The 110,238-nt window shown below is 40.7% G+C and overlaps 1 long non-coding RNA gene across 1 annotated transcript; it reads left to right on the forward strand.

The window, feature by feature from the left end:
- The first annotated feature begins 12,918 nt into the window (after positions 1 to 12,918).
- Positions 12,919 to 79,494, forward strand: LOC128314074 (uncharacterized). The gene is made up of 4 exons (XR_008295456.1): positions 12,919 to 13,103; positions 14,050 to 14,186; positions 77,350 to 77,593; positions 78,428 to 79,494. It is a non-coding gene; the product is annotated as an uncharacterized LOC128314074 (long non-coding RNA).
- Positions 79,495 to 110,238: the final 30,744 nt, after the last annotated feature.

The following is a 110,238-nucleotide window of genomic DNA, read 5'->3' on the forward strand; positions in this document are numbered from 1 at the left end:
ACAGGGGAGGGGCAGAGAGAGAGGGAGGCACAGAATCGGAAACAGGCTCCAGGCTCTGAGCCATCAGCCCAGAGCCTGACGCGGGGCTCGAACTCACGGACCATGAGATCGTGACCTGGGCTGAAGTTGGAGGCTTAACCGACTGAGCCACCCAGGCGCCCCTCCTTCCAGTTTTATTGAACAATAATTGACATATAGGAGTTGAAGGCATACAGCATGATGGTTTGATTTATGTATTTGTGAAATGATTTCCACAATAAGTTCAGCTACTATCCATCTTTTTGTATGTATTGAAGAAGAGAAAGGAAAATGGAAAAAAGTGTTCTTGTGATGAGAACTCTTAGGATCTACTCTCCTCACAACTTTCTTGTATATCACACAGCAGTCTTGGCTATAGTCATGATGTTGTTCATGGGATGTATTATATCCCCAATACTTACTTATTTTATAACGGGAGATTTGTACCTTTTGACCACTTTTTTCATATTGCCCCTCCTCTTACCTTCTGCCTCAGGTAACCACAAGCCCTACCTTTTTTTCCTATGAGTTTGGTTTTTTTGTTTTTGTTTTAATTCCACATGTAAGTGAGGTGACACAGTGTTTGTCTTTCTCTGTCTGACTTACTTCACTTAGCATAACACCCTCAAGGTCCAATCATGTGGTCACATATGGTAGGCTTTCCTCAATTTTTAGGGCTGAACAATATTTCTCCTGGCTTAAAAAGTTGCTGTTGAGAAACCTGCCAATAGTCTTATGGGAGTTCTCTTGTAGGTAACTTCTCTCTTTTGCTGCCATTAAAATTCTTTGTGAGTCTTGACAGTTTAATGTGTCTCTGTGTGGCCCTATTCAGGTTCAACTTCTTTGGGGTCCTTTGAGCCTCATGGATCTAGATTTCTCTCCCCAGGCTTGGGAAGTTTTCAGCCTTTTCTCTTTAAATATAGTTTCTGTCCCTTTCTCTTCTCTTTTTGGAATTTCCATAATGCAAATATTGTTTCTTTTCTTTGAGTCCCATAATTCCCATAGACTTTCATTCTTTTATCATTCTTTTTGATCTGTGCTCCTCTGGGTACTTTCCAATGTCCTGTCCTCCGGGTCACTGATTCTTTCTTCTGCATGGTCAACTACCTGTAACTCTATTCAATTCTTCAGATATTGTATGTTTCAACTCTAGGATGTCTGTTTTTGTTTTTTGTTTTTTTCCTTTTTTTTAATGGTTGCCAAATCTTTGTGGCACTTCCTGTTTTCTTCCTGTATTGTATTCCTAATCCCACTTAGTTGTCTGTTTTCTTGTAGTTCACTAAACTTCTTTAAGAGGATGTCTGAATTCTTTGACAGTTCATAGATCTCTATTTCTTTAGAGTTATTGGAGCTTTAGTAATTTTCTTTGATGGCGTCATATTTACCTGATTTTTCATATCCTTGATTCCTTACATTGGAATCTGCACATTTGGGTAACCAGGCTTCTCTTTCAGACTTTAAAAGTTTGCTTTGGTAGCCAGCTCATTTTGGGTTTCTAGATGTGTCTTCTGGTAGTGTCCTTGGGCAGGTGAGGCCTGCTATTATTTATTTTGGGTGAGGCAACTGTTTGAGCTCTGAGGACTGGGATGGTGGGGTGTGTGCCCCTGGCTGAGAACACTTGGATAGTCTGCCGGCTTGGTTCTTTACCCAAGTGAGGCTGTAGGATGGGCTCCATGGGTTATCTAGGCTTACTAGATATTTGGGACTGGGTACCATAGTAATAGATGGGGTTGTGAATTAGCCTTCCTGCCCTGGCAGGGTGACAGGACAGGACCCAGGGCCTATACAACTTGTTGTTTGGGGACCCAGTTAAGTCCAGAGGGTGCACTTCGTTTTCTGGTCAGGTGAGGCCACCAGTTTTGCTCTAAAGACAGGAGAAGCCCCGGGCAGCATTCCCTGTTCAGGTGTCCCTGTACCTAGGGCTGTTGAATGGGCTTCACAGCTTCCTGGGTGCTCTGGTTAGGTTTCCTGATCAGAGAAGCTGAAGGCTGTATTCAGCAATGAGCAGGGCTATGAATTAGATTCCCTGCCCAGGCACGGTAGGAGAAATAGCTCTAAAGCTGGTGAAGCTCTTTGTTTGTTCTCTTTACTCCAGCTGACCCACACCTCAAGTTCCCTGACCGAACAGGACTATCGGCTTTGTTCTGCAAACTCTGCCTGCCTCTCAGCTCCGGCGGGCGCTGATGGGCCAGCACAGCTTTCAGAAGTTGTCACCAGCCCTTCTGGTCAGATGGGACTGGCAGACACTCCCAAGTGGGGCTGTGATTCAGCACCTTGCCTGGGCATGAGCGCCTGGGCTCTAGGGCCAGCACAACTCCTTGTTTGAGGATCTGGATCAGGCAGATCTGCACCCTATTGAGTTTCCCTGGTCAGCATGCCGCCCTGACTTGGTTCTGCAGATGAGGAAAGCCAGTGGCTGGGATTACTACTTGGGCACCGCAGACGTGCACTCGGTCCGCCACCATCTGCACGCTGCTTGTGGCAAGCCCCTCTTCTCTGTCATAGTCACGTTCCCAGTGCCAGTGGGCCCCACAGATTCCCCTGCAATCTTGTGATGCAAGATCAGAGTAGAGGTTCCTACAAAGCGACCCACAATGCAGGGGAGGAGGCTGGTTCTCTTTTCCCAGTGGAGGAACCAGAGGCTCAGGGGAGACCTCTCTGAGTGGTGCCATGCTGGCCTGGGGAGGGGCAAAGTGGTCAGCATGTAACAGCTTTTCTTACCCTTGTAATGTGGTCTTTCTTGGTCTCTGAAGTGCTGGGGCGCTTCAGTCTCACCCCATGTTCTAGGATTCTCTCAATGGTGTCTTCTCTTCCTCCCTCCCTCCCTCTCTCTTCCTTCTTCTCTCTTCCTCCTTCCTCCCTTCTTTCCTCCCTCTCTCCTTTCCTTTCCTTCCTTCCTTCCTTCCTTCCTTCCTTCCTTCCTTCCTTCCTTCCTTCCTTCCTTCCTTCCTTCCTTCTTAGAACACATGTGCATGCTTGTGAAAGCAGGGGAGGAGAAGAGAGAGAATGAGAGAGAGAGGGAGAAAGAAAATCCCAAGCAGGCTCCATGCCCAGCACAGAGCATGATGCAGTGATGTAGGGCTTGAACTCACGAACCATGAGATCATGACTTGAGCAGAAATCAAGAGTCAGATGCTTAACTGACTGAGCCACCCAGTCACCCTCTTTTTTTAATTTTTAAGCAAACTCTATGCCCAACATGGGGCTTGATCTCACAACCCTGAGATCAAGAGTCGCATGTTCTACCCACTGAGCCAGCCCGGTGTCCAAAAAGATGTCTTGTTCTTGAATAGTGGTTAGTTGTTCTTGTGAGGGGGAGTGAAATCAGGAACAACCTATGTTGTCATCGTGGTGATGTCACTCTAGCATTCACATCCCATTAAAACACTAAAGATATGTAGCATTCATTTTATCCTTGCCTACCTACTGATGAGGTTGTGTTGGAGGAAATAGTATTATTTTAATTTGAGAAATGATGTTTTTCCCTCCTGACTCATACTTTTTTCCATTAGTGTGAGATGCTCAAGGACTATACCTTAAAAAAAAAACAACTAAACACTTTGTTATTTACTAAGTATTTTGAAAACTTTACCAAACATCAAATTACTGAAATACAAACTTAAGTGATTATACTGACTGTTAGATCAATGTCCTAAGTTTGGTTTATTAGGTATTATTCAGTATTGTTGTGGTTTTTACACACAATATGTGTTTAATATGTGCACTTTCAATGATTATTGAGTTAAAATTGTGTTCTTGAGAGGAGAGCATACTCTCTGCTCCCATATAACATGTATATTTTGTTAATGTTGAAGATGTAATTATTTCATTTTGGTTTAATAATATATTCTAAAGAAATACCATTCATAGGCACAAAGTTGTTTCTGGGGGATTAGTTCCTTATTGTTTTTCACTGCCTAGGTTTTCAAATTAAACTTAACAAAATTCTTTTAAAAATAATAATATGTAAAAGAACTATAAAATAAAACTCTTAATTTTATGCTGTTTTTTCTTTAAATCAGAGATGTTGCCTTACTGAGCTTAATTCAATATACTTTCATCAGTGTAATGTTTCACGCCTATAAAACCAGAGAGAATTAATAATAAAACATTAAGGATATTGGTATTTTTAGGTTTTTGTTGTATGTATTTGGTTTGAATTCCTGGTCCTATTTATTTTTTTCTGTTGGAATAAGCGAGGTATCATCAAAGGAATATTGTTTAGAACTAGTACAACAAATACAAACTGAAAACCAAGAAGCAAACACCGTGAGGAAAAACAAATAGCAAGTCTCATTAACAACCATACATGGAGTCTCACAGTAAAAAGACAAAGCTAATAATGAAATTAAGTCAATTAATGATTTTTTAAATGTCCAGGCTTCTAATGAGGAAAGATCACTCCCTAACTGTCTAGTTGTTTATCATGATAAATAGTTGATGTTTTGAATAGACTGGAAGATTACTTAATCTGTGATATATTACTGGATATAAGGCCATAATTATGTAAATAATAATTTAACACATTCATATAATGTGGATTCACAGTAGCATTTATCGCCAGTCATTTGACTATATGATGTTAAAATTTTTTTCCAACCAAAAGCAGTAACATTTTAGGCATCCATTATCTATCTGTTCCCTCGGAGAATCTAGAGGTGCTAAATTTCTCATTGGACAGCACAGGAAGCAATTTGTCAAGTTCTTGAAGACCCACGTTGTCTTTCTCTTGGTATCATATTCTTATTTCATCGCTAGACTAATACTCTTGAGACTTAAGTTCCAATCAGATTTAATATTTACATTCCCTGAAGTGCTTATTTTCATTTATTTAGTAAAAATCTTTAGTCTTCAGGGTCGGTGCAAGGTAAGTTGTCTGAATAAAGATCTGCCTAATTTACTGCCCCTTATCTCCAAGAGTGTACCTACTTGTTGAACATATGGTAGATACTCAACAAATAGTTAATGTGTGAATTTAGGTCAGGGATAACCCCTGATGTTTGGAAATGAAACAACACACTTCAAAATAACCCAGAATCAAAACCAAAATCACAGGGGTGCCTGGGTGGCTCGGTCGGTTAAGCCTTCAACCTCGGTTCAGGTCATGATCTCATGCTTCCTGGGTTTGAGCCCTCCTGGGTCGGGCTCTGTGCTGACAGCTGGGAGCCTGGAGCCTACTTCAGATGCTGTGTCTCCCTCTCTCTCTGCCCCTAATCTGCTCATGCTCTCTCTCTCTCAAAATAAATAAATAAGCTTAAAAAAATAAATGTTCATATTAGAAAAGGAGAAAGTTTATGATCAACGATCTTAGCTTCCACCTTTAGAATGTAGAAAAAGAGCAATTAATCCTTAGTAAGTACTATGAAGAAAATGATAAATAATGGAAATCAGTAAAATATGAAGTGGACATACAATAGAGAAAATCAGTGAAAATGACATAGAAAACAGAAATGAATAGAGAATAATCAATAAAACTCTAAATAATTCCAAAAGAGAAATGGATAGCCTTTTAGACAGATGGTTCTGGAGCAACTCCATATCCTATTAAAACAACAACGGGGCGCCTGGGTGGTGCAGTCGCTTAAGCGTCCGACTTCAGCCAGGTCACGATCTCGCGGTCCGTGAGTTCGAGCCCCGCAGTCAGGCTCTGGGCTGATGGCTCAGAGCCTGGAGCCTGTTTCCGATCCTGTGTCTCCCTCTCTCTCTGCCCCTCCCCCGCTCACACTCTGTCTCTCTGTCTGTCAAAAATAAATAAACATTAAAAAAAATTTTTTTAAGAAAATACTGGGAAAAATCTTCATGAGTTTGGGGTAAGCAAAGATTTTGTAGATAGGACACAAACACTTATAAAAAATGAAAATATTAAAGAGTTGGACTTCATCAAAATTAAAAGCCTCTGCTCTTCTGGAGACACTAAAAAATGCAAAGGGTTGCCACAGAATGGGAGAAAATATTTGCAATAATGTATCTGATAAACGTCTTTTATCTAGAACACATAAAGAACTCTTAGAACTCAGTAAAAAGACAACCCAGGTTGAAACTTGAGCAAAAAACTTACACAGAAATTATACCATATATATATATATATATATATATATATATATATATACACACCATATATATATATATATATACACACTATATATATATATATATATAGCCAATAAATGTGTGAAAACAAACAATGTCAGTTATCACATAAATGTAAATTAACCACAATGAGATACCGTTACACACTTATTAAAATAGCTAAAATTGAAAAGTTTGACATTAACAAGTGTTGACAAAGATGGGTAGTAACAGTTGGAATTCTAATACACTGCCAGTGAAAATATAAATTGGTGTGAGCCCTTTGGAAAACTAGTAGTTTCTTTTTTTTTTTTAATTAAAAAAATCTTTTTAATGTTTGTTTATTTTTGAGAGACAGAGTGCGAGCAGGGGAGGGACAGAGAGAGAGAAACACAGAATCCAAAGCAGGCTCCAGGCTCTGAGCTGTTAGCACAGAGCCCAACGTGGAGCTTGAACCCACGAACCGTGAGATCATGACCTGAGCCGAAGTCGGTGCTAAACCGACTGAGCCACTCAGGCGTTCTAACTAGCAGTTTCTTAAACATGCATTTACTATATGACTGAGCAAGTCCATTTCTAAGTATTTGCACTAGAGGAATGAAACTATATCCAAATAAGGATTTGTACCTGAATGTTCATTGCAATTTAATTGGTAATATACGCCTAAATTTTGAAAAAGATCCAAAAGTCCATCTATAGATGTATAGATAAGTTATGGTATGTTCAAACAGTGGACTACTACCCAACAATAAAAAGGGACAAACTATTGTTACTTGCAACAACCTAGATGAATCTCAAAACTTTATTGAGGGTAAGAGGCCAGAAATGAAAGTATATACTCTATGTACATATATATGAAATTCTAGAGTAGGCAAATTTAATTTATAGTAATGAGAGATCAATGGTTGCATGGGGTAAAGTGCTTTGAAAATTTTTATTTTATATATTTTGTTAATTGAATACAGAGGGGCACGAGGGAACTTTTTGAGGTAATGGAAATGTTCTATGTTTTGATTATGGTGGTGTTTATAAGATGTATAACAAATTCTGGAAAAACTTATCAAACTATAATTTATTCTGTGAAAATTATACCATATTTCAATAAAGATGATTTAAAGAGATGAATTGGGTGACGCTTTCTCTCTCTTGTCTGAAACTTATATAAGGTAGGGATTCCCATTCTTCAAAGTTACTGGATTTGGGGAAGGAGTAGAGAGTAGAGTTTTGACTACCAGTTCAATTTATATTTTTGGTCATTAATTTGTTTAGGTTTTCAATTTCCTCTTTAAATTTTAAGAGAAAATCGGTGATAGATCAGTATTCTAGATTCCAATTTAAGATACTTTACTTTTTATTAAGAATTATGAGATATTATTGAGGGAAGAGGGTTCTCCTTTCATCCTGTGTCTCCACATACTTCAGATTCTAGTTAGGACTATTCTTACGAGTTACCCTGGGTTCTAGGCTTGGTTACCCTCCCCCCTTCTTCTGTGTTTCCATATCACTTACAACATTGTACACTTTTCAAGTGGTTTTGATAACCATGCCAGGCTTTAGCTTGCTTCTTATGATGAGGGCGGAAGTAAAATATTTCTTAACTGAAGAAATCGATGCTTATATAACTTGTGAATCTTGAAAATCTTTGGATATATTTAGCCACATATCCCAAACCCAGATTTTTCTTTTTTAAGGTGTTTTTTTTCTTCTTGTTTGTTATTTAATACTTCTCCATTTAGCCAGGAATCACAATTTCAATTCAGAAGCCAGGCTTGTAATGAATAAACTGAGATAGACTGGATATTAAGACAATAGGGAATAGTGGGGGCTGTGCCAAACTGGAGAATGCATCCCTCTACCCAAAGCATTAAAATAACATAAGAAAAGTTAAAACAACTCGCCTGCCAAACAAATATGTCTGTAGGCCATATTAAACTGGTTGACCGCTATTATGAATCCATTGACTTGTGACTTATATAGTGCCAGTTAAAAAAGTTTCTCAATTAGGAAGCAAGGAATATTGTGGGAAGCTTTCAAACAATATATATTCCCCTTACCATTTGCCTAATTGAGAACCACTGGTACACTACCTTACTATGTAGTCTTAAATGACAATAATCAAGTTGATGGCACCATGTGGCTTTAGTTACTGGCCATTGCTAACAGTTTTCTTTTTGCCAGCAGAGAATGTTAATTTTGCTATGGGTTTGAGCAAAACTACATTTGTGCACAATTGCATTATTAGAGAAATGACAAGAGATAACCATATGTAGCTCTCAAATGACCCATATCACAATGTCGAGTACTTGGGCAAAAATTCTATTTTCTCATTTATTATTCATTCATCCATTCATTCCTCCATTCAATAAATATTTAAATGCATGCAAAAATGAGTTAGTGGTTTCTTTTCTCTGAAGATACTTAAAACTTAGTGTTGGGAGGGAGAAAATGGAGCACTGGTATTCAAATGGCGAATGTCGCTGAGTTGGGCTTAATGAAGCCTCTTAGGATCAGCTGGCCTGCTAGCAAACGCTTCATTTCCTGTGGATTTCTTTCCTCACAGGCTGAGCAGAGTTCCAACAGTCCTCACAACAATTATCGCCCACTTGTTCTGTAGGTCTCAAGTTTTTTTGCATTAGTCAGGTTGAAGGATTCATGGTATTAATCACGACTGAAGTTGTTATTTATCACCTGCTGGGTGAGAAATAATAATTTTGGCACTAGTGGGGCAGCAGGCCAGAGGTACCAAATTAAGTAAAACATCTAAACACTAGCAAGGATCATTTCTCTGATTAATGAATTGTTACAAAGAAAAAGTGCTACTCATTATCTGGTCTTACCAATACAAAGTGGGGCATGTAAGGAAAAAAAAGTACCAGCTTGCTCAGACCAATTTTTCTGTTTATTTCTTCTTTCTTTTTTGCTCTCTCTCTCTCTTTTTCCCTGTGACTATGAACGGATTTGTATAGCCAGTCACGCTATTTTTTGATTTTTCTACCAAATAACACAAAGGGAGAAATACCTTATATTTTAATAGTGTATCAGAAAATATTTCTGGCCGCTGAAACAAAACAATGTTTTTTGTGACCTTTAAGAAATGAAAATGATTTCAAAAGGTACATCACCTTTAAAATGTTGCATTACCTCCTCATACATGTATTAATCAAGGATTTTACTCTAAAGAGTTGATGCATTTTACTTTTTCTGTTCTGAACTGAATATCGCTGCTAAAGGGTTTATTTTAGAAAGGGTAAATTTCCATTTCTGTTGGGGTCTTTTGTTTGTTCTGTTTTTGAAAATCCCCCCCCCCCCAAAAGCTCATTTTTACTCTGTACTCTAGATTAACCCTCACCTTTCATAATGCTATCTAAGAACCTTCACTTTTAGTCATGATAGGAATAATGGCACTGGATTTATTTTCCTGCTTTAAACAGCTTAAAAAAAAAACAGACAAAATATAGGAAACAATGGTTTTCAGACACAAAACAGTAGTAAGTTCAGGACTGTGATCTTTGCGTGAGGGAAACAAAGTGAGCCCTCCCATTGCTCCAGCTTCTGCTTAGCAAGCATTTCTATCTAGGCTGCTTACTGAGGGGGAACCCAAACAGAGCCCACTAGATTCCCTGGGTTGAGAAGACAAGAGTTCAGAGTTCAAGAAGGCCAAGGTGGCCAGAATACACAAAGCAGAGTACCAGAGAGAGAACAACTGCAAAGAGAGCTCTACGTGTCTGTAGAGAGTTTTGCTTCTGGTCTTGACTGTTGATCATCACATGCATACGAAAAAACTACCAAGACTCAGGAAAGAACTACTGGAAAAGAGCAAGAAGAATGATCCTTAAGACTCATGGTGGGTTGGAAATAGTTTGTGTTCCAACCAGACAAGAATGGAAAAATCACCTGATACATGTGACATCAAATTGAGTCTTTAGAAAGGTGTTGGCTCAGAAGAGGATTAGGGCCAAAGTAGACCTAGACTTAAGGCTGTGTGGACCTTCCTCAGACAGCTTCAAAGCAAGCCTCTGAAGAATTTAATTAATTCCAAGTAACTTACTTTTATTTCAGAGCAAAACCTTAAACCATTTAAGGATAAAAATCTGTAGCACCTAATAATGGAAAATTCACAATGTCTGACATCCAAGAAAAAATTACCAGGCATGCAAAGTAACACGAGAAGAAAAATCAATCAGTAGAAATAGACCCAGAAATGACACAGTTGACAGAATTAGCACGTAATAGTGTTACAACAGCTATTATACATACTCCATATGTTCAGGAAGGTAGATGAGAGAACCCTATATAAAATAAATGTTATTCTACATTTATAGTTGATATTAAGATGTTGAAAGGTTTGCTAAGGACCCAATAAGTGCAGATAAGCCAGGATTCGTATGATTGGCTTCACAGAAGATACATTTCAATAATATGGAAAACGCTGAAAAAATTTGTTATTTGTATTTTCAAACAATAGGAAAAGAAAGTTATCCTTAATGGCAAATTGAAATGCTTAACTTTATCATATTTATGCTTGTGTTGAAATTAACGTAAGATGATTAATAATACATAAAGGAATAAAGTGTAGGCAAATGTCCACTTCATTCGGTATGTTGTCAAAGCTTTACAATTTATACAATTAATAGTATTGATAAGTGACATTTCTGCTATAGAAGTTATTTCAAGTGGTTTTCTAATAGGAGTCAGTGAACACCATCTCTGTGTAAACTAATCAGAAAATAATGTGTCACATGAAAACTTGATTTCTAGAAGAGACTACGAAAAAAAGTTACTTTATTTTAAACTCCTCATTTGGTGATTATTAATAATGTAATGTATATAGTATTTAAAGTAACTATAATTAAAAAATATATCAGGTCAAATGGAAAGTATCTAAGAGAGGGGAGTCAAGATGCCTGTATATGGCACCCTATTATAAGGCCAGAATGGAAATTCCAAATATGAAACCATCTAACAAAACTCAATCAAAATGAATTTAATTCAATTAAACAAATATTTACTGAACATCTTTTATGTTGCATTTGTTAGCTTCTGAAGGAGATACAAAGACAGACACAGCCCATGCTCTCCAGCAAATTATAATCTATAGGGATAGATAAGGCAAAGATGTGTGCAAAGGTAAATGAGATGGCAAAAAAGCAAGAATGTAAGAAGAGACAGAAGGTCATATATAAAGGAGTATTCCAAAAATGACAGTTTGAGCATGTGAAAAATTATTGACATTTAATGGAATGGTTGTAGAAAGCTTCATGGAGAAGGCAAACTGAATTGTATTTTATTGACTGATTGATTGATTGATTGATGCTTATTTATTTTTGGGAGAGAGAGCACGGGCTGGGAAGGGGCAGGGAGAGAGGGACAGAAGACCTGGGGCTCAACTCATGAACGGCAAGATCATGACTCAAGCTGAAGTCGAAGTGGGATGCTCAGCTGACTAAGCCACCCAGGCACCCCTTGAATTGCATTTTAAAAGGTAGGAAGGTAGACTTTGAATAGGGGAGAAGACTTTTATTAAAGGGTCATAGTATGAGTAAAAAGTGCCCAGCCATTTCATGGATGGTAGGTAAATCAGTGTGGTTGGATCAAAGGTTTCTGCAGGATAACCATGAAAGGTGAAGTTACAAGTATGAATTTGGACTAGGTGACAAATGGCCCTGAGCATGCTTAAGCAGTTTTGACATTTAGGCAACGTGCCGTCGTTGGACAGTGTGGTGTAATGGAAACTGCTCTGGGCTTAGAGTCAAAAACCTTGCCTCGGACTCCTGGCTCCAATTGGTAACCGTGTAAATGGTCTCAGGCAAGTTATACCCTCTGCAAGTTTTATCTTCCTCATCTACAAAACGGAAATGGAAATGTTAATACCTGTTCTGTCCACCTCACAGGCTTGGTGTGAAGACCAAGCAAATTAATTCACATGAAAGTGTTTTGTGGATGAAACTTAAATTTCATTCATTTAAGTTGAGGTAATGAGTCCTTGGATTAGGAAGGTTGCCAAGAAAAGGGAAATAGAAGGGCAGATCTGAGAAAAGTTTGGAAGGAAAAGGTTACAGGGCTGATAGGTAATGAGATGGGGTGTAAGAAAAAGTGGTAGCAAAGATTTTGAGGCTCAATGGCAGAAGAAGTATAGTTGATAGAAAAGTACACACATGGGGCGCCTGGGTGGCTCAGTCGGTTAAGCGTCCGACTTCGGCTCAGGTCATGATCTCGCAGTCTGTGAGTTTGAGCCCCGCATCGGGCTCTGTGTCGACAGCTCAGAGCCTGGAGCCTGTTTCCGATTCTGTGTCTCCCTCTCTCTCTGACCCTCCCCCGCTCACACTCTGTCTCTCTGTCTGTCAAAAATAAATAAACATTAAAAAAAAAAAGAAAAAAAAAAAAGAAAAGTACACGCATGACACACTGACAGTCTGGAAGCCAGTTTGGGATGTGTGGAGCTGGACATCCAAATGGAAATGTCCAGTAGGCAGTTTAAAAAGACGTTGATTTCTACAATTCTAATTGAACAAATCACCCGAAGAATCTTCCATACATAAAAGAGACTTTACTATCCATGCCCTTGGTATTTTGTAGGATATAGGAGAACAAAAAGCGGGGGGGATGGAGGAGGGGTAAACTGGGTGTAATTTAGCTCTGCCAACTTTGACAATGCTCATTTTAAAACATGTAAATTAAACTTGTCAGAATAAGTTCCTAGGGGGCTGCTGGCCACATCTTAAAAACTCCCAAATGTAAATTCACAAAATCCATCTTGCTTGTTTTTCTATAATTTTATTATTAACATATGTATGTTTCCATTTTCTTCCCTCTTGTCATTAATTGAAAGAATTACAGGTAATCAAAAGTGGTAAATATTGATGGAAATTCTGTTAACTGGCTGTTATTTCCAATTGAGAGTATTCATTTTTCTGGAAATCATATCCTACTGAGTCACTACAAAGATGGCCTCGATGGCTTCTACTTCACTTACTCCCATAAGCATAACTGGTCCTAAGTGGGATTTTTTCATTTTGGTAAGTACATAGATATTTGATTTGTAAATTAAATTTGAGGAATGATTTCTTTTTATTTAAAAAAAAAATGGTACTTTTTAAAGGTACTTTTGCTCAAGTTTTCAAAGTCCATGTTTGACAGTTTTTTTATGTCCAAATATGGTAAATGATAGAGGACAAGGACTAAGTATCACATGTCTTTGTTTAGTGCCCCCCCCCCCCCGCCATTGAAAGAGAGGGGTCAGGGAGATATTTTATGTCCATGTGAATTTTATAGGAAAATAAATCCATATGTTTCTGATGAATTTACACTTAACTCATCAAAATGTGTGGTTTTGTAAAAAAACTATTTGATGTCTACACAGATCCCTTTGGGACAATCTTTAAACTTCTTAGTTCTTCTCTGTTGCTCCCTCTCCCTCCCTGATAAAAACAGAGGATCATAGTAAGAAAAAAAAAATACTGTATTCTGCCTTGAATCAAATGTCTGGATTCTGGAGAGCATTTGCAAGCAAAAAAAAAAGAAAAAAAAGGTTTAGAAATTATGTGTTAGGACCTCACTTTTACCCTGTGCATGTGTGCACATGTGTGGACGTACATATACATAAAAGAAAATCTTACTGAAGTGTTCCTCAAATTTTAGATCTGCAGAATCATGTCATTGCACCGATGACAATTCCCCCCCACTGCTTCTGGTCCACAGTAATGGCAAATCCCTAAAACTAATTACACCTTCAGCTTGTAGGTGTAACCCTTTCTGTTTATGGCTAATGACAACAAGTACACCTCACACTACATCCTCTTCCAGAGGGGCAAAACACAGGCCGTTTCGAAGGCCTTTGGCACCGCCGGGGACCCGGGGACAGCGGGAGCGCCCTCTGCTTTCCCCTTTATCAAAATATATTCATTCCAGTTTTCAAACCACTGTTTTGGCGTCCTAAATCTCTCCCCGCACTAATTTCTGCAGGTCAGACTTTGACCCTGATTGCAACAAAATCCGGAGGCAGATATTCACACCGGAGCGCCCCGCCTCCCCGCGTGTCAGAAGCCATATCGCCGCAAATGCCTCACACACCTCGGAGCGCAGCTTGTGGAACTGATGAGGTGAGAGCGCGGCACAGCGGCGCGGGCCTGGTAATCACAGGGCTGGGGAAACACATACATCATCTGCCACACAGGTTGGCATTTCAAGTAAAAAACCTTCACACTGTGTAAGATGTTGGACAAATGATGGCCATATGCATGTTTGTCTGGGTGCAGATGGTCCTGCGTTCTCAGACAGGAGAAAGCTGAGCTCGGCTCTTTTTGCAGACAGTTTAATATTGGTGACACAGTTTATGTCCTCTGCAAAAACAATAATGGGGGAGAAGGTGACATAAATTATTTGCAAATCGTTTGACATATGCAGGGCATTGTCCTTGCAATAATCACCATCAGTCTGTCAGTTTAAGATATGAACCGTGCCACTGCCATTTTATATCACTGTGTTAAGCTTTCACATGTTGTAATTTTACAGATTTGTTCTTTGGAGAGCCACTGCAACACAAATCAAATTGGATTATGTTTAGTCATGTACTGTATCATGCACATTGCTTAGATAAAAATAAAAACGCGCGGTCCGTGGGATGGGGATCTGGAGGCAGTCTTCCAGTCCCTATCTCTGTGAGGGGGTCGTTAAATAAACCTCTCCATCTGCAACCATTAGTCACCTTTCGTTCATCTTTCAAGTTGGCGGGGTTATTTTTGAGACTATGGACTTCCGTTTCCTCACTATAAAGATATCTAGAGTGTGTAGAAGATGAAAATGGCCCATCAGAAGGATTTTTGTTACGTTTTCCAGTAAATTGAAGAAGTTAATATGCAAGTGTCCAAGATATCTCATGGTCACCTTTCATTTTTTTACGTGGTATTATTGGATTTCTTGCTCAGCCCAAGAAAATGACTAACAATGGTGATTAAATAGATGCGTTGTCTGGGTTGCTATAGAAAGAACGTCATGCCACATGACACATTTTGTTTACCAAGTTCCCGATGCCAATTGATGTTGAAAACCGCGTGTGACGCTTTAACCACACATAGCAAATGTTGTGAGCACTCCTAAGTCCTTGTTCTCTTGTATCTGTTTGGACTAATTGATGAATGAAACTTAGAGACAGTTCCTCTATCTCCCAGAGTTTCCAAGAAAACTATCAATTCCAAAACAGACATCGAGTACAAAGATTTCTAAAGAGAAATATGATTTGTTTTCATTTGGAAAAGTTACCTCCATTTACTTACATCAGCACAGCTGCACCTCCCTTCGCTCTCTCATTACGCAGCCCTTGAAACAAAGATTTATTGCATTTCCCTCTTTGAGATAACATTTTTTCTCACCGAAGGTAGCCATTATCACTATACCATTTTATATTTATCCTGGTAAGCACAGTGAGGCGAGCATTTGTAAATAAATTACTTTAATCTATCTTAAATGATGCCCTTAAATAGTGCATCAGGGAATTTGACATTAGGTCCAGACGATTTCACAGAGTCTTTATGGTAGCATTAAATTGGAATATTCTTTACTTAGCATTCAGGAAACGTTTAAAGACATAAAAATGTAAACTTGATGAAGATGCTGATAAAAGAAAATATGGTACTTGTAGGACCAAAGTGTAAAGATGGCAATTTTGGCTGTGTTCCAACAAACTTAACTAATCGTTTATTTTGGAAGTCGTTGCCTGTATGCTGATGTGACCTCCATCTAACCTCCTGTTGTCCCTGATGTCCCATGAGCACCTCAAATTCTCCAGTCCTTTCTAAACTGCTCTTCCTCCAGTGTTCCCACCATCTCAGTTAATCTCACCATCTATTCAGTTGCTCCTTAGTTCTCCATGTTCTCTTACAATGTTCATGCTCATTTCTGCCATAAACGTTGTGTATATCTTATAGTTAATTATTTTAATTATTAATCTCTCCAATTAGACTGCCAGGTCTTTGAAGCCATGTCAGGCACATAGGTGCTCGAGAAATATTTATTGAATCGAATCAAATCTTCTTTGGCTCCTCTTTCTTCCTCTTCTCAGTATCGGTTATTTCTGTGAACTGTCTCTAGAATTTATGGCACCATCTTCATTTCATTGCTTTGTTCCTGGTTTCAGATCCTCATTGTTCTGCTATTAGTTTTTGCTACCTATTCCCTCCAGGCTGAGGTTCCCCATTTCTGTCCCTGCTCTAGGTGGGGTACATGTTTCCTAGTGCTCTGGCTGCTCCAAGGATTCATGGCCTTATAGGATTTGTGTTTCAGCAATCAGGACTTTTCCAATATTATCTGACTGTTACATTTTTGCATAGTTGACTTTTATAATGTAATTCCATACATTCACCAAGTCGGATCTCTCTTCTTTGTGACAAGTATTTTTAGTTCACATGCCCTGATTAGATTTCTCTTTTCCTTTCAACTGTTGACTGGTGCTTAAAAAAAAAACTTTTTTATTTTGACAAATTTTAAACATACAAAAGTTTAGAGAGTATAACATAATTAACTCCTTGTGCCCATTGTCCAGCTTCAAGAGTAATGAACTCATGGGCCATCTTCTTTTGTCTATACATCCATTCCCATTGTTTCTGTACGTCATTGTGCTGAGCCGGATCCTAGATGATCTGTATCACCTTTAAACATACGGTATCTTTTAAATGATGAGGACTCCCTTGAAAACTTATTAAACACCATTATAACACTTAGCAAAATTGACAGTGACACCTTACTATCATCTAATATGTAGTCAATGTTCGTGTTCCTTGGTTGGCTTATAAAATGTATTTTAAAAATTATGTTTGTTCAAATAAAGATCGAAATAAGGTGCACACATTGCTATCAGGTTGATGAGTCACTTAATCTTGTATAATCTGTAGAGAACGTCTCCATCTCTTTATTTTTTCTTGGCATTTAGTTGTTGAAAAAACTAGGTATTTGTCCGACAGCCTTTCCTGCAGTCTGGATTTGCTGATGGCATCTTCTTTCCCTTTACTTACCAGTTTTCAAATGAATGGATTGGTTCCCTAACATTCTTCAATGACCAATGAGTGTATTTTTGTTAGTACCATTATGAACAAATGGACTTTTAAAGATTTGCTTTTCCAATATGCGTATTTATCAGCTTTATTGATGCTCAGATGGTCTCGTCTTTGGCCAGTGGGAGGGTCTCAAATTTGACTCTGAATCCTTTTGACTGGGGTAGTATTTGGTGGCATCCAATGTTTGTTTGGCTTTTATTGTGATCCATTTATACATTTCCTTTCCCGGGCCTAGGATTAGCTATCTCTCTTAAGAACTCTGGCTTTTTTCTTTCTTTCCTTCTTTCTTTCTTTCTTTCTTTCTTTCTTTCTTTCTTTCTTTCTTTCTTTCTTTTTTGGTGGGAAATGGTATTTTGAGAACACAGTTGAAAAACTCATGGCTACTGGGTTGATCATTAGTTTAGGAATTTTCAGTGAATGGAAGTAGGAAACAAAATATAAGCATATTCATACATATAAATAAAACACAAGGCATATTCAGAGAAGTCTGGCCTGTATCTCTGTCCTGAATATATCATAGTCTCCAGGTATTTAGGTATTTTCCTATTCTGTTTTCCATTGCAGAACAAACCGTGCTTTAATGGAAAGTTGTGTATATATTTTTTCCATATTTTTGTTAATATATCTTTGGAATTGATTCCTAGAAGTCAGATACACAGTCATTTGGTCGTTACTGGCAAATTCCCTATGAATGATCTAATTTTGCATTGCTGCTAGTCGTGTATGTGTTTCTATTCCCTTTATATCAACAAAGTATGTTTTCTAACTCTTTGATTTTTACTAATCTGAGAGGTAAGAAATAATATCTCAATCTAGTTTTGTGGTTTTTTTTTTAATTTTTTTTGACGTTTATTTATTTTTGAGACAGAGAGAGACAGAGCATGAACAGGGGAGGAGCAGAGAGAGAAGGAGACACAGAATCTGAAACAGGCTCCAGGCTCTGAACTGTCAGCACAGAGCCCGACGCGGGGCTCGAACTCACGGACCGTGAGATCATGACCTGAGCTGAAGTCGGACACTTAACCGACCAAGCCACCCAGGCGCCCCTCAATCTAGTTTTTTAAAAATGTTTTTAAATATTTATTTATTTTTGAGAGAGACAGAGACAGAGACAGAGAGCAAGGGAGACACAGAATCCAAAGTAGGGTCCAGGCTCTGAGTTGTCAGCACAAAGCCCGACACCAACAGTGAGATCATGACCTGAACTGAAGTTGGTCGCTTAACCGACTGAGCCACCCAGGTGCCCTTCAATCTAGTTTTTAAGATCAACTTTACTGAGGTATAGTTTACACATAGTAAATGTCAATTTTAGGTGTACAGTATTTAGGTTTAGAAAAATGTACATTTCTGTGTGACTACCACCAACATGAACATCTAGAACGTTTCTGTCATCCGCCCAAGTCCTTCATGACACTTTGTAGTCAGTCCTCACTCCCTACACCACTCCTGGTCCCAGACAACCACTAATTTGCTTTGTACCTCTATAGATTAATTTTTCCTATTCTAGAATGTCATATAAATGGTATTACATGCATGTACTTTTGTGTCTGACTTCTTTAATATGAATTGAGGTTCTTTTTTTTAAATGTTTATTTATTTATTTTGAGAGAGAGAGAGAATGTGAGTGGGGGAGAGGCAGAGAGGAAGAGGGGGAGAGAGAGAATCCCAAGCAGTCTTCATGTTGTCAGCACAGAGCTCGACACGAGGCTCAAATCCATGAACCATGAGATCATGACCTGAGCCAAAATCAAGAGTTGGGCACTTACCTGCCTGAGCCACCCTAGGCGCCCCAATATGAATTGAGATTTCATGTGAGATTCATTCATGTGGTTGCATGGAGCAGTTCATTTTTTAAATGCATTTTGTAAAAATATATGGTTAGAGTATAGTTTGTTTATCCATTCACCTCTTGATAGACATTTGTGTTAAGTGTTTGCTGTTTTGAGAAACGCTTTTGTGAATATTCATGATCATGTATAAGTTCTTGTGAGGACACGTGTTTTCATTTGGGTAAACCCCTAGGAGTGGGATCGCTCAGTAGTATGGTAAGTATATATTTAACTTTATAAGTAACTACAAAATGTTTTCCAAAGTGGTTGTACTATATGGCATTCTTACCAGCAGTATTTGAGAATTCTGGTTGTGCCACATCTTTGCTGTCACTTGGTATTGGCACTTAGTTACATTTTAGCCATTTTACTACATGAGTAGTGGTATCTCATTGTGATTTTATTTTGCATTGTCCTGATGACAGTGATGTTGGCATCTTTTGTAGGCTTACTGGCCAGTCATATGCCTTTGGTCTGTTTAAATCTTTTGCCCAATGTAAATTGAGTTCTAGGAGTTTATTTAAAAAAAAAATATCCTGGCTATAAATCCTTTGTCAATACTATTAATGTATTTTCCTGGGCTGTGGCTTGCTTTTTCAATTTTATAAAGAGTATTTTTGGAAGAGCAAAAGTTGTAAGTTTTGATGAAGTACAGTTTATTATTATTTTCTTCCTAGGCTTGTGCTTTCTGTGTCCCGTTTAAAAAAAAACAAACCCAAAAACAAAAAAACTTTCCCTACCCCAAGGCCCAAAAGATTTTCTAAAGTCTTAGCTTTTACATTTATTTCAGTGTGTGGTGTGAGGGGTAGAGTCCATTTTTTTCCCCATATGGATATCCAGTTGTAGCAGCATCTGTTGAGAAGACTATTTTTTTCCACACTGAATTACTTTGGTACTTTTATTGTAAACCCGTTGACCACATATGTATCTGTTTCTCAATGCTTTATTCTGTTCCGTTAACCTATATGTCTATTCTTATGCCAATACCACACTGTTGTGATTACTGTAGCTTTGGAGTAAGTCTTGAAATCAGGCAGAGTACATCCTCCTATGTTATTTTTTCTTTAGCAAAAAAGTTTAAGTGATTGTAGGTCCTTTGAATTTCTATGTAAATTTTGGAATCCATTTGTCAATGTTGACACATATACACAAACTTGCTGTGATTTTTACTGGGATTTCTTTAAATTAAGGGAGAATTTACATCTAAACAATATTGTTTCCTCCATCTAATTATCATGGTATTTATTTAGGTCTTCTTTAATTATTCTCAGCAATACTTGACAGTTTTTAGCGTATAGTTCTTACTCATGTTTTGTTAACTTTATCCCTAAGTATTCCACGTTTTGGATAATGTTACCGTTATTGCTTTTAAATTTCATTTTTGAATTCATTGTTGTTAATATATAGACATTCAATTTTGTGTATTTCTCTTGTACCGTACAACTTTGCTAAGTTTACTTACAAATACTAGTAGCTTTTTGTCGATTAGTTAGGAGTTTTTACTTACACGGTCATGTTACATCTGCAAATAGAGACAGTTGACTTCTTCCTTTTCTATCTGTATGCCCCTTATTACTTTTTTCTTGCCGTATTGTACTGGTTTCGACTTCTAGTACTCTGTTGAATAGAAATGGTGAGATCAAACATCATTATCTTATTCTCAATATTAGGATCTCAGATGTTCACCATTACCTGAAATTATTTGCAGTTTTTTCCCCGTAACTTGTTTTTATCAGGCTGAGAAAGTTCCCTTCTATTAACTTGTTTGTTGTGTCAGATGAACTTTAATCAACTTACTTAACCCCAGAAGTGAGAGGAAGATATGTGGAAGGCAATTATTGTCCTAGAAGGTACAGATCTATAGATTAAGTTCCACTTCAGGAGCATGTTTTTTGAAGGTCAGATTTTCAGAAGCAGGTGTTGCATGGATGGGTAATTGAGATAAAGGTCATTTGGGAAGTTGGAACCTGACTGAGATATTAACCTTGATGTTTCAGCAAGCTAGTACAAAAAAACCAAAGAACAGAAATCCAAAAATAACAATGAAAGAAATAATGATGTATCTTATTCTTTTGGTACTAATTTGATTTTATGTGCCCCATTGCAGTTTTTAGTGACAGCTAATTTGGCCAAACTTTGGCATTTTTCATCCTGTAAAGGAACAGAATGGTCTACTGCCCTTTCAGATAGGAAAAGACACGGCCAATCCCGTCTTAGTCACATATATGCACCAAATTGACTAGCTACTAGCAGAGATGGTCTGCTGTAAGCCATCTGCCCTTGGGGTAGTGGGGGCATCATGATACTTGGCAAAAGCACAGCCTTTGGAATCAATCAGACCTGGGTTCAGATCTTACCACCTCTGCTTCCTAGTCATGTGACCTTGGGAAGTCAGTTTCCCTAATTGTAAAACGAGCACATAATACTTCTGTTATAGATGCTGAGCTGGTTAAATGTGAAATGCATAGTAGTCTCCTTTCTCTCCTGTCTTTTATTAAGGTATCACTAATGCAGGTGAGTAGGAAGGGCTATGATTTATTTTCATATCCTGGTCTTTCTCTGTAGTCTGCTGATTGACATATCCAGGAATCAAAGCTGTAATCTTGGCTTTCTGATCACTGCGTTGCTGCAGAAACTTGAAATTTATATTTCATTTCATTTGGAGTTAGAATGTTAGAACAAATAAAGAATGTGTTTCTCTTTGCTGGAATAGTGTTTGAAACAAAAGCTGGCAAAGTAGAGAATAGTAGGTAAGCCTTCTGGGCAGTCTCCTTGAAGATGTGAATAGATCCATGAATATCTGCTGTTCTTTTTCCACAGACACAAATGGAATCTTTCCTGGATGCAGAAAAAACCAGTACACAATTTTGGAGAGAATCTAAAGCCAAACTAGGGCTTGATGTCAGTCTAAGAGTCTAAGAAGACTCCAACTATACAGAGTTTTCAAAAAACTCATTTCAAATCTTACTCAACGAAACCTATGCTAAAGGGCATTCGACACTTTTAAATATTGTAGGTACCATCTGAACTATTTTCCAAACAAATCGTTCTGGAATCATTGACTCATTCATTTAACACAACTTCCTGAGCACCTATGGTGAGTCAGTCACTGCTAGGTGATGTTCTTATGCTAAAGTGATTTCTAGATAAATAGAGGGAAACTAATGTGTGTAATAAAGAAGTTCAATTTCAGTTTTATTTTGAAATCAGTGTCTGATTTCCTGATGCGTAATGGGAAGTAACGGGATTCTATATATACTAAAAAAACAACAGAACACCAAAGAAGATAGGAGACAGCTGAATAATTTTCTTATTCTCTAAGACGTCCTTTGTATTTGGAAATGAATTATGTATGGTGATCTTTGATCTTTGAGTCACCTTGGTATTTTTACTACAATTAATTTCCTAATTTAAACAAATGTTTAATCAGAGGTGTTCTATGCCTTTTATAGGTACATGTTTATTAAAAGAGATATACATGTTCTACATTGTCCAAACTATTTATAATTTTATAGTTTTTAATGCTGACTTTAACAAATCATCTGTTTCTATCAATGCAATCAGTGCTTTTCTGATTGTAAGGAGAAAACCCTCAAACACACACATATACACAGACACACCAAACCCCAAACAATAAATAAACCCACCCCAGGTTTGCCCATCTCAAGGCATGAGTGCCACATTGACAATCCCTTCTTTCTCTAATTTAAATATAACTTAGCCCCTTGTCACTGTGGTCTTGTTGGCAATGCATGTAGACTCCCGTAGAGATGGCAATCTTCCTGTGTTGCACAGCTCCTACAAAATGCAAAGCGTTATGGCTTTGTGTTGTATTAAGGGAATTGAACCAGAATAAAAGCGTTACGATAGTATGCAATGTCCTTCTACGTTAGGCAAGAACAAGATTATCAGTGAGGATTTCCTTTGTATCAAATCTACTGCTTTCTGCCAAGTACTCATGGTGTTCAGGTAATATGGAATGAGGTAACTTAGTGCAAATTTTAGTTTCTTACCTGCAGACTCAAGTGTGGTGTCCTTTTGTGACAGTGAGCTCGTAGAGTATCAGTAAAATATAGGGTGTCCAGTTAAATTTGGAAATTTGGAGATTTACAGATTGGAAATTTAAAACTGGAAATTCATGCCTCGTTGGAATGAATATATTTTTAGTATAAGTATGGCCCAGGTAGTACATGGGACCTACTTATACTAAAAAAAATTATTTATCATTTTTCTGAAATCCAAATTTAATAAGTGTCCAGGATTTTGATTTGCTAAATCTGGCAATCCTAGTTGTTGGGCTTTTTGGAAAGAGACCATTCTTAAAAGATGCATATTTATATATCTCTGAAGTTTAGCACAGAAGTATGTCTAAAATAAGCCCAAAATATTTGTTTATTTTGTTTTTACCGACAACTGTCTGTAAACCCTGTCCAGAGGTCCTGGCACAACTCACCTGTTCCACAGTTAGAACTTTTAGAATGATTAAATAATAACGTAAAATATTCTGGGAATGAAAACGCCCCTGGGATGCTTGCCTTTCTCTCACCCCCAGTCCATAGGGAGTTACTCTCAGCCGGATTACACGGCCACTTTCTGTTGTCTAGTTCAACACGAGACTGGGCGTTTCCATTTCATTTCCAATAGGTCACAGTAGGAACAAAGTCTTCTTCCTCAAGTCCAAGTTCAATATTTGCCTTTTGTTACATATTTTACAACTACTGATGTTGCATGCCGGTGTTCCTTTTTATTGGATTTTGATGTCTGATTCTGTCTCCATAGGAATTGAATCTGTTCACACAAAGATTCAATTTGAAACTTGTTATAAGGAATTCCCCCCACCCTCCCCTTACTTCTGGGTATCTGGGGCCACCAGCGATGGTATTGTTCTTCTATGTTACTCCCATTGTAATGAGCTTACAATCCTGAATCTTTAGATCTACGACAAGTTTAGTTGAAAGAAACATTTCAGCATAAGATCTATTATTCAGTAAATTGAAGGGGAAATAAAAAAATAACATTGATATATGTCTGGGGTCCACAGACATACCAGATGAACAAATATATTGGCTCATAATTTATTTTGGAAAGGGTCTTGTAATACAAAATGTTGAATAATGAAAAGTGGTTGATAGGTGCCTATGACTAAGGCTGACATCTTTAGACAACTATCCCCTTTTCTAGCTAAGTCCACATCACAAGTGGCCAGTCCTTAATTATATGGAGAAACAAAAGTGACAGAGTGAGCACATCCCATTTCTGGGCAAGCATCTGAACAGGAGAATTACCATTATCAAAGGCATGTACATTGTCACATGAAGGCAATATGTGTTTTAAAAATAACAGGTTATGCATGGGAGTGCCTCGCTTGATGATGGATTCCAGTCCCTATGACATTCATGTAATTCTTTTAAGAAGTCACTTGGCTGTGGCAGGCTGATTCTGATCTTGGCTGGCACACTAGATTAAGTTGTAAACAGAATTTTTACAACGGTTGTGTTTGCTTACCATGTGAGAAATTTTTGCCCAGAAGAAACTTCTCTTGGTCCTCTACGTTACCCAAGAAGAGGTCCTACCAGAATTTTCAAGAAGCACCCACGTACCATATTTACTAAGTAAGCTTCATATGTCTTCCACCTGCTGGTGGCTTATACAAATCCAAGATAAGCATTATCCTTTCCTAGTGGTTCACAGGATGCAGAAGCCCCATAATTTTATTGATTTGGACTTGTATTTCAAATGCTATCAAGCTGAAATTTGGCAAAACAATTTCTATTGTAATTTTTTTTTTTAATTTGGGATACTATTTAAAATGATAGTCATGAAAGTTAAAATCCACAGCAGGTGATTATCATGCCTTTTAAGGCAGATTGCCTTGTAGCTGCACAGTGCTGGGTAAGTTAAAGCCAGAGTGGAAATGCAGTGCAAATCCCCATTGCTTCCTCAGCCATATATAGTCATGAAGATTGAAGGAACAGGGCTGTAGAGAAGGGCATCTGGAGGGAGACTGGAGGGGAACACAGGAAGATAGCTTCCAGGTAGAGCCTGGAATGGCCTGTGAATTTTCAGCTTCCATGATGATTCTTGAGAGGTAGACTTTGAATGGACTTGCTTCTGGGGCAGAACTTGAGGAAACCACAAAGAACATCTTGAAGAAGGCTAAAGTTTTACATAAGCCCTTGCGATACAGTCAAACTTTGTTACTTGGACTCCAGAGGCTGGTGAGGCCGGTGAGATCTCAGGTCAGTTGAGTTATCCACAAATAGCCCCAATCATCATGGAATATCCCATATCACTGAGAACCTTCTTTACTTTTCATCAGTACCACCACTCAAGGGGATCCAAGCTATCTGATGTAGTGCTAATTGTTATATTTGAGATGAACCACTGGCCAGGTGAGAGAATTTTTGCAATTAATGTTATTGATCCTAGGAATTTCCAACCTATACTTTTAGAATAGAGTTTCTCAAATTTGCTATAGCATAAGAACCATCTAAGACATTTGTTAAAATACAAATCTCAAGGCACATCTTTTGGAGATTCTGTTTCAGGAGGTTGGTAGGAGGGTGAGGTGGGGTGGTGATCACTGGAATGAGGTCTGGGATATGTATTTTTTTAAATGCTTATTTATTTATTTTGAGAGAGAGAGACAGAGAGACAGAGACAGAGAGACAGAGACAGAGATTGAGAATCCCAAGCAGGCTCCACACTGCCAGCACAGAGCCTGACGTGGGGCTCAAATCCACAAACCATGAGATCGTGACCTGAGCTGAAACCAAGAGTTGGCTGCTTCACCAACTGAGCCACCCAGGCGCCCCTGGGGTGTGTATTTCTAACAAGCTCCTCAGGTAATCCTTATGATCAACAAGTTTAGGAGACATTGACTTTAGCTGGATTTATGTATGAAATGCCCTGGTTGACTAGATTTTATCTAGAATCTGATCTCTGGGATTTGATGAGCCAGCACATCGTGTTACTCTTCTCATTATTTATCTTAATTTCATAGACTTTGGTACATTTTTCCTTTTAGCCTTTATTGGACAGAGTCAGCTTTTTTAGTATTTCTTTCTATGAGAACTGTTTGACCCACATGATTATTTTAGTTGCCTTTTATCCAAGCCTCTGGCCATGCGTGGATATTGAATATGAGGGGCAGAATTGTATACACTTTCCCAGTTGTGCATGTACCATTGTTCCCAAGAGGGTAAGAGCGAGTATTTACGTCTTGCCCCTCTTCGCTTCCAACCCCCATCTCTCCATCTCTATATTCCAGCCACTAAGAATAGCTTCATCAACATCCCCATAGCTTCCGCATGGGCTTTATCTCTTGTAGTTTTTTCTTTCTGGGACACCAAATCCTTTTAACCCATCTACCTCCAGCTAACTCCCACCACTTCTTTTACCTTACTTGACCCCCACCATCTAGGCTTTGTGTTCTTTTTCCATATTGCGTTGTGTGGTGCATTTAAGAGAGAATCCATCACATTCCATCAATTTGTTACCCTGTAAGACCAGATGCTTTGCATACCCAATAGCAAGCATAATGCTTTGCATATAATGTATGTTCAGAACATGTTTATTGAAAGATATAGTGTTTATTTGTTATACCATGTATTTGTTATATGGTTTCTGATACCATCCACATTTATTCACCTCTTTGCTTGCAGGTAATGGCAGGGGGCAGTGTTTGTAGAGAAAGCCCTTAAACTCTTTGGCAAAAGACTGAAAGCCCAGATCGTGGAGTTTCATAGAAGCTGACACTCATGTTTCAATTTTATAGCAAATCACAGACTTTTGAGAGATCCTTTTAGTATTTTGCTCCTATCAGCATTTCACTTTGTTTTGTTTTGTTTTGTTTTGTTTTGGAGCATTTCACATTTGAGCTGTCTTAGTACTGTCTATACTCTGGGAGCTTTCTCTTGTGCTCTCTTGCAGAACACTTATAAAACATCAGATGGTCCCAATTCTGATCTCTATGGAAACCAATTTTGTACTCAGAAAAATGTTTACTTTTACTTGCTTTTGTTTTTAGCCTTTATATAGAAGTGCTTCCCCCTTATCCACAGAAGATACTTTCCAAGACATTCTCAGTGGATACCTGAAACCATGGATAGTACTAAACTCTATATATGCTATTTTTTAATATATACATACTTATGATAAAATTTAATTTATAAACGAGGCACAGTAAGGTATTAACAGCGATAATAAAATAGAACAGTTCTAAAAATATACTGCAATATAAGCTACGCAAATGTGGTATCTCTCTCTCAAAATATCTTATTGTGCTCTACTCACCCTTCTTCACGTGCTGATACGAGATGATAAAATGCCTATGTGATGAGATGAAGTGGAAGGAAGTCATGAGACAGCGTTAGGCTACTACTGACCTTCTGACCTTTTGTCAGAAGGGGGATTTTTTCTTCCAGGCTGGTTGACTGAGTATCTGAAACAGGAAAACTAAGTTGCAGGTAAGGAGGGTTGGGGACTTCTGTACTTCTCTCTTCTTGACGAAACAACAAAGCTTTCAAGAATAAAGATCTTACGCTCATGAAGCCATAAGGATAAGAATGAATCCAAAAGGACATGTATTGGCAGATATGGGAACAAGGCCTCTAAAAATACATCAACTAGAACTTACAGCAAATAGTGTTATTTTGGGAACCATTCCTTAGAAAGGAGTGGATACTTTCAGAACGTGTATGGAAGGATCTTTTAGGAACTCATGTCTACCAACTCAACTCGAAGTCTTTACAAAGGCCTATTAGGCCAGACATGATTTGGCCCCTGTGACCTCTTCAAACACATCTCCTGTCACATCTTCCCTTCATCCACTTAGTTCCAGCCAATGGCCTTCAAGCTCTTTCTTGTTTACTCAGCCTGGACCACTTTCTCACCTCTTTTCCTTCAATCTCTGCTCAAATATCATCTTTTAGTGAGTTATTCTTTGGCTCCTCTATAAAAAAACAAACAAACAGTGCTTCCATGGGTACTTTCTGGTAGTGCCTACCTCCTGTATGTACTACCTATCTCTCTCTCAAGGTTTCCTTAATAGCACTTATCAGCTTCTGATGTACTTTATGTTTACTTGTGCATTTGTTTTTCTGTCCTCCCTGCTAGGAGGTAAACTCCATGAAAGACTGAGGTTGTCTTTTTTTTTTTTTAAACCAAGGTATAGTTGACATACAATATGATATTAGTTTCAGGTGTACAACATAGTGATTAAGCAAGTGTATATGTTATGGTGTGCTCACCACAAGTGTAATTACTGTCTGAGGTTGGTCTCTCGTGTTCACTGCTATATCCTCAGCACCTAGATCAATGTCTGGAAATACACCAGGAGGTCAAATCAACATTCACTGTTCACTATTGAATTAGATTCTATTGTACGGTATTTGTAAAATGTGCATTATTATTAAAAATGGAATAGAACATGACTAAGGAAGAATAGAGTAGTTACGGCATAATTACCTTCTAAACTATTGGACTTTAGACAGTTTTATTGAGTTATTAAAATCTTTCATGGAACATTTCAATCCAGTACTATTAAGTTCTTTTGGAAGATAGGAAAAAATAATTATCACAATTTATTATAGTGGAAAATGGAAACAATTTCCAGGTGTCCAACAATAAGGAGTTGCTTACTAAGCTAATGCATATTTGTATGTTATATTCTTTAAAAAATTTTTTTTAGCTTTTATTTATTTTTGAGAGTGAGACAGAGAGAGCACAAGCTGGGAAGGGGCAGGGAGAGAGGGAGACACAGAATCTGAAGCCGGCTCTAGGCTCTGGAGCACAGAGCCCAATGTGGGGCTCGAACTCAAGAACCATGTGATCATGACCTGAGCCAAAGTCGGATGCTTGACTGACTGAGCCACCCAGGTGCCCCTGTATGTTATATTCTTATACAGTCATGAGAAATAATATTGGCATGGAAAAATACTTCTGTTAGACTCTTAAGTATATAAAATAAGATATAAATACACAGAAGATAAGATTTCAACTTTGTGTGTGTGTGTGTGTGTGTGTGTGTGTGTGTGATATTGCACACACTTACACACTCAGAGTACTGGAAAGAAACACATCAGTCATGAAACTGAGATACAGATGGGTTAAGTAGACTTCCCACGTTCATCCTCCACAATACATGGAGGAGCTGAGTCAACTCTAACCGGTCCAGCTCTGGCCTTAGCATCTTAGCATCTTCTGCAGCAAACAGTGCTGGTTCTGCACGCGTCATGCAGTTCCCCTCGGCCTTACTAACACCTCTCCCTCTAGCCGTGAGCTTCCCCAGTGTAGGGCTGGTTGTTCAACCCCACACCCAGCACATGTGCCAGCTGACCCCAGGGTTGTAGAGTTGAATTACAGCCTAATATAACTTTGGGCCTTTATGTCTTCTTTCTGGGATAGTAGGGTTAGATTTCGGCAGGCGTAAGTCAGTCTTGTAGCTTTATCTGGAAACTACTGTTGAATGGTAGGGCTTTGTGGGCTAATAAGTAGTGATTTCCATAATCACAGTGAAAAAGCCTACCAGTATTGAGTTGATTTTTTTTTTTCTTTTCCAGAACTGGTACTGTTGCTGTTGATCGACATGGTACGGGTTTAGCTAAAAAGCAGATCTATTAAAAATAGGCCTAAGTTGCTTGGTTGGAAGTATGCGAGTTAACACCTTGGACAACCCTTACGTTATGATATTGGAGGGCAAGCTCAGACAAAACATATTCCAAGACTCATCCCTGGTAAAGTTTATTTGGATGTTTAATCAAAATACATTGTCAGTAGATACAGCCCTAGACTAGAGTAATCTCAGGGAAGTAGCTTACAAGATGGTCACCATTTGTTCTTCTGTTTCCTTAAGCAGCAATCATGATACCCAAGATGTCCTGTTTATAAACTGTCAGCTAGGAGGCCAGGGAGCAGAGAGCCATGTGATGAATCACCCTCAGCGGGCTGACTCCGCCTGTCGCTCTCGCTGGCTCTAATTAAAAGACGACTAAGTCAGGGGTCTACGGCAGGGATGACAATAGGGCAGCAGTCCCCAAAATAGCAGCAAAGGAAAATGGATGCCTTTGAGTGATTGCATGATGTCTGAATTAATGGCCAGGAAATGAGCGATTATTGCATACTTAAAGCTAGGCTGTTTTATAAAGCTTGTGGTGTGCTCGAAGCCGTATACTTGAACTTGGGGAAATTTAAGAGAAGAATTTGTTCAGTTATTGCTTGGCTGGATATAATGCATATCCAAGCAGTGCTTAAACTAGGGGGAAAAACACTTTCTGTTACTGCTGTTTTAGTATTGATGTTTCTAAAATAAGCATGATCCTATAAAACTCATTTTGTAGACAGAGTCTCCAGCCAGTTGTTGACTTAGAGAAACAGCTTTTATTGCCATGGCCTCTGTTTCTGACTTATAATAATATTAGTTGGTATTTAAATAGGTCTTTTTTCTGTAGAAGGAAAGCATCTAAGATCTCTCTCCTTTCTTCTTCTTCTTCTTCTTCTTCTTCTTCTTCTTCTTCTTTTTAATATATTCTCATAGTGCTTCTGTTTTGGCAAGTCAGTGATAAGCATCCTTATTTTTCTGTGGCTGATTAGTTCAGTAGGTTAAAGCACCACACAAAAGAGGCCAAGGTCCAGCGTTTGATTCCCCCATGGGGGTGAGCCTCTCTAGGCTGCACTCCTAACCCCAGTCGCCATTTTGTAATGGTGCCCATTCATCATGGGCGGAAGCAGGAGAAAGGGTGAGGGTGGATCAGAGCAAATCCATCACCACTACTGGAAACCCAACTGATCATGCTGGCCTCACAGATTGGGGGCGGGGAGGGGTCAGGGAAGTCATTTTATGCAAACAGCAGCACAGTATGCAAATGGGGAAATTGAGGTACAGATGCATTATATTGCTGCATTTTTTAAAAGTGCTCATTTAGATAAATTTCAAAATCTACATTATCTTCTTCTAGTTTTCACTTTGAATTTTTTAGACATCATCCTAAAAACATTTGCCACTATCTAGCCTGTATCACATATGGGCACCTAATTATTTCTTAAACTATCTTTTGCTCTAAAAATAACCACCACAAATTTAATAGTTGGAAAACAGATGTCAAATGAAACCTTGCTCACATATATCTTCTCACAGAAAATGGCCTACCTTAGAAGAGCCTATAGGGAATAGAGGAGAAAAAAATACCGGAACATAACACTGACTTCCAAAGGCAAATGATTTTGGCTGAGGTAGGAGACGTTATATTTGGCCTGGTTTTGTTTTCGCAGGACAGTTATTCTTAGAGTGGCTGACCTTTCTATTGTGGATTTCTTTTATCTTGACTAACTTTGGCTTCCCTGTTTTCTCCCCCCTTTTATTTATTTATTTTTCCTCCAACTGGTGATGCTTCTGAGAAGCCCTGCTGCTCTCAGTTTGAAGACTGTGCTGCAGGGTTCAGACAGGTGCCCTTGGTGGCTGAGGTCCCCACCGAACGTCTCATGCATACCAAGCCCATAATCAAGTTAGATGTAAACACCTCGCTGAGATGAGAAAAATCTGGGCCAAGCTCCTTAATTCATTCTGTTGAATGTTATGCTTTCTTCATTGAAGGGCCTTATGAATGTTCATTGAGTTGAAAAGAAGCCAAAGTCTATAAATGCTATTTATGTGCTCTGATGAGAGTGATTCGGCTTCATTTTCCAACGTGCTATATCCACAGTTAGCCAGAATGTCCTTCTTACTGGTTCAGGCCGACTTTAACCTCCATTTCTGGTTTGTTTCCTATTGATGAGTGCCTCCAGGTCTAGAGTCACCTCCCCTACCTTGGCCCCCAGCATTATCCACTCCCATGCATGTTTTGGCCAAGGAGTGCCCGATTCTCACCGTCTAAAGATCTTGTCTCCCAAGGCTCTCCTGTCCTGATCCCTATTCTAAGTTTCTGTCCTTCTACTTGGCTGACAAGTTTCTCGACTTATCTGAAGCACTTTCCATACCCACACTCTTTATTCCTTCTGACAGAAAAAACAGCTTATTAATTATCCTGGGAATTAGAAAGGTAGAGTCTAGGCTTTCTATCTCAGGCTCAAGGAGCCACAGAGTTATAATTAAGAGCACAGACTCTGGGGCCAGTCTTGCTTGGATCAAATCCATCACTTTATAGCTGTGTGACCTTAGACAAGTTACTTAACCTCTCCGGCCTCCATCTTTTCATCTTTCAGTGTAAGTAATAGTATCTGTCTCACAGGTTAGTATTTGTAAAGCACTCAGAACAGACCTGGCAAAGAGTAAGTGCGATGTAAGTGTTATTCAACTGATGTGAATGTTTTCTTCCCCGGTCTCCCCTCTATCTTGCCTTTTCCTATCGCATTGTTATTCTGGGCAGCAGGGAGATTGGGGTTGTGTGTGTGGCCACCAGGAACCAGGCATCACTCGCGTGCAGCCCTAGTCTCTGGCAGAGGCATATAACCGCATGGTTAGTGTATTTTCTGTGAATAAGCCCATGTGAAGCCTTAACCCTGAGGCAGGACCGTGACCGCAGGTCTGGACTTGCCCAGCACGGGAGGCTGCTGTCTATAGGAGCTGTCAGGCGCACACACGCGTGTGGTATATAACGTCAGGATGTATGTGTGTGGTCTGTGAGGTATGTGGGGTATGGTATAAACCAGGATCTCTGGATGAGAACCTGTTTTGTACTGAGGCATTTTTAGGAGGAGAGGAAGCAACTCAAAAGCATTAGAAATTCTGGAAACAAAGATGTATAAGAGAGAGAACAAAATCAAGATCATTGGGAAAATTGCTTTTTGAGGAGAGTTTCGAGACTTTAGTTACTTTCTCCGTATTAACATGGACTCACTATATCTGTGACCTAAACATGCCCCTGATCTTGACTAATAAACTTAAGCCAGTCCTCAAGGATGACTGGTGTCAAGGGAGGGGGAACGACCAGCACTGTCAGCTTCTCGAGCTTCAAAAGGGCCGTGCCGTGCTTGGGCCTCTTTGGAACTCTCCATATTCCTAATTAAATCTGCTTTTTACAAGTGCCCACAATCAAGCTAAAATCAATACACTTTCTAATCCATTTTATTGTTGCTTTTCATTTTTGTTTGATAACCAGCAACAGGATGCATAAGAGAACTACTGTGTGTATGGTTTTAATACATTTGAAATGGTCTATATATTTAAAAAATTTGTTTTAATGTTTATTTATTTTTGAGAGAGAGAGAGAGAGAGAGAGAGAGAGACAGAGCATGGGGGGGGGGGGAGGGACAGAGAACGAGGGAGACACAGAACCCGAAGCAGGCTCCAGGCTCTGAGCTGTCAGTACAGAGCCTGACGTGGGGCTCGAACCCACGAACCGTGAGATCATGACCTGAGCCGAAGTCAGTTGCTTAACCGACTGAGCCACCCAGGCACCGCAAAGCTGAAATGGTCCATATATTTAAATATAACTTCTGAATTCTGAAAGATCAAGGTGGTTCTCCAATTCCCAAAGGCCACAAGCCATGTCTCTCTTGATTACACTAACCAAAGGATTGCTCAGTGCCTTACCCCTTAAGAGATGTTTAATAAATATTTATTGAGTCTAAAAAACAAAACAAACGAATAAACAAAAAGCAGAATTAGACCTATAAATACAGAGAACAGACTGGTGGTTGCCAGAGGAAGGGGAGTGTGGGGCTGGGTAAAATGGGTGAAGGGGAGCGGGAGATACAGGCTTCCAGTTAGGGAATGAATAAGGCACAGGAATAAAAGGTGTGGCATAGAAATACAGTCAACAGTATCGCAATAGCACTGTATGGTGACGCTCGTGGTGAGCATAGCATAGTATAGCAAAGTTGAATCACCATACACGTGTACAGAATCAGATGTTGTACACCTAAAACTAATGTAACATTGTGTGTCAACTATACTCGAATAAAAATTAAAAAAAAAAATCAGCCAACTTGTAAACAAATGCTAACAGCAGCACTATTTGCAATTGTCCTAAGATGGAAACAACCCGTATGTCCATCAACGACAGAATGGATACGCAAAAGGCGATGTGTATGTACCGTATATTATTCAGCCTTAAGAAGGAATGAAGTACTCGTGAGTAGTATAATGCAGATTGACCTAGAAAACATGTGAAGTGAAAGAAGTCAAGTACAAAAGGTCACGTCTTGTATGATTCCATTTATAGGAAAGACAGAAGAGGTGAGTCCACAGAGGGAAAATGGTTGTCAGAGCCCAGGGTTTAGAGGGGGAAATGAGGAATGACTGCTTAATGGGCATGGGGTTTTCCTTTAGGGTGTTATGTTTGGAAGTAAATGGAATTGGTGGTGGTACAACAATGTGAATATTACTAAATGACACCTAACTGTACACTCTAAAAAAAAAAAAAAATCCGCCAACCCTCAAAAAATAGAGTGAACAAATACTACTAAAAATAAACAAATATATATTGCGTGTAACTGCTGGACATCTGGGCAAATGTGCCATCCATTCTATCATCGGTTAAACAGGATTTGGGGTGAATATGTTTTTGTCTCCCATTGGGTTTTAGATACGTAGAGATGGGCTGATAATTTTTGGCTCGTGACACACTCTCATCAGTAGTCCTGGTTTTATTATTTACTTATTATAATTTAATGAAGTACTAAGTGTCCATAAACCCACCATCCGACACAGAAGCTCAGTCTTAACAATAACGCATGTCTGACTTATGGTTCCCCCCATCCCACTGACCCTAGAAAGTGACCATCCAGAATTCTGAGATAAGTAATCATCTGAAACGTGTCTTACGGGATGGAGGTGGGAAAGAAAAAAACACTCCTATGTTCCAAACAACTGGCCCAGGAATTTCTGCAACAGATCCGTTTGCAAGTTAGAGACTGTTGCACATCTGTATTTTATTCATGCCAGTAGAGTGTCTAGGTTGAGCTAATTCATCTTGGTGGAGAAGGCTTTGCAGGCCTGTGATGAAGGGGTGGGATGGGAAGAATGTCTTTGCCCTTTGGATATTACATACTTAACAAAGACTTGATAGTCTACTTTTTTGTTGTTGTTTATTTATTTTGAGAGAGACAGAGAGCACGAGCAAGGGAGGGGCAGAGGGAGGGAGACAGAGAATCCCAAGCAGGCCCCTCGCTGTCAGTGCAGAACCCCATGCAGAGCTCAAACCCACGAACTGTAAGATCATGACCTGAGTCAAAATCAAAAGTTGGACCCTTAACCGATGTGCCCCTTGGTAGTCTACTTTTTAAAGTATAGAATTGAGGCTGAATTCTCGCAGTAGAATATCAGGACTGATGTTCGTCTTTAGGTAAAAGCTATAAATGTCTTCCATGTTGAGGAATGGTCTCATTTACTATGTACTGAAGCTCTGGTCCCCATTCTTCAATTACTTTCGGCTCTTTTGCTGGTTTCTTCTGATAGGACTTACACATTTCTAGCTAAGTGTGCATTTCTCTGTTGAATCATCACTTCTACTCAGCACTCTCGAGGACCTAGCTCCTTTACGCCACCCTCCAGTCTTTCCCCATTATGTTTTTTTATTAGATCAGCATTTTAGAATTTATAAAATTATGACGGTGAGCAGTGTCATCTGAGCCAAGACTACTTGGCTCATTCTTGTACTTGGTTACATTTCTCCTACCGGGTAACTTTTCACTTCCCCTGGAGTTACTGACTCCCTTATTTTCACTGGATTTGTTTTCTTTGTACCCATTTATAGATCTTCCATTGTCTTCCACAGTCTCTCAGTCCTGTTGCCCTCAGGGTTAATCTATCTGAGACTCTGTCAGGTTCTCCCTATACCCTCTCTTATGACTTTTTCTCCTTGAAAACATCTTTCCTGGATCCTGGGTCTTCTTGCTGTACTCTGAACCAGTTGCTCTGAGACCTGTGTCTTGGGATTTTCTTTTGCTTTTTTCCTACATTGAATTCCCTATTTTCTTGAAGCACGTGTTTTCCTCTTCCTTGTTTTGGTCACTTGTTTCATGAGAGGAAAAGTTTCTGAGTAAAAGGGGCAGAAGAGGCAATCATTTTGATATGTTGCAGCTTACATGATCTTTATTCTGTCCTCACATTGGAATAATAGTTTGGTTATAGAATTCTAAACTGAAAAGGATCTGCATTGTTTCATCGTCCTCTGGGTTCTCATCCAGCCTTCAGACACCTGATGCCATTTTTAGTCCCAATCTTTTGTGTGTCCAGATGTAGCACTCTCCCATTTGGAAGCTACTAGGATGTTCTCTTTATCCTTAATGTTCTAAAATTTCCTGATGTGGACATTTTTCATTCATGGCACGAGGCTCTCAGAAGGCCTTTCACTTTTCAGATTTATAAGCTTAGTTCTGGAAGTGTTTCTTGTATTATTTGGTTGAGAATTTTTTCTTTTCTTTCTTTTTATTAGTGCTATTTATCAGCTGTTCAGTGTTCATTGATACTCCAGTTTTCTCATTTCTTCTTTCATTGACTATTTCCTTAGAAGATTTTCTTGACTTTGTCTTCCAGTTTTTCTACTGGAGTTTTTCTTTTGGTGGCCGTATTTTTCTTTTCTAAAGTTCTGCCTTGTGGGGCACCTGGGTGGCTCAGTTGGTTAAGTGTCCGACTCTTCATTTTGGCTCACGTCATGATCTCCCGGTTGGTGGGTTCCAGCCCCTGCTGACAGCTCAGGGCCTGCTTGGGATTCTCTCTCCCTCTCGCTCTCTGCCCCTCCCCACCCTTCTCAAAATAAATAAATAAACTTAAAAAAATAAAGCTCTTTCGGGGCGCCTGGGTGGCGCAGTCGGTTAAGCGTCCGACTTCAGCCAGGTCACGATCTCGCGGTCCGTGAGTTCGAGCCCCGCGTCAGGCTCTGGGCTGATGGCTCAGAGCCTGGAGCCTGTTTCCGATTCTGTGTCTCCCTCTCTCTCTGCCCCTCCCCCGTTCATGCTCTGTCTCTCTCTGTCCCAAAAATAAAAATAAAACGTTGAAAAAAAAATTAAAAAAAAAAATAAAGCTCTTCCTTGTTATTTGTTCCCTTTTTAAGAGCCTCATCTTGTTTCATGAATGCAATATTTTTCTCTTTTCCCCCTCAGGACATTGATTGTAGCTTTGTGGATGTTTTCTTTTGTTCCCTGCATTGTTTCCCTCACCTTAGAGGTCCTTTCTTTTTTCCACCATGTTTATTGGTTTACATTTCTGTTCAGTATGTTTGAGGATTGTCTGGTATTTCTTGACTGTAAGTTTATCATTGAGATCAAGGGCTATATTTAAAATTATTTATGGAGTGCCTAGGTGGCTCAGTCAGTTAATCTTCCAACTTCGGCTCAGGTCATGATCTTACCTTGAGTTTGAGCCCTGCGTCGGGCTCGGTGCTGACAGCTCAGAGCCTGAAACCTGCTTCAGATTCTATGTCTCCCTTTCTCCCTGTCCCTCCCTGCCCCTCACTCTCTCTCTCTCAAAAACAAATCAACATTAAAAAAATTTTTTTAATTATTTGTAACAATTTATTTTCTAAATAGGAATTGTCTTTGATTATCTGATATGTTTGATAAAATACTCAAGTAATACAGAGAAGTGAGAGTTCTCTCATAATTCTGCCTCCTAGAGATAACCACTGCTTCAAAAAATCCTTCTTGTTTTTATGCATACATAAACATATATTTATACAAATGGAATTATAAAATACAGTGTTTGAAACCTGCCTTTTATCACTATCACCAGGCCATTAGTATCTTTCTATGTCACTACATACACTGTACCCCTTTTAATGGCTACAGCTTTTATTTAACCAACTGTCAATTGTTGGAAACATTTAGGTTTCTAATTTGTCTATTATAAGTAATGTTGGGCTAGGCTTTGTTGCATACACATCTTTGTCCGCTTCTCTGACTGCTCCCTTAAGAAAAATTCCCAAGAGAAAATCACTGAGAACACAGGGAGGGACATTTAAGATTGGAGGCACTGTTGGTATGTGAGAAACTTAGCTGGTGAGATTCACTATAGAATAATCAGAGTGTGAACTGCCTTTTTCCTCGACAACCCCCCAGATATAATTACCTGTTGGTCTGTTCTCTGGGGCTTTCCATTAAGGGGCTATAATCTCTGTTAAGGGTGTATAAATCTGACTGTTGCGTTTGGAAGGAAGGTGAGAGAAGATCTTGGCATCTCGTGTTTCATCTGAAGATGAGTAGTCACAGCCATCTGAGTGCGTTTCTGTTTCTCTGGAGAATATACTTCCCATCTCCTGGCTTCGCAGTGTGGAGCTGAGCATCTAAGTCAAAACAGGGAGTGAACAACCACTCTGTATGAAGATGTCAGCCAAACGCTCTGGTTTCACGGGGCATTTGAATCCCCAACTCGGGCCCCTGGCGCTTCCCATTCCCGAGGCTTTCCCAGTTTGGGGATTCTGTTGGCTGGGCTGGCTTCTCAGTAGGTCTCTCAGTGGGCACTCAGCTTTTACCCTTTCTGCTTGGTTGATTCAATTACCACCTTCCACCTGCTTTTCACGTGTTTCCACAGGGGTTGCAGCTGATTTTTTGTCCCATCAGAGATGGAGCTTGTGTTTTTGTTTCTTGTTTATCCTATTGTTTTAGGGGTGGTTTTCAGTTGGAATGTGGGGGAACAGAAAAGTCAATCTGTAAAATCTTAAAACTGGAAGCATACAAGTGTTTAAATGCAATTATGATAAGGGTCTCCGAGAGATATGCTATGAGAGTTTTTAACAGTGGGACCTGCCAGGGTTTGGCCACCTGAGTAAGGAGGGAAAAAGGGTCCTGAGGAAAGAGTATAGTTGGTACACATGAAGCAAATGGGTCAGTTGGTCAGACTGATCATTTTCCTTGAGACTTGGAGGACTTTGTCAGGCATTTTATCTATAAAATTAAGTATCGTAAACCTTAAGAGGATGTAAACTTCTTAAAAGCAAAAACTGTTTAGATACAATGTCGATCGGCAATAATCATTGGAATCTTAAAGTGAAGGGGTATTTTATTGGAGGGTGGAGATTTTTACTTTGAAATGTTAAGTCATTTGGCTATTTAAAAATATTTTTTCAAATCCTTAACTAGTAGTTTGCTTTACTTTTTCTTCCTTTGAACACTCTGGAACCTTGGAAACCGAATCTGTGTTTTTCAGAGACCACCCCATTCTCCTTTTCACTAAACAACCATTCAGGCAACTTAATACTCAAAGAAGGAAACGCTGGCACTTAATCAACAAAAGAAAGTTGTACTCTGTATCCTGTTTGTATAGAGACAAAAATAGCTCTTCAAAAATAGCAGATTGAAGTTGATAGTAAAAATGTCCATTGTGATAGTGAGCATTTCTCTATCCCTAAGATAATCTATGCTACCGTAAGAAAGAGGATGTTGAATGGAACACAGTCACGTCAGAGTTGCTCTGATTTGCACTAACGCAGATACACATATTTTGCAGTGACAGTTGCTAATAAAGACTGGCCCAGGACCCAGCTCTTTGTACTTTTGTGATATTCCCGCTGTTAATGATGCACAGTGGCTTTTATTTATGTATTTTTTTTTAGTGAAAGGCTTAAGAGCATTAACAGTAACAAAATCCAATCGGTAGAGGTGTTGTCAGTCAGGTTCTTTGAGTTATGGTGACTGCACCCGCCGCATTCAATGGGTTCCTCCATGGACTAAGGTTTAGAACAACCACTGTCAGCCCTCCCTCAGCTCATGGGGCAGTTGAGGCTGTGCCTCAGGCATAGTGTCTAGAGGAATTGTTTCCAAATGTCCTTAATTGAGTACCCACCATAGGTACATTTACCTATTTGGAGGATGTCCCGTGGACTTTACGTATATCAAACAGAAAATTAAAGATGACCTAAGTAGTACACATAAATAAAATTTTTTATATTGAGATATCTCCCTATATCCCGGTATGTCATTCTTATTTTGGAGCCCACCGGTCTGGAAACAAGGGCCCTATTTTATCCATAAAATGAAAGGTCCTAGAATTTGTCTCTACAATAAGTGAATCACCTGGTGAGAAGGAGCAGGAGCAGAGTCTGGACAAGCTTATGTAGGTTGTTTTTCTCTTCTCAGTGTTCATCTAAACCTCTCTATTAGGTCACTCTGCACTAATGGAAAATTCCCTTAGTGAGGCATTGGTGTAGAAACTTAGCTCCCAGAAATCATATTCCCCTCTGTGTGATTTGAGAGTCTTCTGCTGGCTATTTTTATGTTCTCCAAGTCCAGGACCAGAAATGGAACTTTCAGATTAGTTGCAGATGCCGTCCCCTTCCCCCTTTCGTAACTGGATGTGCTTTAATTCAAAAGGAAACTTTTCAGGCCATTAAGTTTCAATACAGTTTAATGCCTTTGGGCTGTGGGGCTTGAAATCATAGAGAAGCCTGAATAAATGTTTTAAAATAAAATCTGGAACACAAAGTACTCTTTTTTTTTTTTTTTTTTTTTAATCTTACAACAAATTTGTTTTTAGTTTTGCGATTTTCTGCCTTGTTGAAATAAAAAAAATCTTGGTCATGTCCAGACTGCAAAAGCCCCAGTGGATGGCCCAGCCCCACTCAGAAGTGGATGGGCCAAGTCTGAGGGGGTTTGGCCTGTCTTAAGGGGAGGAGGGCAATGACCTCTGCCTCCTCCTGCTTGTAGTTTTAAAGTAGTCCCAAGTGACCAGTTTGCATTCTGGGCCATGGTAACTCTTTTACAGAATGAATAATATTTTCTTAAGCACTTTTAAGTTCTCATTCACAGCCTATTTTAAAAATGATTTAATGAATAAAAATAGGCTGTTTATAAGTCCCCAAGTGCATTTTTTTTTTTTTTTTTTTTTTTTTAAGAATGGCTGAAAGAGTAGCTTTGTTTACACACATTTAATACAATGGCCAAGTGGGATCTTATTGTGGTCAGGACTCCCTCAAAATGATTTATGGGGAAAATTGCTATCTGCCTGGTCATCTTTTTTCAGGATCAAATTTGACTCTAATACTTAATTCACTTGAACTTGCACAGACTCTCGGCCTCGCCACCCTTTTCAAGTGGGGACACTAAGGCTTGCAGCTACGCAAATAGCTTGCTCCAGTTTAAGCCAAAGATAGTAAAGTATTCAGGAGCAAAGTTGGGCTATCTGAAAAACTACCCCACGTGCTGCTTAGGAACCTACAGTGAAACCTCCTTAGTCAAAAGAGCTCTGGTAATCGAGATAAGAGCTGGGTTTTTACCTCTAGACTGCAGGAAGGATTTGTCAAGCAAATTAATAACCACAAAGGCCAGTTTCGTGTACATGCCGTTTTAAGTCCGGGGAAGCAGCCAGTCATGTACAATCAGAACGCTAATTATGAACCGTTTCTCTGTTTGTTAATCAGGTCCCTTAGGCTGTAACCTCTAATTAGCAGTGTCCTGTACGTTGTATCAGTTATTGTGTGTGATTTAAAGAAATAAAACGGCATTGATTTAAAATGTTCTCTAATTCGGAAGAGACTGAATTAGAAAGTGTTGCAGTATCATAGCGAAGTGTTAGCTTTAGGGGCACCTGGGTGGCTCAGTCCGTTGAATGTCCGATTCCAGTTTAGGTCATGATGTCATGGTTCATGAGTTCAAGCCCCACATGGGGCTCACTGCTGTCAGCACAGAGACAGCTTCGGATCCTCTGTCCTCATCTGTCTCTGCCCTTACCCTGCTTGTGCTCTCTCTATCTCAAAAATAAATAAAACATTAAAAAAAACTTTCCTTTAAGTGTTAGCTTTCAGTGTCCTAATTTTTAAGATTATCTTTATTCATAAAGTTTCTGTCATCTAATCTATTGGGGAAGGGGGTTCTGAATATTTTTCTCATTTAAATTTAACAATCATATATGAAATTGCTTTAAAAAAATAATTTCCCACCAAGAAAAAATGAACTTTATTTTTTAATTAAATATTTTATTTATTTTTTACTTTTGGGAGGGGAGGGGCAGAGAATCCAAAGCAGGCTCTGTGCTAACAGCACAGAGTCCAATGAGGGGCTCGAACTCAGACTGTGAGATCATGACCTGAGCTGAAGTTGAATGCTTAACCGACTGAGCCACCCAGGTGCCCCCAACTTTACTTTTTTAAAACAGTATCTTCATGAGCCACTCTGTTAGGACTGAGACAAAATGTAACTGAAAAGTAAATCTTGCAAGAGTATGTCATTTCAAATTTTTAAGTGACAGCATTAACATTTTATTTCCTTTTTAGGTGGACTTTCTAGGAGTAATCCATAACCCTTGAATAAACTACAAACGTACTCTTTATTGTTTTAGTGGTGCTTTAGGAATAGCAGGAAGCCTATCATTCTGGTAAAATGAAAGAAATGGCTTAAATATTTCTCAGTAGAAAAGAAGGCGCGCCCACCAGGGGCGCCTAGGTGGCTTAGTCGGTTAAGCATCTGACTCCAGCTCAGATCATGATCTGATCATGACGTTCGTGGTTTGAGCCCTGCGTCAGGCTCTGTGCTAACAGCTCAGAGCCTGGAGCCTGGAGCCTGCTTCAGATTCTGTCTCCCTCTCTCTCTGCCCCTCCCCCGTTCACACTCTCTGTCTCTCTGTCTCTCTCTCTCTCAAAAATAAACATTTAAAAAAATGCTTTAAAAAAATAAAAAGAGGACTCCGTGGTATACTTTATTATAATGCCCCCAGATAAAAAAGGAAAAATAGCTGTGGTTTATATATGTACACAACCCTGCCAATGCGAAGTCACCATTTGATTTGACTTGTTTAACAAATCCAGCCCAGATCGATCCAAGTTAATCAGATACAGGCCACCAAAAAGTACGAAGAGTGATTTAGGAGGTGTGCTGCACAGGTCAGTCATGAGCGAATCAAAATTCTTTTGAAGAGTTGAAGCTTTAAGTTGTTAAGTGTTTAAAGTGGGAAAATTCATCTTTTTTTTTTTTGAAATTAGAAAACCGAGGTCAAGCTCGAGTGATACAGTACATCTTCTCAGCAGAGAATAATATTGAATTGATTTGAGGGTGGGAGTTCTTGATGATCAGCTTTCAAATAAAGACGCCATTCTCTGGAATTCTGCATTAAACCCAGGTTCATCTTCACCTTGAGAAGTAGTTATTTTCACCCAGCAAAAAGCATTTCCTGTGTGGTGGTAATAACACAATGAAATTTTATCAGGTGCCTCTGTAATGTATAGTCATCAATGAATCTAACAAGGATACATTTTATAAGAAAATCAATAAGAGAAAATGATTATATTGTTGACTGGAGCCAGCATCCAGAAATGAAAAATAGAAAGGAAAATATCACTTTGCATTGGACGGGGTTTCAGTGTATGTAATGTGCTGGGACCTTCTCCTCAAAGTTATTACGTCTCTCAAGAAACAACAGGCAGCAAAGGGATGAAAATGCTTCAGCCCTTTTTAAATGTCAAAAACAACCTTAAAACCACTATTTCATCTCTAATCTATTGTTGGAATAAAGTGCAGTTTTCTGTCCCACTGAAATGTTTATATGTTTAAGTTGAAATGTGTTGTGAGCCACTGTTTGGAGATACTCATATTTACAAATGGGAAAAGCTATTCAAATAGCGAATTGAAGAAAAAAAAATCAGTGAAGGATTCTACCAGCTAGACCTCTGGAAAACATGGGAAATGAGTTTTTTAAACCTCTGAGGACAGGAGATTTTGCACTTATATGTCACGTACCCAGTGTTGTTTCTGAACACTGGAAAGAATGCTCACATACCTGGGTAAGTGATATACAGTATAAAAAAGAATACAAAATACTTAAGATTTTGAAGTGTACTTAATGTGATTGAAACTATCTTAAGCACTTAAATAAATTTTTTTAACATCTGTTCATTTTTGAGAGACAGAGAGAGACAGAGTGTGAGTGGGGGAGGGGCAGAGAGAGAGGGAGACACAGAATCCGAAGCAGGCTCCAGGCCCGGGGCTCGAATTCACGAGCTGTGGGATCATGACCTGAGCCGAAATTGGATGCCCAACCAACTGAGCCACCCAGGTGCCCCTTAACCACTTTATAATACAATGACTATATAATTCTGTCATAATCCTCTCATTTTTCTTCCTTAAAAAAGTATATTAATTTAAAATCGTAAAACTTGACAGATTGTTTAACAGGTGCTGTCATTAAATTTGAAATATGCTTTCAGTATCATAAATGTGTCTGACTCCAGATTATGGATTTATTTTGATATCGTGATTCTACTTACTTTTATCCTTTTATTTTTAAAACTTTTATAAAGGTATATGTAGATACAATTTTTTAAAAGGCAAATTATTTTAAAGGCTTAAAATGAAAAACAGCAGCCCGTGACAGCTTTTCTCTCCCCAGACCTCTTCACTGGCAACACGTTTTAAATCTTCTAACCTGTCCTTCTAGTATTTGCGATCATGTTTCTGAATAACATCCTTACACTGTTATTCAAACTTCTTTTCAGCCTTTAGGTATTATCTATGAGCTTCCTACATTTAATAATGAGATGATGAGGTTTGGCTCTTACATCATTCCTCCCTGCAGACATCCTCACTCATTTTGGCTGGATCAATATTCTGAGTTTATGACTATGAACATCGTATTCACAGCCAAGCCCTACGATGATACCATTTCCTTTACTGTCTCTTGTGTTGTTTTCCCTCGAATCAATAGCTCTCTTTTTCTTTTTCATTTACTTCTCATTTCTGCTTTTGTTCTAGTGTATCCCCAAATCTTGGACAAAGGGGTAAGTTTTCTCTGATGACAATTCAACAAATCAGGTAGTCCTTTTCTAAGACATACCCTTCTGGAATCCTGTTTTTACCTTGCTCCTGTGTAGACTGGCTCCCAGCTGTTGCCTTGCAAATTCCCTTTACCATTATCGTGTAGAGTCTCTGTGCCTTTTTCTCTCTGGATCCATTATTTCTTGGATCCCAAATCTTCCTCTTGTTTTTATCATCCTTCCAGGTAGTAAGCCTCTAGTCTAACAGCTTCCTAATAAAAAATGCAGAGAAAATTAATTTTTTTTGTTTTTGCATTTCCAAAAATGCTTTTACCCTGTCTTTACATTTGATCAATAGTTTGGCTGCAAATAGAATTCAAATAGAATTTATTCATGTTACTTCCCCTCAGTATTTTTGAGGCACCGTTCCATTGTCTTCTTGTTTCCAATTTTGCCATTATGATTTCCTATTCCATCCTTTGTATGTGGCCTTTACATCAGAGTTCCCGGATTTCCTTTTTGTTTCCGGAGTTCTGAAATTTCACGATTATGAGTTTTGATGTGGGCCTTTTTTTTTTTTTTTCATTTACGAGATTGGGTTAAATTTGAAATATGCATTCATTATCATAAATGTGTCTGACTCCAGATTATGGATTTATTTTGATATCATGATTCTACTTACTTTTATCCTTTTATTTTTAAAGCTTTTATAAGGGGTATGTAGCCCTCTTCTTATGGAAACTTACGTACTTCTCCACTGAAGGTTCTTTTTCTCGTTTTCTTTGATGATTTCCTTCTCACCGTATTCCCTGTTCTTTCTTTGTTAAACGGCTATAATCAGAAGTTAGACTTCCTGAACAGATTATCTAAACTTTTCATTTTATTTCCTCCACAGCCATATGTGTATCTTCTTTATTTGATTTGTGGGGAATTTCTTCAACTTTATCTTCCAGCCATCCTACTGCTGTTTGTTTCCATTTCAGTGGTCACAGTTTGCAAGGATTCTGTCTTTTGAGTGTGTCTTTTAAAATAACATATTTTTGGGGCGCGTGGGTGGCTCGGTTGTTTAAGCGTCCGACTTCGGCTCAGATCACGATCTCGCGGTCCCCGAGTTCGAGCCCCGCGTCGGGCTCTGGGCTGACCGCTCAGAGCCTGGAGCCTGTTTCCGATTCTGTGTCTCCCTCTCTCTGTGCCCCTCCCCTGTTCATGCTCTGTCTCTCTCTGTCTCAAAAATAAATAAATGTTTTAAAAAAATTTAAAAATAAATAAATAAATAAATAAATAAATAAATAATAAATAAAATAACATGTTTTTGAAGATCTCACTTTTTAAATGTTTTCTTCTTTCCCTGCATTATTTCTATTTTCTCCAAGTCTGATCCACCTTTCCTTCCTTCCTTCCTTCCTTCCTTGCTTCCTTCCTTCCTTCCTTCTCCCTTTTCTGTCTTTCAGGTTAGAAGTGTTTCCTGGTACGCGGGGCACCTGGGTGGCTCACTCATGTTTTTATGCCTGCCTCCTCATCTAGATGGTAAGCACTTGAAAAGCAAGGTGTATGTGTGAACATGGCTTCTTGCTAAGTCTAAGCAAATAGAAGACCCTCACATTCTCCTTGATAAGAAAAGCTTCTCTAATATGTTATACAATAGTTATCCATGAGAAAGAAGGACTCATTTTCTGTTTATTTTTGAGAGAGAAAGAGAGAGAGAGCACACGCACACAGGGAGGGACAGAGAGGGAGGGAGAGGGAGAATCCCAAGCAGGCTCCGTGCCCAGCGGGGAGCTCGACTCCCTGCTTGATCCCATAGCCGTGAGATCGTGACCTGGGCCAATAACAAAAGTTGTACACTTAACTGCCTGAGCTACCCAGGTGCCCCAAGAAAGGACTAATTTATCTTCCTAGTAAAAGAATATCATTTCAAAAAAAAAGCATGTTGCAGAGTTATCCCAAACCAATTTCAGAATCATCATGACTCATCATTAAGTATATATTTAAAAATGTTTGTGTAATTAGATAAAATGTTCTAAAGTGAGTACTGAAATTGTAAAGCCTAAACTTTCGTCATTCAAAATCTATTTCTGGTTACTATGATTATTATGAAGGTGGAGCTTAATACAAGTTCATACAATGTAAGACAGCAAGACATTTTCTAAATACCACCAAACACTGCCCTCTAGAATGCACAGACTCCAATAAGGTCTCCATAGACTATGTCTACTTCCCAGCTTCTCTCCTTGATGAATACCTATGGTTTTATCACTAATAACAGAGATTTTGAAGGCAAAGGAGAGGCAAACAATAATTGTAACGATTCGGTGATAAAATTTTCAACCTTTCCAGAATACTTCCCCTGGTATCTCGTTCAGTCGTTTCAGACTTTCCCCCAACAACAAATCTCTGCAAACTATCAAACTACCAGTAATTTGGGAAATGAGAAATTCAGTTAGGAACTGGTAATGGGGCTGAATGAGTGATTCTTTGGAAATATGTGAGGGTTTGAATTTAGGACTGAATCTCAGAGCTTACTACCTTTCATGACTATCATATGAGGGCAGAGTGTCCCAGATTATGGCAGTTTTCCTGGTTGTTCGGGCCTGGGCTCAACACTGGTCAGTTCTCCGGTATAGTTTGCGGTGGTGATCCAGTCACTCATGTGATCCCTGTCGCCGTATAGTTTCCCCACTGTCATTAACAGGTGTCGGCTACTTGGCCCTACAGCTGCTCAAAATTCAATGTGCCCATGAACCACCTGGGATCTTAACACGCAAACGCTGATCAAGTGGGTCTGGGTGGGTCTGAGTCTACAGCAGCTCCTAGATGGTGCCAGGGCTGCTCGTCTGAAGAACACGCTGAGTAGGAAGGATGTAGGAATATTCAGAAGAATTTGTCATGCTCTTAGGTGTTATTTTTAAGTCAATGTACTACAGACATGCCAAACTTCCTTATGTTGAATTGTCTTGATCTCTCGCTGATAATCACAGACCCATGATTTTGTACTTTATTTCCATCTCCTAGCGTCCCAGCGGGTACATCGTTCTCACACGGGAGAAGGCAGGCAGTGCAGACAAGCATGTTTTCCATGAACTCACTGGGTCAGTCCTGATTAGATCTCTTTGGGAGCCAAGGGAACTCTTCACAAGCCCTCAGGGTCCTGCTCACTTGGGGGACTTGGGATATTTCTAATGCCATCCAGCTCTGAGTAACTGGATCTTTATTTTTAAGAGCGCTGCTCTGAAGTACTTAGCTTTGAAGAATATTCAGGGGTCCCACTGCTGGCTGGGAAGGCTGCCTGTGGACTACAGGATTCTGATTTATGGTGCTTCTCCCCTGCCTGTTCAGCGGGGAGTCACTTGCCAGATACTCAAACAGAAATATGACTCTGGGTGGTGATGAACATTCTGAGAAGAGGGCATGAAATGTGACTGAGAAAGGAACGGAAAAAGAAAATAACATTTTATTCACAGAGCTACACTAGGCTTCTATCTCTGTGAGATGGTGAATGTCCTTCCGTCGGGTGGTAGATACAAACACATGAAGTTCTGGGTTACCAAGTGTAGGTTGAGCAGATTTTCACAGACTGTTTTTGCCTGGAATTTCGGAAGGATTGATTCATTTTAAGATACGGGTTAGATGGGGTTATCTCCGTTTACAAACTGATTTTGTTTAATTTTAATTTTAATTAATTAATTAATTAATTTATTTATTTTCCAGGACCAGGTAGAGTAGCCATTTGTTTGAGTGAAAGACATTTTATCTGAATGATATTTGTCTGTATTTGTCTATTTGAGACAAATGGCCTCTGTGAAATTTGACAGGATAGCTTGGATTAGTTTCTGCAACCATCTAATCACTAGATTAAGGAGTACTTTTAGATCAGACCAAACAAGGGAGGACTGAATTGGTTTACCATTGTCTTTAATCTGTGGTTCTCGGAGTGTGGGCTCCAGACCAACAGCATCAGCTTGCCCTGGAACCAATTAGAAATGCAAATTTTGGGGGTGCCTGGGTGGCTCAGTTGGTTAAGCATCTAACTCTTGATTTTGGCTCAGGTCATGATCTCAAGGTCTTGAGATCTGAAGACCCACATCAGGCTCCATACTGGGTGTAGGACCTGCACCCCTCCTCTCTCTCCGTCTTCCTCTGCCCCTTCCTCCCTCTCTGTCTCTCAAAAAAACAATCAGATCCTTTTTTTTTTTAATGTTTATTTATTTTGGAGACAGAGCGTGAGTCGGGGAGGGGTAGAGAGAGAGAGACACACACACACACACACAGAATCCGAAGCAGGCTCCAGAGCTGTCAGCACAGAACCCAATGTGGGGCTCGATCCCACAAACCGCGAGATCATGACCTTAGCCGAAGTCAGACGCTCAACCGACTGGGCCACCTAGGTGCCCCCCAAAAAATCAGATTCTTAAGCTCCACTCCAGATCTACTGAATCAGAAATCTATGTGTTTATCCCATCTGAGATCCATCTACCTTTTTATTATGTATTTACCTCACCGTTTATAGAAGCATATGAAGTAGAAAGTGAAAGATCTCCCGAGTACCTCATCCTTTGTTAAAAAAAAAAAGCTGGCTTTATTTAACTTTCAATTTTGAAATAATTATAGATTCGTAACAAGTTGCATAAAGCAATGTACATGGAGGTCCTGTGTACCCCTCACCTAGTTTCTGCCAATGCTAATGTCTTTTATAACTAGAGTACAATGTCAAACCAGGAAATTGACACTGGTATAATCTACAGAGCTTATTCAGGGTTCACCAGTTTTACATGCACTCGATTGTGTGTGTGTGGGTGTAGCTCCAGCGAACTTAATCTCATGCATAGATTGTGTAACCACCGTCACAGTCAAGGTACACAATTGTTCCATCACCACAAAGTCCCTTGTGTGATCTCTTTGTAGCTATACCACTTCCTTCCCCTCTACTCTCATCCTTAACTGTTAGCAACCATTAATCTGTTCATCTGTATAATTTTGTGATTTCAGTTTCTTTCTTACTTGTTATGTAAATGAAATCATATGGTATATAACCTTTTGGATTGGCTTTTTTAAATTTTAACTTCACATAATTCTCTGAGATTCATTCAAGTTGTCACGAGAATCGATAGTTTCTTTCTGTTTAGTGGCTAAGTAGTATTCCATGGTAAGCATGTCCCACAGTTGGCTTAGCCTCATGGAAGAATATATGATAGTTTCCGATTTTTGACTACTATGAATAATGCTGTTATAAACATTCCTGTACAGGTTTTTGTGTGAGCACAAGATTTTATTTCTCTGGGCTAAATGCCCAAGAGTACAATGAATTACTGGGTCATATTGTAGATGTAGATTTCATGAAGAAAAAAAAAAAAAAACCTGTGAAACTGTTTTCCAGAACGGTTATATCATTTTATTTATTTATTTATTTATTTTTAATTTTTGTTTTCAATGTTTTTATTTATTTTTGGGACAGAGAGAGACAGAGCATGAACGGGGGAGGGGCAGAGAGAGAGGGAGACACAGAATCGGAAACACGCTCCAGGCTCTGAGCCATCAGCCCAGAGCCCGACGCGGGGCTCGAACTCACGGACCGCGAGATCGTGACCTGGCTGAAGTCGGACGCTTAACCGACTGCGCCACCCAGGCGCCCCTTCATTTTATATTTATATCAGCAATGTATGAGACTGATCCAGTTTCCGGCTATTGCTTTTAATTTTATCCATCTATTCTGAAAGGTGTGGAATGATATCTTATTGTAGTTTTAATTTGCATTTTCCTCATAGTGAATTATTTCGAATGTCTTTCCATGTACTTCTATGTCATCTGTGTATTTTCTAGTGAAATGTTGGTTTGTGTCTTTTCCTATTTTCCAGTTGGATCGTTTGATATTTACAATTGAGTTTTGAGAGTCCTTCAAGATATATGATCCATAAATATTTTCTCCCAGTCTGCAGCTTATCTTCTTATCCTTTTAACAGGATCTTTCACAGAGCAAAATATTAAAGTTGTACTGAGGTGTTATTTAGCAACTTTCCCTGGATTGTGCTCTTGATGCCAAGTCTAAGAGCTCGTCTTCTGGCTCTGCATCCCAAAGATTTCCTCTTATTTTTTTCTAAAAGTTTTTTTAAAAAAATTTCCACTTAAGATTGTGATCCTTTCTGAGTTAACTGTATTGAGTAAGAGCTGTAACAGAGGACATTTTTACCTTGTTCCAGTCTTAGGGAGAAGGCACCCATTCAGTCTGTCACCATTACGTGTGATGTTAGCTGTGGAGTTTTTGTAGATGCTGTGATCAAGTGGAGAAAGTTCTCCTCTATTTGTAGCTTGCTGAGTGTTTATCTTGAGTGAGCGCTGAATTTTGTCAAATGCTTTTCCTTCATCAATCAATATGATTGTATGAGTTTTCTTCATTAGCCTGTTGATTTGTTGGATTCTATTGTTGATTTTTGAATAATGGACCCAATTTGCAAACCTGGAACAAATCTCACTTAGTAGTGGTGTGTAATTATTTTTATATATTACTGGATTCCATTTGCTAAACTTTGGTTGAGGATTCTCGTGTCTAAGTTCGTGAGAGATATTTGTTTGTAGGGTTTTTGTGGGTGTGCTGTTTGTCTGATTTCCGTATGAAGCTAATAACTTGTCTCATAAAATGAGTTGTTCCCTCCTCTTCTTTTCTATGAGAAAGAGTGTGTAAAATTCATATTAGTTCTTCTTTAAGTGTCTGGTAGAATTCTCCAGTGAAACTATCCAAGCCCAGGATATTTTTGGGGAGGACTTTTAAATTATGAGTTTAATTTCTCTAATGGTTATAGGACTATTCAGATGATCTATTTCATCTTGGTTAATAGTTGGTAGTTTGTGATTTTCTAGTGTGATTGGTCTGTTTCTTCTAAGTTATCAAATTCATGAGTGTAAAGTTGTTTGTGGTATCCCCTTATTATCATTATAATGACTGTAGCATCTGTATTGAAATATATGTCATTCCCAAAATTGGTGACTTGTGTCTACTCTGTCTTTTTCAGGCGTGCTAGAAGTTTGTTAACTTTATTGCTTTAAAAAAAAGATTTATTTATTTATTTTTAAGTTTGTTTATTTATTTTTGAGAGAGAGAGATTGAGCACAGGGGATAGGGTAGATTGAGAGGGAGAGAGAGAGAGTCCCAAGTAGGCTCTACACTGTCAGCGTGGAGCCCAATGCGGGGCCCGAACCCATGAACCATAAGATCATGACCTGAGCCAAAGTTGGATGCTTAACTGACTGAGCCACACAGGAGCCCTAAAAAAAGAATTTTTAAAATTGATTTCCTATTTTGTTTTCCTATTTTCAATTTCATTGATTTCTTTTCTTTATTATTTCCTTTCTTCTCTTTGCTTTGGGTTTATCTTGATCTTTTCCTAGTTTCTTGAGGCAGTAACTTAGGATATCAGTTTGAGATCTTTTTCTTTTCTAAAATAAACCTTTTCTTTCTCAGCACTGCTTTACTTGTACCCACAAATTTGCCATGTTGTGTTTTCATTTTCAATTTAGTTCTGTGAATCTTTATTTCTTTTGAGATTTCCTCTTTTACTCATGGATTATTTGGAAGTGTGCTGCTTTATTTCCCAGTGTTTTGAGATTTACTTGTTGTCTCTCTGTTGTTAATTTCTAGTTTGATTTCATTACGGTCAGAGAACATATATTAAAATTTCAATTCTTTTAAATTTGTTCCAATTTGTTTTGTTAGCCAGCATATGGTCTACCTCCGTCTGTGTTCTGTGGCGATTTGAAAAGAATGTGTATTCTGCTCTTGTTGGGTGGAGTTCTATAGATATCATTTAGATCCTGTTGGTTGATGGCATTGTTCAGTTCTTCTGCATCTTTGCTGGTTTTCTGTCTAGCAGTTCTGTTAATTGCTGAGAGGAGTGTTGAAGCCCCCAGCTGTAATTATGGCCATCTGGGTTTGCACAAGCCTTCCAGATAGTTCTGATCATGCTGAAGTTTGGGGAGAGGTACCTGTAACTCTTTGTGAGTTTCATCTTCACGAAGGAAATCACCTTGAATGTAGAGAAAGTGTGAGTTATTTCATGAAGTTGAAACTCCATAGCTCCAGCCCTTTCTTCCAACCCATCCTCCTGCTCATCACTAGGTATATTTTCTTGAAGAAAATTCCAATCCTGTCACTTCCAGGGGAAACCTTCAATGACTCTTTACTGCCTTTGAGTTAAGCCTACTATCTTTTTTTTTTAAATTTTTTTTAACGTTTATTTATTTTTGAGACAGAGAGAGACAGAGCATGAACAGGGGAGGGGCAGAGAGAGAGGGAGACACAGAATCTGAAATGGGCTCCAGGCTCTGAGCTGTCAGCACAGAGCCCGATGCGGGGCTCGAACCCATGGACCGTGAGATCATGACCTGAGCCGAAGTCGGACGCTTAACCGACTGAGCCACCCAGGCGCCCCAAGCCTACTATCTTAGTGTGAGTGGTGTTGCCTCTCTGCAAGAACCACTACTCACTACCATCCTCTATGGTCTCTAGTCTCTATCAAACTAGATTAGTCATAATATCCTTGTAATATCATGATTTATAATAAAAAAATATATATTTGTTTTCATCCCTGCTTCTGGCACAGAGCTCCTGAAACCCTTGGAATTTCCTAAGTAATAAGAGTGGCAAAGGTGTCTTGTTATGTTAATGAGGTGACTTTTGGATGGCACCTAAGGTTGAGAGCTGGTTACCGGGAGAACTAACCATGTCATTTGAGGGTGGGAATTTTCAGTCCCACCCACCTGACTCCTTGTAGGGGGAGATAGTCTGGAGGTTGAATCCATCCCTAGTGGCCAGTGATTTAGTCAATCAATCACGCCTATGTAATGAAGCCTCCAAAACACACACACACACACACACACACACACACACACACACAAAGGAGGTTTGGAGAGCTTATGGGTAGGTGATCACATAGAGATTCAGAGAGAATGGTGTGCTGAAAGCGGGCTTGGAAACTCTGTGCCCCTTCCCACATGCCTTGCCTCATGCACATCTTCCATCTGGTTTTCCCTGCATTATATCCTTTTGTAATAAACTGGTGATCTGGTAAGTAAACTGCTTCTCTGAGTTCTGTGAGCCACTTTCACAAATTAACTGAATGCAAGCAAGTGGTTTTGGAACATCCAATCTATTCCTGGTGGCTCAGAAGCACAGATGTAGCATCTGAAGTAGAGAATAGTCTTGTGGGACTGAGACCTTAAACTGTGGAATCCGATGCTATCTCCAGTACATAGTGACAGAATTGAGTTGAATTGTAGGACATCCAGCTGGTGTCTGAGAAGTGCTTGTTGGTGTAGGAAACCTGTACCCCTCCCCACCCTGGAATTGGATCCCAGAGCCCTTTTAATCCTACGCCCACGCTATGCTTTCCTTCCTCTGAGTTTTCTTCATACCATTTGTTTTTATCTGGGATGTCCTCCATCCATACTTAAATTGGTTAAACTTTTCCCTGTGTTTCTGACCATCCTTCATGAGGACTTTTCTTAGTATCTGAACAATATATGATCTCTCCCTTTTTGGAATCTACAAGGCACTACACTTCTCTCTTTTCCCATTTTTTACATTGTCCTTCTTTAAAGTTAGTTGGGATTTTATCTCCTCTCTCTTGCTAGGTTTAAAGTTTACGGAAGGCAAGGACTCCTTCCTTGTGTTTCCTGTAGTACCTCTTGCTTGTTTCCTTAAAAATACTTGAAAAGTATTTGCTGAATTGAATTTTCTGAACAATTAATGACACTTAATGTGCCATTGCTTTGTTCCTCTGAAATTAAAGATTTCTGAAAAAGTGAAAAGTTTCCCCTTGTAAAACCTTAAAGTAAAATATTTTTCTTTTTCAATGAAGGAGAATTCATGGGAAATTTATAAGGCATTTGAAGTGCACTTTATTTTTTTTTCAAAAAAATTTTTAACGTTTTTTATTTATTTTTGAGACAAGGAGATACAGAGCATGAATGGGGGAGGGTCAGAGAGAGGGAGACACAGAATCTGAAACAGGCTCCAGGCTCTGAGCTGTCAGCACAGAGCCCAACGCGGGGCTCGAACTCACTGACCGCGAGATCATGACCCGAGCTGAAGTCGGCCACTTAACCGACTGAGCCACCCAGGCGCCCCTAAAGTGCACTTTAAACGTATTTTAAGTAGTGGTACCATAATAAAACGTATATAGAAATATGAATATTACAGTGTTTGTAGTGATTCTAAGTGTGTCTGTCTCTACTCTCCTCTTTTCCATTCCCACTGCCATTTTCAAGGGCTGGTTGTAGTGAGCTGGTCTCTGGATTATGCAGTGTTTCTCAAACCTGCCTGGCTATAAGGATAGTCTGGTATACTCATTAAAATACAGATTTCTGGGGCGCCTGGGTGGCTCGGTCGGTTAAGCGTCCGACTTCGGCTCAGGTCATGATCTCACGGTCCGTGAGTTTGAGCCCCGCGTCGGGCTCTGTGCTGAGAGCTCAGAGCCTCGAGCCTGTTTCAGATTCCGTGTCTCCCTCTGTCTCTGCCCCCTCCCCTATTCATGCTCTGTCTCTCTCTGTCTCAAAAATAAATAAACGTTAAAATACAGATTTCTTAGCCTCACTCTACAGCTCCAAAGAAAGATCAAGAATCTATATTTTTACCAAGCATCCCATTTGATTCTAATCGTCAGGCCATTCATTGCCTTCTAATAGTTATAATTTCTCATCTCCCCGGTCCATGGCTTATCTGTCATGTTACTTAATTATCAATTAAATTGCCAACTACTTTCATAAAAGATTTGTAATTGAGGGGCTAGTGTCTCCGAATGCTTGATTTTCTAAATGAAAGGAACCTTCACAGTGGTCTGGTATATTTATTAATCCCGGAATGCTTTAGTATCCTCAATATGAACATGAAAAATGCTACTACTTTCCCCTACCCAGGATAAAATATTGGATATTATGAGAGAGCAAAAGAAAAAAAATTTTTACAGCATAATATAGAAATACAGCAGAAAGCAATATGGTACTTACCTTATCTGTGTTTTAGGGCAACCTGAAGAACTGATACAAAATGATTTCAGGAGCTTCTGGGAATGTGATGGACAGAATGACTCAACACATTTGATTCTTTGTAGTATAAAACAGCTAACGAATTGTAAACAGTGTGAGGAAAAAGTATCACTTTTCTTTTGGGATGAAATATGTGTATGGACATAGGGAGGGAGTTTGGATGCCCAGCACATTTACTTCTCAGTCTTGTCATAAATATCAATACGTAAGATAAAAAACAGTCTTGCCAAACACTCACCACCAGAGAATTCCTCAAGTAGAGTTATACTGGGGCCAAGAGCTAGTTGTCAATTTTGATAGAATGTAAAATATTTTAGTGCCTTTAGATCTATAAAGCACTAGGAAGTGGCCAACATGACAACCATGATAAAAAAAAAAAAAAAAAGAAAACAGAAAAACACAATCCTGACATGTTCCAGGATTTCTCATTGTGTCAGACTTTAGAGAAGTTTTGGTGTCTTTAAATCCATAAAGTACTAGGAAGTGGTAAACAAAACAAAACAAAACAAAACAAACAAACCAAACCCAGCAAGAAGAGTTAAAGAACAAGGACAAAATTTGAAATGATCCAGGAGTTCTAGTTGTGTCAGATTTTATACAATTTTTAGTTGTCTGTAGTAGATAGTACATACGATTCACTAAATATTTATGATCATATTTTGGTTGGATGGAAGACTAAAAAGGAAATGCGTATTTTTAAGTATATTACTACAGTTATCAATTTCCAGGGACATTCATGGAAGCGCAATATTATTCACGAGGCAAAAGAAGATGATTTTGTTTTTATCAGTGAGTTTCCTATTGAACAGTGTTGCTGGCAGCAATAATAATGTTGTGAACGGAAAACTTTCTCTGTCTAACATTCCTGAGAAATTCTCGGTTGTCCAGGGGAAGGCATCTGTATATTTCTGAAATCTTGTAGGATGCTGCGTCACTGTCATTCACAAAGAATTGTCTCACTGGGGGGGGGGGGGGGGGGGTGTAGGTGTTCTTTAATGCATTTCTTCAGCTGCTGATTTCTCTGTAGATAATCAGCAGACCGATCCTCCAAATGAGCAAGGCAGCATTGAACCCTTAAACCAAAGCCTTGCCTGCTCGCTCTGGGTGGGTGAGCCGTGAAATAAAAGGCAGAGGGCAAAAGCGACAGACAACACGCTCAGGAGCTCCTTTCTCCCTCAGACTCAGTAATACTCTTCAATTGGTGGCTTAACATGTTGAAAAGGATGTGAAACTTTTAAGAGCAACAAGTGAAATAGATGGCGAGGCTTGGGGGATTTGTGAAGGGATACGGACCTTTCTAGGGCAGATTACCAGGTCATCAGTTCAAATGCAGCTGTGCTCAGCCATTACTAACATTATGGCACATGAGGGCTTCCTAGGCCAGCTGGCAGGTGCTCTTGGTTGCCTGGTAGACAGCTGGGCAGCTGAGACCCCGGTGAGGAGAGCCACTGTATCAGCGGGCATTCGGGAAATTCGAACTCTCCAGAACTCCACCAGTCTGCTCAGCCCTGCTGCCATCTGCTTTCTTAACACCTCCCCTGGGTTCTGCAGACCCGTGACGTGTGCTGGGGGAAGCATGTCCTGCGACTGTGTGAACTGCACCAGTTCTGTCAGCCTAGAGGAAAACCTTTCATGCCTGAATGCAGCTGCCGAGAATCGTGCTGGTGTATAGGGCACTTGACTTCCCGGTTTGACTTAAGTCTGAAAAAGTCACGTAGCTCTGACTTCCCTCCAGGCCCTTGTCCTACTCCAAAGTGCCAGGACATACCCCAGGGAGTTACCTCCAGGCGAATCATGGCACAGTCCTTGGATCTGGGTTGGTTGCAGTAAAATTTGTTGAAAGGTACATACCATGCTCACAGAAACTCCAATTCTAATACACAATATTCAGACTGCCACTGTGTTGGGACCAAGCACCCAGGACTCAGCTTCTGGTGAAATAAAGAACAATTTTTTCCAAGACAGAAAAATAATCACATTCTGGGCAGTCAGGTTAGGATTCTGTTATTCCGACAAGCCCTATGCAGAGGCAGGTAGCAGCTGTCTGCTCCGCTTGAGTTGGAAAAACTGATAAGTAGGGTGTTATCTTTCTGTGACCTCCACTCCCCTCTGCCCCCCACCCAGGACCAGACAGAGATGCTGGGGGCTGACAGGAGGCAGCTGTGGTTGGGTGTGGAATTCTGCAGACATGGGATTGCAATTCTGGATCTGCCAAGAATAATCCTGGCTGGTCCCATAAGCTCTTAAGAACCTCAGTTTCCCCATCTATAAAAATGAAACCGTGCACTAGGAGGGCTTCTGAACTATGATGTGTTTCCAAGGTGCTATTTTGAAACAGTTTGAATTCCTCAGAAGACAGTGATGATCAAAATATAAAGCATTGTGACTGAAGCCACTAATAGTAATTAGAGTACGTGGGTTCACAGTGAATAAACAAAATGTGTTTGTTCTGTAGAAAACTGGGGATATGTTTACAAGTTTACAAAGCAAAAACCACAATGGTGTTTAAGACTGATTTGTTAAATGCATGCCTGCAACAAAGCCTGTCCTGAAAATAGAGTTGCTGCACGAGGAGGAGAAATATGGGTGTGCCTTTTAAATAAATTTTTTTCTAACATTTTATTTACGGCATCCATTATTTTTTTCAACAACTAAAACCAGCCTTCCAAACAGCTTTTATCTTTAAACTTACTTTATGGAGGTAGTCACGCAGGCTTTAGAAAAACTTTATTAGGCTGCACTTACTACATTATCTAGAAAATAGTGCATTTATATGCCTACAGATCCACCTTCCCCCCAAACTGAACAAAACAAAAAAATATAGATGTCTGGTTTTGTCAGTCCCTATAAATAAAGGAGGCAGAAACAGAAAATATAGAAAGGTAGCATGTTACATTACCATAACGCACCAGAAACCCAAGGTGAGGATAAAAGTGCTATTTATCAACCCACTGAGAGCTAGGATTCTATGGATTTTCATGTCTTCAGCATTACTGGAGTTTAGATAATTCCAGAATTTGATTTTTTATCTTAGAACTTCATTTTTGGAAAGCATTTTAGTAAAACTAAGAAGTGGAGTCTAGAAGGCAGGAGCATGATGGGGAACAAAGATAAATGAGTAGACCAGGTGGAGTATCTACACTCCAAATAGCAGCAGAAGGTGGGGAAATGTTCGGATTCAAAGGAAATCCTAAGTGTGAAGATTCTTATTCCACCTCCATTGATTTGTTTACAGCCCTTAGTCCTGGCAACACCGTGTAATTTCTGTCTATTATCTTTCCAAAAATGCCATTCCAGGTCAGGAACTCATTTGTCTGATTTTAAACTACAAATTCATTGCAAATAAAACAGAAGTCTGAGTGATGATATTTGCATTAACTGTATTTCTTTCACCTTCAAGGAGCATTTTTCTCACTCTCTGTTTCTGATATTATCTTATGTGTGCATGTGTGTATTTGTTCCTAGGTACCTATCTTTGTAGGAAACATGATCATGGCTTCTTAGCATTAAAGTGAACCAGAGTATTATTGAATGTGAAGAATATAGCATGCCTTCCTCATTCCTTTCCTTTCCTTTCCTTTCCTTTCCTTTCCTTTCCCTTCCCTTCCCTTCCCTCCCCTCCCTCCCTCCCCTCCCCTCCCCTCCTCTCCCCTTCCTTCCCCTCCCCTCCTCCTTTTCTTTCTTTCTTTCTTTCTTTCTTTCTTTCTTTCTTTCTTTCTTTCTCTTTCTTTCTTTCTTTCTTTCTTTCTCTAGTTGTAATTCAAAAGCTTTCAAAAAACAGTCTGGTTTCTAAGGTTAATGGGAGACAGAGAAGTATAACTGCCATTTACTGAAACCTGCCCCATTCTAGGCACTGTGCTATGTACTTGAAGTGTTTCATCTCATGACTCCTCATGCCAGCCTCTGAGATCGGTACTGTTCTTCCCAGAATGCAGATGAGGTGATTTGCTCAAGATCATAGAACTGGGAGTCAAGCTACACCTGAAATGGGTAGCGAGGTGGGGATTTTATACTCCACAGTTTAAAAGAAAAAAAGTTGCTTCTTTATTTAAGAAAAATGGATCTTTTATTGCTCTTGAGATACTACCCAGCTGCTAGTGGAAGAAAAGAAATATTTTGTCAATTAAGGGGAACTTGAGAGAGAACGAGTTCGTCTGGAAAAGACTGCTTGAAATGAGAAGAGACAAAACTACCTCGGCACATCAGGCGCACACATAATGAAGAGAGTTACAGTTCCTGCGCATCTGAATCCTGGTATATGAATGCTGGCAATTGTGGGTAGAGACCGTGGGCAGACTTCCTGGGAGGAGTCCCTACTCTCCTCCATGCACCCCCACTCAGGCTCCCACCCCAGTGGAAGCCTCCAAAGCACACTGTGCTTCTCACTGGCAGAGCCCAGCACCCTCTAATTGCTTCATCCATAGCTGTCTTCCCAGCTAGGGTGGAGGCTCTGGGAGTGCTGGGACGGTCTCTCTCCTTTCCGTCCAACACCCTGCATGCAGGACCTGAGGCCAAGCTGCAAGCTGAGGCCATGGACTTTGGTTCACTATCCCCAATTCTCTGCCAACCCTGAGCACCAGCCTCATACTCACACTCCATCCTCCTCTACCCCACCCTAGCTAGTTCGTTGCCTTCTCCCTGGGGCCATTTGGACAGGCAATTCTGGGGTCTTGGATAGCTGGAGCATGCCTTAGAAAGGGGGGAATGTCCAGAACATTCTGGGTTGTGGGGCCAGGGACAGGGTTAGTGGTTGACGAGGTCTATGGGAAATGTTGCTGACACTTAAGAAACATGGATGAATGATTAACAATGAACATGCTGAAACAAAGCCACAGAGAGAAAGCATTAAGCCGACCTCTTGGGGGCCCTGAATAGCAAGAGGCTACCAGGGGGTTTCACTGGAGGAGAGGGCGTCTGAGGGGGGTGATGGTAGACCCTGGATGAAACACTCGTTCTAGCTTGTTGAACTCTTGCTGTTAGTTTTCATTACTTTCCTGTAACCTTTAAGGGCATTCATTGCCACGAAATTTCCATCTACCTGGGTGTCTAATAAAGAGATAGTCACAGGCCTTCTCAGAAATGAGTCAAACCAATTGAAGTTGGACCCCCTGAGAAATAACCTGGATCCTCAGGTCCCTCTTTGTCACCAGTAATTTCTAGATCCCCATGGCACTTCTAACTCATTCCTGACAACGTATATAAAGTTCAGATTACAAGTGAAATTGCAAGCAGGGTAAGTTCCTGCCTGGGTCATGTTTACCCAGTGGAGTCTATGGGATAGAAGCCAATCGAACAGCACCATTCTAATAAAACAAATATAAAACCCACACAGAAAAGTTTGCCACATGAAAACAAAACAAAATCGTATCTTTTACAACTAGACCAATGCTATCTACAGTTTTGATGGTAACATTCTGAGATAGTGTGAAAACATGGAATGGGGAGAGAATCTTCAGGAAGCAGCCGAGGCAGTGTGTGGAGATGAACAAGAGCTCCATTTGTTTGCCTCGATTCTTTTATCTTAAGAACACAAGAATGATTCTGAGAGATTCTGAATGTACAAAAGCAAAAAGGGAGTGTATATTCAGTAGGCAGGAACTACATTAAAAAAAAGAATTGACAATTACTTAGAAGTCAGGAAGCCAATTTTAAAATCAATACATTGCTTCAGAAGGATAACATGATGTAGTGTCAAAGTAGGAAGCATTATCAAAGCTACATTTACTTTGCATTGGTCCTTAAGTAGCCCTGGTCAATGCTGAAACATGGAAGAAAGGAGAGTCAGAAAGCAGAGTTACAACCTGACCTAAATCTTTATACTGACTAACCAAACCTTACGATGGAAGACAAAGCTGAAAATCGGGTTTGAGCTGCTTTTATACTTATATTTGCTTGGTTTTAACCTAACTGTAGAAGAATGTCTCCTCCCAGCACCCCCCACCCCCACCTCTAGAATAAACAGCATAACTACAAACGGGAACAGCCACAGGACTGGGTCCCCTGTGTCCCACTCAGATTCTTGGTGGCATTGCAAAACACAATCTGAATGTTATTAAAGGGGAAGTGGAAAACAAAGGGAGATTTAAAGTAAATTACATGAAACGGATTTTCATCATCTGTGCTTTAGTTCGTGAGAAATTCAATGTCAACCACACATGTACATGACTGAAGAATAATTTCGGCTTATTCAGCTGAAGGGGCAGAAATGTATTTAGTTTGTGGAAGAAGTCACTGTACTTTGCAGTATCGTCGTCGGGTTGAGGAGGTGCTCGGTAAAGTAACAGCGGCCGGCTGGAATGGAACCATGGAGGAGGAGCCAAGTTTCTTTTTTCAGTGTTTGGTAGAAAGGCTTTTCCCATTCGTTTTAAATTACTAAGAAAAGCAAACATTTTGGTAAATGCTTCAGAGAGATTTATAGGTGACCCTAAATGCAATCTACTTGGTGACTGACTCAATTTTAATTCCTTTGGTTCTTGGTTGCAGAAAGGCCAACATTGTTACCACTTGCCTGGTCAAAGGTTACGCTTCCTGCCCTCCATCAACCCTGCTGGGACATCTGAGTGTTTTTAGATACTAGTCAGGTCACCTTCCAAGGGGAATCACTCACGCTAACCATCTGATTAAAGGGGCCTCTGTAATGAATCCGGCTACCAGGTATGCAATTAGCCAGGCTCTAGCTTTCCTGGTTTAATGAAATGCGTGTTAGATGCCCATCCGTGTAAGACCTCAGTAAGCAAAGGCACTTGGGAGCTAGGACTTTCAATAGCCATCCTTCCCTTTTTAAATTTAAATTTTAATTACATTTTAATGACTGTGTGTGTGTGTGTGTGTGTGTGTGTGTGTGTGTAATACAATGTTTTTGTGCCCACGTCTCGGGGAATTAGGAAACTCAGAATGCCATTTTGGGTCATTGCTTCTCTGAAGAAGTTTCCACACACATAGCTTTAATCATCTGCTTGCAAGTTCAGCATTAATGCCCTCGGCAGTGTTGTGGGCGTGTTTTCCCTAAGGTCTCCATTAACAGAAGCTTTACTTCTTACAGTGCTTACAAGAGCTAAGCACTGTCCTAAGGTCTTTACTTGCTCAAGACCCATAATTATTTCTTTTGTAAAAGTTTATTTATTTTGAGAGAGAGAGAGAGAGAGGGAGAGAGAATCTCAAGCAGGCTCCAAGCTATCAGCCCAGAGCTGGATGTGGAGCTCAATCCTTCAGACCGGGAGATCAAGACCTGAGCTGAAATCAAGGATCGGAAGCTCAGCCAACTGAGTCACCCCGGCACCCCATAATTATTTCTTTTTCATTCACGAGCAAACAGAGGTGCAGAGAAGGGACTTGTCTAAGCCAGGGTATGGCAGAGCCAAAATTTAGATCCAGGCAGCCTAGAACCTACTTAACCACATTCCATATGGACAAGATTGGGTCAAAACAAAATGGTGAAGCCCTGAAAAGTCGTTCTGGGAGCTCCAGAATCTTCTTTCTGCCTCTTTGCCAGAAGCACCCTTCTCCTGGCCCTCAGACATTAACATGCTGGACTCTAGCCACCACTCCAACTCAGAGCAGAGATCTGCCAGCTTAAATTCAGGACCATCTAAACTCACCACATGCACGGATATGGTACCACTCATAGGCTGGCCAATCTAGCTCATATCCCCCAGCTTCAGTAATTAGTTCAGGACAAGCTTGTCCAAAAAAAAGTCTAGTTTTTTTTTTTGTTTTTTTTGAAGTCAAGAGAAAGGAGGCTGATTTTTCATGATGTACTTGAACCTGGGAGGCAGGAGCTGCTGTACCATCATGGATCTCATGGCGCCTGAGAAGGGAATCAACAGTGGAAGGAGAGCAGATCCTGCCCACAAGCCAGAGTGGGTTGGGTTCTGGATGCATCTTTAAGCCTCAGTCCAGCTGGGTCTGACATGGGTCATACCCTGGACTTCTCAGCTGTGACCCAATCAATTCCCTTTCTGCTCAAGTAGTTTCCACTGGGCTTTCTGACACTTGCCTCAAAAAGGAGCCCTCCTTTCTGCTTCTGGCCAATTTTAAAATTTTCATTGGAAAACAAAATTATTTTAGTCTTGATGAAAATAAAAACATCGTCTAGTGGCAGTGAGAAGCCACTGTGACCCTACAAAGAAGCGAAGGGTGGGGTAGGTGCTATGGCAGGGCAGGTCGAGAGGCAAGGGAATCAATGTTGAAGAGCTACAACATTGGCATTTCCCCCCTCATTTAATGTCCCCAGTGATCCTGCGAAGAAGGTAGCATTATCTTTAGTTCACAGGCGAGGAAGCCGAGGCACAGGGAGGGTGAGTGATGTCACCCATTTTACACTGTTGGTAAGTGGCTGATCTGGCCTTCAAACCCGGGCCTATTTGGCTCTGAAGGCCACAGCGGACTCTGCCACTCGCGATTGCCCCACTAAGTGCTGTGTAAAGTGAGGGCATGGGGAGTGAAATTGTCCACGGTGCTCCACATTGGATGTGCCCTGGATATCTTCAAAGCCCTTAACACACCGTCTCATTTGCTGAGTCTGGCGGATAGGTGGTGGATGTTACCTCCAAATCTTAGAGATGGGCTGCTGTCATTAGGGTGGGTAGGATTTGGGCAAATGCTTTGGTTGTGGAGAATGAGGAAAGATGAATATGAAAATGGGATGTATTCAAAGCATTTATTTGCTGTGGCCTTAGAGGACACAGAGGAGACACTGTAGGCTCAACGTGGTTTGTTTTGTTTTGTTTTTGACCTGGGATGAGTCTGAAATGCCACTATTACCATTGTAATGAGTGAGTAGAGCAATTTGGTCAATGGGGGAAGGAAAAGAAAAATGATAGTGGGGCAAATATTTGTTGAACAACCTTTTAAATGTACTATGGGTGCAGTTATGTACTAAGTGCTTTTGAGAATATCAAATAAAGGGGAAGTTATTTAGGAAGCCAAGATACACAAAACCGTGGAGTAAATGGCAATGAATGAGCAAGAGAATATGGAATTGCGTGTATGTATGCAGATGTTCAGTGTCCGTCATGGAGGACATGAGTTAATTGGGGCCGGCCAAAAGCAGCTTTCTGGATCTCTTAAGTTTTGATCTGAGCTTTTAAGAATTAACCTGATCGGGGCGCCTGGGTGGCTCAGTCAGTTAAGCAGCTGACTTCGGCTCAGGTCATGATCTCGCGGTCCGTGAGTTCGAGCCCCGCGTGGGGCTCTGTGCTGACAGCTCAGAGCCTGGAGCCTGTTTCTGATTCTGTGTCTCCCTCTCTCTGACCCTCCCCCGTTCATGCTTTGTCTCTCTCTGTCTCAAAAATAAACGTTAAAAAAAAAAAATTAAAAAAAAAAAAAGAAAGAATTAACCTGATCAGTCGAGTGGGTGGAGAAGAAACTATATTTTGGTGAAAGCAACATAATGGCCAACCTGAGGCGTCACTTTATTCTGCTGAGCAAGAGGAAGGCATAGCTGATTCCCTGGGGGTAGGGGTGACAGCAACTGGTTTGGATTTACATTGATTTACACCGTATCCGTGTGAAGAGCTGGCGGGGAAACAAGGTGGGTCATGAAGTTGTGAAACACAGAGAGGGTGAACCCAAAGAAATGGGGATGATCTTCCTGGCTCTGTTGCCCAAGGAGAGTGTGTTACATTGGGATGTGAATCAGACCCAGTCTTATTCATCTTCCCTTAGGGTCTGGCGCTCCAGGAAGATTGATACATATTTATCGAATGCATTCGTGAAGGAAGGAAGGAAGGAAGAGGCGAAGGAAGGCAGGCAGGCTGACTAAATTGAGAGGGTGCTTCAGAAGCAGGAGCAAGATAATAGGTATTGATCAATGGCTGGAAGCTATGGAGAGCTCAAGAAGATTGAATGGAGTAGAGCCATTTTTCTTTGCAAAAGTGAAGAAGTCATTCACTATGTGGGAGTTGTGGTTTCTTTTTGCGGTGGCACAGGTGGAAATCCAACGGGAGCGGATGGATCTTTCTGACTGAATTGGATGGCCTGGCTACTGCTCGTCTTCCACTTGCCCACCAGTCGATACTCACGTCCTTCATGCTCCCTGGCTTCCCCTCTCACAGAAATAAGACACGTCAGAAGCTGAACTCCGGGGGCCTTATTCCCCACAGCCTGGCTTGCTTTGGTGTAAGAGATACTTGGTGTGGAATACCTAAGTCATTTCAAACCGCTTTCCAGCCCCAGCAGTCTCTCCCCTCACCTACTTGGAGTCTTTTGCAGACTCGCCTTCTCTCTTCAAAGGGCATTTTGCTTTTCTTCAAATATTTCTTAATACACCTGAACCAATCAATTAAAAGAAAAGGCCATCTTGTGGTTTCTGACAGAATCTGTTCGTATACCTATCCTAAATCAAACACTCTCCCCTCATCGTTCCTTGTTCCTCCCAATGCAGGAAATTGTTCTGGTAAGTGGAGCCCCTCTCCCACGAATTCCCAGAGTGGCCTCAGCACCGGAGTCCTCTGATCCTTCCGCAGGCTGATGGCTCTGTGTGCGGGGTTCTGCACTGCTCCAGTGATCCCAGGAAATGAAATTCCTTTCCCAAGCTGGAGCCCCTAAACTTACCTCTTTCTTCTTGCATTACTTCATAGAGAGATAATCTGAGTTAATTCCTTCAGGGTTCATGTGCATTTAGCCTTTGCCTCTTAATTCTGCTGCTGTTGTCCAGTTAAATACCCGAGGCAAATTTCCTAAGCTCATTCCAGTGCTGATCTTTATGTTCTTGCACTACGAGAATTGCATTAACCTACAATTTCCTTAGGGGAGGTTCTTATGAATATATATTTTCTTCTGTATTCAATGGATGACTGTAATTCTTTCATAATGCCAAATTCTTTCTAGTCGAGCTTTTCAAAATGAACCTTTGCTTTCTGTTTCTTCTAGCTCATTTTGGGGAAAGAACTCTTCTCAGCGCTTAGGGGCAAGGATACTTAGACCAGGGAGTGAAAATATTAGTTTTCCATTTTCCTTGTCTTTTGGGAACTCAAACAATTTGTAGCCAAGTAGCCAAGAAGCAGCTACTATAAATCAGTTCATTAGGCCCTTAATTTCTGTGACATTTGTCTTCCTGATTTAATTGTAAACTTTGAAAGCGAGGACCGGTTCTTCTTTTCTTTTCCTTCTCCTCAGCACTCTGAGCTAACTTCAGGAGCGGGTTTTCCCTGTTGTGAGGGGGCACTCCACACGTGTGGGGGGTGCCGAGGTTGAGGTAGCTGCTAATTCCTGTGGGGTTGGTGTGTGTGTGTTGAAATTAACGTCTTAATATTAAAGCATTTAAAAATGTATATGTGCCAACATATGGAATGTGTTGGCATGTTCACTGTAATTAGGATGTTTTTGACCACAAGTGTCAGAAAACCCAATTTACGGTAATGTAAACGGTAAGTGATGTGTTCCCAGGACATTTGCAATTTTCTGTAGGTTAGAAGTCGGACACAAGTCTCACTGAGCTAAGGTGTTCAGCAGGCCTGCATTCCTTCTGGAGGCTCGGGGGGGAGGGGGGGGGAATATATTTCCTTGCTTTTTCCAGCTTCTAGAGGCTGCCTGCATTTCGTGGCTTGTGGCCCCTTCCTTCAGCAATGTCCTGCTGAGACCTCCTCACACTGCCATCTCCTGGTCCTCTCTCTGATTCCCTCTCCCATTTTTTTTTTAACATTTATTTACTTTTTTGAGGCAGAGACAGAGCATGAGCAGGGGAGGGTCAGAGAGAGAGGGAGACACAGAATCCGAAACAGGCTCCAGGCTCTGAGCTGTCAGCCCAGAGCCCGATGCGGGGCTCGAACTCACGGACCGCGAGATCATGACCTGAGCCGAAGTCGGACGCCCAACCGACTGAGCCACCCAGGCACCCCCCTCTCCCATTTTTTAAAGACCCTTGTGAACACAGTGGGCCCACCCAGATAATCCAGGGTAATCTCCCTATTTTAAGGTTGTCAGTGGATTAGCAACATTGATTCCACGTTCGACCTTAATTTCCCCTTTGCCATGTAAACTAACACATTCTTAGGAGCCAGGGAGTAGGTTGTGGATGTCTTTCGGGGGCCATTGTCCAGCCTACCACAGCTTTCTACCCATTAAGGGCTTTATTATCATATATATCAGGAAGTGCAGAAGCAGAGTGGCTCCAGGAGGGTAAATTCACAGCTGTGCGACATGGCTGTGGACCCAGGTTCTCATGTCTTTCTTCTGAATCACCTTCAGCATGAAAGCATGTCTTTTGGTTTTGGGTGTGAGATGGCTGCCATGTTCCCAGGCACCGTGCAGACACCATGGCATCCAGCTGAAGCAACCAAGGGCTGTTCAGAGGCTATTTCTTCTCATTCATCTCTTTACTACTGATGAAGAACTTTTGAGAAACCCCATAATAGGATTCTTATGTCTTACTGGGCAGGACTGTGGCACATCACAGGTCTCCTCAGAAGATATGGCTGAGGGAGAGCAGAAGCCAGGGTGAGTGGGGTTTCTCGAGGAGAGGACCGAGGCTAATGGCTTTGGGGCTGGCGACCAGCAGTGCCCGTGAACTTACAGAAAGGCAGGAGCCATGTTCGTGATTCACACATCCAGCCACTGCGTGCTGGAACTGGGGACTTTGAGCCTGTAAGGCCCTCTTCTGACACTTTCTAGTTTCTATTCATGCAGTTCTTTGGGATTGGTTAGAGTAGGTGCTCCAGAGATCTTGAGGCATGGTTAGAGTTTTCTGTTTTTTGTTAAGCAAAATGGCACTCACAGGAGGGTCTGGACCAAGCCCCGCATGTCCAACTTTTGCTGGCACCTAAGCCTCACTGTGGCTGCTTTAGACGTCCCAGTCCTGCTTTATGATCCTGCCTGGGGTGGGAAGGTGTGTATAATTCTCAGGTACAAAAGCAGAGCTTGTCAGCATGTTTTTATATTTCGTAACAATCTTTCTGTGTTAGCCATGCTCTTAAGTTCATTAACTGTAGGAGCTAATGACCTGGTGCACCTCTGTGAACTGATGAAACAATATTGATAGGTATAGCTGCCCGGTGCACAGTAGTTCATTTCAGGGCATGAACGAACGGGCGTCACCACCCTATTATTAGTACTGGCAGCAGGACTGTAAGGTAAAGCACAAGAAGTCACAAGCAATCAAAAGCACATCGCTTCAGGCCCCGGTGACAGTCCAGGTGAAATGACACGCCAGCTTGGGTAAATACCCAAGAATAACACAGAGGAACTCTTCACCCCTTGAGGACACTGGCTGTTAAGAGCACAGAAAAATTGCCACTGAGATGGTTAGAATGGTTGTAGTGACAACTGGTATCGAAGAGTCCCCTCCCAGTTCTTCCCTTGCTGTGGATGAGAGTGTGGTTTTCTCAGATTATTCTATGGAAACAACCGGTTTTAAAAATGAATACACTATTTCTTTATTACACCAAATTACTATCTTCATGTAAACTCATTCATTGAGTCAGTATGTGTTTATTGAGTTCCTACTATGTGCCGCCCACCAATCCAGGCTCTTGGGATGATTGGGGAGTGCACCAAATACCCCTTCCATCGGGAACTTACATTCCCACGGGAGACTGACAAATGGTAAATACAGCAAATCAGTGAATTGCATGGTATGTTAGAAGCTGAGAAAGTCCTGGGGAAAGAAAAGGTCAAGCAGATTCAAGGGGATCAGAAGTGTGAGAAGAGCAGTTGGAGAGGACGGTTTGTGTTCACAATTTTAAATAAGATGGTCAGAGGAGGCATCGTGGGACAGGTGATGTTTAAGCGAACAGTTGGAGGTAAGGGAGATAGTCATGCAGACAAGAGAGGCAAAATCAGACTGGTCTCTCCCTGACATCCCTCTCATACTTAAAACCTTTAAAAAAAATTTTTTTTTACTGTTTATTTATTTTTGAGAGAGAGAGAGAGAGAGAGAGAGAGCGCATGAGTGGGAGGGGCAGAGGGAGATGGAGACACAGAATCCGAAGCAGGCTCCAGGCTCTGAGCTGTCAGCACAGAGCCGGATGCGGGGCTGGAACCCACGAACTGTGAGATCATGACCTGAGCCTAAGTCGGACACTTAACTGACTGAGCCACCCAGGAGCCCCTCATATTTAAGCCTTTTAAAGTCTTCCCTTAGCTCCTGCAGTAAGCTCCTGCAGTTTTCTCTTGAAACTTCTCTCCTTCTCTTTCCCCAGCCCTTATGGGAACTCCAGCCACACTGATCAACCTTCTGTGCCTTCGAGAGCCCACTCTCTGCCACCTGAGACTTCCTTCCCTGGAGGTTCATCGTGGCTGAACTGGTGTTTTCTTACCCTTCATGTCTCAGTTGAAATGTCTTCTCAGAGAGTCCTTTCTGTACTCAGGAAGTGTAAAGTGGCCAGCCCCCAGTTACCCTACCATATCACCCTATTGCTTTTTATCATAATCTGACATTGTCTTGTTTTTAGAATTGTTTCCTTGTGTTAACTGTCTTTCTTCTTTAGAATATAAGGGCCATGCAAGGATCATACATATGAGAAGTGACATTATCCATTATATTCCTTATTTTGTCTCTAAAATTTAGCATATAGTAAGCACCCACTATATATGTTAAGTGAACAAATGCAAACAAGCTTGGGTGTATGAAGCCTGGAGTATTATGGGTCTGTAGCAATTTAAGGCTCCCAGAATACTCACCAACCCCCCTATCCCTGCCATCACACACACACACACACACACACACAACACACACACACACACACACACACACACACACATACACACAAGACACAAATAATGCATTTGTGATGTTGCAGGGGAAATGGTCATGGATGCGTGAGAATCAGCCTGAGCCAGTCTGATCTCTCCCACCAAGAGACACACAGTTAGTGAGGCCTATGGTGGGTAATGGGTTTATAGATAGATCAACCCCATGACATACTGATAAGTGACTGATATGATAGCTGTTTAATAGAGCGCTTGCTCCATAGCAGATTAAATTAGAAAGTGAAATGATCATTCTTTGTTATTTCAGAGACTATCTACCCATCATCTATCTATCTATCTATCTATCCGAAAGATTCTGAACTAGAATCTTGTCGAGGCACCACCTGCCTAATTTCCACTATTTTCAAGACAGCTGTTCTTGGTAATGTTTTACTCTTCGGAAATGAGGTGAAAGAAACAAAGAAAAGCAAAAGATGGCGGCTATTTCCTTGGGTTTACCTTCCTCAAGTTTCTTTAGAAAACAAATCAAATGTGACTGGTCCACAGAAGACATTCTGCTGGAAGAGAGCCTGTGGGGTTAAAGGATGTGAATACTTTAAAGACTTTCTATAAAGGTTGTTTAAGGATTGCATGGATGGGTGGGTGAATAAATGAAATAAAGATGGCAGATATGCTTTATTTGAAGAGGCAGCATGTTGCAATAGAAAATTCAAGGGCTTATGATTGTTTCATGACATGTCTGAAACTGAAATAATTTAGGGGAATTAGCATAACCTCTGAAGAAGACCATTGCATTTTTTTAAAAATTTTTTTTCAACGTTTTTTATTTTTATTTTTGGGACAGAGAGAGACAGAGCATGAACGGGGGAAGGGCAGAGAGAGAGGGAGACACAGAATCGGAAACAGGCTCCAGGCTCCGAGCCATCAGCCCAGAGCCTGACGCGGGGCTCGAACTCACGGACCGTGAGATCGTGACCTGGCTGAAGTCGGACGCTTAACAGACTGCGCCACCCAGGCGCCCCGACCATTGCATTTTTAAAAAAGATGTGAAAAAGCAACTTTCATCTGTAAGTTCAAACAAGAGTGGTATGTCTAATTTTTCACCTATCCACTAGCAAAGATTAAAAGTAACAGTGGGCATGGTCACGGTAAGGGTGTTGTGAGACAAACATTCTCAGTCACTGCTGGTGTGAATGGATACAACCTTCCAGGAAAGAGATTTGATGAAAGGTAACACGAGTCTTAAAAATGCCCACACCTTTTGTTAGAATTATTTGCCTTTTAATTTATTTTCTTGCTGAAGATTATTTGCATATAAAGAAGATTATTTGCATATAAAGATTATTTGCATTCACATAAAAGATTATTTGTTTTTGGCAGTGCTTTGTGTTATAGTGAAAAACTGGTAACATTCAAATGTGTATTAGTCGAATGGTTACCCAAATGCGTGGAATGTGTATATAATAGTATATTATGCTACCATTAACACTTATGAGTATGATGTGATGTTAACTAAAAAACCAAGATATGAAATTATGTATGGACTATGAATTCAACCATGAGAAAGAAAAGATACTGGAAAACCAGTGGGAAGAAGTTTGTGAAAATATTGAGTGATTGTCTCTGAGTGGCGAAATTATACATTTTTTTCCCCTCTAAATAATATTTTTTCCCTACATTTCCATATCTTTCTCAACAAGTATGGACTATTTTGCTTCTCATAAAAAAAGGTTTTCATAAAAACTTCGGAGGCGGAAGTAAATCCTAATTTAGGCTCTATCATGTAATAGTTGTGTGATGTCTAGTAAATTATTTACTATCTCTGAGCCTCAATTTATACATCAGTATAATGGGGAAGATACCTTTCAGCTTGCAGGGTTGCTCTGATGCCTAACCAAGATGCTCTCTTTAAGGAGGTTGGCAGGGTTGCTGGCACACACGAGAAATCTAGTAAATGGTACTTATAATGATTGTTACTCTGGGCTTTGAGGTGATTGCAAGCTGGTTGAAGTTTTTTTTTTTTTTACCTGGCCAATTAATCTTTTATGTATCGATTTATTTATTTAGATGGGGATATCTTATTTACTTATGCATTTTTAATTTCTATTTTTTTTTATTTTTAAATGTTTATTTATTTTGAGAGAGAGAGAGAGAGTACACGTGTGCATGTGAGTGCGAGAGGGGCAGAGAGAGAGAAGGGGAGAGAGAATCCCAAGCAGGCTCCACGCCCAGCATGGAGCCTGGCATGGAGCTAGATCTCATGACCACAAGATCACGACCTGAACTGATATCAAGAGTTGGACACTTAACCGACTGAGCCAGTCACCCCATAAGCTTTTATTGTTTATTGCATACTTCATCATTTTACAGAAAAAAGATAAAGAATTGTTTAATGTTAAACTCTGGTTAATTCCATTTATGTCTTTTTCTGATACTTTTCAATGTAGAGACCTGAATTTCACATAATAGCATCAGTAAACAGAATAATTTATGTTCTGTTTAACATATTTGGGTCTTACTGAAACATTTTTTGCCTGCGGTTTTACATAAATAAATATTATTTAATGGCTACTCAAAATCTATGATAGCAGTAAAACACCAAAATTTATTTATCCACTTCCTCATTGTTGGGATTTTTTTTAGCTTATATGAATGGAACTGCTCGAAACATCTTTGTACAAGTAGATTTTTTTCTTTTAAATATTTTCTTGGGCATATGCTCCTCAAAGTGAATGATAGTGTCAAAAGAGAGATTACAGAGGTCTTATATTCTTCTTTTTTTTTTTAACGTTTATTTATTTTTGAGACAGAGAGAGGCAGAACATGAACGGGGGAGGGTCAGAGAGAGGGAGACGCAGAATCTGAAACAGGCTCCAGGCTCTGAGCTGTCAGCACAGAGCCCGACATGGGGCTCGAACCCACAGACCGCGAGATCATGACCTGAGCCGAAGTCGGCCGCTTAACCGACTGAGCCACCCAGGCGCCCCTATATTCTTCTAAACAACTTTTTTAGACTCATTCAATGTTAATGCTATGAGGATACATGAAATTAATTTTTTTGCTAACATGATAACATGAACTAGGTCGCAGTTGTTCAGTTTGCATTTTTAATATTAGGAAATCTGAATATGATTGTAAGCATTGACTTTTATGTGTATCTTCTCCTCTGTCTTCTGTCCTTTTGTAAATTTTTTGAGTAAAATGTAGAAAACATTATGGATTTGCATCCACTGTAATAGTAAACATTTTATTCATGTGTAATCAAGAAAGTTGACTTATTACATCATTTCTTTTGTTTTCTTCCTATTTTGGATACATTTTTCATTTTCCCTTTAGTTGATCTCCTGTACCTGATCATCATGTCAATGATGTTTCTCAATTGCTATAAAGTTCAATTGGGATGAGAATTGTAGCCTTTTTATTTTTACTTTATTGTTTTTATCATGTGTAAAGTGAATTTAATTTCTTTTTCCATATGGACATCCAGCTAATCTTCCCACTAGCAGTTATTAAATATTAATTCCTTGCCAATTGATTTATTACTCTTAAAGTTTCTATTCAGCATCATAGACTATTTAGAAACATTTCTAAATAAGGCAAGAGTATTTTCATAAGAGGTTTTTTAGTACTGGGAAGGTAACTTGATCACTAGAAATGCCCATTTTATATGTGAAATTTCCCAAGGCTCTAAAGTGATCATTTGGATGGAGGAAGACAAGTTTGGATATAGCAGAAAAGCTACGAGTTCCAACCAGGATATTCTGGGAGATAGCAAGCATTGTATGTAATCTGTTGTATAGTGTTTGCATGTAATCTATTTTTATGTAGTTTTAAAAATGCATGATTTCTATTACGGATTATTTTCAGATAATTACATGGTTATTTGAGTGACAGAAGTTGCACTACTGATTTGAAGGAATCTTTGATAGCTCCTAATTTCTTATTGGATAAGAAAAAGCTCCTCAATATGGCTTTACATCATTGAGTTCCAACTTCCCACTGTCTCATCTGATGCCTTCACTACAGCCCCATAGTCATCATTCCTGGCCCCCGGGCCTCTCCCTTTGGCGCTTTGGTCAAGAACTCTTTCCACACAGGGCTCCAGTGTTACTTAAAATACCGGTGTGGATATTTTAACAGAGACCCTTTAACAGTGACTGAAACAAAGGGGGAGGTTTATTTCTATTTCACATAAAAGTCTGAGCTGGTGGGCAGGCGTGAAGTGGGATGTGCTGTTCCACTGGGTCATCTAGGGCCCAGTACTTTCTATTTTGTTGCTCTGCCATCCCCTGAGGGTTGTCCTTGTCTACATGGTCTAAGTAGGCTACTAACACCTGCATCTCAGCCCCCCGGGAAGGGCTAAAGTAGGCAATAGCTAACAAGGAGCTTCTTTTGAAGCATGTAATCCAGAAATTGCAAGCATTACATCTGCTCCCTTCGGAATTTAGTGACGTGGTCACGATTAGCCGGAAGGGAGGCAGGAAAGAGAATCTCTAGAGACGTTGTGCCCGGTTAAAACCCAAAGCAGAGATAGGGTACAGGGAGTGCATCCTATTATGAAAAGATGGAGAGAATGGATGATGGCGTTTTCTCATCATCTACTCCTTCTTCTCTGTGTTGTATTTCCTGAGCAACTTGGGCAGAATTATTTTTTCTGTCCTCTGGGTCCCCGATTTATGGTAAATAATGTTGTGCGTCTCTCTTCCCCTTGAGGCTCTGCTCTCCTTGAGGTCAAACGTAATGCTTCCTTCTCGAGATTTACTCTCTCATTTGATACTTACATAGATATCACTTTTATTTTTCAGTGTCAGACATTATCTATCACACTGACTTCTCATATGGAAGATGAAGGTGTAACTCTCTTTCACACACCCTTCCTATGTCCTCATCTGCTCCGTAGTATTATATAGTGATTCTATTAATGTCAACATTTGTGTTGTGCTTAAATAATTATGACTATATAAGTGCTATTCGTGCATCCAACCAGGTAGTATAATTTAGAAACAATATTTTTATAATTTACCATAGTATAATTTAGTATAATTTAGAAAGCGATATTTTGTTTTCCCCTAGAGTTTATAATTGTCTCTTTCAAAAGATTATTGTCATTTATTAACTATGTCCCTATCACTGAATTCAATCCCAACTTTGCTGAAATTGCACAAATCCCTTTTCAATATGTTCAAACACCTTAAGCATAAATTGCATCTTCTTGAAGAAAGTAAGCCTTCTGATGTGCTCCAGTTGGGACTGTTTTTTGTCTAGGCTTTTTTGTTGCTGAGTTCAAGTCTACCATACAGGTAAACACCTAACTGTTTTTGGTTATTCATCCATATTACTGAAAATTTTTTGAGCCTTCACGCTGCTATCTACGTACCCAGTGTATTTGTACTAGAGTACGAGTATCTTTTACACATTATAGAATGAGACAAACGTCTAGAAGTTAAGAAAAGAGGGAAAATTAAATATAACTTATTTTCTTTTTGGGTACCAGTGCATCATCCTGATTGGTCTGGGTGTACACAACATTATATTAGGCCACTTGGATGTACATTTGCCACTTAGCTATACCTCATGATGTTTCCAAGGTCATTCATTATCTTTCCCCTAATTTCAGCTCCTCCTCCTGGCTTTCCTGTGCATTAAATCAATTTTTTTTTTCACTCAATTAGGCCAGGTTAGTAAGAATTAGCTTCACTCATTCCTTCCTTCCTTCCCTTCTTTCTTCCTTTCCTCCCTCCCTCCTTTCTTTCTTTCTTTCTTTCTTTCTTTCTATAAAAAATTTGTAAAGTTTATTTATTTTGAGGGAGGGGAAGGAGGGACAGAGAGAGGGAGAGAGAGAATCCCAAGTAGGCTCTGTGCTGTCAGCTCAGAGACCAACTCTGGGCTTGAACTCCCCAACCGTGAAATCATGACCTGAGCAGAAACCAAGAGTCAGACGCTTAACTGACTGAACCACCCAGGTGCCCCACGCTTGTCTCTTAATCCTTACAAACAACCTCCAATCCAAAAATATTTCTTGGATTCATCCAGTAGGTTGCCCATCATTACCTCTTTGTACCTGGTCTATTCATATTTACTAGTTTTTGAATCAACTATGAAAAATTATATTTTTTTCCAGGAAGTCGTCTGTTTTCTTTAGGTTTTCAAATGTGTCACTGTAAGTTTTATGTAATATTTCTATGACAGTCCTTTCAGCCTCTCTGGATCTTGTTATTATGCCTCCTTTTTCACATTCCTAATTTTATTATTTTGCTCTTTTTTTTCTTAATCAAAATTGGGAGAAGATTTATCTATTTATTCATTCTATTAGTCTTTTCAAAGAACTCATTTTCAAATTTATGTCGTTTTGCTTTCTATTCTACTAATTTCAGCTTTAATCCCCCTAAGGTGTAGTTTAGGTCACGTCACTCCTTTCTTGGTAAGCCTTCAATGGCTCCCCATGGCCCTCTGAATTAAGTACACACTCTTCAGACAGGTTCTCCTGGCTGTAAGGAGATGTGTATTGAATGGGGCTCTTTCTCCATTGTCAGAAAAGGAGAGCTATAGTTGTGTGGGGAAGAAAACCTCATCTGCACACCAGCCCGTAATCTGTTTAGCTATGTTATACAACTCCTTTTATGTTTAACATCAGGGGCAGATCCCTGACCTTTGGCAAGGTTGTGAAATAGACCTTGCTTTCCTGAAAGTTGGGGATATAAATAATATTTATACATAAGGTCTGCAATACCATAGGATCAGTTTCATGAGCTGTAATTAAATAGGACTCTTGCTATAAATTCTTTAGTTCTTGATGGCATGCAACAGCTGGTGACCTTAGTTTTTAAACGGTGTTTTCAGGAGGGGAGGAAAGAAAAAGAGAGGGTTGTTAATATAGTCTAGCCTCTGAGATTTTGGGGAATATTTTGGTCTAGTACATGCCTCCCCTCACTAAGTGAAAAACAGCTGTTTCTTCTGCTGCAGCAATTGGTATTAGCATTGAAAGTCGCCTGACTGAATGGATCATCCTGCTGCCTCTTGACATAGCGGCAATATTGATCATTTTTGGTGGACTTAGCCAATATCTTTTTTTTTTTTTCCTCCCAGGGCAATATTCTCAAAAGTCGATGTTACTGATTGATCTGAGATCTCCTTTTACTTTCTATGAGAAAAACCTACCACCAGCTGCCAAAAAATTCCCATATTCAGGAGAGCATGGCTGGGAGCCTTGTGAGTTTTCCTGAAGGTGTTGAATGAGAAGGCCATGGCCATGATCACTTCCTCAATGGCGTCTTGCACTGATTGTGTTTTAAGGCTCATTATGAATTGCAGGCATGGCAGGTAAGCAGTGGTCTAAGACACTGAGGAGATTTATTGACATGATGTGATAGAAAGCATGTATGAATTCATGTGTAATTTGTACCTGAGGGTTTTATGTGTGATAGATTGCTCTGTGGTGATTTTGGAAGATGGATATGTGGGGGAAAGTTCCTAGCTAGTAAAGAAGGTGGGGATAAGATATTATTTAAGGATTCATTTCAAACTTTAAAAATTAAATGTTTTTATTTGATTTGTGTCTGATCACAGAATTTACAGAGATTCAGGATAGAAATTCGGGTAAAAAAAAAGAAAATAAACTTCATCCAAATTCCAGAAAAAAATCACTCTTAATATTTTAAGTCCTTAATCTTCTTATTCTAGCCACATGCCAATTTAACAAAAATGCAACTATGTTAGAAAAACTCTTTTTCTTTTAAAATTTTTTTTAACGTTTATTTATTTTTGAGACAGAGAGAGACAGAGCATGAACGGGGGAGGGTCAGAGAGAGGGAGACACAGAATCAGAAACAGGCTCCAGGCTCTGAGCTGTCGGCACAGAGCCCGACGCGGGGCTCGAACTCACAGACCGCGGGATCATGACCTGAGCCGAAGTCGGCCGCTTAACCGACTGAGCCACCCAGGCGCCCCTAGAAAAACTCTTTAATGACATGTTGTGGCAGGTTAAAAATGGCCGCAAACTTTTTGACATTCCTTTCATTGTTTTCTTGCCTTGTCCCTGAGCAGGCTTGTGACTCTCGTGTAACTAAACATGGCCGAAGTGACTCTATGTGACTTCCGAGGCTGGATGAGAAAAGGTATTCAGTCTTTGCCTTGTTCTTCCTAATGCTTGTGCTGGAGCCCCAAGCAACTATGCAAGAAATTCAACTGCCTGAAGCCCCTGTGCTATAAAGGAGCCCAAGCCATATGAAAAGGCCAGGCTCTGCAGCCAACAGCCCCCAAGCTGACCTCCCGGCTGCCCGCCATCTTGGATATCCAGTCTCGGTGAGCCTTCAGATGACTGTGCTTTCATCCTACTTCAATTGCTTGAGAGACCTCAAAGCAGAACTGCTTGAGCCCATCTCAAGCTCCTGATATACACATTTTGAGGGGGAAAATGGTGTAATTGGGTCACTTTGTTATGTATGCAATAGTACTCAGAATACAAACTTAAAGCAATGAACTTAGCATACTGTGAACTCTTTAGGTTCATTCCATTTCCTTCTGCCTCATTTTAACGGTTCATAGCATTTTTATTGTATGTAAATAACGTACTATTTTTAAATTAATCCCCCAGGGTTGAATATTAGCTTACTTTTTACCTTCTAGCTAAAACTTTTAGCTACATCTTGGCACATATCTATTGTTTCTTAAGATAACTTACTAAAATTCAACGAGCGGAAGTGCCAAAGTTATTATTTTTGGTGCTTTTAACAAATACCTTCAAATTATCCCTTACCAGTAGAGTCTGCACACCTGTACACACACACACACACACACACACACACACGCACACACACAGAGAATAGAGGAGAGAGCATGGGTTTTAGAATCAGCAGTCTTGAGTTTCACCTCACAGTTCTACAACTTGCACGACCTTGAAAAATTACTTAAACTTTCTGAGCCTCGTTTTAACCACCTGTAAGCTGGAGGTAATAATACTAACCTCAAAGGAGTTTTTATGAAAATTAATTGAATTACAGGATTTAAGTGCCAAGTACAGGGTGGCCATTTAAAATGGTAACTGTTGTTCTTGTAATTCCTACCTGAGAGTGAAGGAATCATCTCTAGACTTCTTTTTCCCACTCCTCTCAACCTACTGGGTGATTTTGCTTTCCTTCTGGTACTTAGCCTGGCTCCTGTCCTTGTAGGCCTTACACATAGCCAGTTGATCAATCATGTGAGTGGTAGCTGACAAATGTTAAAGGTGTTACTTCTGCCAGTTAGTGGATGCATTTTCAAAGGCAACTCTTGAAAGCAGAGGTATTTTGAAGAGCACTGGAATAAGTCCCTGATGCTAGGATTGCTGGTACCTGGAGCACAGAGGGAGCAGATGTTCCCAGAGAGGAAGGCTGCTCTGTCATCACACCCTTCAAACCACATGCCTCAGGCACTTGCAGCCATGCGACGACGGGCCCTGTTCTTAGGCAACTTGCGTGGGGCAGCTGGCCTTCCTTCTAAATGAGAGAGAAGTGCGAAAACAAAAACGTGCAGGCTGTTCTTTCACATTAAGTTTGCATTACTTTTGGGAGATACCACGTGAGCTCTGAAAAGGGTGTGAAAGGAAAAGTGGTCACAGATGTGGGGCAGGACCTGGGTGGCAGCTCTACTGGCTCTTTGGAGCATAGTTGGCCCTGGGTAGCTGAGAAAGGCTGCCATTCATAAATGGTATCTGCGGGTTATCAGCAGGTGGGTGGATGGGAATGAATGAGGTGAAGAGTTTCTGAGCCATTTCTGGTTCTCTATTCATTTTTTTTATCCTCTGTCATTCCAGAATGAGTTGAGGACTAAAAAAGGAAAACTTTTCTGCATCTTTAACTGAAGCCTTTATGTGGGAACCAGGCCTTGGCCGCAAAGATGTTTACTTTCCACAAACGTAGACGTCTTATTGTAAATATGTTATGATGCAGCAGCTGTAGAATCTTCTTCAGAGACAGGGACTAGGCAAGACGTTCTTGTTTTAAAACAATGTAAAAAAAAATGAAAACATAAATTATTTTCATTTTGGGTATTTCCTTTTAATCATTGCCTACATACCCATGTAATAAGGTCACAAGTTTCCTCATAACATACCCAGATAGGCAAAAATATATAGCTTTTTGTTTACCTAAGACCAATTTGATCTTCTTCGTAAATCCTCATTTATGTCTTGGTAGCAGGAAGAACGTGTTAAAAACTAGGTTTTTTTGCTAACTGGTAAATTTAGCCTATAGTAAACCTATAGGCTATACTATTTAGCCTATAATAAATGTCTTTACAGATGTTCATGTGCTTTAGACAAAATGGGCTCCACTCAGGTCTGCGCCTACCCTCCTCTCAGAAGGATCTCAGTGTGTGAAGATGCAGCAGAAGGGGATGTGGATCTTTTACCTTTAGACATTCCCTTGGGATCTGTATTCGTCCCTGTTGTAAAATTGTTGAAACGGTGGCCACCGAGGTGAGATTGGCCTCAAAGTGAATGTTGGCCGGCAGCTGAGGCGGAGGCCCATTGCTGGTATAGCCGTCAGTCCGTGTGGGCAAGGCTGGAGGTCTCCCCTAGGGACTTGGAGTCCCTCACCTTGACTCTCATGGCACTGCAGGTTCTTTGAGTCTGTGCCACATGCTAACATCTGACCCCTGGACTAGTCCTTCCATTCTATTTCTCACCCTCATGGGCTCTGGGCTGCTACCATCTGTGTCTGCTTCAGGGGCATGAAAGAACTTCTGGGTCCTATCCAAGCCACGTAGACTCCAGGGTAACTCAGGAAAGTTCTTCTTTCACTACTGGCACTGTACTCCAGGGTTTATGTGATGTGGCAGCTTCTGGTTTGGACTCCCCCCAGAGTCCAAATATGAGGCAGGCCCCCAATCCTCCTCCCTTTAGAAATAAGATCTCCATAGCATGGGAGGAGTCCCTTGATCCCTGACCTCCTCCCCACCCTTGATGAACGTCACCCAGATCTCATTGACAAGGCCTCTGCCTCAAGGCCTGAATCTTACCTACATATGTGTCTGAAACCTGTAGGGGCATCTTTTCTGGCCTCTTCCTGGCTTCTGCTGGTTTGCTGGCAATCTTTGGCATTCCTTGGCGTACAGACATCATTCAAGTCTTTCCTCTTCACAGGGCATTCTCCCCGTGTCTCTTCATCTCGTCTTCTCTCTGTGCAGATCTGTGTCTGGGTCCAAATGTCTCCCTATTAAAAAGGAAACAGTCATATTGGATTAAGGCCCACCCTAAAGGCTTCCTCTTAACTTGCAGAGACCCTGTTTCTAAAGAAAGTCATATTCTGAGGTACCAGAAGTTAGAACTTCAACATATCTTTTTTTTGTGTCTTGAGTTCAATACACAACAAATGTTTAGGTTGTTTCCAGGTTTTTGTTATTGGTGGAGGTATTGGTGATGGTGGTATACTGTTATAGGTAAAGCTGCTATAGATATATTCAAGGGCATAGCATTTTAATTCTAGTGCAACAGAATACCAAAATTTGAAAGCAATAAGAAGGGATTGGAAACAAAAATTTTAAACCTGACTTATTGATTTCTATTTTGCATTATTCACAAGTCTTGAATTGATACTGTAAAGAGAGGCAGAATAGAGATAGTTCAGAGCTTGGAAGCAGTTCATTCGTAATATAGTTCAGAGCCTGGAATCAGTTCATTCATAAATAATAGGCTCAGAATGAGATGGATATTGTCCAATAGTTAAGAAGGCATCATGGGCAAAATAAAATTTTAAGAACTGAAAGTCTTAACTGAACATTAATCTTGCTTTTTAAAGAGTTGTTTTGAGAATCATGTTGCCTTGCCATGTGTAGTAAAGTTTTTCCAGATATTTTTCCATGGAAAATAATTGGTAGTCATGTTTTCAACATGTTTTAAAGTTGTAACACTGCCACAGGCTTCCAAAAGGAAGAAACTTCTGTTTTGGAAAGATTTTCTGGAGAAATAAGATCTCTGTAATATGGAAGAAGTCCCTCGATCCTCAACCTTGCCTCCATCCTTGACAAACTCACCCAGATCTCATTTACTAGGCTCTGACTCAAGGTCTGAATCTTACCTGCATGTGTGTTTCTGTGCTGGGACTCCTGATTGAATCCCAACTATGTGGTTGTCCTTCTCTTGGTTCAGTTTCACCAATAGCTAGAATTCAGGTAGACTGTTCTTTGTGGAGGCCTGAGATTTCCTGACAAAGCTTGGTCATAAAGTTCTCCAATATAGACCAGCTTTTTCACCTCTGAGTCTTCTGGATCTAGATCTATACTATAGCACCACCATATTTCCAGTGGTAAATGCTTCTTTTTTTCTAGTAGTGTTGGTACCATGATTAGTGGGAAGGATCAAAATAGGAGGGAGTTGGGGCACCTGGGTGGCTCAGTTGATTAAGCATCCAACTTTGGCTCAGGTCATGATCTCATGGTTCATGAGTTCAAAGCCCCGCATCGGGCTCTCTGCTATCAGCACAGAGCCGGCTTTGGATTCTCTATCTCCCTCTCTCTCTACCCCTACCCCACTCATGCTCTCTCTCTCTCTCTCTCTCTCTTTCTCTCTCAAAAATAAGTAAACATTTTAAAAACTAGGAGGGAGTTAACATCATTGTGCTTTTCTTAGGTGCCAGGCAACGAGTCATGGTTTTCACAGACTCTTAAGACTTGGATGTAGGCACTGTCATTCCCATTTACAATTGAGGAAATGGGGATCTGAGAAATTAAAAATATTGTTCAAGTGAGCAGAGAAACCGGAATTTAAGCCTAACTCTGGCAGATGCTCAATTATATGTGCCCCCTCTATCTCCCCACAATTCCTTGTAAGAACAAAGCATGGACTTCTCACAAACGAACACTCCTTGAAGCAAGGCTGGGCATATCTGGAACTAGGTCTGGGCTAAGGAATCATTAGGCAAGTCAAGGTAGGTCTAGAGAAGTGGGATCTCAGTTAGAGTGATTTTGTCCCCCAAGGGGCATTTGGCAAAGTCTGGAGATATTTTTGGTTGTCACAACTGGGGAGATAGATGCTATTGGCATCAAGTGAGTCGAGCCAGACATGCTGATAATTATCCTACAAGGCACACACATTGATTGTATAAAGAGATGTAGAGCTTGGAATCAGTTCCTGCGCAAAAAAATGGGCTCAGGGTGAGAGTAATATTGCCCAGTGGATAACAAGACACAACAAAGCCCCTAGAATGAAGAATTATCTGGACTGAAATATTCGTAATGCTGAGGGTGGGAAACCTAGTCTACAGGACTGGCTTCTCATCTTGGCTTTTCCAAAGGGCTGTGAACTTGCACTTGTCACTTTGCTTGTTTCTGCCTCAATGTTTCCAACTGTAGAGCTGGTTTGCAGAGGTACACAAACTCTACAATTCTAAGATTCATTAAGGAAGGTAAATAAAAATGTCCGTGTCTGAAAAAAAAAATAGTCGATTCTGTTCTTCATGAAATCTGGATAAGGATTAAAGTATATGACAATTGGGGCACCTGGGTGGCTCAGTCAGTTAAGTGTCTGACTTCGGCTCAGGTCAGGATCTCTAGGTTCATGGGTTCGCGCCCCACATCTGGCTCTGTGTTGACAGCTCAGAGCCTGGAGCCTGCTTCAGGTTCTGTCTCCATCTCTCTCTGCCCCTCCCTTGCTCTCTCTCTCTCTCTTTCAAAAATAAGCATTAAAAAAATTGAATAAAAATTAAGTATGTGAGAATTGTAATTAAAAAGCTCTATTGACATTGAAATGAACTAATAGGAAATTACTACCTGTTCTTTGCCCAAATTATTACTGGGGTAGCCGTTCTCTCTTCCCAGCCAGATGCTTCAATTCAGCCTACTGTTGCTTATCTGCTAGTAGTGGCCTGCATCTCCACATGTGTACCATTATTTTCTGAGAATAGTTTCTGTCTATCATTCAGCGTCAGTTTTCTGCTGTATCATTTGAAAGGTCTCGAATCTTCTCTTAGAGAGTGCAAAGGATTTTTACCTTTAAAAATGAGTCGGATTTCAATAAAAGTTTGACTATTCCAATAAGTTCTTTCAAATATGCAATGCAAAGTTGGCTGAGGTAAGAGTTTTGAAAGAGACTCAGAAGACGGAACTACCGGGTTTTTGTGCAGAGACACAAAATCCCAAATCAGCTCAGAGTTGTTGTGCTAGTCTAACACTGGTGCTGAGAATGGTATATATCATGTGGGTATGGCCAGGTTTTTTTTTTTTAATTCTCAGTAATATATTATATGTTGTTTCCATAATAGCCTGTTGAACTTAGTGGCTAGAATATTAATACCAACTAAAAAACAGACCTAGTTACTTTTGCTTAGAGTGGAAGATAGATGGTTCTCTTCTAAGAACACTAAATGGGAAATACTAGGCAATGTTTTCCCATGCCCCAGTAATAAGGTATATAATAGGATTTGGTAAAAAGAAAATTTGCTTTTGGTATAACCACAACTAGCCAAACTAAATCACATAGCGGCCAGTCAACACAGAAATTGGTTTATGTGGGAAAAAAACACTTCCAACAATCATGGCCTTGGGTTTTTCTTCTCCTCCTCCTCCTCCTTCTTCTTCTTCTTCTTCTTCTTCTTCTTCTTCTTCTTCTTCTTCTCTCCTTCTCCTCCTCCTTCCTTTTCTCCTCCTTCTCCTTTTCCTCCTATTCCTCCTCCATCTCCTTTTCCTCCTTTTTTTTTTTTTTTTTGGTTTGTTTTTTCTTAAGAACAGAAAGTGCAGAGCCCATGTTTGCCAGCAGGCTTGGTATTGATAATATATTGACATAATATTCTGGAGTCTTTAATTGCCAAAATTCTTTTTTAGATGTTATTACTTAAAGGTCATTTTATGTATTTATGTATTTATTTATTTATTTATTTATTTATTATTTTATGCCATTTAATCATTATTTAATGGCCTTTGCTAAGGTAGTTAGTGTTCTACATGCTTATCTTGAACTGACTGATGTTTATACCGGGAGAAACCAGGCTGTGGTAGGTTTCCTTGTTATTAATCTAAACAAGGCCCAAGAAGAAAGGCCCAGTGAGACTATTTATTAACAAGGAGTAATCAAGTGTTTTATGTACTGTGAGGTAAAAGAAGAATGAGTAAGTCTGGTATCTAAAACGTATATTGGTTTTGCAGTCCTCATTCGAATCCTCATTCACTCCACCGGTACAGGTATGTGAGTTTGGACAAACTCCTTAAGCTTACTTATCTATCTATCTATCTATCTATCTATCTATCATCTATTTATTTAATGCCTCAGTTTTCTTCTCTGCAAAATGGGGATATTATCTTCCTCATCGAATTTTTGAAAATACGATTGAAATGAAACAATATATAAACTGCCTAACTTAAAACAGGTGCTTAATAAGCATCAGTGTCCTTTCCACATTCATACCTGCTCATATTTCATCCTCTCATCTTCCACCATTTAAATTACAGGAGAAAGATAAGGCTGATGCCAAGTGTCATGCATCAGTATGTGACTGGTGTCATGTGTACCCAGCATTCTGGAAGGGAGAGGTTGTGTCAGCCTGGTGAACAAGGAGAAAACTAATCTTTGTGGTGACTAACATTAAACATCCCTCCATCCTCCTTTGAGGTACCTTTACCTCTCCCAGCTAAGCATTATGTGTGTGCCCCCAGGACTCTACACATAACCCTGGCACAGCCATTCTCACCCTGTGTGAGCGCGCGCACACACACACACACACACACACACACACACTTCCTGTATCCTTGGGCCTACCTGCATGGAGCAAGCAGAAAATAAATGTTCCTGGAATGAATGAATTAATTAATTGACGAACATTTGAGCTGTGCTGAGAACTGTGCATGTCTGGAAATATATAATGAGGAAGCGTGCATTCCAGGGTGCGGGGACACCTACACCAGCTTTCTCTTTTCCATTCAAGGTATATTTTTAGTAAGACTATGTTTGTCATACTTTATGATCTACTCTAGGCAAATGGTTAAGTGGCCATTTCAGTGACAGATCATTTTTCTTTGAGCTCAGGCCCATGAGATGAAGCAGGTCAGAATACCTTTCACAAAAATTCCACCAGAATCTTCCGTACAGTGTAGGAGGCCTGAGCAGAATCCAGCTCTGTCCCTTATTTTGCAGATTTGGGACCTGGGGCTGGCAGAGGATACCTTCTCGACATCCTGGCCGGGCCACGATGCTGGTCAGGATGGACAGAAATGGGATCCAGCTCTTCTAGTTCAGCTTAAATGGAACAAACATCACCATTTGCTTTTGAGGAGTCACTGTTCTGGCCATGTTTATTTATGGTCAACAGACTAACTGGTCATAATAACTCACTAAAGGCCTCTCAACCACCAGATGGGCTTCCAGGACTCAGACTGACTGAACTGGTTACGATAAAAAATCCCACTGACTATCTCTTGTCATTGACGCTGCCATTTATTTCAGATACAAAGTCATAGCATTTATGTGTTCATAAGTCTGCTGGAACAGGGAGTTAGAGAAATCTACCTGTTATAGGTATAAACTGGTTTACCCTGAAGCTAATGAGGCCTAAGGTTCTAGGCCTCTCACTGTGGTCCATACTCAGGTCTATACAAGACACTAGGGCTTGTACAAGGGCATATGGCCCCAGGAGGGATGAGGATTGTGTTCCTAAGGTCATGTATTTTAGTAACATTTCCAAGAGTTCAATATTTTTGTGTTATTTTTCTTGAGAAAGATCTCCACACACCACGTCCTCCCAGATTGTATAAGCTCCAGGTCCCAGAAAACCTAGATCTGCTCCTGATTATGAGTAACTATTCTTTCAAATTCTGCTTGCTTAAAAAAAAGAACATGTAAAAATACTCCTTGTGTCAGAAATGGATAATTTCCCCCTCGTTTCCCCTTCCCCTTCCCACTGTCAGTAACATTTTGCCCTAAATTTTAGGTGGGCGCGTGTCCACTCGGCTGGAGATTACATTTCCCATCTTCCCTTGCAGTAGGTGTGGCCCTGTGACTAAATTAGGCCCAATGAGAGGTAAGCTGAAGTGAGAAGGTACAAATTCTGGGTCTTAAAGCCTAAGCTGCTCGCCCCAAACTTTCTTCTTTCTCACTCCTGGGAATGGTGGTTACCAGAAAGCACATATGGAGGATACTCGCAGTAAGTCGTCTGGCTTCCCTGGCCTGCTCATTCCAGACTCGTAGGTATGAGAGAAATTAAGTCACATAACTTTTGAGTCTCTTAATTATGGCACTTTAGACTATACTATAATTCATTCATCTCTCTCTCTCTTCTCTGTTAAAGAAACTAAAATATAAATCCAGCTCAGCAAGGATTTATCTCTGTAATTACTCCTGATCCTATGAACTAAACCTGAATTTGACCAAGATAGGCAAAGTCCTAGAAATATCCTTATCAGTAGATTCACTCAAGCTCTGTTGGCCTCCTATTGTAAATAGCACTGGACAGGCAGTTAGGAGAGAATTCTACCAGCGATAGGTATACAAGTATAGGGCAGAAACTCTTTCTGGGCCTTGGCATCTTCGTCTGTGGACTGTGAATAATTATGGTTTCATCAGCATCTTGGGAAGGTCAAATAAGTCCATGTGTGAGATATCACTTTAGTTTTGGGTTTATTATTTTACTTTATTTATATCCTGTCTTAGTCCAGAAGTGATCTGACAAATTTGATAATAGTACAAACCTAGTTTTTTTTTTTTTTTATGTGTGTGTGAGCGTTAGAGATAATCTGTGCAAGGTGCTTAGCATCAGCCTAGCACATTGTTAGCACACCACAAATGGTAATTTACCATCAGAAAGTTAGTAAGTGCTCAGTGAATGATGGCTTTTTGCTATTAACAAAAATGTACTATTGATAATAATAATGTATGCCAGGTGTTTTGAAACCGTAAAACTCTGCACAAATATCAGGTGTTGTTGTTGTTCAGTGTCTTCTGAAAAAAATGTAAGCGCTTACCATTGGCAGATATAGCACCACCAAGGTCATAGGAGATGTTTACAACATCCAGGTCCAAGGCGCGGTCGGGGTAAGGAAGGGTGGCCGCTCAGCTCATGGTGCCCTCAGCGACCCCACCTGTGATTTCCTCCCCCAGCTCCTGACCACATGTGATTGGTGCGAGGGTAACTAGATCCAACTGGGCCAATCAGATCCCCTATCCTGAGAGATTGAAGCTTGGTGGAGCCCAGCCAGGAGCTCTGATGGGGAGCCCTCCAGCACTGCCTGAGACCCACCACTCAGTTCTTCCTCAACCTAAGCTTTTCCCGTCTCCTTCCCACCACCTGTTTCTTGACTTCGATTGGCCAGAGGCTGGTTCTTTGCCTTGCATCCGAGGAACCTCGACTGATGCTACAGGAAAACAGTGTTTGCTTGTCTCAAGTGCTTTTGTTTCACGCTTCTGAGATTTGTATGAAGGACGAAAAGTGTAAGGGTTTACTAATAAAGCTGAATGAAACTGGGGAGATAATATAAAACGGAACACTTTCGAAAATTGTATTCAGCTTCCTTCAAATTAACTGAGTGGGCAGGTACAAATGAAGGAAAAAATCCTAAAGGCAGTTAGAAATGTTTTTCTTATCAAATTATAAAACTATCTGGGACTAAATAGAACCATACTAAAGCTAAATTAATTCATTTTGTGCAAAGAAGATACACAAAGAAATGAGTACATAGACCGTGTTTCACAGGATTTTTAATTAAGACCACGGTGCAAGGGAACCTTGACCCAGTTGTGGTGATGTATGGGCTAGCAGCACCTCGCTCTAACACTCTCCTGAGAGAGGCATTTGGTGAGCTGCAGGCTTGTCTTACCCTCCAAGGAGTGCTTTATTGCTAATGTACCCAGCGTGCTAATTATAAGGCAGTTTTCTCTTTCAGGCAGTCCCCGAGCACTAACTCCTGAGAATAGTCTATCTACGCTGCTTGTAAAACTGCCATCAAGTGGGTTTTGAAACATAAACAGTTACATGGATAATATATGTGGGAACAGACTATTGTAAAAATAAAAATTACGTTTACCTTCCACAGAATGAAATGGGACATGTCCCCTGTCCAGGTCATGCTTTAGTCTAGTCGCCTTCATTTTATAGGGATTTTTCCCCCCCCAAAGAAATCCCTCCCGACCATAATAAAAACCTCATTGATCCTTTCTTTGGAGACATTCATAACCAGATCTTTGATGAAATACCCCATAATGGTTCTAAATGAGGTGTATTGAACTGGTTTGTCAATTCATCGCACGAACAGTGGCAGTGCCAGTATTAAACGTGAGGTAGACAGTTCTTAGGACAAGTATTATGGAAGCACTGTAATCCCGGCCTTTTAAAGGCACAGTTGTATATTTTAGATCCTTTAAATTTAGTCTGAAAAATTCTTGGCACCCTAGTAAGTAATAGAACTAAAACTGCCACTCCATTTTAAGCCTAGCTAACAAGGTTTGGCTTTCTGTGAAGGATTCTGTTAGCTGCTGCTTCCCCGCTTTCCTTTTCACAGCTCCTTGGATGACATTCATTCATTCATTCATTCCCTCCCTCACTCATCCAACCACTGTTTATTAAATGCCTCTGTGAGCATATATGTGGATACGCGGACAACTTTACTTAATACCACAATGCAAACGTGCAAGTGCTTTCGGAAGGCTCACAGCAGGTATCTAATGAAACTGTTTCTACTGGATGGATCTCTTGTGCTTATCCACAGGGTAAGCTATGAACTGCCCTCCTTGTGAGGAAAAGTCTTACCAAAAAGAAAAGAAGATGTCATCTCTTCGTCAGGTTTAAACTCCGCTTCGACTATGTCTTTGTTTCCATGGGGTGCCCCTCCCAGGGGCGCTGCTCGTAGCTATTTAGGACACCCATTGGCCTCTCCCTGTGTTGCTGAAAACCATCTTTAACCCTTGCTAAATAAAGAAGTCCCTGCTGCTGCTCACCCTAGCGAACGTTATCACTGTAACTTCATGAGAAACAGCCCCATTGAGAACGGATGCCTGCAGTGGGTGCCCTTAATGGTCTTAGTTAGGGCTCCCATTGGAAACCCACTTTTGTTTTCTCCGGTCCCAGCGTTTTAATTCCTGGCCATGTCTCTGATTGGTGGTCACAAGTGTCTTTCACATCTCATTTCTACCTGCCATCTGGGGCCTCCCGAGGTGACTTTCATGCTTGCAAATCCTGGGGCTTATTTTTTTCAAGTCGGGACATCCCAAACACATCCTCTAAACTTGGTAAAAATCTGTCTAGCTGTTTTGGTATGATGTGGTGACAGCAGAAAGATAGAAACTTAACTTTAGATTTATGGAACAAAGATGAGGCATGGTAGTACGCTACAGAGAATTCCTGAAGGTTCAAAATGAGTTCAAGTGTGTGGTAACAAGGCTCTTTCCCTTTTGATGTACATGCAGGAATTTAGATGCCGTGAATTTCATAACATCAACTCGGTTTCAAGTGCCTAGTTCCGTGCCCCTCCCCCATTACCCGCCATATGGAATCCAAGTGGCCCTAAATACCCAGTCACTCTGTCTTCTCCTTGTCTGTCCCCACTGTTCACATGAAAGCTACATTCTGCCGGAGGGGCATCCTGCCCCGAGGAGAAAAAAAAATGACATCTCTGGCCAACTTTGGCTTTTCCACACATTTTCCCCAAATTCTGAGGGACTAGTTACTTCCAAGGGACTAAAGAGAACTTTTTTTTTTTTTTTTAAAGTCAGGATTTGAAGGAAAAGCTGCTTTTCCCGGCTATCTGCAGGAGCATTTCTTGAGATTTAAAGTTGTGATTACATGTGAAAATGTCTGACCCTCTTATGAATTATTAATTAATATTGCTGTCTCATCAATCAGGGCAGTGCATTTATAGTTAGATATAAGTTAGACAAAGTCAGGCACCCTAATTGGCACTCTGGAGGGAAGGATACTAAGACAATGCTAACAGAAACCTCTTTTCCACAAGGTATGGGGAGTATATTTACCCTCCAGACAGGATTAGTTCCAGTGAAACTCTGGATAGCTTGTCGGTACAGTGCCAGTTTTCAGGAATTGCAAAACAGAGGAGGCCCGTTTATCTATTGTCGAGTAACTAACCGCTCTAAGACACAGTAGTGTAAGATGACGGCCATTAATTTGCCCTTGATTTTGTAACTTGTGCTGGGTTCAGCTGGACGGTTCTCTTGATCGTCTTCCCTGGGGTCACTTCCGTGGCTACCATTGTTTGGTGGGTTGGTCAGAGGCTGGCTTGTTGGGGATGGTTTCATTCAGATGTGAGTGAACTGCTAGATGGTTTGATGTTTGGGCCTCTCTCCACTGCTCTCTCATCCTCAAGGAGGCTGTTCTGGGCTTTCTTATATGGCGATAGCAGTTGTCCAGGAGGGTGAAAGTGGAAGCTGTAAGATTTCTTGAGGCCTGGGCTTAGAAGTCTCACTATGTCACTTCTGCCACATTCCGTTGGTTAAAGTGAATCACGAGGCTAGCTCTCCTTCAAAGGGTAGGAAAAGGACTTTGCTTCTTGTTTTGAGAGAGAGAGAGAAAGAGAGAGACCTGGGGAAGAAGAGGGAGAGAGAGAATCTTAGCAGGCTCCACACCCAGCATGGGGACTGGCTTGGGTTCCATCTCACTACTGTGAGCTCACGACCTGAGCCAAAACCAAGCGTCCTGATGCTTAATGGACTGAGCCATCCGGGCATCCAGGATGCTACTTCTTAATGGGAAGAGCTGCAAATAACTTGTTGTCCTGTTTAATCTCCCACAAATAAGAGGGGTTAGGGTTTTAGGCATGGGCTTCTTCAAGTTTGGACTGTCAGGACACCTGCTTAATGGCAAGTACTCTCTTTGGAAAGGATTTGTAGAGTGAGCCAAGGTAACAGTCATCCTATCATGAGACTGACCCCTGAAAATGAACTTCTACCCCTTTATTGGAATGATGTTTCTAGATTCGAATCTGATTATGTCACTGTCAAACTTACACCTTGGTGTGTTCCTTCTGCCTGGAGGATAAAAATACTCATTCTTTAGCATGGCCCATCTGGCCCTTGCCCACCTTTCCAGAGTTCTCTCTTGTGGTTTCTCCACAAATAAGCTTCACTTCTTGTAGCTTCCAATGGCCCCGAGTGCTTTCATGCTTCGGTGAGTTCCAATGCTTAAGCTAGAACCATCCCCTCCCTTTCCTACTCTGGGTCCGCTGGGTTTGCTAAGGGTCACATACCTTACAAAGCTTTCTCTGTGGGCAGCCTCAGCAGGTTAGTTGTCCATTTCTGAGCTCCCTTCTGGTCCACACAGCACCTTGATGTGCCTCCATCATTGTGCCCTTCATACTGTGGGAGGCTGGTCTCCTTGACCTTCCCTCCTGCCAGACCGCAGGCTCCTTGAAGGCAAGAATTGTACCTCACACCTCTCTGTAGCTCCTGGCCCAGTGCTGGGCACATAATGGAAGCTCAGAAAAAAATGTGAAAGACCAAATGAATTATATAGTGAAATCTCTTTGGGATTTATTTCTTACCATTAAAAAAAAAATTTTTTTTAATGTTTATTCATTTTTGAGACAGAGGGAGACAGAGCACGAGTGGGGGAGGGGCAGAGAGAGAGGGAGACACAGAATCCGAAGCAGGCTCCAGTCTCTGAGCTGTCAGCCCAGAGCCTGATGCGGGGCTCGAACCCACAAACCGTGAGATCATAACTTGAGCCGAAATCGGACGCTTAATCGACTGAGCCACCCAGGTGCCCCTATTTCTTACCATTTTTGACAAAAGTTCCCCAGCTGTCCTCTGGGGGCCCCTGGGCTGTACAAATATAGGGACACATATTACAGAGCAGAGTCTCCAGGCTTGTTTGTGGGCCATTAAGGGTTACTAGTGTTTTTCACTATTTCTAACTCCCACCAGCACCAGGGTGTCCTGTAGTCCTTCCTAGCCTTCATGTGTTCTGAAATTATGTGATTCTCATCAGTGCCAAGTCCTGTCTGGGTGAGAAGGAAATAGTCAAGGAATGGCACAGAGAATAGCAATGTTAAAACATCATCTTAAGAGTTGCCTGTGGGTCCATGAGGACCCCAGGAGGACACGGTGCCCTTGCTGCTTCCCAGCCAGGCATCGACCACTGGGAAAATACTAGCTTAGGGTGATGTTGAGCCATCCATCGTGGTTCACGCAATGGTCTAAAATACAACTTTGAGGACTGAGCATTGTTTCATTTTCCTTACAGCAAAGACAACCGTTCGACAAAGGTGGCCACGGCCCTGACCCATCTATGGAGGCTCGAGGGAAGTCACTTCCCCCCCTCCGCAGGGCGTGAGCACCCCTGGTCACTCACTGAGGCCACCTGGCCCCTGTCACAGCCCCGTGGCAGCAAAGGCATCTCGTGATGCTCTTTCCCCACCGAGCAGCTGCTCCAGGGGGAGGTGTGGTGAGGGGGAGTGCAGCCAGCGTTGTAGCAGGAGATGCAGCAAGGAGAGGGAAGGAGCGGGGAGGCCCGCCCCTCTCTGTGGCCTCTCTCGTGTCGTTATCCTTCTTTGCCTTCTGTCAAGGGCAGAGCTTCCAGCTTTCTCTTGCATAAAGTGTCGGCTACAGAGGAGGAGTGGACTTGATGCTCTGCAAACCTTGCCAAACTTCAGTCCGTAACTGACTTTCCAGTAGTGCTCTTTATCTTTTTTCCTTTCAAAACCCTCAATCGGTATTGATTACCAAATGCTTCTGTGTCTCTCCAGAAAGACTTGAACGTGCTCCTTTACCGGCCTTATTTGAGGGAAAATTGCAGTAAATATTTACCCTAGGATAGGATGCTAGCCACTGATTCAATCCTTAAAAAAAAAAAAAAAACAGGGGCGCCTGGGTGGCTCAGTTGGTTGAGCGTCCGACTTCGGCTCAGGTCATGATCTCGCGGTCGGTGAGTTCGAACCCCGCGTCGGGCTCTGTGCCGACAGCTCAGAGCCTGGAGCCTGTTTCAGATTCTGTGTCTCCCTCTCTCTCTGCCCCTCCCCTGTTCATGCTCTGTCTCTCTCTGTCTCAAAAATAAATAAACATTAAAAAAATTAAAAAAAAAAACACACCGAGTCCAAAGGAAACTGAACGAAACAATGGCACCTGTGCCAGGCACTGTGCTAAGTTTTCACATGCGTTACTTCATTTATCTTGATCTCAAGTCTGCGAGGTAGACTCTAGTATGTATCCGCAGGTGGGGAAACTGAATTTAGTGTGATTAAGCTGGTTGAAAAAGGCCACACAGATGGTGACTGAACGAGCTGGAAATATCCTAGTTCTGTTTAAGCCAGTGTTATCAACCACTTCACTAAATGAGTTCGGGGTGGGGGGGGTCAATGTACACATATACATCTATCCTCTTCCCATATGCCCAGTTTTTGTCCAGCATCTACTATGAGCCAAGGATTGGACTAGATTACCTAGGTTATTATATTTCGTTAAGTATAGCTGAGTTTGCATACAACTAAGGGCTCTTCGTTATTGGGAGACAACGTTACGTGGTGGTTAAGTACTTGGACTTTGGCTCCAGATCTCTCGAGTTCGAATCCTGCCTGAGCTACTTGCTACCTCTGTCTATTCTAGCAAGTCATTAATTTCTCTGTGCCTCAGTTTACCCCTCTGTGACAGGAAATTTACCTCAAGAGGCTTAGATGAGTTAATATTTTAAGAATTAATTGAGCCCTGCGTTGGGCTTTGTGCTGACACCTCAGAGCCTGGAGCCTGGAGCCTGCTTCGGATTCTGGGTCTCCCTCTCTCTCTGCCCCTCCCTTGCTCAGGCTCTGTCTGTCTGTCTGTCTCTCTCTCAAAAATAAATAAACAATAAAAAAAATTTTTTTAAAAAGAATGAATTGGCTTTTAAAATGTGGCTGAGAAAAGAGCCAGTGGAAATAAGGAGAGCTTGCTAGACAAAACCTCCAGCAAGAAAATCCTTAGAAGAAAAATGAAAAAAATACCTATCAAACTCAAAATCCATACCAAGTTTAAAATGAGAATTTTGCCCAAATGTGTCTAAAGAGCTGTGAAGTGGGAGTGTAACGAACTAAAATTATTCAAAATTATTCATTGATTTATTCAACACAAATAAATGATCATTTGTTAGAAGGGCAAAAGTATGTTATTTAAAATGCTTAAATAGTAACGGCTGGCAATCCTGGAGCCTGGTTTTCAGAGAAGGCTGTTGTCTATTGCTGAATTATTTGCTTCTAAGACATTTTAGGATTGCCTAAAATAGGGCTGATTGTTTTGGCTAATGAGTGGCTTATTTATTGTGATTATTTACACACTGCCAGGAGAACATGGGTGTTTTCTGCACAGACACAAGCTGTCAAATAAGACAGCTGACCCTGGAGAAATGAAATACTGGGAGGTCCTTTTACACTGATGTGCACCATTGACTCAGATTTTTATGAGACAATCCAGGAATTCCTTGTGCTCTTTGGGCCCGTCATGAAAATCAGGCAAGACCATCTTTAAACTTTTGTGACTATGTATTCAACCTTCTTCATAATCTATTTAATTTCATTGACTGTCTTCCTTCTTCAGATTTTGCTTTTACTCCTCTCCACGAGAGCCACCTCCTATCAAAATGTCCATTTTCATGAGATGTGGGAGGAAAGCTTCTTAGAGAGGAGTGTCTGCTTTGAAGGAAGAAGCAGAGGGTTACAGAAATCAAAATGCCAATTATGTGTAAGGTCTGCAGACCCTAGCAAAGCTATAAAAAGGAGAGAGTTTACTGCAGCAGGGTGCCCCCTGCTGGGGACTCACTGAATCGCATGGCCGTCAGCTCCCCGACCCCTTAGCTCAGCTCAGCCTTGTAACCGAATGCAGCTGCTGGAGAGGGGCCTCCTTCCCCCAACACACACTACTCCTAGTCTCAGACTTGCTGCAGATGTTTCTTTATGACCCGTCAAAATGTTTGCTAAATATCATCTGTTAATTTCCCAAACATCCTGGCTCTGCTTCTTTTATGTGAAACCCGACTCAAGATGTTAAAATAGAGGATAGCAAAATAAAATAGAAAACAAAAGCAAAATAAAATAGAAAACAAAAGACAAACCACGAAGGTGGATTTGTCCTGAAACATCAACAGAACGTGCTGTTAAGTAGGAGTTCAATCGCAAAGGACATTTCTTCGTTTCTCTGTAGTTTCATGACGGCCAGACGGGTGAGGTGTTTGGTGACCATCTACAGTCTTCAGATTTTGATCCTGAGATTTTAAAAATATCACCATGTGTAGGGAGAGCTACTGCTCCCAACCTCTGTTGTGGCCCCAGTCACTCCCCTGCCCACCCTCAGCAAGCACCTGTCAGCAGGACCTTGATACAACAGCGTGGGAGGCAAAGTTGCTGTTGTCAGCGTCCCTTCGTGGGGGAGGTCTGGCAATCTCCCCTCTGGAGAGGCTGGTACCAGGCTCCATTTGATAGGGAATTCACACTCTTCCTTCCTGAGAACTGTTTGCATGATAAGATGGGATTCCTGGGTGGAAAAGTGCTTAGTTCAAAAGGGAGAGTTCCTAGTGGTGACATCGTCATTTAGGGAAATGGAAATGGTGTAGCCCCCATCAAATCCCATGCCAGGGCCCTTCTACCCCTCTGCTGAGAGAGGATCAGTTGCTATGACAGTAAACCTCCAGCACTTGCCTCAAGACAGTGTAGACTGGTTCCCTGGTGAGAAGAGCTAATGTCAGGAGGTGGGAGGAAGTGGGGAGGAAGTCCCCCCGGGGGCCCAGCGCAGGTCCTCATCACACCCGCGGGTCCCCTGTACAGGGGGAAGTGGGGCCAGCTGCAGCTCTGCTCCAGGAAGCTGGGAGCAGGCAGCTGGGCTGGGAACCCTTTGTGCTAAGGGAGGTCTGTGGAGACAAGCAGCCGCTGATTATAGGACATTTCATCAGAGCAGCTGCAACCGATCAGCTCCTGACTCAGTGCCTCTCAGAAGGTCCACCCTCTAGAAACTTCCCAAGCTGTGTGCGTTGGACTTTATCCGAAAGGCTCTTCTGCTCTCAGAGTTCTTTTAAAGAGCAAGGCAGCCTTCAAAAAGTCTATTTTGCAAGTAGCTCTTTGTCAGGGTGGGTAACTGGTTCTCTAAGTGTGTTCCCCTCACTGCAGCCTCACCTTGCCTGGGAAACCGATGGAACTGTGAATTCCAGTGCCTCATGCTGGACCTGCTGAATAAGAAATTTCGGGGTGAGGGCCCAGGAATCTGTGTTTTCACAAGGTCTCCGGGTCATTCTAATACACACTGAAGTTTGAGAACCATGGAAACAGGTGAAGAATTCCTAATGAGTTCATATGGGAATATATAATGGGAAAGATGAGAGGCGGGGAAATGGTGATCCAAACCCTCCAACGAAATTGAGACCAAAGTTCGGTTCTCGAAGCACGAAGCCTGTTGGTCTCCTCTCCTTCTGGAATCTAACGCACGTCTTTAGTGTCCCGTTGAATCCAAACACGTAGGAATACTGCCCCCAACGTTGACACCATTGTTATGGAAGACTCTGATATGTTCGATGATGATCAGCTTTATAGTGGAGTTTCTGATAGCCCATTGAAGGGAAACACCGGACCGCTGAATTGCTAGAGAGCTTTCTAGTACCTTCTGTAAGGTATTCCAAACCAGCTAGAGAAAGGAAAACTTTGGAGTCGTACCTGTGATAGCTTTTAGAAGACCATTATGGAATGTAATCACAAGAATCTATTATTAAGAGGTTAATAATTTGCTTGCAGGGGGTTGTGGCACATGTGTCTCTCTGGCTGAAGGTTGTCTGACACCTTACCTCTTTACCCTTTCTGAAATGTACTTGGCACAGCTCCCTCTTAAGGATCAGGATTGAGTAACCACTGCCCTTGGTGGAAAGCTTACTATCTGCTGAACACATTGTAACATACCAATTTCTCGTTGAATTCTTGTCCGCAAAGTAGGTGCTTTTAATTTCCCCATGTAATCATGAAAGAAAATTATGTTGAGGCTTCACTCACCCAGATTCCTCAAGCTAGTAAGCGGTCGCCCTAAGATTAGAACCCCGGATGGTCTGACTCCAGAGACCATGGGGTTAAACAAACCTCCCCCTTCCTGAAGCCCTAAGCCGAAGGCTGCCTCCCTCCGGGGTCTCCGTAGAGACCACCTTTTGTCTTTATGCCACTGCTAATAGTACTACTGATAATTTGCAGAATATTTACATGCGTTGTCTCATATTATCAGCTCAGCAGCCCCGTGAGGTAGGCAATAGCGTCAAGATCCCTGAGTTACAGATGGGAAAACCAAGGCTCCAAATAGCTGAGCAGCCTATCTGAAATCATGCAGTTAATACGTGGCTGAGTCAAGGATCGGATCAGGAAGTGCAGTCATAGTTAATACACTCCATTCTGCCACTTTGCATATCATGGCTTGTTCCCACATTATTAGGTTGATATCTGTGGTTGTCAGGTATCAATGGCAGATCTTCTGAGCTGTCAAATTTTTTCTTTCGAATATTCAAAAGAAACCAGGAGTTAGAACCTTTAAAAATTTTTTTTACATGATTTTATTTTTTACATGATTTTATTTTACAAAACAAAACTAATACATGCTTGTAATAGGAGTCAAACAATTCAGAAGCCTGTTAACCTTTTTATAGTCCACATAGCATCCACCATGTTGTCTGACATAAAGTAGATATTTAATAAATAGAGTAGATGTAAATAGATATTGATTGATTTCACATACAGGCACTAAGTTCACAAGTGCTCAGTGAGCACCAAGAACGGTGCCGGCGGGTTTTGGGGATGCAGCTATGGCCTCTGTCCTCATAGAGAACACGTAATCATGTTTATGAGTGGGATAAAGGGAGAAGGATGGGCACTGGAGGAGGCTGGACCAAGGGAGGGACCAGATTTTGAGCTTTCAGTGAAGACCTCTCAAGGCATGGTATATTGTAACCAGACCTAAGTTCTCTATCTGAAGTCTTCTTGCTCATTTCATGATCTTAATTTGATCTACAAATGAAAACGCCCCCTCGCTGACTCATTCATTCTTTCAACAAATATTTATTAAGCGCCCACTAAGTGCCAGGTTCTATAGTTGGCTCTGGAGGGTTTTTTTTAAATATACAACTTCATGGGGCGCCTGGGTGGCTCAGTTGGTTAAGCGTCCGACTTCAGCTCAGGTCACGATCTCACGGTCCGTGAGTTCGAGCCCCGCGTCGGGCTCTGGGCTGATGGCTCAGAGCCTGGAGACTGCTTCCGATTCTGTGTTTCCCTCTTTCTCTGCCCCTCCCCCATTCGTGCTCTGTCTCTCTCAGTCTCAAAAATGAATAAACATTAAAAAAATTTTAAAAAGAAATTTAAATATACAACTTCAGGGGCCACCTGAGTGGCTCTGTTGGTTAAGCATCCAACTCTTGATTTCGGCTCAGGTCATGATCTCACAGTTTGTGGGATCAAGCCCTATGTTGGGCTCTGTGCTGAAAGTGAGAAGCCTGCTTGGGATTCTTTCTCTCCCTCTCTCTCTCTCTCTCTCTCTCTGCCCCTTCACCACTCCTTCCCCCCCAAAATAAAAAATAAACTCAAAAACAAATTTAAAAATACATACAGCTTTATTGAGATAGAAGTCACATACCATATAATTCATTTGCTTAAAGTGTACAATTCAATAGCTTTTAGTATATTCACAGAATTGTGAAACCATCACCACAATCAACTTTAAAGCCTGTGCATCACCCCAACCAGAGACCCTGGAGCCAACAGCAGTCATTCCTCATTTTCCCCCCAAGCCCCTCTGCACTAGACAACACCTATCTACCTTCTTTCTCGATGGATTGCCTATTTGGGGCACTTTAATTGAGTGGCACTTCATAATACGTGATCTTCCATGACTAGCTTCTTTTGCGTGTATGTTTTCAAGGGTCATCAGTGTCATGGTATGTGTCAGTATTTCATTTCTTTTTACTACCGACTAATATTCCCTGGTGCCACTTTTTATTTATCCATTCATCAGTTAACGAAAATTTGGATCGTTCCACTTTTTAGCTATTAGGCATAATGTTGCTGTAAACATTCATGAACAAATTTTTGTGTGGAAACATGTTTTCATTCCTATTTCTCAGAATTGCTGAGCCATATGTTTAACCTTCTGAGGAACTGTCAGATTGTTTTCCCAAATGGCGGCACCATTTTACATTCCCACCAGCAATGTGTGAGGGTTCCTTCCAACTTTGCCACCTCTTAACCGACACATATTATTATTTGTCTTTTTTGCTTGGAGCCATCCTGGTGGGCGTGAAATGGTATCTCATTGTGGTTTGGATTTGATGGCTAATCTGGAGAGTTTTGAGCATTGTGGTGACACAGTCTGGCTTAGGATTTCAAACAATCTGTCTGGCTAAGAATAGCCTGTGGTGGGGGAAAGGGAGGGAGCAGAGAGGGGGAACCAGTTAGGAAGTTCCTGCTGTAATCTGAGTGGGAGATGGTGGTGGAAGTTGAGAAAAGTGATGCGGAGTCCTGGAATCCGTAGAGCCCCCCTGTAAGGAGTACGGGATTTCTGGGTTCTTTACAACACAAATATACCATCATTGTCCTCTGAGAAACTAAAGAATGTGTGAGCCTTAGTTTTCGTACTAAAGAAATGCAGTAGGGAACTGTAGTGTTAGTGATGAGCATGGCCATGGGGATCTGTCAGAGACCTGAAGATAGAGACTGGGCTCCCTCTATATGGGTTTGGGTGACTTTGAGGACATCATTGAAGATGTCTATGCCTCAATTCTTATCTGAAGAAAAGAAACAATTTCTAACCCTTCTGGGTTGTTGTCAAGGAGGTACCTGGGAAAGCCAACACATTATGGTGATTTTCATGGACCTCGAGAAGAGAGAAGAGTTTAAGAGGGAGTCAGTGGCAAAGAAAGAGAAGTGCTCTGTTTGGTTTAGAATCAACTTTGAGATTCAATTGTCATTCATATTCTTACATTCAAAGGTTTTTTCCCTTCAACCTTCTAGAAAATGCAAATTCTTCTGAAAATATTTTATGGGAAAATGTAACATTACTTTTTTGCAATCCTGGAACATATGACAGTCATATGATTTGGTCTAAATAAATTGGCTGGAGGCGTGTATCAGTGGATTAGGGGCTGTAACAATCGATGGTTTTTGGTCTAACCTTGTACAATGTCACTTAGAGGTTGTCATGTCTCTGGAAGATCTAGTTGATCAATCAAGTTAAGGCTGATGTTTGAAAGGCAAGGCACATTCCCATTCCATGTTGATAGAATTCTCCCTTACTGAGTGCCCTCTGTAGTCTGTAGAAGCCAAACACACAAATGGTTCCTGGGCAGGCAGGGGGACAAGATCCTACTCACCACATTCACATTTAGGTGGAATTTACCTTTGAATATGATATCCATTAAGTTCATAATGGCAATTTAAAAATGTCTACATAATGGATGACTCACTTTTCAGCTAAAAGTTTGGTTGCTTTACATTTGCTGTCTGCTTCTAATTTTTAAAGTAAAATGTATAATTTGGTTTCTGTACTAGTTACACATTTGATTTATCAAATAACATAAAAATGTGAAAGTGGGTATCACTTCACAGTTACAAAACTAACAATAGTACCTATAAATCCTTGTATGTATTCACCCAGCTTACAGAGTGAAAAGTATACACCTTCTGCTTTTCTTCTTTTTTTTAAGTTTATTTATTTTGAGAGAGAGAGAGAGAGAGAGCGAGCAAGCTGGGGAGGGGCAGAGAGAGAGGGAGAGAGAGAATCCCAAGCAAGCTCTGCACTGACAGTGCGAATGCAGGGCTTGAACTCAGGAATGGTGAGATCATGACCTGATCCAAAATCAAGAGTCAGACACTTAACCGACTGAGCCACCCAGGTGCCACTAGACCTTCTGCTTTCTTGATATGAGTACAGAGTTTTGTGACGTGAGCGCAAGAATTATTCTTATTTGGTGAGAAAATTTGACTAGCCCTACTTGCTCCAGATTTTCCCAATTTCTTGGCTATTTTGAGTTGGGGATGTAACGGAGAAGGGGAGTGATTTGCTCTTTTCTTTAGGAATGCCTCCTTGTGGCAAGGGTATTCTTACTGGTCTAGAGATGGCATGGCTGGTGTTGCAGAGGCTGGGTAGCTATTCACGAAGCTCACTTCCCTTTCTTTTGGAGCACACAGTCTACCTTGCCATGTCTTTTAGTTATATATGGTCATGTGGCTGAGTTTTGGCCAACTGCATGTGAATGGACCTATGTTTATTCCAAAAATGCATATACGGTTTAACATTATGAAAGCGATTATGTTACTCATCATATTAACATAAGAGGGAAAAATGCGTGGTCTCTTGAGGGATGCCCCAAAAGGATTTGATACAATTCCATATTTATTTTCTGATCTTTAAAAAAGTAACTTAAGGGGCGCCTGGGTGGTGCAGTCGGTTAAGCATCCGACTTCAGCCAGGTCACGATCTCGCGGTCCGTGAGTTTGAGCCCCGTGTCAGGCTCTGGGCTGATGGCTCGGAGCCTGGAGCCTGTTTCCGATTCTGTGTCTCCCTCTCTCTCTGCCCCTCCCCCGTTCATGCTCTGTCTCTCTCTGTCCCAAAATAAATAAAAAACGTTGAAAAAAAAAAAAGTAACTTAAAATAGGAGAATTCCTTTAAGGTATTAAAGGGATCTTATTTCTTGGCAGCTGTTATTCTGCTCATTACATATCTTTTGATAGCCAATGGCAAGAATTCACCTTAAAGCAGCTTACTATTTAGTTACTTAAGAACAGTTCTGACCATTGCCATTTACTAAAGCGAAGATTCCAAAGAGGAAAATAGTTCGCTTATTTGAAGTTTGTTCTCTGTTGCAAGAATCTCTGTATGTTACCAGGGAGAAGAACCTTGATCCCAAATCATTTTTTGGTTTGACATTAGATATAGGGACCAAACCTTAAGTGTTGCTCAAGAGTCCCCATATTTCTTTCTTTCTTTTTTTATTTAATTTTTTTAACGTTTATTTTTAAGAGAGAGACAGAGAATGAGTCCCCATCTTTCATCATGACTCTAAAGCAGAGGTGGCTTTTGGGTGGGGCAAAGCCTGACGATTTTCAAGACACCAGTCCTGTGGTTCAGAGCTTCCCCACAGGAAGGAGCTTCGTGTGTCCAGCGTCTATGAAGTGCGTCTCCTCCTTCACAATCTCACTCAAGCCAATTCATGAAAATGCACTTTTCTGGGACTCATTTAACTTCCTCAATAAACTTTTCCTGCCAGGTTAACAAAAAAAAAAAAAAAAAAAAAAAAAAAAAAACGTCCAGGTTTCATGCCTGGTAATGGAATTATGCTTATTTTTAAACTTCTAAAAATGTTTCTGTCGTCCTCAAATTGGCTAGAATTTCAGTTTATTCAGGAATTGAACGCTCAAAAAGGAGCTTGCTGTATTTGGCAAATGGTACGAAAAGAAACATTAAACTATTAGCACTTTAAAGTACCACTGAGGAATACTTTTATTCCCTGAATGCAAAGCTTTGCGCGAGAAATGTGTCTAATAATTAGCTGGTAGACCAGATTACTCAGGAGTCTCTTCTGGTCTCATAAGTAAATAGGATTTCTTTGTTGTAATTATTTATTTTCCCGAGAGCCCAGAATGGCTGTAATCTTAACTACAAGTTTATCTGTTTCCTCTTTCTATAATGATTTACTGTGTATACCTAAGAGACTAGGAAACCTCTTCGGGTTTCCCAGTCTAGGCTTCCAGGAGATATTTCTCTTTTAAAGGACCCAGGTGTTAAGCCAAATCCCCTGTTTATAGAATGTTAAGGTTATGACACAGTCAATAAAAGCCTGGAGGTGCTGTTACTGCTGACATTGCACCCCTAACGCACGCCATTGTGCCTTTTATTTCTCTTTCACAATGGCGTGGAGTTAAGAAGGGAGTGTAAAACTTAACTTTGAATTTCCTGGCTTTTGTTGGTTTGTTGAGCAATCCTAATGCTATTGAAAATTTTCCCCTTGCTGGGTGGTTGTTTTTCTGGTGTGCAGTTGTGCATTGTATTTTTCTAAGAATTACAATGGTTTGGACACGTCATATTGGTATGAATGTCAACCGTAGATTGACCTTTGGCATGATAAGTGGAAGCAGAGAAATATGTGTAAAATGTGTGAATTCATTTGAACCTGACCGTGATTTCCAGTGGGGTAGGTGATTTCGTGTTTGGACTTTATTGGGCATCTCTCTCTTATTTTCCCCCCCTTGGGTTGGACCAGCTCAACATGGAATTGCTGTCATTACTTGAAGGCAAACACCCAGGTGAAATGTGAAACCTTCTGCCCATCGTCATGGCACTTCCAGACTTTAGAGAGCCCAAATGTATCCTTTAGGACAGCAGACACCCCGCCAGCCCACTCTTTCTAGTGGATTTCCTCCAGAAAAGTGGCTCTGAGCTTGTTCATGTGGCAAGATAAAGTGATGCCATTGGCTTTTTCTTTTTATTCCTTTCATGTATTAAAAATGGTTTATATTTATTTTTCTATTGCAAAAGCTACACATGTTCAGAGTCAGAAAGTTGTTAAGTAAAAAGAGGCAAAAAGAGGAAGGAAAAACATTACGTGGTTAACCACCGCTAACAACTCAGCGTTATCTTTGTAGGATTTTTCTTACGCAAAACGTACGCATACCGTTTTGTAACCTGCTTTCTTTTAAGCCATAACCTCAAACATCTTTGCACAGCAATGATGGTATTTAATTTGTTTATGTTTAATCATAAAAGTAATACATATCTATAGTTTAAAAAAGGAAGAAAACATTACATGAGGTAATTTACGCTAAAGGTTTTAAACTTTGTGTCCATATATACATATATGTATATATATATGCATATAATGTATACACACCCACCAATTTTCCATTTATGTAATATTTCTTGATTAGGTGAATTATAATTTGAATGAGTACTTGTCTCTTGTCTTTCCCTTCGACTGTAAGTTTGGTGGAACCATGTCCGTTTTACCACCGCTGTGTCCCTGGCACCGGTCTAGTAACAGCTACATAATAGGCTGTCAGTAAAATAGCTGATAAATGAATAAATAAACTTTTAAATTTTCAGTTTTTCTCCATTACACACGTTCTTCCACATATAACTTTGGCTACATGTATTTTGTACATTTTGTGTAGTCCTAGAAATAGCATTTTGAGCCATGGACATCTGCTTTGAAAGCCAAACTGCCTGAATTTGTATCTTGGTGGGAACACTTACAAACTGGGGTATGCTTATGCTGAGGCTGGCACATGAGAGCCGCTCATGCACTTGTCTCAATTCCAAGTTCAGTGGATCTCGTATCTATAGCTGTTATTGGCCATGGTGGGACTGTTTACACCATAGAAATTGGCAAACACTACAGATCAGGACTTTTTCTTTGCTCTTTTCTTTTGTCTTTTCTCCCTTCCTTCCTTCCTTCCTTCCTTCCTTCCTCCCTTCCTCCGGCCTTTCTTCCTTTCCTCCTTTCCTCCCTTTCTCCTTTCCTTCTTTCTTGATTGCTGGTTTATAATCACACCATTGCCATGACGATAGGAAAATTACATAACTCTTCCAGAGCTTAGCTTTCTCCTGTGTAAAATGGGAATATGAAAGTGCTACCTCACAGTCAGGGAGATAGCCGTCACGGCCCTAGGAGGCGCCGTCTGCAGGGAAGTCTAGGTGAACTGTGCCTTCCGGAACTGCGAGTGCACAGCACTGCTCATAGGACACTTATGAAGATTAAATGGTTAATACATGCAACTACACAAGCACGTAGCCTGAGTACATACCAAGAACTCATTAAATGCAAGCAATTACTGTATTATGTGATTATAGACATATGTATTATTTTAGGTGTTTCCAAATGTTCTTCAAAAGTGTTGTACCGATCTATGCTCTCCCTACCAGTTTCCTCACTCCCTTGCCATGAGTTAATATTATTGGTCTTTTCCCCAGTGGAATTGCTGAAAAATATGTAATTAGGCATTCATTTGCATTTCATTGATTGTTGGTGAAGCCAGGCATCTTTTTGTTTGTTTGTTTATTGGCCTTTGGGCTTCTGTGAATTATCTATTGGTGCTTCTTGACTATTTTTCTATTAGCATTCTTTTCTTTCCGTTGTCTTTCTTCTTAAATCAATCAAATAAAATGAAATCACGAGAGCTCCTAGCATCCTTTTTTTCAATATATACGTGTTGCAAGAATTTGACTTTGTTTATATCTGGTTTGTGTTTGTTTGCAGATTTGTATGCCGTAAAAAATCATTCATATTTTTTGGGTTTTATGTCTTGCTTACTAAGATACTCTAAAATTATAAACATAATCTCAAAAAATTTCAATAATTATGGCAGAGTCATATTTGGACAGACATCTAGGTTCTTTTTTAAAAAAAAATGTTTCTTTATTTATTTTGAGAGAGAGAGCGAGCAAGCAAGGGAGGGGCAGAAAAAGAGGGAGAGAGAGAACCCAAAGTAGAATCTGTGCTGTCAGTGAAGAGCCTCATGTGGGGCTCGAACTCACAAACTGTGAGATCATGACCTGAGCCGAAATCAAGAGTCAGATGCTTAACTGACTGAGCCACCCAAGTGCCTCTAGGTTATTTTCATAACTTATCCCTTCTTTATCCATTTATTTATTGCCCTGTTATAATTATTGTAATTATAAACACATAAGTATATATAACAATGATAAATGCATATACTTATAAGTAGCTATTTTGCGATTATAAACGCCTCTGATTTAACATTCTTATAACTCTTTTCGCACACATCTCAAATCATTCATCAAGGAGTGCCAAATTGTCCTCCAGAAAGGTTATACTATTCTCCACCCTCACTATCAGCATATGAAAATGTTACCGTGTATTGGGAAAATAAGAAATCTTTAAGCCAAACGTTCACATTGAGATTTTGGGACACACTTTGTAGTGTTTTTTCTTGTAGGTAATAAGATGTCTCAATATCCTTCCAATTCTGATTTTGTTATGTCTTCACCACATAAATTATCCAAACACAAAGACCGAGATGCCCCGCTAAGCTCTTTATCAGATTTGGGGAAGTAAGAACTGGAAAGGCAGTTCGCAACGCTGCCGAGTGTTCATCACGGAGTCCTGTGAAGAGACATCGCACAAATGCAAAGAGAGGCTAAGCAAATAAAGGTGCAGGCGATGTGCCTGTGAGGGAGCAAAGCCCACGCAGACTGGCATGTGAATGCGAGACAATAAGAATGTTGAGTCCTGAGGTTCGTGGGAGGCTCAGGTTCCAGGATGGATTGTGGGAAGTGCAAATGTGGTCTGAAGACGTCCAATCTATTTCGGGGGTGAGCTGTCACACTGCAAAGGCACCAAAGGGTGTAGGCATGATTTCACACAACAGTTCACTCGGTGATTTACGTGGGTGCAGGCAGTGGGATCACATGAGGCTGGCGAGCCAATAGACAACAGACCTGCTTTGCCACGGACAATCAACCGACACTGAGCGATGTCAGCAGCCAATATGACTGAGAACTGGGAAGGCATAATAACGTTTACATTGATGTTTTCAGCCACAATTGCTACATGCTTTTTCTCTGCTATTGCAAAGATGCAGTATGTTGATCATACAATAAATTCCCCAGCCTTCATTCTTTAAGGATTTCTACCCCCAATTTGATAATTTCATAGCAGTGCTGTGGTTTGCTATTACTCCAAAATGGAATCAATATCTATCTGATATATATGGCTTTTCGGGGATCATTGTTTCTATTTCTCAAATACCAGTGCCATTTAATCAAAAGATGAAATTTTTCAAAAGGCAAGATTGTATTGTCCTGAATGTTAAGTAATATTCTGTATGTATTAGACATTGATGAATATTTCAAGGAGCATCTAGGGGCCAATCCTTGTCTTTAAAATAAAGAAATTCAGCAGTTACACACACTCAAACTCTTATAACCGGACCAGAAAAAAAGATGATAATTTGGTAAGATAGAATTCAGCTCTTTAGATGTGCACTACCATGTTCTTCAGGGAGAAAGAGAAAATAAAGTTTAAAATAAAAAGGAAACAGGAGTTACATTCTAATTTTGATTTATCTTTAATTCTTATAAAGATGCAAGTGTTTCCTGGACCTCAGTGTACTTTCCGGATGAAGCTGGCAAAGACAGCCATCCCCACCAACGATGACGACTGTAGAATTTTAAAGGGTGATTGGTTATGGTGCCTAGAAGGTAATAAAGACAACTGGCTATCCATGATGTTCATCGAGGACTGGTTTGCTAAAATTCCTCTCTGGGGCGGGATAAAGTGTATTTGCCCTTTCCTACTCCCCATTTGGACAGCAAGTCTAGGGGAGATGATATGGCATAACAGAAATGCCATTAAAGCCCAAAGCAGGGCACTGGGCTTTACTTCTGGCTGGGCAATGACTACCTTTCTATCTTAAGAACACTGCTTCACTTTTTGGATCCCATGACTTCATCCCTCATCTCAGGGAGGTTTCAAATTCTGAGAAAATTCCAGAAATCTTTCTACTGACACCCTTGGGGAAGGCTGTCTTCTCTCTCAAGCTGGAGGAAATTTGAGAGAGCCACTGGGTATAGAAGAGTCTGGGTTATTTCCAGCATGGGGTAAGGAAGAAACAGGAAAAGGTGCTGGTGTTTAAGGACCTCCAACCGCGAGAAGGGCATGGACCACGCAGCTCTCTGGGGAGGTGAGAAAAGGCTCAGCATTGTCTGCAAATTACTAGACTGCTGGATCCACGTGAGTGGGACCATGTCCACTGCGTTCGGGTCTGTATCCCCAGAACCTCACATCGTGCCTGGCATGTGGTAGGTTATCGGAGGCAGATTTACCATAAAGCAAATAAACCTTAAGCTTCAGGGTCCCTTCCATTTGCATTCGAAGAAACATTCACTTTTATGCCTAACTTTGTATTTGCAGTTTTATATTCTTTTTCATAACGGGGTCTCCCAACCATTACAAACTTCAAGCCCCACACAACCTATACATCTGCCTCCTGTCGGCATGCAATAAACACTTATTGACCTAATAAGAAAAAAATTTTTAAAAAAAGAAAAGGAAGGAAGGAAGGAAGGATGAAAACATAAACAAAAAAAAAAGAAGAAAAAAAAGAGGAATAGCAGCTGGGAGGATCAGATCCAACCTGGATCATCAGAGGCAGCCTTCTTAAACCATTCCCAAACATCAATAGACGATGATTTACCTCAATTAATTCAGACTGTTAAAAGCTTAGTTCTTATTTGACAACCAGAGGCTAGAGGCCAACGTATTTAAGCCTCTCCTAGAGCATTCTGAGAGATTGCAGTAAGGGTTGCAAGCATTTCCAGAGGCAGGAGAGGCGAGTATGGGGGAGTTTTGTGTTTGGCGCCATGCCAGGTACTTTCACATACCTCGTCCCACTTAATTTATTGTCCCCACTTCAAAGACGAGGAAACTGAAGGTCAGAAAGGTGGATCATTTTCCTTAAAGTCATGAGACTATTAACCGGTAAAGTTGGGATTTAAACTTTGATCTGTTGCGCCCCAAATCCTATGTGTTCTCCATGATTCCATGCTGTTCCACGGTGAGAAAATAGACGGTCTATTTGTAGGTTGTAAAAAAATCTTAAAAGAAAAAAAAGTCACCTAGGAGAAAATAGGAGACTGAAGTGAATAGCGATTAGTGGACATTACGGATTAGTTGATGACTTTGTGACCAGTGGCATCCGTTATTCTGTTGCTTATTAGAACAAGACCCGTGCCATTCAGTGTAGACTGGGAAGAATCCATGCACTTGAGCCACAGGAACTTTAAGAAACAGTGCATTTGGAGGAGCGATTTGAAACAGAGCCTGAAGATGGTTCAAAGATCAAATCTGAGGAAGTCGTAATCAGAGGGATCAAAAAAAGATGTTGAGATTGAAGTGATAAAAATAACTTTTCGGTGGAATTTTAATTTCTTTGTAGTTCTGCAAAGCTCTTAGTTATTCATTCCTTGTAGTAGGAAGTCTTCAAAGAAGTCATCTTTTTTGGACACCGCAGTGTGTGCAAGGCAGTTGTGGGAATTGTGGTGCATTCAGGAAACACATGCTGTCATCTCTTCCCATGTCACTA

This window comes from Acinonyx jubatus, chromosome C1 (genome assembly GCF_027475565.1).
Source record: "Acinonyx jubatus isolate Ajub_Pintada_27869175 chromosome C1, VMU_Ajub_asm_v1.0, whole genome shotgun sequence".
In the NCBI taxonomy this organism is placed as follows: Eukaryota; Metazoa; Chordata; class Mammalia; order Carnivora; family Felidae; genus Acinonyx; species Acinonyx jubatus.